Below are 144,179 nucleotides of genomic sequence, written 5' to 3' on the forward strand. Positions count from 1 at the left end.
GAAAATCTTATTTCCTTTCCACAATAAGCTTTGTCTCTTCTCCAATAAAATCTCTCAGCAGTCTATGAATAGAAAATTAATAAAAAATTAATTAAACTCAAATATATAAATGCTGCTCTAAATTTTATTTTAATTTTATAATCAACCTATGCCAAAATATATTTGTCTTTGTAAGTATATCTATGGATCAAATTCAGCCCACAATTTATTTCTCTAATTCACAATCTGGCTTCCTTAGTACATTACAATTGAGAGTACTGAGATTAAATTGGTTTATGTATTGTTTTAGTTTTCTCAAATGAAAAGTCAAACTCGAAATTCCATATTATATAAGGAAAGATGTGTAAAGCATATTTGGGTCTTCAATATGATAAGTAAACTAAGTTTTCTTATCATTTCTATGTCATGTAACTTTTTCTACTGGATAAAAGAGTTACATGTCTCTCCTCCCCCCCATAATTACAACAGTTTATTAGAGTGGATCTTACATATTTAAGAGTAAAAAGTTTTCCATTAAGTGAAAAAGATGTGAATTATAGTCAAACTGTTACCATTTAAGAAAATAGCTCCTTGTTATTATTCTTTTTCTCTGAAAAACCAATAAAAAATCTTAGATCCTGGCAGAGACATATTCTCTACATCCCATTCTTTTTACAAACTATACAGGAACACCACCATTTTTTTCAGAAATAGTAGAATTGATGATTCTCAATCACTAATTTTTGCTCCTGATAGCCTTATATAACATGTTTTTATTTTATTTTCCTTTTCTTTCAAGTGCATGGTCCAGAGTAGTCACTCAATATATGCTTCTTTAGACATTAATTTCAGTCATTCGTTTTTTTCATTCATTCACTCATATGTTTTAGAGAATGCCTTATTTGTGTGTAAACAATTTCTGCATGAAATATTAACAAACACTTATTTTATGTCTGTGTACAGAGGACTCTACTAGGCAGTAGTATTGGGATAAGAAATTATGAATAAAAGCAACATAGCATTAAAATAAATGATTGACAGTGGCTTCTGGGACAATTGAGGGATTACTATACTACCAGAGACATAGTTCTACTACTATGCAAGGGGCCCTAGGTATTTAGGGGAATGTCTGTTGACTTGATGTATTCACTGGCTCTGCTATGCTCTTACATGAAAGAGGAGACAAAAGTTCCTTCAAAATAAAGATCTGATAGATGCATATTCATTGAAATAGGCTTTCACACCAACATCATGAGACTTATATTGAACTGAAAATGGGTGGAAAGTTTGCACTTTAGCATTTCTTACTTTATTATTCTGTCTTCAACTGTATCTACTGCTACTTAGAATCATGAAATTCAGAACTGGAAGGGTCCTAATGTAACAACAATGCTACTTACTGCTACTGTGGCTATGTAAGACCAATAACACTAGCACACAAGAGGGCTGCTTGCATAGGTTCTTTGATCTGCTTTTCTAAGGAAAGCAAGTTTAAGGGGTTTACAACATCACTTTAATTAAACATATATATGTTATTCACTTAGTTCAGGGGGAAAGGTCAGCATCATGAACTTCAGAGAAAACAGAAACAGAAATTATAGAAACAGAGCAAAATAACACAAATCAGCAGACAGGCTTCTAGCTGTCTGTCCAAGACATTATATACATAATTTTCAGAGAAAGAAGCACCAACATCTTGGTTTTTCCAAGTCAGAGGGGGCTTCTTAACAGCTACCCAGAGTCTTCTCTGGTCAAACACACAACACTATTCCAGTGAGGGAGCCCCCAAAGCAAAACCTCTCCTCCCACAGTTCTAAGAGTTCTAGCTTAACGGCTACCCTCAGAGCATATATACCCTTTTTTGGGGGCTCAGGGTCTTCACGTTTCTCATGATCTAATTAGCAAAAGGATGCGGGCCTTCCTACAAACAAAGACAAGAGGTACTTGATTGCCTTACTGCTGAGAAGCACTCCAAAAGAAACAAACAGTAAAAAGCTCCACTTTGCTTGCCCTTACACCTAGTCAGTCATCTAGTCCAACCTATTCCTTTTTAGTTAGGGAAACTGAGATGTAGAAATGTTAGTGAATTGCCCAAGGTAATAGAGGTGTAGTAAGTTACAAACTTTTATTTTAACCCAGCGTTCTTTCCCTTTGTGCTGTAATGCCTACCCCACTGTACTTTACGAATGGGAATATTAATTTCAAATTGTGCAAAAATTATTTTAAACACTAAACTACCTAGCCATTAATTTGCTGAAGTCTAAGATTATAGTTTACCAAGGCAAAGAAAAAATACCTCTAAAATTAACTCATTTGGGTTCAGAATCAGTGATGTCTCAATTAAATGGGCTGCAGATTAAATTGGGTTCACATGAAAGATGCAAAAGGTGACTCTTTACTGGGTAAAAGAAAGTTATGATTGCTATCATTTAGCATCTGTAATGTTTTTGAAAATATGTTTATATGAAACATTAATGTTTGCCATTGAAAAAAGGAAAACTTTCTTTTATTTTTTCTTTTCTAACAAAACTACTATTCAGGCTAAGAAATGAGTCAGTACAGGTAATCCAGCTCTTATTCATGTGTAATAACTTTTCTTTAAAGCAATTTACTATATCCAAACTGAAGTCTGGCCCTAGGTAAGTAAACTGCATTTTCAAACACTGTGATTTGTTGTGACCAAGTAAGCTAAAAAAAAAGTTGAAAAGAAATCTTTATTCTTTTTAACCCTTATTCTGCTCACGTCTCTTGCAAGCACCATTCCTACTGAGATGAAAATGAAAGTAGCTACTTCTAATCCCTGGAGAGGATGGTTTCTTTTTTTTTTGCTACCAATCTATGTGATGCCCCAGATGAACATGTTGCATGAAGGCTGATATTAATGTGTTTTGTACATGATTCATTTCATACCTTTCCTTTAATTTTACAACTTTTCAAAGCGAACTTACTCTGACTGGTCTAGTAGGAGAATATAAACCAAATGAAACAAAACTCTTAATCACAAGAAGGTGATGATGATGAGTTTCTTGATGTGAAATTAATTTACATATCAGTTTGAGAACTGTGATAACAATTGCTCTTTATAGAATAAAAATGCCCTCCATATTTATGGCCTAATTGAGAATGCTTATTAAAAATGGATCTTAATGCATTCTTCCTTTTTCCTGGCTGCTTAACATTCTTAGAAGTCCCTCAAGGAGGGGGCAGAGTCAAGATGGTGGCTGGAAAGCAGGGACTAGCGTGAGCTCCCTGCCGAGTCCCTCCAAAAACCTATTAAAAAATGGCTCTGAAACAATTCTAGAACTGCAGAACCCACAAAACAGCAGAGGGAAGCAGGGCTCCAGCCCAGGACAGCCTGGATGGTCTCTGGGTGAGGTCTATCCCACACAGAGCTGGGAGCTGGGAGCGGAGCGGAGCAGAGCCCAGTGTGAGTGGCGCAGACCAACCAGACCAGGAGCCAGGCAGAGTGGGCCCTAGTGCCCTGAATCAGCGAGCTGTGGCAGTTACCAGACTTCTCAACCCACAAACACCAAAGACAACAGAGAAGGTTAGTGGGAAAAGCTGCAGGAGTGGAAGGAGTTCAAGGTTTGGCCAACCCCCCAGGGGCAGCGGAGGTGCGGCAGCTACAGCTGCTGTTGCTTCTCTCCCCAGGCCCACCTGGTGGGAGGAATTAAGTGGCAGATCAGAGCAGGAGTGCACAGCCTGCTGAAGATCTAAGCCCAGTCCGTGTTGGGGGTTCTTGGGGAACGAGGAGTGCTGGTGTGGCAGAGCTGGCACATCCCCCCCAAATGTGGAACATAGAACTCTTTAGTCTACAAGCAGTTATACCCCACTGAAAAATAAAGGGTCAAGGTAGTTGGGTGGGAATATGGCCAGGCAGCAAAAACTCACCCAGATTCAGTCTCAGACTTTGGATTCTTTCTTTGGTGACAATGAAGACCAAAATATACAGCCTAAAGAAGTCAACAAAGTGCAAGAGCCTACAACAGAAACCTCCAAGAAAAACATGAACTGGTCCCAGGCCATGGAAGAGCTCAAAAAGGATTTGGAAAAGCAAGTTAGAGAAGTAGAGGAAAAATTGGGAAGAGAAATGAGAAGGATGCGAGAAAACCATGAAAAACAAGTCAATGACTTGCTAAAGGAGACCCAAAAAAACACTGAAAAATACACTGAAGAAAACAACACCTTAAAAATAGACTAACTCAAATGGCAAAAGAGCTCCAAAAAGCCAGTGAGGAGAAGAATGCCTTGAAAGGCAGAATTAGCCAAATGGAAAAGGAGGTCCAAAAGACCACTGAAGAAAATACTAATTTAAAAATTAGATTGGAGCAAGTGGAAGCTAGTGACTTTATGAGAAATCAGGATATTATAAAACACAACCAAAGGAATGAAAAAATGGAAGACAATGTGAAATATCTCATTGGAAAAACCACTGACCTGGAAAATAGATCCAGGAGAGATAATTTAAAAATTATTGGACTACCTGAAAGCCATGATCAAAAAAAGAGCCTAGATATCATCTTTCAAGAAATTATCAAGGAGAACTGCCCTGATATTCTAGAGCCACAAGGCAAAGTAGAAATTGAAAGAATCCATCAATTGCCTCCTCAAATAGATCTCTAAAAGAAATCTCCTAGGAATATTGTCGCCAAATTCCAAAGCTCCCAGATCAAGGAAAAAATATTGAAAGCAGCCAGAAAGAAACAATTTGAGTATTGTGGAAACACAATCAGAATAATCCAAGATCTGGCAGCTTCTACACTTAGAGATCGAAGGGCTTGGAATATGATATTCCAGAGGTCAATGGAGCTAGGATTAAAACCTAGAATCACCTACCCAGCAAAACTGAGTATCATGCTCCAAGGCAAAATATGGATTTTTAATAAAATAGAGGACTTTCAATCTTTCTCAGTGAAAAGACCAGAACTGAATAGAAAACTTGACTTTCAAACATAAGAATCAAGAGAAGCATGAAAAGGTAATCAAGAAAAAGAACAAGAAAAAGAAATTTCAAGGGTCTTACTAAACTTGAACTGTTTTGTTTTCATTCCTATATGGAAAGATGACATGTGTGATTCATGAGACCTCAGTATTAGGGTAGCTGAAGGGAATATGTATATATATATATATATATATATATATATATATATATTTATATATATTATATATATTTATATATATTTATATTTATATACATTTATATTTATATATATACATATATATGTTTTATATATATGTGAATGTGTATGGATGTATATATATATGTGTGTGTGTGTGTGTATATGTATATATGTATATATATATATATATATATATATATATATAAAGAGAGAGAGAGAGAAACAAAAAAGAAGTCCCTCAAAATTTTATGCATATTTTAATACTAGGTATAAGTATTGGTTAAAAATTGACTGGTAAAATATTTTCCAAATGATAGGAAATTATTGATTCATTTTCTAAATTAAGGTTTATAATGTATATATTCAAAAACCATATCATCTATATAATTTATTTTAATAATATTTTCTTTTTTCCAGCCATATATATGTCAAGAGAACTTTTAGCATTCATTTTTACAAGATTAGGGTTGAAAATTTGCTCCCTCTCTCCTCTCCCTCCTTTTTTTCCACAAATATTAGGCAATTTGATATAGGTTATACATGTGCAATTATGCTTCAACATTTTTTCATAGTTATTATTGCTAACTGTATTTCCCTGCATCCTAACCCCCACACCCTATTTATTCTATTTTCTCCTTTCACCCTGTCCCTCTTCAGAAGTGTTTTGCTTCTGACTACCCCTTTTCTCAATATGCCCTCCCTTCTATCATTCCCTCCCTCTTTTATCCTCTTCACCTCCTCCTTTTCTGTAGGGTAAGATAGATTTCTATACCCAGTTGCATGTGTATGTTATTCCCACTTTGAGCCAATTCTGATGAGAGTAACATTCACTCATGCCCCTTCACCGCCCCCTTCTTGCCCTCAATTATAAAAGGGAATCTTTTATGTGAGATAATTTACCTTTATACACCTGTCTTTCTCTTTCTCCCAGTGCATTCCTCTCTAACCATTACTTTTAATGTCATCCCTTCATATTCAACTCACAACTGTACTCTATGTCTATGTATACTAACTACCATAATAAGAAAGGTCTCATGAGTTATAGATATCATCTCCCCATATCAGAATATAAACAGTTTGAACTTATTAAATCCCTTATGATTTCCCTTTCTCATTTAATTTTTCACCTTCTCTTCAGTCTTTTATTTGAAAGTCAAATTTTCTATTCAGCCATGTTATTTCCATCAAGAATGCTTGGAGTTCCTCTGTCTTGGACTTTTGGGAGCCAAGAACGTGGAGTAAGTAGTAAGTCACTCTCACTCTGTCTGATACATTTCTAAATACCCAGAAAATGTTGCCCCAGGAAAAGTCCTGAAACAGCAGAGCCAGCAGAAAGATAGGGTGCAGCAGTCTTTTGGTCCAGGTGGGTTGGGGCATTAATAGGAAAGATCCTCTCTCTTTCTCTCTGGTAGAAGAGGAGCACAGTCAAGGATAGGAGGCATCCTGGAAGGCTAGCAGCAATCCCTGTTTCAGCAAACCAGAAGGAGATCCTGAGCCCCTGCTGAAATTAAAATGAAGTTGTTACTTCTAATCCCTGGAGAGGATGTGGTGCTCAAGGCAAGGGCCAATGCCCCCATGTGCCTTCTCACAGTCAGGGGAACTGGCAGACTTCAGCTCAGAGAATCAACACTTTTGCTGGTGGTCAGGTGTCCACCAGCAGCTAAACTTCCACAAACTTCAGCACAGCTCTAGGCAGGCAGCCTTCCTTCAGCAGCCAAACTTCTTCCTGCTTCAGTGCACAAGCATCCTCCAGCAGCCAAACCCCCATGTCCTTCTGTGCAGTCCTAGGTGAGCAGGTGTCCTCCAGCAACCAGACCACCCCCCCCACCCTAAGAGATTCAGTGTAGACCTGGGGAAACACAGAAAAACCCCACCTGTCCTCACCACAGGCCAAATGCCATTGCTATTACCGCAGCCCAGCACCAGAGAAGCTGACAGACCTCTACAGCCACCAGCTGTCAGCACCTAAGGCCACAGCACACTATACCAGTGATCAGGCCCCTAGCCCCCAGCACCAGAAGTTTAGGACAGTGCTCCCTGTGCTCCAGCATGAGAACTCAAATTTAAATGCCAGAAAAATAAGCAAAAATCCTGAGCAAGAGGCAGAAATATATACTGCCCATAGTATCTTTATATGGCAACAGTAAAAATCAAAACACAAATCCACAAGAGGACAACATTGTCAATGTAACTACATTCAAAACCTCAAAGGGGAAAATAAACTGATCTCAAGTCCAAAAATCCTTCTTGTAAGAGATCAAGAAAGATTTAAAGTCAAGTTAGAGAGGTAGAAGACAAATTGGGAAAAGAAATTGTTGTGTAGAAAATATCAGCAAGATGAGACCTGAGTTCAAGGTAAATTTAGTGTGGATTTATTGCTGGAGCGCACGACTACCTGGAGTATACACTCAAATTAGGCAGTCCCGAACTGAGGGACTACAAGGCTTATAAAGGCAAAAACCACAATTACACAATTAGGGAGGATGGCTAGAAGAAGCAATGATGTACAAAAGCAAAGATCAGCCATCGGTGGGATCCATAGCTCAAGGTTATTTGGGCATATGGCGCAAGGGTACAGGGGTGGGAGCATCCTGTGACAAGGGGGTTCATCCCAGGGTGGTCAGATTCCTAGAGCAGGATGGAGGGTACAGGGTGGAATTTCCCAGAATAGGCCGGGGTCATGTTCAGGGCGAAGGGTGGGGGACTTCTGTACCTGCTGCTTGGTCAGCTAGCGTTACGGGCTCCCGAAGCCTCGCAACTATACTTGGGGTTCCCCCCAAGCCCCAGGCCTTTGCCTAGCAAAGGACCTGATCTCGTGGACAATGAATGGGGCGGGAGCCGAAAGATGATGAATGACTCCGTTTATTATTTCAGCAAGCAGCACCTTTATATCTTTAGTGACGTAGGTACATTCTTTGGTTACGTGGGCGAAGGACAGGTAAAAATCAATAAACCTGGATACTAAGACTGCCCCGACTCCGCCTACTCTCCTCCCCTTCCCTTCCAGAGCTAACCCCAAGCTCCCTGCGGGGCAGGCTGTTGAGGCAAAGAACCAGAAGTTCCACATGCTCTGGTAAGCCCAGACAGAGAGCCGGAAGTTCCATGCGGTCAAGCAGGTCTGGGCAAAGACCTGGAATTGCCAGGGAGGCAACAAAGGTGAGACCCCTCCTCCTGGCTCCAACCACATCCCAAAGCCCCGAGTCTATCTCAGCAGACCCCTGGGCCTGGAGGTCCGAGGAGGACAGGGCTCAGCTCTAACTCGGCCTGCAACAAGCTATGTTCTGGGTGGAGGAACCATAACCCAGGGTGTGGAGACCCTATTTGGTAACAGGGTGGTCCTTCCTTAAGATAAATTTGTACCTTACCCTGGGACTGATCCTTGCACATAAGGCTTATGTAAAGGAGATTATACAGAATGCTGATTCAAGGGAAAAAGGGAGATCAGGGGAACTGGCCTTGGGCAATCTACTCAGAACTATGCCTTGAGCTGTTTCAAGCCATTACAGGATATAGGAAAGAGACAAAGACAAAAATATAAAGGGGATTAATGGTGGGCTCAAAGGGGATTAATAGCAGGCTTCTGTTTGGGTGTAACAAAATGAGAGTTATGCAGGCAAATTATGAAAAAAGAAGAATCAACAGCTTGGGGAAAAAAAGAACAAAAATAGACCAAAGAAAATCAATCCTTAAAAAATACAGTTGGGAGTCAGTGCCAAGATCACAGCTGTACAGCAGGGACTGGTCTAAAGCTCTCCTGTAGGACCTCCAAGCACCTATAAAAAGTGGCTCTGAACAAATTCTAGAACTGCAGAACCCATGAAATAGCAGAGGGAAACAGGGCTCCAGCCCAGGACAGCCTGGATGGTCGCTGGGTAAGGTCTATCACATGGAGCTCAGAGCAGAGCTCAGCATGGGCCGCAGCCAGACCAACCAGACCAGGAGCTGGGCCAAACAGGCCCTAGCACCCTGAATCAGTGAGCTGTGGCCATTAACAGACTTCTCGACCCACAAAACCCAAAGACAACAGAGAAGGTTAGTGGGGAAAAAATGTAGGGAAAGAGTTCATGGTTAGGTCACTGCCCCAGAGGCAGTGGAGGTGGTGCAGCTTGGAGGCTGCTTACATAACTATAGCTGCATTGCTTCTGGCCCCAGGCCCACATGCTAGAAGAAATTAAGTGGCAGATCAGAGCAGGAGTACAGAACCTCTTTAGATCTGAGTTTTAGTCCGGGTTGGTGTTTCTTGGGGGAGGAGGAGTGCTGGTGTGGCAGAGCTTGCTGTATAGAAATAGCTCTGAAGACAACAGTGCAGCCCCTCAAACTTCGGACAAAGTACTCTCTACAAGCAGTCATACCCTGACAAAAAGCTCAAGGGTCAAGTAGTTGACTGGGAACATGGCCAGACAGCGAAAAAAGACATAGATGCAGACTCAGACTCATACTAAGACTCTAATCTTTTTTGTTGACAAAGAAGATGAATCTAGAATAATCAAGCAATGACCATTGGTCTTGATCTTCCCTTTCACCAAAATAACTTTCTATCATCAGATTCTTTTGTTTTTATTTTTTGCTTATCTTTTTTGGCCTTTTCATTTTCTTTTAAATCTGAGCTCAACTCTTGGAGTGCAAGGAAAGCTGTCTCATGCCTCTCATGTCAGGGACTGCCAGTCCTGACCGTTTACCTGGTGCTACTCTAATGTTTCCCTGAGGCCCACAGTGGACTCTCATATCTGGTGCTGTGGTGAGGGAGTGTTTTGGGGGGTGGCTGGTGTCCCAAGTGCTGAGGTCTGGTATGTGCTGAGGCCCATAGGTTATTGCCGTATTGCCTCCTGCCTTTTTTATTGTAGCTACCCTGAAACATGTATCAGGTCCTAGCTCTGGCAGAAGCCTGGCTGCTGTTTGCCTGGCTATGCTGGGTTAGGTTTGGGTCCCTGCACTGATATCTGCCCATTTCCTTAGGAATCTGTAGGGCCTGTTTGCCTGGGACTATGCTGAAGCTCATGCGAAACTGTTTTCTGTCAGTTCACTTGGCTATGCTAAGGCAGGTGTCCTCTTCTTGGCACTTGCCAGCTCCAGCTCATGGAGGATCTGGATATTCCTCTTGTTTGCTGAGGTGGAGCTTCCTTCTGCCTTGCCAGAATGTTTCCTGTTCTGGACTGCCCTTCCCTTTTCCCTGCATAAGACAAACGTTTCCTGAGAACCTTCTAAAGTTTCTTGGGTTAAAAGATTGTTTTGCCTGATGTTTTTCTTGTTCTTCTGCTCCAAGATTTGTTTTGTGGTAGTATTTTATGGTGTTTGTAGCTGAATACTGAGAATTATGGTGATTTTCTGCTTACTCCACTATCTTGGCTCTGAGAAGTTTTTAATCTATATAATTTCATGTTTATAAACCTTTAGGAAACTAGTTTCTAAACTCTTTGAGTGTGTCTTCAGTGAGGAGTTCAATGTATGGCTTTCACATATTTTACAAGATGCTATCTTTACCATGACACATTTGATTGAAATATGGAGAGATTACAACATCACACTAGGCCTATTATTTGATTATAAAAACAAACAAGCATTTCATTTTGAAGAGCATAAAACCCATCAAAAGTCCTTTCCAGTAAGCTTTCTCCCACATACAAGGGAAAAGTATACAAAATCCTTGAAATGTATTAAGAAAGAAATACATAATACAGTCAATAACCTTCTATTGATTACTATCAAGTGTGACATTAAACAAGGAGACATATGCTTTTCAAAGGTTTTGGCCACCAGGTCAGGTTCTACTTTCAAGAGAGTCCCAGCGGATGGTAACATTTCTGAAATACTTCTTTTTAGAAATGGTATTATATTCCTTTCAATAACCTAAGACAGTTGCAAAGCATCCTAAAGAAGAAATATAAACTAAAAGAAAATCCTAAAATATTCACAGAAAAAAATATGAAAAGACGAATTATTCCTATTATTAAGACTGTGATATTCTTTTGGAATAGACAACCCACTGAGCTGATTTATTGCTTTCTGTATATACACATACATATGTATATGTGTATATGTATCTACTCTGAATGTCTTTTTTGTAATATGTTGAAGCTTGGTCATATGTAGCAAATGTTACTTAATTTGCTGTGGTGTTCCATTATACAGACTACCATAAACCATAACTGGAAGAACAGGAAAGGTGAAAAGAGAGATCTTTGAGTATCATTTAAAGAACTATGTAATTTTCTATATTTTATTAATTTATTTTTTTAATTTTTATTTTAAACCACTTGGTTCCACAAGTTTTTGAATCCCAAATTTTCTGTCTCTCCCTTTTCTTTCCCCTCCCCCCCAAGACTGCATATAATCCAATATAGGTTCTACATATACCTTTGCATTGAATTTATTTACATAACAGTCCTGTTGTAAAGAAGAATTATAACCAGTGGAGTGAATCATGAGAAAGAAGAGATGAAACCAAAAAAATAAAGAGGAAAAAAAGGGAGAGCAAATAGTTTGCCTCAATCTGCATTCAAACTCCATAATTTTTTCTCTGGATGTGCATAGCTTTTCCCATCATGAGTCTTTTGGAGCTGTCTTTGAACCTTGTATTGCTGAGAAGAGCCAAGTCTATCAAAGTTAGTCCTTATAGATACCATGTCTGTAATCATGTATAATGTTCTCCTGGTTCTGCTCCCCTCACTCAGCATCAGTTCATGTTAGTCTTACCAAGTTGTAATGAAGCCCATCTGCTCTTCATTCCGTTACACTCCTATACCACAATTTGTTTAGCCATTCCCCAATTGATGGGCATTCCCTTGATTACCAATTCTTTGCCACCACAAAAAGAGCTGCTATAAATATATCTGTACATACTGGTCTGTTTCCTGCTTGTGTGATCTCTTTGGGATACAGCCCTAGAAGTAGTATTGCTGGGTCAAAAGGTATGCACATTTTTATAGTCCTTTGGGCATAGTTCCAGATTGCTCTCCAGAATGGCTGGATCAGTTCACAACACCACCAAAAATCTAACAATTTTTCAATTTTCCCACAGCCTCTCCAGCATTCATCATTTTCCTGTTTTGTCATGTTAGCCAATCTGACAGGAGAGATGTGGTGCCTAAGAGCCATTTTGATCTGCATTTCTCTAATCAATAGTGACTTAGAGCATTTTTTCATATGACTATATGTAACGTTAATTTCCTCCTCTGAAAACTACCTGTTCACATCCTTTGACCATTTCTCACTATAAATTTGACTCAGTTCCCTGTGTACTTTAGATATGATGCCTTTATCAGAGATACTGGTTATAAAGATTCTTTGCCAATTTTCTGCTTCCCTCCTAATCTTTACTGCATTGGCTTTGTTTGTACAAAAACTTTTTAATTTAACATAATCAAAATTACCCATTTTGCATTTTGTAATGCTCTATCTCTTGTTTTGTCATGAATTTTTTTCCCTTTCCCATAAATCTAACAGGTAAACTATTCCTTGCCCTCCCAAATTGCTTACAATGTCAATTTTTATTACTAAATCATGAACCCATTTGACTTTCTGTATACCATGTAAGATATTGGTTTATGCCCAGTTTCTGCCATGGTATTTTTCAGTTTTCCCAACAGTTTTTGTCAAAGAGTGAATTCTTATCCCAGTAGCTGGATTCTTTGGGTTTATCAGAGTAGATTACTATAGTCATTGACTACTGGGTCTTGTGTACCTAACCTATTCCACTCATCTACCACTCTGTTTCTTAGCCAGTATTAAATAGTTTTGTTGACTGCTGCTTTATAATAAAGTTTAATATCTGGTATGACTAGACCACCTTCCCTAGCATTTCTTTTCATCAATGCATTTGATATTTTGGACCTTTTATTCTTCCAGATGAATTTTGTTATTATTTTTTTCCAGCTCTGTAAAATAATTTTTGGTAGTTTGATTGGTATGGCAACGATTAAAGTAAGTTAATTTAGGTAAAATTGTCATTTTTATTATAATAGCTAGATCTAACCATGAGCAACTGATGTTTTTTTTCCATTTATTTAGATCTGACTTTGTTTGTTGAAAACTGTTTTTTAATTGTCTTTACATAGGTCCTAGGTTTGTCTTAGCAAGTAGACTCCCAAATATTTTATAGCATCTATGGTAACTTTAAATGGAATTTCTCTTTCTGTCTCTTGCTGTTGGGCTTTGTCAATAATATGTAAGAATGCCGAAGATTTATGTGGCTTTTTTTATATCCTGAAACTTTGCTAAAGTTATTTATTATTTCAAGTATTTCTAAGTAAATTATTGATTACTATCAAGTGTGACATTAAACAAGGAGACATATGCTTTTCAAAGGTTTTGGCCACCATCAAGTAAGCAGATCAGGTCAGGTTCTACTTTCAAGAGAGTCCCAGCAGATGGTAACATTTCTGAAATACTTCTTTTTAGAAATGGTATTATATTCCTTTCAATAACCTAAGACCATTGCAAAGCATCCTAAAGAAGAAATATAAACTAAAAGAAAATCCTGAAATATTCACAGAAAAAAATATGAAAAGACAAATCATTCCTATTATTAAGACTATGATATTCCTTTGGAATAGACAACCAATCTGCAAAGAATGATAACTTAGTATCTTCTTTGTCTATTCCAACTCCTTCAATTTCTTTTTCTTCTTTCATTGCTAAAGCTAACATTTCTAGTACAAAATTGAATAATAGGAATGATAGTGGACATCCTTGTTTCACCCCCAATCTTATTGGGAATGCATCTAGCTTATCCCCATTACAAATAATGCTTGCTGATGGTTTTAGGTAAGTGCTACTTATAATTTTAAGGAAGACTCCATTTATTCCCATGCTTTCTAGTGTTGGTAGTAATGGGTGTTGTATTTCGTTAAAGAGCTTTTTCTGCATCTATTGAGATAATCGTATGGTTTCTCCTAGTTTTGTTGTTGGTATGATCAATTGTGCTAATAGTTTTCCTAATATTGAACCAGCCTTGCATTCCTGGAATAAATGCTACCTGGCCATAGTGTATTATTCTCATAATAAGTTGCTGCAATCTTTTTGCTAATATTTTATTTAAAATTTTGCAGCAATATTTATTAGGTCTGTAATTTTTTTTCTCTGTTTTGACTCTTCCTGGTTTAGGAAGTAGTACCATATTTTTATTAGTACCACAATTGTTATAGAAAGAATTTAGCAGGACTCCATCTTCACCTTTTCCCCCAAATATTGTATAAACCAAGTGAATTAATTGTTCTTTAAATGTTTGACAGAATTCACAAGGAAATACATCTGGTCCAGGAGATTTTTTCCTAGGGAATTCATTGATGGCTTGCTCAATTTCTTTTTCTGAGATGGCATTATTTAGTTATTTTACTTCCTCTTCTGTTAACCTCAGCAATTTATATTTTTGTAAACATTCATTCATTTCCTTAAGATTGTCAAATTTATGGGCATACAATTGGACAAAATAATTCCTAATTATTGTTTTAATTTCCTCTTCATTGGAGGTGAATTTACCCTTTTCATTTTTGATACTGGTAATTTGGTTTTCTTCTTTCTTTTTTAAATCAAATTGACCAAGGGTTTATCAATTTTATTGTTTTTTTTTTCATAAAACCAGCTCTTAGTTTTATTTATTAGTTCAATAGTTTTCTTGATCTCAATTTTATCAATCTCTCTTTTGTTTTTCAATATTTCTAATTTGGTATTTAATTGGGGGTTTTCAATTTGTTCTTTTTTAGGTTTTTCAGTTGCATGCCCAATTCATTGATCCTCTTTTTTCTCTATTTTATTCATGTAAGCATTTAGAGATATAAAAATTCCCCGAAGAACTGCTTTGACTGCATTCCATAAGTTTTGGTACGTTGTCTCATTATTATAATTCTCTTGAATGGAGTTATTAATTGTTTCTATGATATGTTCTTTGATCTGACTCATTTTTAGAATTAGATTGTTTAGTTTCCAATTAATTTTTAGTTTATCTTTCCATGGTCCTTTATAACAAATAATTTTTATTTCATCATTATCTGAAAAGAATGTATTGACAATTTCTGCCTTTCTGCACTGGAGTATGAGGTTTTTATGCCCTAATACATGGTCAATTTTTGCACATGTGCCATGTACCACTTTTTTAAAGCCCATTCTTTAGTTCATTCTCTTTTCCTGCACAACTTTGACCAATAACTTCACAGTACACTCCCTGCAACCATTACTTTTCTGCACATGCCTATGTATACAGACATGCATAAGTCATTTGCTAAATACTCATTTATTAAACCCTCACTGTGTGTCAGGCACTCCACTTAGCATTGGGAATACAAAGAGAGGCAAAAGAGAGTCCCTGCCTTTGAGGAATTCACAGTCTAGAAATACAGCTACATTGAATATGATTAGAAAACAATTTACAGAAAAAAATATATTAGAATTAAGGGGTTGGTATTGGTAAAGCCTTCCTTTATAAGATAGGATGTTTGGGGACTTGCAGAAATCCGTGGAATCCAGAAGGTGGAGCTGTGATAAGGGAAAACATAATAGGCATCTAGGACGTCCAGAGAAACTTCCTAGAGTAAGAAGTAGATTGTTTTGTTCCTAGAACAGCAAGGAGAAAAGTATCATTGGACCAAAGACTGCATGGAAGGGTATATAATGTAAGAAGGTGAGAAAGGTACAGGTTGGTTAGGTTGTGAAGAGCTTTGAATGCCAAACAGAGAATTTCATTTGATTTTGGAAGTGATGGAGAGTCAATAATGTTTCTTTTTTAATATGGGTGTGGCAAAGTCATGTGTGCCCTTTAGGAAAATTACTTTGATGGCTGCATGGAGGATGCATTAGGTAGGAAAGAGACCTATGGTCAGCAGATTCAAAAACAGCTTATCACAATAGCCTATTGGTGAATAATGAGGTTTTATGCCAGAAGGGTGGCAGTATCAGGAGAAAGAAGGGGGTATATTTGAAAGATATTGCAAGGGCATTTATGAATATCTGTCATCTATCTATATCTGTATGAATACATAGATGTCTATATGTGTATATACATAGATATATATTCATATTGCTATCCACATATAGATATCTACATGGAGATATCTACATGTGTAATAGATATGCTCGTGCAAATGCACAAATATCCATAATATATACATACCTACATATGTGTATATATAAATAGATATGTAAAGATATGTATATATGTGTGTTTATACACACCTACACAGAAACACATACATATATAAGAAACTTAGTGATGATAGTCAAAGAGGAGTAGTTCTCTTCCAAGATTTTCTATTATTTTTTTCTAGCAGTGCCAGTGGAAAGTCACACTAAAATTATATTACAAATGAAAAACACTAAAGAAAAGAAAAAACAGCTGAATAGAATAAGTCTACATTAAGGAGCCATATGTCGGTGATGAGGCAGTTTCCATGGTATTAAGAGATCAATTCCCACTACATCTGAAAGAAGTGAGGATGCCACATATTTTAGGGAAAATAGATATAATAACAACTGAATGAAATCATAGAGAAAATAGTAATTACTATTTATCAGTATTCCTACTTTTTTAAACCCTCATCAGAATTGGCTCAAAAAGGGAGTAATATACATAGTTAATTGGGTATAAAAATCTATCTTAATTTAGGGAAAAGTAGGAGGGGAAGGGGAGAAGAGAAAAGGGGGAGGGGGTCATAGAAGGGAGAGCATGTTGGTGGAGGCAGTAGTCAGAAGCAAAACACTTGTGAGGAGGGACAGGGTGAAAGAAGAGAGAGAATAGAATAAATAGGGGTGATAGAATGGAACAAAATACATTTAGCAATGGTAACTGAAAAAAATCAACCAAATTTCTGTCATTAAGACCACATTTCTCAGATATATAGAGAACTGAGTCAAAGTTATAAAAAAAAAGAGCCATTCCCCAATTAATAAATGATCAAAAGATATGAACAGTTTTAAAGGAAGCAAACAAGTTACCTATAGTGATATAACGAAGATGTTCTAACTCACTTTTAATTGGAGAAATACAAATTTGAACAATTCTGAGCTGTGACTTTATACATGAAGTAGTGAATGACAGACTCATGACAATGCAATTGCCACTTGCAGGAAAACATTATGCCACCATCATCAGTGCCTATGCTCCCACCATGATGAATCATGATGAGATAAAACCAAAAAAATTTATGAAGGGCTGGAGACCCTTATCATCACTGTGCTAAAAGAAGATAAGCTTATTATTCTGGATGACTTCAATGCTAGAGTACCAGACTTGGCAGGGGGTCCTAGGATGGAATGGAATTAGAAACAGCACCTGCAATGGTCACTTACTACTGAAGACTTGTGCGACTCATGGCCTTCTTATCACCAATACTATATTCCATTTTGACATGTTTGGTTGGCTAATAAGATAGAAAAGTGATATGGCAAATGTTAGAAGCGACTTGGGGAAAATGAGGCATTAATGCACTGTTGTTGAAGTTGTGAACTGATTCAACCATTCTGTAAAGCAGTTTGGAACTATGCCCAAAGGACTATAAAACCCTTTGACCTAGCAACACCAATAGTAGGTCTGTATCCCCAAATATATAAAAAGTGAAAAAAGTAAGGACTTATGTGTACACAAATATTTATAGCAGCTCTTTTCTGGGGGCAAAGTATTGGAAATTGAAGAGAAGCCCATCAATTCAGAATGACTGAACAAATTGTGTTATGTGATTGTGATGAAATGCTATTGTGCTAGAAGAAATGATGAGCAGGATACTCTCAGATGAAACCTGGAAATACTTGGATGACCTGATGTAAAGTGAAATGTACTGTGTACAAAGAAACAGAAATATTGTAAGATGGTAAGCTTTGAATGACTTAGCTATTTTCAGCAATCCAGTGATCTAAGACAACTCTGAAAGACTTATGATGAAAAATGCTATCCATCCCCAGAGAAAGAACTGATAGTGTCTGAATACGGATTGAAGCATAGCATTTTTACTTTCTTTTTCTAGAGGTTTTTTTTGGTCTATGTTTTTTTTCACTAACATAACTAATATGAAAATGTTTTCCATGACTACATAGGTATCTTATATCAAATTGCTTGTATTCTCATGGGGTGGGAGTAGGGAGGGAGCAAGGGAGACAATTTGGAACTCAAAGGTTTTTATAAAATATTTAATTTATTTATTTTCAGTTTTAAACATTCATTTTCATAAATTTTAAATTTTATTCCCTACCTCCCCTCTCACTCCCCAAGACAACATGCACATACATTCTTACTAAACACATTTTCACGTTAGTCATGTTGAAACAAGAATTATAACAAATGAGAGAAACTATGAGAAAGAAAGCAAAACAAAAAAATAAAAGAGTTTGCTTCACTCGGTTCTTTTTCTGGATATGGATGGTATTTTCCATCACGAGTCCTTTGAAAAAGTTTTAGGTCCTTTCATTGCTAAGAAGGGCTAAGTCTATCCAAATCATTCCTCAAACACTGTGCCTGTTACTGCGTACAATGTTCTTTTAGTTCTGCTCACTTTGCTCAGTACCAGGAGCTCAAAGTTTTGCAAACAAATGTTAAAATTTGCTTTAACATGTAACTGGGGAAAGATAAAATTCTAAACAAATAAAAAATTGAAAATAAGACTTACTTGACAATGCACTAGCTTTCTCTATTACATTTTATTATAAGTCATATATAAGGGTATTCTGGACCCAGGTTGTATTAGTTCAACTGAACTAATTGTAAAAAAAAATTTCTGAGAGCATTTTCATATTTAAAAAGCAAGCATTTCAAGTCAGAACTTGATTTATTGTTTTCTTCATTGTTGAAGGTTTTTTCATCATTTTTATTCTTCCCCAGCTACATGCAAAAACAATTTTTAACATTCATTTTTAAAACTTGGAGTTCCAAATTTTCTCCCTTCCTCCCTCGCCACCCAACCCCTTCATTGAGAAGGTAAACAATTCTATATAGGTTATGCATGTGTAGTCATATAAAACATTTCTGTAACCATCACATTATAAAAGAAAACATTATTGTTTAAACTTAAGAGAGTGTTGGAGAAAATGTTAATATGAAAATTAAATTTAAAGTGCATTGTGTGTTTTTGGAGAGTCCGCTGTTAAGCATTTATCAGGACATTTTATGCACATACACATATTGACCTCAGAGCCTAGAAATTATACTTGCCTTTACACATTCCACCATGGACTCACATATCTTTTGTTCTATTGGATAAGTTTAGGTGACTATTTTAAGACTTTGATATGAAAAATTCAAGCTCTGGGCCCCAATTGGATTGATTTAGAAGTCCAAAAATATGCAGTAGAATCCAAATCATGACAGTTCTTTACCCAGGATTATGTGCTTTAAATACAGAGACAGCCTTTCATGTATACTCCTGAATGGACTTGTAGAGGAAATAATTGACTATGAAATTTATATATGTGTAGAGCTAAACATGCATAAACTCCAGTCAAATCTTTGGCATTTTTATAAGGACAAATGTTTGTTATTCTTGCCTATGCTCAGGGAAAAAAATGAACATGGAATATATCCTTCTACAATTTATTGGCACCTTATTATACTAGACCCTATGTATTATAAATAATAATGCAGAGTGAGTAACAATGCATTTAAAAGACAAAATGAAGTGGTATCTCTTAGGTGTATACATAGTTAACCAGGAAGCAAACAATTTTGTTTTGTTCTGTAGGTGCTGTACCCATCACCAAAGAACATTTATACAGCTGTAATATCTATAGCTTCTTATTATCCTTCACTAACTATTTTAATGCAATTGTATGCTCATTTTGAATTGCTTAGCAGTTTGGAAATCTTCCTGAGCCACTGAACGTATAGTCCTCTAGGGGCTTACTTTTTAATAACGGTTAAGATAGTTTCAAGGAACACCATTATTTCAATAAAAATGAGGTAACAACATGTTAGAAATCACAAGAGTTTCAAAGCAAGAAAAGCAGCTTTACTGACAAATATTTGTATCATCACTATTCACAGATACTGTGTCTAAATGAACCAGAGATAAGATACTAGTTTCACAATGATTCTCTTGGTATATGAGTCAGCTTAAAAATAATACCCATCTTGAGTTGCGTGGTGTTGTTATCACTTTAACTAAGTAAATAAAAATTTATTTTCTTACAAATATATACAAGAATGAATTGATTGGACTAGTGAAAATCTCTGACTATCTGGCACTACACTGTAGCACTCCATCTAACACACTTAGGCCTTGGACTTACTGATAAGAAAAAAAATCCAATATTTATAAATTCCAAATGTTAGAACCTTCCAGGAGGTTTGAGAGTTACTGGATTGTATGAATCTCTGGCAAGAAACTATCCATTACCCATCATAAATCATAAATCCTTCCTGAAAGCTGGCTGAACTAAGGCCTCTTGGTAGTAAACACATTTTATTTTACAATCTCCTAACAGGATTATAGGAAATAAAGAAGTAGTTGAATGAACTAACTTACTTTTAACTCTTGATTGGAGTCCATTGAAAGTAAGATAATAATAAAGTTGCTAGATAACTTGAATGTAAGTCATGGGACATGTTATTCCATAACTTAGTTGGATGATAAGCAGGTATAGTTAGATAAATATAAAAAACAAAAGATTTAGAAATATGTACTCGGCATATACCATATCACAGATCTCAGAGGCCCTATTTAATCCATCCCACATCTAAACAAGAATTGTCTCTCCAACATGAAGGTCAGGTACATTTCTTGACTTCATTCAAAGCCCTACTATGAGGAGCAGCACAGAATATATGAAGGCAGCCCATTTCACTTTGAATTTTACCTCATCTTGATCTAAAAACTATTTCTATGCAACTTCTACTCATTTTCTATAGTTCTGCTTTCTGAGGCCAACCAGAACATGAATGTGTTTGTTTTTATTGCTAGCTGTCTCTTTTTTCCCATCGTTTTTGATGGCATTAAGATGGAAACAAACAAATTGCAACATTGCTCTTAATTAAATACCCATAATATTCCATACTATATTGCATATATAAAAATAACTGTCCACTGTGATTTAAAGTATTGGCCTATAAATTAATGCTCTATAGACTTTTTGAAACCATATGGAAGATATCTCTGCATGACAGGGCCCATGTTGTTCTAATATAATATTATTTTCTTTTGATAGACCTGTACATTTTGAAAACTTTTCATTCCTTTTAATTTGGAAGCTATCCAAGATGACAAAATCTATAAGAAATGTTTTTAAAACTTTATGGATCAATGTTATGTTGGACAGTAGCTTAAAAAAAGAGTTCTGTTAGATGGTCTATAAGTGTCTTATTCTTATGCTAAACCTGAACCACTGAATGAGGCTGAGTCAGGCCTGGACTCTATTAAAGTTCTGTCTTTAATGATGTCCCACTTTCAGTACACTTTATTTGCTATACTCTCAAGGATAGTTTGAATTTGGATCTGTAGCGTTGGTATATGTTATCTGTTAGTTTACAGTGGATGTTGAGATTCTAGTGGGAAGTAGTAAGCAACTGATTATATCTTTTTACTTTTCAGTAAATGCTTTTTTTAAACCCACTGGCATATACCAAAGAATTTCTACTACATTGGTGCACAATCCATATCAATCACTTAATCACTATTATAAACCTCTATCTCTTTGTTAACTAATCAAAGAGGTTTAACTATTGATCCAATATGATTTGTCATAGTATTTGATTGAGTTTATATGGATGTCAACCATGCAGCATTCTTTTTTTCCTCTCCTGGATCTTAGCTGTTTCTCAGTTTCTGTTCATTAAAAAAATCCAGTGGTGATGTGAGCAATCTCAATTTTAATCATTGCTTTATTAAATCATGTGCTTGTTACAAAAATATTTCTGTGGATTTTAACCTGCTTATCATGAGTTTTGTAAGCACCCATCAATCTCCTTCCTTCTTTTCAAAGAAATCTTCATCTTTTATAGGTACCCTATATTGCCAGTATAAGATTGTTGTTGTTATTTTGACACCTTCTGCAAAAAAATTGACAATTATACTTGTATACATGGGTGTTTCATGCTACAAATATATTTGTTACATTACACTTCAGGGTTCTAGTCAGTCTTTTAATATACATGGTCTTAATTTTCTCCATAATCAGCTTGTGCTCACTCAGTTTTATGTGTTGCTTTAATTTAATACTTAAATTTGATTTCTTGGTCCAAGTTCAAAGGTTTACTTTTTTATACTTATTGAATTGAAATATGTTGGTGTCAGTGGACAAAATTTACAAAATATGATACTATGGGTTAAACTTTGAGATGGGGATGTAATAATTACCACCATAATTATTTGTAGTATAGTTACTCTAATTATATTTCCTATTTCTCCAAGTTCCTTCAAAACATTTTCAATGAGATGATTGATAATAGATTTTAAATAAAGAATTTGACCCCTTGAGACATCTTCAAATGTTCCCTACATAAAATACTGTACTGTAGGAATGGATAAAAGAATGAATATCAACACAGATTACTAACATCTTTAACCAATGTAATTAACCAAATTTTAATTTAGCCAATAGTTTAACCAAAGTAAATCAGTCTCAGAAACAAGATCAAAAATAGCACTGAAATTGCCTGTTTAGATCTGCATGCCAAGAGGAAAGTTAAATTAGCTAGAGGAAACAGCATTTTAGTGTTTATATTTTATAATATTTTACAGGATAAGATGATAAGAAATTTTGAACAACAACATGACATAAAACAGTCAGAACTAGTGGAAAAAAAATAAATTTATAGAAAATTTATTGAAAAGGCAGAGGCAAGGTAGCAGAGAAAAGCCAGGAAGTTACTTGAGTTCTCCCTAGCTTCCCTCAGAAACACAGTTAAATCAAGCATCTAAACAGATTCTGCAGTAGCAGAACCTATAAAAAGATGGAGTGAAACAATTTTCCAACTTAAGATAACTTAGTTCTCCCAAAAATGTCAGTCTCATTTAGACAAAAGTGAAGCACAGTGTAGCACATTCTAGCACAGCCCACCACAGAGGGGCAAACCAGGGAGAGGCACTTAGCCAGAGCATCGATCAGCAACTGAGGCTCTTCAGTCCTGACTCAGCAGGCTAGAGGCACAGAAGGCCAACTGTGAGGCCTCCAACAAAAGTGCAGAAGACAAATTGCCAGCCCCAGAACCCCTGGCAAAACTAGCACAACTAGGCTGAACAATCCTAGAGCATTGGGTAAGCCACCAACACCTGAGTCCCCAGTGCAGAAAACCAGTGACTAGGCCCCTGACCCAGCACAATATTCTTAGGACAGTGCCTGCTGTGCCTAGGAGCAGAGATATGTTTTAAAACAAATGAAATAGGCTAAAAATGATTTTTTTAAAAAGAGCCCTGGCAATAGAACGATACTATGGGGACACAGAAATTCAACATACAGACTCAGAAGAGGACAACGTCAAAATGACCACATACAAAGACAAAAAGAGAAAGATGAATTGTTCTCAAGACCAAAAAGTCTTCTTGAAAGAGTGTGAAATAGTTTTCTAAAATCAAGAAGGAAAGGAAAAAGAAAAAAGGGGGAAAGAAATGAGAGTTATAGAAGAGAGATTGAACAGCTTGAAAAAGGCAGTGCAAAAATTGAATGAATAAAACAACTCCTTAAAAAAACAATTGGTGAAACGAAAAAAAAATCCACTGAAGAAACAACTTTGTTAAAAGTTTAATTGACTAAATAGTAAAAAGAGGTACAAAAGCTAACTGAAGAAAATAAATCCTTAGAAATTAGAATTGGAAGTGAATTAGAAAGTGGAAGTGAATGACCCTGTGAAATATCAAGAATCAATTCTTGGAGTGGAAGGAAAGCCAGGATCAAAAAAAAAAAAAAGCCTGGACAGCATCTTTCAAGAAATTATCAAAGAAAACTGCCCTGATAGCCTAGAATCAGAGTCTAAAATAGTCATTGAAAGAATTCACCTATCACCTCCTGAAACTGATCCAAAAGTGAAAACTGCAAGAAATATTGTAGCCACATTCCTGAATTATCAAGTCAAGGAGAAAATGCTGCAAGCAGTCAGAAAGAAACAATCCAAATTTCAAGGAGCTATAGTCAGGATTACACAGGACTTAGCTACTTCGGCAGTAAAGGATTAGAGAACTTGGAATACAATATTTGTAAAAGCAAAGGATCTAGAATTACAACCTAGATTCAACTACCCAGAAAAATTTGCCATCATCTTTCAGGGGAAAAGATGGAAGTTCAATGTAATAAGGGACTTTCAAACTTTCCTAGTGAAAAGAACAGAGCAGAATAGGCAATTTTATGTTCAAATACAAGATACAAGAGAAGCCTAAAAGGTATACAGGAAAGGGGGAAAAAGTATTATTCAATAAGGGCAAGCTGTTTAAATCTCTACATGAGAAGATGATACTTGTAATTCTTGAGAATTGTATCACTAGAGGGGAAGTATACATAGACAGTGGAAGGAGTATACATAGGGTGTAAGTGTAAGCTGCCTGTTATGTGATGAAATAAGAAAAAAATTAAGGAGTGAAAAAAGGATTGTACTGTGAGAAGAGGAAAGAGGGAGGCAGAATAAGGTAAATTTCATCCCAGGAAAAGCCATAAAAGACCTAATGGATTAGAGAGAAAGAGAGAGTGACATTTTTTAAAAGTTTATTCTGATTAGATTTAGCTGAAAAAGGGAGTAACATACACACAATCGAGTGTAGAAATTTATCTTAGACATTATTAAAGTATGAAGGGAAAGGAGAAAGCAAAGGGAGAGGGGCTGATAGAAGGGAGTGCAGACTGAGGGAGGCAGTGGTCAGAAGCAAAATACCAGTGAGGAAGGACAGGGTGAATGGAGAGAGAAAAGGTATAAACAGGAAAAATAGGATGGAATAAAATACAAAATTAGCAATCATAACTGTGAAAATAAATGGAATAGGGGCAGCTGGGGTGCACAGTGAATAGAGCACTGGTCCTGGAGTCAGGAGGACCTGAGTTCAAATCCAGCCCAGACACTTGACACATGTACTAGCTATGTGACCTTGGGCAAATCACTTAACTCCAATTCCCCTGCCCCTCAAAAAAAAAGAAAATAAATGGAATGAACTCTCCCACAAAATAAAAATTGGTATAAGAATGGATTAAAAAACAGAAGTCTACAATATATTGTTTACAGGAAACACATTTGAAGCAGAGAGATACAAACAGAGTAAAGGTAGAAGTCTGGAGAAGAATATATTATGCTTCAGTTGCAGCTAAATAAAAGCAAGGTAGCAACCGTGATCTGAGACAAAGTAAAAGAAAAAAATAGATGAAATTAAAAAAGATAATGAAGAAAACTATATCTTACTAAAAGGTACCATAGACAATGAAGTAATATCAATACTAAAAAATATGTGCACCAAATGGTATAGCATCCAAATTTTTAGAGAGAAAGATTAAGTCAGTTACAGGAAGAAATAGACATCAAAACTATACTAGGAGGGGACTTCAACCTCCCCCTCTCATAACTAGATAAATTTAATCACAAAATAAACAAAGAAGTCAAAGATGTGAATAGAATTTTAGAAAAGTTAGGTATGATAGACATGCAAAAAAATACAAGAATGGAGATGGAAAAGAATATACATATTTTCTCAGTGGTACATGGCACCTACTCAAAAATTGACCATGTATTACAGCATAAAAAACCTCACAATTCAAGGCAGACAGGCAGAAATATTAAATTCATCCTTTTCAGATAATGATGCAATAAATGTTATATGTAATAAAATGCCATAATAAGATACACAAAAATTAATTGAAACTAAATAACAGAATCCTAAAGAATGAGAGCATCACACAAAAAATCATACAATCAATAATTCCATCAAAGAGAATGATAAAAATAATGAGACAACATAGAGAAATATATGGGATGCAGCCAAAGAAGTCTTTAAGGGAATTTATGTAATCTCTAAATGTTTACATGAATCAAATAGAGAAAGGGGAGATCAACTAATAGGAAATGCAACTAAAAATCTAGAGAAGGGCAGAGCCAAGAAGGCGGCTGGAAAGCAGAGACTTGCTTAAGTTCTTCCCCAAACACACCAAAACACCTGTAAAAATGGTTCTGAACAAATTCTAAAGCTTCAGAACCCATGAAATGGCAGAGGGAAGCAGGTCTCCAGCCTGGATAATCACTGGGAAGGGTCTTTCGCATGATGCTGGGAGCGGAGCACAGCCCAGTGTAGACTGCACCAGAACCAACCAGATTGGGAGTTGGGCATGTGGAGGAGAGCTGAGGGCAATTAATCATTGAGCTGCGGCAGTTACCAGACTTCTCCACCCACAAACCACAAAGAACATGGAGAGGGTTAGTGGGAAAACTGGTGGATAAGGGTGAGAGCCAACCAGCCCAAGTCCTGGGGTTGGCAGAGGTGGCCCAGTGGTGGCAGTAGCAGGAAGCTCCTGGGGATGCATCCAGAGCTCCAGCATCAGCTGCTTCCAGAATCCCTGGCTTACACCGTGGAAGGAATCAAGTGGCAGATCAGAGCAGGAGTGCAAGGAATGCTTTGTTGGTGCAGAGGCAGGTTCTCTTGCTTTGCCCTGCTTGTACCTGGGTTACTGTCCTGGTTGATAGTTCTTGGGGGAGGAGGAGCACTGCTGTGGCAGAGCTTGTGGTGACAGTGGAGTAGAAGTAGCTCTGAAAACAGCAGCATAGTCCCTAAAGCTTGGGACAAAGTACTCTCTACTCTACAAGCAGTCAGACCCTGACAAAAATTTCAAGGGTCAAGTAGTTGGCTGGAAACATGAACAGTCAGTGAAATTGGACTCAGACTATAGAATCTTTTTTTGGTGACAAGATCAAAACATACAGCCAGAAGAAGTCAACAAAGTCAAAGAGCCTACATCAAAAGCCACTAAGAAAAATATGAATTGTTCTCAGGCCATGGAAGAGCTCAAAAAGGATTTGGAAAAGCAAGTAATAGAAGCACAGTAAAAACTGGGAAGAGAAATGTGAGTGATGTAAGAAAACCATGAAAAACAAATCAATGACTTCCTAAAGGAGACCCAAAAAATACTGAAGAAAATAACAGCTTAAAAATTGACTAACCCAAATGGCAAAAAAGCTCCAAAAAGCCAGTGAGGAGAAGAATGCCTTAAAAGGCAGAATTAGCCAAATAGAAAAGGAGGTCCAAAAGGCCACTGAAGAAAATACTACCTTAAAAATTAGATTGGAGAAAGTGGAAGCTAGTGACTTTATGAGGAATTAAGATATCATAAAACAGAACCAAAAGGATGAAAAAATGGAAGACAATGTGAAATATCTCCTTGGAAAAAATAACTGACATGGAACATAGATCCAGGAGAGATAATTTAAAAATTATTGGACTACCTAAAAGCCATGATCAAAAAAGAGCCTAGACACCATCTTTCAAGAAATTATCAAGGAAAACTGCCCTAATATTCTAGAGCCAGAGGGTAAAATAGAAATTGAAAGAATCTACCAATTGCTTCTTGAAAAAGATCCCAAAAAGAGAACTCCTGGGAATATTGTCACCAAATTCCAGAGTTTCCAGGTCAAGGATAAAATACTACAAGCAGCCAGAAAGAAAGAATTTGAATATTGTGGAAACACAATCAGAATAATACAAGATCTAGCAGCCTCTACATTAAGGGATTGAAGGGCTTCAAATATGATATTCCAGAGGTCAATGGAACTAGGATTAAAACCAAGAATCACCTACCCAGTAAAACTGAGTATAGTGCTCCAAGGCAAAATATGGATTTTCAATAAAATAGAGGATGTTCAAGCTTTCTCAATGAAAAGACTAGAGCTGAATAGAAAATCTGACTTTCAAATACAAGAATCAAGGGAAGCATGAAAAGGTAATCAAGAAAGAAATCATAAGGGACTTACTAAAGTTGAACTGTTTTATTTACATTACTAAATGGAAAGGTGATGTGTGTAATTCATGAGACCTCAGTATTAGGGTAGCTGAAGGAAATATACCTATATAAATAGACAGAGGGCACAGGGTGAGTTGAATGTGAAGGGATGATATCTAAAAATAAAATAAAATAAAGGGGTGAGAAAGGAATATATTGAGAGAGGGAGAAAGGGAGAGAAGAATGGGGTAAATTATCTCGTATGTAAGTGGCAAGAAAAAGTATTTCTGTTGGAAGGGAAGAGGGGGCAGGGAGGCTAAATGAGTGAATCTTGCTGTCATTGGATTTCACTTGAGGAGCGAATAACATACACTCTCAATTGGTTATCTTACCCCACAGGAAAGCAGGTGGAAGGGGTTAAAAAGGGGGTATGATGGAAGAGAGGGCACATAGGGGGAGGAGGTATTTAAAAGCAAACACTTTTGAAAACGGACAGGGTCAAAGGAGAAAATGGAACAAGGGGGGCAGGATAGGATGGAGGGAAATATATTTAGTCTTTCACAACATGATTATTATGGAAGTGTTTGGCATAATGATACATGTGTGGCCTATGTTGAATTGTTGGCCTTCTCAGGGAGGGTAGGTGGGAAGGGAAGAGGGGAGAGAATTTGGAACTCAAAGTTTTAAACACAGATGCTCAAAGAAAAGAGTTGTTTTTGCATGCGACCAGGAAATAAGATGTATAGGGAATGAGGCATAGAAATCTATCCTGCCCTACAAGAAATTAAGGGGAAAGGGTATCAGAGGAGGGGGGGGGAAGGGTTTACTGGGAAACAGGGTAATCAGAATATATGCCATATTGCAGTGGCGGGTGAGGTAGAAACGGGGAGAAAATTTGTAACTCAAAATCTTATGGAAATCAATGTTGAAAACTAAAATATTAAATAATAAAATGTAAACTAACAAAAAAAAGAAAAAAAGCTAAAAAATATCTAGAAAGAAAACAGTTTAAAAATCTACAATTAATTACCAAATTAGTAATTCTGAAAATCAAAGGACAGATGAATAGATTTGAATATAAAATAAACACGCAATTTAACTCATAAATAAAATTGAGAGCAGGTTTTATGAAAAAAATAAAATTAATATTTTTCTTAATTTGATTTAAAAAAGAAAGAAAAAAGAAACAAATTACCAGTACCAAAAAATAAAAAGGGTGAATTCACCAACAATGAAGCGGAAATTAAAACAATAATTAGAAGCTATTTTGCCCAACTGTATGCCAATAAGTCTTACAATATAAGGGAAATGGATGAACATTTACAAAAAATATAAATTGCCAGATTAACAGAAGAGGAAATAAAATACTTAAATAACCCCATTTAAGAAAAGAAATTGAACAAGTCATTAATGAATGTCCTGAAGAAAAATCTCCAGGACCAGAGGCATTTTTTTAATAAATTTATTTTTAGTTTTCAGTATTCACTTTTATATGATTTTAAGGTCTAAATTTCCCCCCTATCCCCTACCCCTCCCCAAAACATCATGCAATATAATATAGACTATAGATGCATAATCCTATTAAACATAGTTCATCATTAGTCATGTTGTGAAAGAAAAGTCAGAACAAAAGAAACAAACCACTGGAAAGAAAAAAAAGCACATCAAAAAAGAGAAAATAATATGCTTTGATTTGCATTCAGACTCCATAGTTCTTTCTCTGGATGTGGTTGGCATTTTCCCACTTGAGTCATTTTGAATTGTCTTAGAATGATCATTGCATTGCTCAGAAGAGTTAACTGTAACAAAGTCAGTTGACACACAATGTTACTGTTACTGTGTACAATGTTCTCCTGGTTCCACTCGCTTCATTCAGCATCAATTCATGCAAGTCTTTCCATTTTTTCTAAAAGCCACCTGCTCCCAATCTTTTAGAGAACAATACTATTCCATTACATTTAGTTACCACAACTTGTTCAGCCATTGCCCAATTGTTGGGCATCTCTTCAATTTCCAATTCTGGGCCACCACAAAAAGACATACTATGATTTTTTTTTTTGTATATTAAGGTCCTTTTCCCTTTTTAATGTCTCTTAGATGACCTTTGGATATAGTTCCAAATTGATCTCCAGAATGTTGTATCAGTTCACAATTCCACCAACAATGCATTAGTGTTCCAATTTCCCCACATCTTCTCCAATGTTTATAATTTTCCTGTATTGTCATTATTGTCAATCTCAATAGTGTGATGTGGTAACTCAGAGTTGTTTTAAGTTGCATTCCTTTAATCATATTGTTTTACAATTTATCCACAGAGAATTGCATTCTTTCTTTTTAATTAATTGACTTATTTTTAGTTTACAATATTTGGTCCCACAAGCTTTTGAGTTCCAAATTTTCTCCCCTTCACTCTCTTCCCTGCTCCCCACTTCTCCCCGAGACCACATGCAATCCAATATAGACTCTACATTTACATTCGCAGTAAACATATTTTCATGTTAGTCATGTCTCAAAGAAGAATTATAACCAATGGAATGAAGTACAAGAAAAAAGAAACAAAACAAAAGAGAGAGAGAAAATAGTGTGCCTTCATAGCTTGTAATTCTTTCTTTGGATGTGAATAGCATTTTTCCATTATGAGTATTTTGGCATTGTCTTGAACCTTGCATTGCTGAGAAGAACCAAGTCTTCCATTATGAGTATTTTGGCATTGTCTTGAACCTTGCATTGCTGAGAAGAACCAAGTCTATCAAAGTCTTGCACAGTGTGTCTGTAACTGTGTACAATGTTATCCTGCTTCTGCTCCCCCTCACTCAGCATCAGTTCACATAAATGTTTCAAATATCCCATTACATTCATATACCACAACTTGGAATGGCTTGTACTCTAATAAAGTTGACTCAGTTCTATATACATTAGAAATAAGGCCATTATCAGTGACACTAGCTGTAAAATTTGTTTGCTTTCTGTTTTCTTTCTAGTCTTGGTTGCAGTGGCTTTGTTTATGCAAAACCTTTTAAATTTAATGTAAAAAATCTATTTTGCATTTCATAATACTCTCTATTTCTTATTTGATCATAAATTATTCCCTTCTCCATAGATCTGACAGTTAAACTATTCCCTTCTCTCCTAATTTGCTTTAGGTATCACCATTTATGTCTAAATCATGTACCCATTTTGACTTTACCTTGGTATACACTGCAAGATGTTGGTCTATGCCTAGTTTCTGCCATATTGTTTTCCAGTTTTCCCAGGAGTTTTTGTCAAAGAGTGAGTTATTATCCCAGGAACAGGAGTCTTCGGTTTTATCAAATAGTAGATTACCATAGTCATTGACTACTGTGTCTTGTGTACCTAACCAACTCCACTGATCCACCACTCTATTTCTTAGCCAATACCAACTAGTTATGATGATACTGGTTTATAATACAATTTTAAATCTGGCATGGCTAGGCCACCTTCCCTTGCATTTGTTTTCATTAATTCCCTTGATATTCTGGATCACTTGTTCTTCCAGATGAGTTTTTTTTCTAGCACTATAAAATAATTTTTGGTAGTTAGATTGGTATGGCACCAAATAAGTAAATTAATTTAGGTAGAATTTTCATTTGTATTATATTAGCTCAGCCTATCCACAAACAACTGACATTTTTCCAATTATATAGATCTGACTTTGTGTGAAAAGTGTTTTGTAATTGTGTTCATATAGTTCTTAGGTTTGTCTTGGCAGATAGACTTCCAAATATTTTATATTCTCTACAGTAACTTCAAATGGAATTTCTCCATCTCTTGCTCCTCGGCTTTGTTAGTAACATATACAAATGTCCAAGATTTATGTTGTTTTATTTTATTTCCTGCAACTTTGCTAATTTTATTATTTCAAGTAGCTTTTTAGTTGATTCTCTAGGATTCTCTAAGTATACCAACACACAATTTCTTCAATTTCTTTGTCTTCTCTTATACATAATGTTTATATTTCTAGTACAATATTGAATAATATTCATGATAATGGGCATCCTTGTTTCATCCCTGATCTTATTGGAGAGTCTTCCAGCTTATCCCCATTACATATAATGCTTGCTGATGGCTTTAGAGAGATGCTACTTATCATTTTAAGGAAAACTCCATTTTTTCCTATGCTCTTTAGAGTTTTTAATAGGAATGGGTATTGCATTTTGTCAAATGCTTTTTCTGCATCTATTGAGATAATCATATGATTTTGTTAGTTTTGTTGTTGATATGGTCAATTATGCTGACAGTTTTCCTCATATTGAACCAACCTGAATTTCCGGTATCAATCCCATCAGGTCATACTGTATTATCCTAATGATAAGTTGTTGTAATCTCTTGGCTAATATTTTATTTAAAATTTTTGAATCTATATTCATTAAGGAAATTGTTCTATAATTTTCTTTATCTGTTTTGGCTCTTTCTGGTTTGGATATTAACACAAAATTTGAATGATGAAAAGAATTTGGTAGCAGAGATTGCAAGCAAGGTGGGACTTTTTGCTTCTGTTTTTTCTTTAGAAGTGCTTCTCAGCACTAAGGCAGTCAAATACCTTTGATTAGTCTTGCCTTTCAAATGCAATGGAAAGGAAAGTGGACTTTTTGTTGTCTTTTCTTCTGGAATGCTTCTCAGCACTGAGGTAATCAAGTCCTTTCAGTCTTGGCTTTGTTTCAGTCAGAGTCTTGGATTGAATCAAGAGTCTTTGATGTACTGCTTAAGAAAGAGGAAAGCCCTAGGCCCCATGCCCTAGACCCTTTTGCTAAGTAGTTGCTAAGCCCCAGGGCCCTCAGAAGTGTGTGTGTGTGTGTGTGTGTGTGTGTGTGTGTGGTGTGGCCACTCAGCCCCCCCCCCCCCCCCGCCCTGCTTTGAAAACCAAGATGTTGGTGCTTCTCTCTCCAGTAACTATGTATTGTGATTTGGTCAGAAAGATAAAAGCCTGACTGTTGGTTTCTGTTATTTTCTATGATAATAATTCCTGTTTGTAATTTCTGTTTGTATTTTCTCTGAAAGTTCAGGGTTTTGACTTTTTCCCCTGAACTAAATGAATGATACATGTGTGTTTAATTAAAGTAAGATTGTTAACCACCTAAAGTTGCTTTCCTTAGAAAAGCAGTTAAAACAACCTGCGCTAGCAGCCCTCCTGTGTGCTGGTGCTGTTTATCTTACACCCCCACGGCAGCTGCTACTCCCATTTTTAATGCAGCAGGACACCTTCTTCACCTATTTTTCCAAGTAGTTTATAGAGTATTAGAGCTAATTGTTCTTTAAAAGTTTTATAGAATTCACTTGTAAATCCATCTGACCCTGGATATTTTTTTTTCCATTGATGGCTTGTTAAATTTCTTCTTTTCTGAATGGGCTTAAGTATTTTATTTCCTCTTCTGTTAATCTAGGTAATTTATATATCTGTATTATTCATCCATTTCACTTAGATTGTCATATTTATTGCCATAGAGTTGGGGAAAATAGCTCCTAATTATTCCATTAATTTCTTCTTCATTGGTGATGAATTCAACCTTTTCATTTTTGACACTGACAAATTGGTTTTCTTCTTTTTTTAATCCAATTAACCAATTATCTATTTTATTGTTTTTTTTACATGAAACCAACTCTTATTTTTTTTTATTAATTCCAGAGTTTTCTTAATTAAATTTTTTTCATACACATACATACATTTATTTCACATATACATAACTGGGTTTTTTTTTTCCCTCCAAGTCCTTAGGGATGTGGTCTTTATTTTTTATTTATTTATTTTAGTTTTCAGCATTCGTTTCCACAAGATTTTGAGTTACAAATGTTCTCCTCATCTCTATCCCCCCCACTCCAAGATGGCATATATTCTGTTTACCCCTTACCCCAGTCTTCCCTCTTTTCTATCATGCCACTGTCCCCCATCCTGTTTCCCCTTCTTTCTTGTAGGGACAGATAGATTTTTATACTCCATAGCCTGTGTATCTTATTTTCCAGTTGTATGTAAAAAAAAATTAAACATTTGTTTTGAGAATATTGAATTCCAAATTCTCTCCCTTCTTCCCCCCCCAACTTGAGAACACAAACAATTCAATATAGGTTATAAATGTATCATTATGCAAACCACTTCCATAATAGTCATGTTGTGAAAGATGAACTGTATTTCCCTCCATCTTATCCCTTCCCCCTTTATTCAATTTTGTCCTTTGACCCTGTCCCATTTCAAAAGTGTTTGCTCTTTACTACCCCCTCCCCCAATCTGCCCTCCCTAATATTATCCCCCTCCTCTTATTCCCTTCCCCCATACTTTCCTATAGCTTAAGCTACCTGAGTGAGTGTTTATGTTATTCCCTCCTTAAGCAAATACAATGAGAGTGAGGTTCACTCATTCCCTTTCACCTACTCCCTCTTACCTTCCATTACAACAACTTTTTCTTGCCACTTTTATGGAGATAATTTACCTCATTTTATCTCTCCCTTTCTCCTTCTCCCAATATATTCCTCTTTCACCCCTTAATTATAATTTCTTTTCGATATCAACCCTTCACACTCAACTCACCCTGTATCCTCTCTCTTTCTGTGTGTGTGTGCATGTGTATGTATGTGTGTGTATGAATATATGAATATTTCCTTCAACTACCCTAATACTGAGAAAGGTCTCATGAGTCACAAATAGTATCTTTCTATGTAAGAAAGTAAACAGTTCAACTTTAGTAAGTCCCTTATGATTTATCTTTGCTATTTACCTTTTCATGCTTCTCTTGATCCTTGTATTTGAAAGTCAAATTTTCTATTCAGCTCTGGTCTTTCCATCAAGAATATTTGAAAGTCCTCTATTCCATTTAAAATCCTGAAATATTATACTCAATTTTGCTGGATAGGTGATTCTTGGTTTTGATCCCAGCTCCCTTGCCCTCTGGAATATCATAATCCCAGCCCTTATATCCCTTAGTGTAGAAATTGCTAGATCTTGTGTTATCCTGATTGTGTTTCCAGGATACTTGAATTTTTTTTTCTGGCTGCTTGCAATATTTTCTTCCTGATCTGGGAAATCTGGTATTTGGCCAAAATATTCCTAGGAGTTTTCCTTTTGGGATCTTTATCGAGAGGCAATTGGTAGATTCATTCAATTTCTATTTTACCCTTTGTTTCTAGAATAACAGGGCAGTTTTCCTTGATAATTTCTTGAAAGATAATGTCTAAGCTCTTTTTCTTGGTTATAGCTTTCAGGAACTCCGATGATTCTTAAATTATCTCTCCTGGATCTATTCTCCAGGTCAGTGTTTTTCTTTTTTTTTCCAATGAGATATTTCACATTGTCTTCAATTTTTTCATTCTTTCATTTCTGTTTTATAATTTCTTGATTTCTCATAAAGTCATTAGCTTCCACTAGCTCCATTCTAATTTTAAAGGCATTATTTTCTTCATTGATCTTTTGGACCTCTTTTTCCATTTGGCTAATTCTGTATTTTAAAGCATTCTTCTCCTAATTGGCTTTTTGGAGCTCTTTTGCTATTTGGGTTAGTCTATTTTAAGGTGTTATTTTCTTCGCTATTTTGGGGGTCTCCTTTGCCAAGCTGATGAATCATTTTTCATGATTTTCTTGCACCCCTCTCATTTCTCTTCCCAATTTTTCTTCTGCTTCTCTTGATTTTCAAAATCCTTTTTGAGCTCTTCCATGGCCTGAGCCCAAGTCATATTTTTCTTTGAATCTTTTTATGTAGGCTCTTTGACTTTGTTGACTTCTTCTGACTGTATGTTTTGATCTTCTTTGTGACCAAAGTAAGATTCTAGAGTCTGAGTCCTTTTATGCTGTCTGCTCATTTTCTAGCCAATTACTTGACTTTTGAGGTGTTTGTCAGGGTATGACTGTTTCCTAAGTGGATAGTGCTCTGGCCCAAGCTTCAAGGTTTGGTGCTGCTGTTTTTAGAGCTACTTCTAGGCACCTGTGAATTTTCAGTTCATTTGAGGTGGGATGATCCAATGAGAGGTATTTACTCCTCTGCAGTGTAACTACCAGGAGGACTCCCTCCCCACAGCCACCATAAGCTCTGCCACCCCAGTGCTCCTCCTCCCCCAAGGACTGCAAACCAGGACTGCAACCCACATCTAAGCAGGGCAAAACAAGAGAATCTTGCCTCAATGCCGGCAGAGATCCTTGCACTCTCGCTCTGACCAGCTGTTTAATTCTCCCCACCGTCTGTGGGCCTGGACATCTGGAAGCAGTTGCTGCTGCTACAATTGCCACTGCCACTGCCACTGCCAGGCCACTGCAGCCACCTCCACTGCCCCATGGCTGGAGCCAGACCAAACCCTTCTCTCACCTGGGTCCAATAGTTTTCCCACTGACTTGCTAAGTTGTCTTTGGATTTCTGGATTGAGAAGTCTGAAACCACCACAGCTCAGTGATTCAGGGCCCTGAGGCCTGCTCCACCAGGTCTGCTCTAGCCAGGTCTGTCCTGGCATGGCCCAGGCTAGGCTGCTCTCTGATCCCAGTGTGGTGCAATAGACCCTTCCCAGAGACCATCCAGGCTATCTTGGGCTGTAGGATACTTTTCTCTTTCTTTTCTCCCTATCCTTCATCACCAGTATTTTCCTTTTGACCACTGCCTCCCTCAATCTGCCCTCTTTTGTATCAGCCTGCTCCCTTTCTTTCTCCTTTACCCATCTATTTCCTATGGAATATGATAGATTTCTATACCCAATTAAGTGATTATGTTATTCCATCTTTAAGCCAAATCCAATTAAAATAAGGTTTAAACATTGCTTGCCTCCCTCCCTTATTTTCCTCTACTGTAGTAGAACTTTGCGCCTCTACCTGCTATGCAATTTACCTTTTTATGCCTTCTCCTTTCCTCTTCTCCCAGCAAAATTCTTAACCCTTAATTAATTAATTTTTATCCTCACCCAAAAGTCTACTTATATCCATACCCTCTGTCTGTGTATACCCCTTTAAATGCTATAATAAAGATACAGTTCTCAAGAGTTACAAGTATCTTCTTCCCATGTTGTAAGAGCTGGTACACCCAGAATGGTTGCTGGTGCAGGTTCTTTTATCTGCAACCTAAGCAACCTAAAGCAACCTAAAAGGGGTCGATGATCTTTAATTAATCAGAAAAAAATACAGAGAAGAGAAATAAAGATGAACAGACAGGGCTCTACTGTCTGAAACAAAACTTTATATCCACCACTGAATCGAGAGAGCCTTTACCTCTGAGGAGTAGGGGAGCTCTGAACATGTGGCCACTCAGAGTCACAACCGAGGAATCACAACATCTTTCTCATAAGCAAGCCCCCAAAGCATTTGTTTTTCTTTTTGGGTAAGAATTCCTTTCTTGCTCTTAGTTGTAAAACATATATGATCTGCTTCTGTTCGAATTGTTTTATAGTATGATCACTAATTTCTTTCACCTATTTTGAATTTATCTTGAAATATGGTATAAGATTTTGGGATAAGCCTAATTTCTGCCAGCTTGCTTTCCATCTGTCCCAACAGTTCCTATTAAAAACACTGTTCTTCCATAAGTGATACAGTTTTTAAAATTTATCAAATACTAGGTCATGGAGTTCCATTATTTCTAATCATAACTTGTCTAGTCTGTTCCATTAGTTGTTTTTTTTTTTTACTGTTTTCAAACTAATACTAAAGCTTTTGATGGTTGCTGCTATATAATATAGTTTGAGCCCCTAAAGTGATATTTTGCCCACATTCCTACTATTTTTCATTATTTCTTGTACTATTAAAATTATTTGTGGTACTGTTTTATCTATGTAAATGTTTGTTTTGTAATTTAATTGGTATAGCATTAAACTTTTATCTTAACTATGGAAGAAAAAAAGATTATAAGGCAAGCAGAAAGCTGAGAAACAATTTTTACTGACAGTGCTTCTGATGAGGACATCGTTTTAAAAATACATAAAGAAATAAGATGGCGGCTGGTAAGCAGGGACTAGAGTGAGCTCCATACCGAGTCCCTCCAAAAACCTATAAAAAATGGCTCTGAACCAATTCTAGAACGGCAGAAGCCACAGAACAGCAGAGGGAAGCAGGGCTCCAGCCCAGGACAGCCTGGATGGTCTCTGGGTGAGGTCTATTCCACATGGAGCTGGGAGCTGGGAACTGGGAGCTGGGAGCTGGGAGCTGGGAACGGAGTGGAGCAGAGCCCAGCCTGAGCGGCATGGAACAACCAAACTTGGAGTCGGGCAGATGGGGCCCCTAGCACCCTGAATATGTGAGCTGCGGCAGTTACCAGACCCCTCGAACCACAAACACCAAAGACTGCGGAGAAGGTTAGTGGGAAAAGCTGCGGGAGTGGAAGGAGTTTGAGGTTCGGCTTCCAGCCCCGGGAGCAGCAGAGGTGGGGCAGCTACAGCTACTGTTACTGCCGGCTCCAGGCCCACCTGGTGGGAGGAACTAAGTGGCGGATTAGAGCAGGAGTGCAACAGCCTGCTGAAGATCTAAGCCCAGTCTGGACTGGGGGTTCTTGGGGAAGGAGTGGTGCGGGTCTGACAGAGCTGGCAGCTCCCCCCCCAAACGTGGAACATAGAACTCGTTAGTCTACAAGCAGTCATACCGCACTGAAAAACTCAAGGGTCAAGTTAGTTGGTTGGGAATATGGCCAGGCAGTGAAAACACGCCCAGATTCAGTCTCAGACTTTGGATTCTTTCTTTGGTGACAAAGAAGACCAAAACATACAGCCTAAAGAAGACAACAAAGTCATAGAGCCTACAACAAAAGCCTTCAAGAAAAACATGAACTGACCCCAGGCCATAGAAGAACTCAAAAAGGATTTGGAAAAGCAAGTTAGAGAAGTAGAGGAAAAATTGGGAAGAGAAATGAGAAGGATGCGAGAAAACCATGAAAAACAAGTCAATGACTTGCTAAAGGAGACCCCAAAAAATACTGAAAAATACACTGAAGAAAACAACACCTTAAAAAACAGACTAACTCAAATGGCAAAAGCTCCAAAAAGCCAATGAGGAGAAGAATGCCTTGAAAGGCAGAATTAGCCAAATGGAAAAGGAGGTCCAAAAGACCACTGAAGAAAATACTACTTTAAAAATTAGATTGGAGCAAGTGGAAGCTAGTGACTTTATGAGAAATCAGGATATTATAAAACTGAACCAAAGGAATGAAAAAATGGAAGACAATGTGAAATATCTTCTTGGAAAAACCACTGACCTGGAAAATAGATCCAGGAGAGATAATTTAAAAATTATTGGACTACCTGAAAGCCATGATGAAAAAAAGAGCCTAGATACCATCTTTCAAGAAATTATCAAGGAGGACTGCCCTGATATTCTAGAGCCACAGGGCAAAATAGAAATTGAAAGAATCCATAGATCACCTCCTCAAATAGATCCCAAAAAGAAATCTCCTAGGAATATTGTCGCCAAATTCCAGAGCTCCCAGATCAAGGAGAAAATACTGCAAGCAGCCAGAAAGAAACAATTTGAGTATTGTGGAAACCCAATCAGAATAACCTAAGATCTGGCAGCTTCTACATTGAGAGATCGAAGGGCTTGGAATGCGATATTCCGGAAGTCAATGGAGCTAGGATTAAAACCTAGAATCACCTACCCAGCAAAACTGAGTGTCATGTTCCAAGGCAAAATATGGACTTTCAATAAAATAGAGGACTTTCAAGCTTTCTCAGGAAAAGACCAGAACTGAATAGAAAATTTGACTTTCAAACACAAGAATCAAGAGAAGCATGAAAAGGTAATCAAGAAACGAAATTGCAAGGGACTTACTAAAGTTGAACTGTTTTGTTTACATTCCTACATGGAAAGATGATGTGTATGATTCATGAGACCTCAGTATTAGGGTAGTTGAAGGGAATATGCACATATGTATATATATGTTTATGTATATATATACATATATATAAGTGAATGTGTATGTATGTATATATCTATGTGTATATGTATATGTGTATGTATGTGTATATATGTGTGTTTATATACATATATATACACACACACACACACACACACACACATATATATATATATATATATATATATATATATATATATATATATGTAAAAGAGAGAGAGCAGACACAGGGTGAGTTGAAGATGAAGGGAAGATAGCTAAAAAGAAATAAAATGAAATTAAGGGATGAGAGAGCAACATACTGAGAGAGGGAGATAGGGAGAGATAGAATGGGGTGGATTATCTCGCATAAAGGTGGCAAGAGGAAGCAGTTCTGTGGGAGGAGGGGAGAGGGCAGGTGAGGGGGGAATGAGTGAACCTTGCTCTCATCAGATTTGACCTGAGGGGGAATACCATACATACTCAGTTGGGTATCTTACCCCACAGGAAAGAAGAGGGAGGAAGATAAAAAAAAAAAATAAAAGGGGGGGGATGATGGAGGGGAGGGCAGATGGGGGTGGAGGTAATCAAAACAAACACTTTGGAAAGGGGACAGGGTCAAGGGAGAAAATTCAATAAAGCGCGATGGGTTGGGAAGGAGCAAAATGTAGTTAGCCTTTCACAACATGAGTATTGTGGAAGGGTTATACATAATGATACATGTGTGGCCTAGGTTGAATTGCTCGACTTCTTAGGGAGGGTGGGTGGGAAGGGAAGAGGGGAGAGAATTTGGAACTCAAAGTTTTAAAATCAGATGTTCAAAAACAAAAAAAGTTTCTGTAGGCAACTAAAAAATAAGATACACAGGCAATGGGGCGTAGAAATTTATCTTGCCCTACAAGAAAGGAAGGGAAAAGGGGATGAGAGGGGAGGGGGGTGATAGAGGGGAGGGCTGACTGGGGAACAGGGCAACCAGAATATAAGCCATCTTGGAGTGGGGGGGAGGGTAGAAATGGGGAGAAAATTTGTAATTCAAACTGTTGTGAAAATCAATGCTGAAAACCAAATATGTCAAATAAATAAATTGAAATTCAATTTAAAAAAAGAAAGATAATGCAATAAAACAACATATTTGGTTCACAAAAACTCATTTTGAAATGCAATGGATGCTGTGAACTGAAGTTAAGCACAATGAATGCAATGTCAATGAAAATATTAAAAATATTAAAACTTTGAGTAATGGGAAAAGAAATAAAAAAAAGAAAAAGAAAAAAATACCTAAAGAAATGAGTCAAATTTACAAGAATACAGATCATTCCCCAATTGATAAATGGTCAAAGGATATAAATGAGTAGATTTCAGAGGAAGAAATTGGAGCATATGAAATAATGCTCTACGTCACTATTGATTCAAGAAAAGCAAACTGAAAAACTGATGTACTACCTTACAGCCCTCTAATTAGCTAATATGACAAAAACAGAAAATGATAAATGTTGGACAAGATATGAGAAAATTGGAACATGTGAATTTTTGGTGGAGTTGTGAACTGATCCAACCTTCTGGAGAACAATTTGGAACTATGTCCAAAGGGCTATAAAACTGTGCATACACTTTGATCCAGTAATACCACTACTAGGTCTGTATCACAGAGATCATAAAAAGAATTGGAATTTGGGGCAGAGCCAAGATGGCAGCTGGAAAGCAGGGACTTGCTTAAGCTCTCCCCCAGGTCCCTCTAAACACCTATAAAAATGGCTCTGAACAAATTCTAGAGCTACAGAACCATGAAATAGCAGAAGGAAGCAGGTCTCCAGACCAGAACAGCCTGAATGGCTCCTGGGAAGGGTCTATCACATGGAGCTGGGAGCATAGCAGAGCACAGCCCAGCATGGGCCGCATCAGGACCAACCAGACCATACCCACTGAACTGGGTATCTTACCATACAGGAAAGAAAGAGGAAGGAGATAAAAAGGAGGATGATAGAAGGGAGGGCAGATAGGGGGAGGAGGTAATCAAAACCAAACACTTTTGAAAAGGGACAGGGTCAAGGGAGGAAATTGGATAAAGAGGGACAGGATAGGAGGGAGCAAAATATAGTTAGTCTTTCACAACATGAGTATTGTGGAAGAGTTTTGCGTAATGATACATGTGTGGCCTATTTTGAACTGCTTGCCTATTTAGGGAGGGTGGGTAGGGAGGGAAGAGGGGGGAGTATTTGGAACTCAAAGTTTTAAAAGCAGATGTTCAAAAAAAAGTCATGTTTTTTTTTTTTTTGCAAGCAACTGGGAAATAAGATACACAGGCAATGGGGCATAGAAATCTACCTTGCCCTACAAGAAAGTAAGGAAAAAGGGGGAAAAGAGGATGGGGGGGGGAGTGGGGTGACAGAAGGGAAGGCTGATTAGGGAATGGGGCAATCAGCATATATGCCATCTTGGAGTGGGAGGAGGGTAGAAATGGGGAGAAAATTTGTAATTCTAAATCTTGTGAAAATCAATGCTGAAAACTAAAAACATTAAATAAGTAATAAAATAAGAAAAAAAAAGAATTAGAATTTCAGGGGATGCCCATCAACTGGGTAATGGCTGAAAAAGTTGTGGTATATATATGAATGTAATGTAATACTATTGTGCTACAAGAAATGATGAGCAGTATGCTCGCAGAAATACCTGGAATGACTTACATGAACTGATGCCAAGTGAAGTGAGAAGAGCCAGGAGAACATTGTACACACTAACAACAACACTATGCAATGATCAACTAGTTTAGATTTAGCTTTTCTCAGCAATTCAGTAAACAAAGACAAGTCCAAAAGACTTGTGATAGAAAATGCTATCCATATCTGAAAAAGAACTATGGAATCTGAATACAGATTGAAGCATAGTATTTTCACTTTCACTTATTTTTTATTTTCTTTTTTCTGATTCTTTTTACATAATATGACTAATGTGGAAATATGTCTAACATGATTTTACATGTATAATCTATATCGGATTGCTTGCTAACTTAAAGAAGGGTTAGAGAAGAGAGAGTGGAGACTTGGGAGGGAGGGACAAAAAGTTGGAACTCAAAATTTTATCAAATTGAAGGTTGAAAACTTTACATGCAATTGGTAAAGAAAAAAAGTATTAAATTGGGGGGGGGGGGTTAATGACAAACCAAAAAGGAAAGAAAGAAAGAAAAAAAGAAAGAAAGGAAGGAAGGAAGGAAGGAAGGAAGAAAGGAAGGAGAGGAAGGAGGAAAGGAAGGAAAGAAAATTTATTGACATGCTCAAATAAGCAAAATCTTTGTGAGGACGTTTATAGATGATAGTGGAAGGAGCATCACAAACAGAAAAACAAGATGAAAATGTGTAAAAATTATTAAAATATTTACTTTAAAATTAGTTACATAGAAATAACCCATTTGTTTTTTCAATCTATTTTATTTCATTAGATATTTCCAAGACAAAGAAAAATAAATAAATACACACACTATGTGTGTATATATATATATATATATATATATATATGTATACACACACACACATATATATATGTATATATACATATATACATATATATATATATACATATATATATATATAATTACCATTCATTTAAGAAAAAAAAAACAGCTTTTTGAAATTTTCTCCCTTCCTCCTGCCTCTCTTTCCTTCTTCATGAAGCCTAGGAATATGATATCAATTATGCATGTGAAGTCAGGCAAAACTTAGATCCATTTTTAATCATGTTGAAAAACAAACCAAAACACACACACACACACACACACACACACACACACACACACACATACACACACACATAAAAAACGAAACAAGGAAAATAGAGAAAGTGAAAAAAAGTGTGCTTTAATCAGAACACAGATTTCATTAGTTCTTACTCTAGAGCTGGCTCACATTTTTCATCATGAGTCTTTTGGAATATTCTTAGATCACTGTCTTTATCAGAGTAGCTAAATCTTTCACAGTTGACCACTTTTCCAATATTGAGATTTCTGTGTACAATGTTCTTCTGGCTCCTCTCACTTCACTTTGTATATGTTCATTTGACAGTTCCCAGATATTTTCAAGATATCTTTCTTGTTATTTTTTATAGAATAATAATTTTCCATCACAGTCAAATATCATAAATAATTCCTCCATTCCCCAATTGATGGACATCCTTTCAGTTTTCAATTCTGTGCCACTACAAAAAAAAACTGCTATAAATATTTTTGTACAATTAGATCCTTTTCACTTTTCTTTAATTTTTTTTTTGGAAATTGACCAGGTGGTGGTATTGATTGGTCAGAGCATCCACCATTTTGTAGACTTTAGGGATATTTCTAAAATGTTCTTCAGAATGATTGGATCAGTTTACAACTCTACCAACAGTGATTTGCATCCCGGATTTTTCCATATCCCCTCCACCATTTGTCATTTTCCTTTTCTATCACATTAGCCAATCTAATAGGCATAAACAATCAGAGTTGTTTTAATATGCATTTCTCTAATGAGTATTTATTTAGAGCTTTTTGTTTTGTGTGGCTATGGAGAGCTTTGATTTCTTCTGCTGAATAATAACTATCTTTTGACCCTTTATCATTGAGCAATGGGTTCTATTTTTCATGAAGTTAGCTCAGTTCTCTATAGAATGGGTAAATATGGCCTTTATCTGAAACACTTTCTCTTACCTTTTACCCAGTTTCCTGCTTTCCTTCTAGTCTTGGCTACATCCAGTTTTTGATTTATTTTTAATAATATGACATAGAAATTATCCACTTTACTTCCCAAAATCTGCTCTCTTTTCTTTGGTCATAAACTCTTGCTTTATCCATAGATATGAAGGTACATTTTCTCATGCTTCCTTAAAGTACTTATGATATTACCCTTTATGGCTAAGTCTTTCATATATTTTGAACTTATTATTATATAGAATGTTAGTCATTGACCTATGACTAGTTTCTTTACAACTATTTTCCAGCTTTACTTGTAATTTTTGTCAAATGGTGATTTTTTTTTGCTCCCCAAACTCAGATCTTTGTATTTATTAACCACTAGATTACTATAATAATTTACTATGGTGCATAGTATACCTAATCTATTCCATTGATCCACCAGTCAATTTCCTAGCCAGCACAAGATTGTTTTCATGATTACTACTTTTTAACATAGTTTGAAATCTAGTGCTTCTAGGCTTTCTTTCTTCACATTTTTTTCATTTATTCGTTTGATATTTTTGTGCTTTTGTTCTTTAAGATAAATCCTCTTCTTATTTTTTCTAGCTTTCCTAATTGCTTAGTAATTTAATTGGTATAGCACTGCATAAGTAAATTAACTTAGGTAGCATTGACGTTTCGATTACATTGGCTCAGCACAACCATAAGCAATTAATATTTTTCTACTTGTTTAGATCTCTATGTAAAAATGTTTTATAGTTATATTCATATAGTCCTTGGGTTTTTCTTGGCAGGTTGTCTTCAGTTGTTTTAAATTGAATTTCTCTTTATATCTCTTGCTTCTTAATTGTTTCAACAGTTTTTAATTTATTTTGTAGGATTCTCTAAGCATACCATCATCTCATCTGTTAAGAATGCTTGCTTGGTTTCCTCATAGCACAACCTAATTATTTCAAATTCTCTTTTATTTTAATAGGGATGATAATGGACATATTTGCTTTATGCCTGATATTAATTGAAAGGCTTCTAATTTATCCACAATGAAGATAATAATCATTTTTTAAAATTTTAGATAGATACTACTCGCCATTTGAAGAATGGTTCCATTAATTCTTATGCTTTCTAAAATTTTTAAAAATTATTATTGTTAGGAATGGGTGTTGTATTTTGTCAAAAGTTGTTTTTTTCTGTATCTATTGATATAATCATTTGGATTTTATTGTTTTTGTTATTGACATGGTCTATTACATTTATAGGTTTTCTAATATTGAACTAGCCCTTAATTTCTGACATATATTCTACTTAATAATAGTATCTGGTCTTTTTGATATTTTGTTGTAGTCCTTTTGCTAGTATTTTATTTAATGTTTTGCTTCAATATTTATGAGAAAAATTGCTCTATAGATTTCTTTCCCTGTTTTGTTGTCCCTGGTTTAGGTATTTTTGTCACAAAAGGGATGAATAGGACACCTCATTTATGTATTTTTCAAACAGTATAGTATTAGTATTAATTATACCTTAAGTGTTTGGTAGAATTAACTTGTAAATCCATCTGATCCTGGGGAGCTATTCTTTATTTGTGGCTTATTCAATTTTTTTTTTTAAGAAGGGGGTATTCAAGTATTCTGTTTCCACACTTGACTTTTATCATCAGTTTCATGACATGTTATATAATGAAGTAGAATAGTATTAATGAAAACAAAGATGAGAAGAATGTATGGACTAAACCAACTGTATATAAAAGTGATTTCTGCTAGATATGAATGAAGCTATTTTAATTGTTGTAATATATGAATTCTCAAATGTTCAGTTCAGTGGTTCAGTTGTGGTATTAGAAGGAAACATCTGTAAAGTATTTAGCAATTACCAGTCCTTCAATCAAAAATGATTATTTTGCAACTATCATGTGTTAGACTTTGAGTTAAATGGTATTCAAATATTATGCCATTTGATCTTCACAATAATTTTAGGAGAGGAGTGCTATTATTTTCCCCATTTACAGTTGATAAGATGGAAACAAACAAATAAAATGACTTGAAAAGGGACAAAACTGTGAAATTATAGCAAAACAAACAAAAATATCCCCGTTCTTAAGGATCTCTTATTGTAATGGGGAAGATAATATGCAAACATGTATACAAACTGTATATATACATAGTATAGTATTTATTAATAGTACCCAAGAAAGGCTTTTTGTAGAAGGTGTTATTTTACCCAGGACTTGAAGAAAAACAAGGAGGTCAAAAAAACAGATTAAAAAGTAAGAGAATTCATCATATAGGGGAAATTCAGTGAAAATGCCCAGTTAGGAAATGTAGTTTCTTCTCTAAGGAACAAAAAGGTGGGGATTATTAAAATGTAAGAATACTGGAAGATAGAAGAAGGTTAGGTCATGAGGGGATTACAATGCCAAACAGAGGACTTTCTATTGGGTCTGGAATGGGATAGGAAGTCATTGGAATATATATATATATATTGTGTGTGTGTGTGTGTGTGTGTGTATGTGTTGTGTGAGACATGGTCAAATGCGCTCTTTAGAAAAATAATGTTGATATCTGAACAGAGGACTGGAGTGGGGAGGGACTTGAAAAAGGGAGAGTAATCACAAGGGTCTTGAAATACTACAAATGTGAGGTGAAGTGCCAGAGTAAAGGCTAAAATTGATATCTGATCATCTTAAATTCTGTTGCATAGTTCCTGCCACTTAGCATGTGATATATAAATGTTAGTAATTATTATCATTCTTCTCATCACCATCTTCATCATTATTACACAAAGAAAGAGATTCCAGGAAATGTAGGAAATTAGGGAATGCTTTTCAGACATGGGGAGTAGATATTGCAAAGGCACAAAAATGGGATATGGATTGCCACAAATGTAGAACAGAGGGGAGCCCAGTATGATTGGATTTCATAGTAGCATGGAGAGTAATGTCTAATGAGGCGGAAAAGATAAGGTGGGATGAGGTTTTGTATAGCTTTAAAAGGTTAACAGAGTTTGTATTTTATTCTGGAGAAAATAAGAAGCTGTTGGGATTGGTTGAGGTGCAGAATCCATGGTCATATCTGCACTAATGGAAAACTGCTTTATAAGAGTGGATAACATGGACAAGAATCATGAAAGACATAAGGTTAAGAGACCAATTAGGAATATGTGATAATAAATATCTAAGAGATGAAGAATGCCTGTACTAGTGTGATACTTGTGTGAGTTGAGAGGAATCAGAAGCCAGGAGTGTTTGGAAGATAGATACGGCAAGATTTGGCCATTTAATGGATATGTAGAATGGATATGATTGAGATACAATGAAATATTTGTAGTTCCTTCAATAGAATTAGTCATAGAAGATTGGAAGTTGGATATTACCCAAAGGAAAATCAAAAGTTTATCTCTAGTTTAAGTAGGCAATAGTAGTTTATCATCAACCAAGAATTGTGTAAAAAGAGTACAAGATATCTTCAGAGATGTATCATATGGATAGAAGATGGGATGGCCAGGTGGCTGAGCAACTCTTATATATCATTGGTATTTATGCAATATGCAATTAATTTAGGGAAAATCTCCCAATGCCTTTAGCAACTTCCCATGTTCAAAATTTATTGGAGGGAAATTAGAAGAATTGAGCAAAAGAAATAGATATGAATGGGTTGTGATATGGCTTCTCAGAGGAAGGGCCCACATTGCTGACATCACAAATGCTTCGAAGTATTAAACAACTGTGCACAATAAAATTGTCTTTAAACAATTCTGAAATTTTTATCCATCCATATTATATTAAGTGGCCCATCATGAAATTTTAATCACTTTTCAGAAGCCACATTCCAATATTAAGTGATAGATCTAAATTTTATGATGTTTAATGAGAAATTTATTTTTTCAAATAATATATTTTATGTCTCTAACTAAATGCATTTTGTATGGTTGGGTGATTACACGTTTCTAGTTTACATATAATTGTGACTTAGGCTTTTTTTCCAGATAATTCTTAGATAATTTTGATAACCATAGTGAATAATTCAAATGGAAACAGTAACTATAAGCAATTCCAAGGAATATGTTCAGTTTTTCAGAATTGGACAGCCATTTACCAGCTTGATTAGTTTCATCTAATGATACATTTTTTTAACCAACTTTAAAAAAGTATTTTCTCCATATCTTTATATTTATCCATAAGATTAGGCCACTGTTTTCCATACTTTGCTGAGGATTGCTTTCAAGGTTAAACTTGTTTTAAAGGTATGATTTTTATATATAGAAGTGAAAGGTTATAATACAATAAGTGGCATAAATGATTGCAAACTAAAAAAAAAGCTTACTGGAAGATTAGAAGATGTTCTTTTACTTCTTTATAACATCATCTATAAACTGCCAATGATGTTCTAAAGGAATCTACTTCAACTATTCTGTGCAAAAAATATCTGATGCTAGGGCTCTGTGAGCATAATAGTGATTCAGTTCTGTATCTGTATGATTTTTGCCTAGAATACCATTGTAATACATACCTATGTCTGAAGACAAAAACTAAAACCTGCAGAGATTCAAAGAAACTGTTTACTGATCATAGACATGTTTGTGTTATCACTGGTGGTATCAGTGGTAATCTGTAGTTGTAAAATATAATTAATTCCGTAATACTCAAGAAAAATGCATACAAGAAGGAAATATAACTAACCGTTAAACTTCTTATCCAGATTTCTACATATGTGCTTCAAAAATCAATGTTGATGAATGTGGAGTTTGAGAAGTTGCACTCAGCAAGCCTCTTGCCCATTTGTTTTTCTATCTTTTTTTATTTGTATAAATTAAAGTTCAATTAAGTTGCAGAAAGGAATATCTTTATGTGTCTTTTTGTTTTTAATTGATAACCATATGCTACTTAAAACATTTTTATACTAAATTTACTCCTGAATTAAAGAAAAAGAAGACTTCTTAGTTCAACACAATAGTCTATTACTCCCAATATTCTTTCTTGAATGTTTTCTTAGATTGTTATTATGCTCCATGATCCTAAATTACAGAAGTTAGAGGAATACTATTAAAATTTCCCAAATTCTCTTGATCTTTTAGTATGGACCTGTCGCCCATGAATAATAAATCCTGAACATATGTAAATATGTGAAAACATGACAGATTCATTACTTTTGTCAGTATGAAAGGAGAGGAGACAGCCTTAGCCAACCTGTTTATGCCTTAGTAGATAAATCCTAGATAATTGTTTGAGGTCCCTGCTCAAACACAGTGCTTAAAATGAACATGTATTAAGCATCCTATATAAGGATTACATTAAAAAGATAGAACTAGAAGGTATAAAATATGTATGTGCTCTGGAGGAACTGGAAATGGAATGTGTATACTGTGGAAGAGGTAACACTGGCTCCAACCTTGAGTGGAGATTGTGTCAACCAGTTTTGCATTTTTAAACTTAGCCCAGGATTTTGAGACTCCACACTCAGCATTTGATCCATTGTAATAAGTTTGAATAAATTCATATTATTTTTTAAATTCCATGATACATTTTGGTGTTAAGAATTTCTTGAGTTTACTGACTCTTGTATGAAATAAGATTTCCTTTTTTGTCCTAAAATCAACCTCTTTTATGTAATAAGGAGTTCATTCTAGTTCCAGTATTCACAAGTTCCCAGCTGTGCTCAATTTTTTTCTTTTTCATCATGATTTTTATAAATTGAAAACTTATCCTGACTCATCCTGTGTCTTTATAGTTTAAAAATTCCTATATTTTAATGTCATTCTTGTATGGAGTATCTAATGGATTATCATTTTTAAGTGCCCTACTTTGGGCCTTTTGTCCTCGAATACTGTGTTCTAGCAGCTGAATTTAGTGAAATAGGGGGAACTTGGATTGGCATTTCTGATTTAAATTGGTTCTCTTTCACTGCTTATTTTATTTCATTTTTTAGTGTTCACAAGTTCTACAAATTATAAATTAATCTCTTTGTCTAGTGACCTATTGTAAAGGTCAAGGCCCACAAACATAGATTCTCTGAGTGAGCATATTATGATAATGCAATCAACCAGATGCAGCTTTACAATATACCCATGTGTATTCTTCGAAAAACAAGGGATTTAGTAAATACCTTAAAGTGATATCCTTGATAAAAGATTAAGCCTGTAATTAAGCTGAAAGCCAAATTATCCCCCTCTCCCAGGCAATGTGAAGGAAACAACATTAGACTAGAAAAGTATTTGCTATACCTATCACCTAATTCACCAATGCTTCACTCCCTTAACCCTTCAAAAGCAAAGAAAAACCAATAAGAATTTTTATTGCTTACTAAATGAAATGCAGATAACTTCTAAAAGAATAAGGAAACATTCCTTTTGGTTCTTGTTTAAAATTTTTTTATTTATTTAATATTTTTAGTTTTCAGCATTGATTTTCACAAGAGTTTGAATTGCAAATTTTCTCCCCATTTCTGTCCTCCCCCCACTCCAAGATGGCATATATTCTGATTGCCCCATTCCCCAGTCAGCCCTCCCTTCTGTCACCCCACTTCCCCTCCCATCCCCTTTTCCCTTACTCTCTTGTAGGGCAAGATAGATTTCTATGCCCCATTGCCTGTGTATCTTATTTCCTAGTTGCATGAAAAAAACTTTTTTTTGAACATCTGTTTTTAAAACATTGAGTTCCAAATTCTCTCCCCTCTTCCCTTCCCAGCCACCCTCCCTGCACCCCCTTTATTAAATTTTCTCCCTCGACCCTGTCCCTTTTCGAAAGTGTTTGCTTTTGATTACTTCCTGCCCTTATCTGCCCTCCCTTCTATCATCCCCCCCTTCATCCCCTTCCTCCTTCTTTCTTGTGGGGTAAGATACCCAATTGAGTATGTATGTTATTCTCTCCTCAGGTTAAATCCAATGACAGCAAGATTCACTCATTCCCCCTCACCTGCCCCCTCTTCCCTTCCTAAGAACTGCTTGTAGAGTATAGAGTCCTTTGTCCCAAGCTTGAGGGGCTGTGCTGCTGTTTTCAGAGCTTTTTCTACACAGCAAGCTCTGCCCCACCAGTGCTCCTCCTCCCCCAAGAACCACCAATCCAGACGAGACTCAGATGTGAGCAGGCTCTGCACTCCTTCTGGAATCTGCCACTTAATTCCTCCCACCAGGTTTGCCTGGGGCCAAAGCAACTGCAGCTGTAGTTCTGTAGCTGCATCATCTCTGCTGCCCCCAGTGCAGTGGCCAAACTGCCAGCTCCTTTCACTCTGTCTCAGCAATTTTTCCCACTAACCTTCTCTGTTGTCTTTGGTGTTTGTGGGTTGGGAAGTCTAGTAACTGCCACAGCTCACTGATTCAGGGCACTAGGGCTTGTTCTGCTTGGCTCCTGGTCTGGTTGGTCTGGGCACAGCCCATGCTGGACTCTGCTCCATTCTGCTCCCAGCTCCATGTGATAGACCTTACCCAGCAACCATCCAGGCTGTCCTGGGCTGGAACCCTGCTTCCCTCTGGTATTTTGTGGCTTCTGCAGTTCTGGAATTTGTTAAGAGGCATTTTTATAGGGGTTTGGAGGGTCCTGGGGGAGAGCTTTAGGCCAGTCTCTGCTTTCCAGCCACCGTCTTGGCTCCACCACCCCCTTTTGGTTTCTTGCTGACATTCTTTCTCAAGGAATATTAAGAAGAATCTCCCTCAATAGCCATGATCTTTCTTTTAAATTAATTTACTTAGTGGTAGGTGCAATAAAAAACTTTTTGAATGATGTGGAATCAGTAGACCTAGGTTTGAGTTCAGACAACATCATTTACTAGTTGAGTGAGTCTGAGAAATGGACTGAATTCCTCTGACCCTGAGATTCCTCATCAGTTATGTGATGCAAAATGATTAGTTGTTTGTATCAGTAAGGCAAGATTCACAATATCAGTGGTGACCATGAATATGCCTGTATAGTTCAGAATCACAGAATATAAGAGATTCTCTATATAGATGGTAGAAGCAGTAAAACATTTATTCAGACACCAGAGGATCAAATCCCAAAACCAACAACTGTATCCCAAAACCAGTAAGTCCATTTCAATATAAAAGTTAGGAAATTAAAACACTATATCAAAGCAAGGAGGCAATCCAAGGCCCTCTGCTAGGGCCTTCCTGTAAACACTCACTCCTGAATTCTAACTGTCTGCTTGCCTGCATCCTCTCCTCCAGTAGTTCTAAGACCTTACAGTTCTGAGAGCCCTTGAAGTTCCCTAAGCCCTCGCAGTTCTTTCTTTTCTTGCAGTTCTCTCTCTCTGTCTCTCCATCTCTTCCAGTTCTCTGTATCTCCCAGCTCTCTCTACTCTTTTAGTTCTGTCTTATTTGAAGCTCTCTCTACTCTGAGCCTCATGGTTACCCTTAGGTTGTATATACCCTGATTAGGGCCTAAGGGCTTCATACCTAATCAGCAAAAGGGGGCTTAGCATCTACTTAGAAAAAGGGTGTGGGCCTGGGGCTTAGTACCTGCTTAGGAAAAAGGGTGTGGGCCTTCCTACAAACAAGCCTCCTCTAATCGAATGTCTTTAACTAGCTTTAACTAGCTCCACCTGAGGCCTATTAAGAGGATGAATGGGCCGGAAGATCTTTAATCACAATTAATGCCACAATATTTTATTTCTAAGGTCTCTTACAACTCTCACATTCTTTTGATTAACACACACACACACACACACACACACATGCACGCACACACATGCACACACATGCACACACACACACACACCCTCATGTGGGTGAGCATGCGTGCACACACATACAAACACACATATGTATATTCATATCTCTTTATCTATGTATGTTTCGATATATATATATATATATATATATATAGATGTGTCTATAATATATCTAGTATATATGGTATACATATTGTGTGCATATATATATATTATGTACATATTTTTTATATTGTGTATATATTGTATGTATATATATATATTCAATATACACACATCTGTGTATAGTGGATATAGAGTGTATATATGTATGCATTATTTATAGTATATATAATGCAAATATATGTATAGCAACTGTACATAGCATGTATATCGTGTGTGTATATGTATGTGTGTATATGATGCCAAATATATACATACACATAGATGTACATACACACATATACATAGTTATAGATATGTTTGGAAGTAGCTTGGTGGTATCATGGGTAGGGTCTGGAATCAGGAAGATTCATCTCACTGAGGTCAGATATGGGCTTAAACACTTACTGGCTGTGTGCAAGTCAATTTACCCTGTTTGCCTCAGTTTCTCATCTATAAAATGAGCTAGAGATGGAAATGATAAATTCTGCAGTATCTTTGCCAACACAACACCAAATGGGGTCTCAAAGACTTAGACACAACTGAAATGACTGAACAAGAACAACAAAATGCACTTATTTATTAAATATGTATTTATATATGCATATACACATACAGAAATGGAGAATTCTTGACAAAGAGCCTACTTTCTCTCTCTCTCTCTCTCTCTCTCTCTCTCTCTCTCTCTCTCTCTCTCTCTCTCTCTCTTCTCTCTCTTCTCTCTCTCTTTTTTTTCTTTTCTTCATTTAAAAAACCTCTTGACACCAACCATGACCAATCTTCTTTTTCTCCCAGTCATTTTTTTAATTGTTTTTTCAATTATTTTAGAGGGGGTACGCAGGGCAACTGGGGTTAAGTGACTTGCCCAAGGTCACACAGCTAGTAATTGTGCCAATTGTCTGAGGCTGGATTTGAACCTAGGTCCTCCTGACTCCAGGGCTGGTGCTCTACTCATTGTGCCACCTGGATGCCTGATCCCAGTCATTTTTAAATAAGACTGAATTTCTCTTCCCCATGAATAATCCCTATATCCCATCCCTACCTTTCTTCTTCAAGAGATGGCTCTCTCAATCATTCCTTCTTTCTCTCAAATCTTCAACCTTTCCAAATTGACTAATTTCTTCCCAACTGTACATTCTTTAGTGAAATCCTGGTAAACTGCACAATAAATATGACTTTCTGCAAATCCTATTCATTGTTGTTTCATTGCTCTTTTAATTGATTCCATCCTTTTGAAAGAGCAATATAACTTTAATAGCAATATTCTAATCAAGTTTCCATATTTTCTACTCTCAATATTTTCTATCAGGTGAAATTTATTCCAATGCATTATTATCTCTTGCTCACATCAGTTACTGTCCATATTTTCCCATGGAAATACATGAGGCCATGTATTTTTTTCTTTGTTTTTGCACTGAAATTATGGCTGTACCTATAGTATAGCTCTGGATTTCTCCATTAGCAGAAGCATTTTGGAGATCATGAACCCTAGTTATATTAGAGTAGCAACATGCTATTGCAATAAATTAATTTGAAAACAAAATGCTAATTTGGCTTTGTTCTTCACACCCCTCTTATAATATAACACTTTTATCTAGAGAAGAAATTTCTGTATTCTACAGTTCATGAAGTAAAGTCAGGTATAAAACATATGCTCTTTGAAGAAATTAGAAATACAACGTATATACTATGGAAGAAGAACCATTGAAGATAACCTTGAATGGCCTTCACAAGATCATAGCAGAGGAATGCCCTATAACTTAAAGAAATTAAAATGTCAATGCTGATGTTCTGCCCAATTGTGTACGTGCAAATTCAAATATGAACAAGGCAATAGGATGGACTACAGTGGCAACTTCATATATTAGTGACTAGGAACAAGTTTTAATTATTGACATGTCCTTAATCCAGAGAGGAAATTGTGCTTATGCTATATATTTATAAGAGAAATGGAGACTTGAAATAAGTAAATTGGGAGGGATGCTCTATTTAAAAAAAAACAGCTTCTCCCCCCCCCCCCCCCCCCCCCCCCCCCCCGCCACTAACTACTAGTAGAAGCTATGTGGGCTAAACCAAAAAAAAGTATTGACAAAATCCAGATTCCTCTATCTTACTCCTAACCCCAGAAGGACAAGATGGAAAAGGGTCAGGGCAATAATCAGAATCTCCAGAAACAGCTGCTTTCACTTGAATGACAAGGGGACACTTTCAGATTTTTCCTAACCCAGGGAACAATGAATCATTTAACCTACAAGATAACTTTTTGTACTATTGCTTAAACAATGAATTATCAGTATAAATGAAACTAGAAGACATAAAGAAATTTCAGCTAAATGGAGATATGATACATAGGTTCTCTTCAGAAAGACAAATAAAAAAATGGTGAAGTTTCCATAATTGTGCTCTGAAGTACAATAAGGAACAATATTTAGTGTGATATTATATCAAATTGTCTTGAAATATTCATGATGAGTGAAGGTACAGGAAAAAGAAGATGGTACCTGTAGTTTACATGCCTATGTCTATTACAGAGGAGTAAATAAAATTCTCCAAGTCAAACCAAGGCGTCATTATATTCCAAATTCAAAAGTGAAGTTAGTCATAGAGGACTATGGGAACAAACAACAGCATACATTTGTGGTTCCAGTGGTGTGGCTCCACTCCACCTCTACCACCTAAACACACACACACACACACACACACACACACACACACTCTTCTGAAAATGACAGAAGACATTGATTCCGCGCACATAGGCAAAGATGAGTCCAGCTATATTTGAGGGTATGTACCTCTGTGCAACATAGATACTACAAAAAGGTAATAGAATTTTATTCCTGAGGGAAAGAAGAGTTGGAGAGCACGCCACATGTTACCTATCCACACCTATACCAGAATGCCTTGGACATCAAGGTTCCTAAGTCCTTGTTAGTAGAAGTCAATATCTTCTTGTATCTTTCTCTATGTCTTTGTCCTTCAATGTCTCTCTCTGTGTTTCTGTTTTTGTATCTGTCTCTATCTCTATTTCTGTCTGTCTCTGGGTCTCTTTGTCTCTTTCATCTATCTCTCTGTCCTTGTCTTTTTCTGTGTTTCTGTCTCCGTGTCTCAGTCTCTTTCTGTCTCTGTCTCTCTCCCTCTGTCTCTCTGTTTCTCTCTGTCTCTGTTTAAATCTCTCTCTATCTGACTCTGTCTGTCTGTCTGTTTCCCTCTCTCTCTCTCTCTCTCTCTCTCTCTCTCTCTCTCTCTCTCTCTCTGTCTTTTAGCTTAGTTTCCAAAGAGGGTTTATGATGTCACTTGTAGAGGAAAGTTCCTTAAAAGGTGCTCTTGAGATTGAGAGTTAAGTTCAATTAGGTGATTAAAATAATAATAGAAAAAGAATAACCAGGATATGTTATTCTGGAAATATAAAATAAAAGTTTAAAAATTACTTGAAACACCAGGGAAAATAAGTTAACATATTTTTGAGTCAGAAATTTATTATCTTATCTATTATGTCTTTTAATAACATATCAAGTTCTTTTCAATGATTCAAATAAGTTAATGTCTATATGGTAAGATCACTCCATGTCCAATTCAGGATTTTGGCCTACACTAATGACTGCCACAGTACAATCAATCAAAAAAGTTCATGGCCAAGTTGATTTCATCACTTAGACAGCATTGATCATTGGACCAGTACATGATTGATGTCATTTTTAGTTGCATTAGGAAAAGAATCAGTTCAACTTCGTGGGAATCCAATTGATTGAGTGAGAACAAATGCTATTGCTGAGGAAGCTGAAAGAACCAAAGAACAGTTTCCTCAGACATATCCATGAAGAAGCTTAGAATTGAAAAGAATTTTTGAATCCATAGAATCATAGTGTTGAAGAGTTGGACAGCACCTCAGAGGTCATCTATCCACACGTGAGCCAGAATGCCATGGGTATCAAACTTTCTAAAGTTTTGTTAGTATAATTCAGCCTCCTCTGCAATAAAAGACTACTCTCATCACCAGCGCTAGTGTATGGTTATTCAGCTTTAACATTGGAATTCTAATTTTAATTTTTATTTATTTATTTAATATATTTAGTTTTCAGCATTGATTTTCACAAAAGTTGGAATTACAAATTTTTTCCCCATTTCTACACTCCTCCCACTCCAAGATAGCATATATTCTGGTTGCCCCATTCCCCAGTGAGGCCTCCCATCTGTCACCCCACTCCCCTCCCATCCCCCTTTCCCTTCTTCTCTTGTAGGGCAAGAGAAATTTCTATGCCCCATTTCCTGTGTGTCTTATTTCCTAGTTGCACGCAAAAACTTTTTGTTGTTGTTGTTGTTTTTGAACAGCTGTTTTTAAAACTTTGAGTTCCAAATTCTCTCCCCTCTTCCCTCCCCACCCACCCTCCCTAAGAAGGAAAGCAATTCAACATAGGTCACATGCGTATCATTATGTAAAACCCTTCCACAATACTCATCTCGTGAAAGATTAACTATGTTTTGCTCCTTCCTAACCTAACCCCCTTTATTGAATTTTCTCTCTTGACCCTGTCCCTTTTGGAAAGTATTTGTTTTTGATTACCTTCTCCCCCTGTCTGCCCTCCCTTCTATCATCCCCCTTTTTTATCTTCTTCCTCCTTCTTTCCTGTGGGGTAAGATACCCAATTGAGTGTGTATGGTATTCCCTCCTCAGGTCAAATCCAATGAGAGCAAGATTTATTCATTCCCATTCACTTGCCCCCTCTTCCCTTCCTACAGAACCATGTTTTCTTGCCACTTTTATGCCAGATAATTTACCTCATTCTATTTCTCCCTTTCTCCCTCTCTCAATATATTCCTCTCTGATCCCTTAAATTGATTTTATTTTTTTTAGATATCATCCCTTCATATTCCACTCACCCTGTGCCCTTTGTGTGTGTGTGTGTGTGTGTATATATATATATATATATATATATATATATATATATATATACACTTACATATATACATACATACACACATATGTATATATATATATATATGTATACACACACACACACACATATATATATATGCATATTCCTTTCAGCTACTATGATATTAAGGTCTCATGAATCATACACATCATCTTTCTATGTAGGAATGTAAACAAAACAGTTCAACTTTAGTAAGTCCCTTATGATTTCTCTTTCATGTTTACCTTTTCATGCTTCTCTTGATTGTTGTGTTTGAAAGTCAAATTTTTATTCAGCTCTGGTCTTTTCACTGAGAAAGCTTGAAAGTCCTCTATTTTATTGAAAATCCATATTTTGCCTTGTAGCATGATACTCAGTTTTGCTGGGTAGGTGATTCTTGGTTTTAATCCTAGCTCCATTGACCTCTGGAATATCGTATTCCAAGCCCTTGGGCCCTTAATGTGGAAGCTGCCAGATCCTGTGTTATCCCGATTCTTTTTCCACAATATTCAAATTGTTTCTTTCTGGCTGCTTGCAGTATTTTCTCCTCGACCTGGGAGCTCTGGAATTGGGCGACAATGTTCCTAGGAGTTTTCTTTTGGGGATCTATTTGAGGAGGCGATCTGTGGATTCTTTCAATTTCTATTTTATCTTCTGGCTCTAGAATATCAGGGCAGTTCTCCTTGATAATTTCTTGAAAGATGATATCTAGGCTCTTTTTTTGATCATGGCTTTCAGATAGTCCAATAATTTTTTAAATTATCTCTCCTGGATCTATTTTCTAGGTCAGTGTTTTTTCCAATGAGATATTTGACATTGTCTTCCATTTTTTCATTCCTTTGGTTCTGTTTTTTAATATCTTGATTCCTCATCAAGTCACTAGCTTCCACTTGCTCCAATCTCAGTTTTAAGGTAGTATTTTCTTCAGTGGTCTTTTGGACCTCCTTTTCCATTTGGCTAATTCTGCCTTTCAAGGCATTCTTCTCCTCATTGGCTTTTTGGAGCTCTTTTGCCATTGGAGTTAGTCTATTTTTTAAAGTGTTCTTTTCTTCAGGATTTTTTCAGTATTTTTTTGGGTCTTCTTTAGCAAGTCATTGACTTGTTTTTTATGGTTTTCTTGCATCATTCTCATTTCTCATCCCAATTTTCCCTCTACTTCTCTAACTTGCTTTTCCAACTCCTTTTTGAGCTCTTCCATGGCCTGAGACCAGTTCATGTTTTTCTTGGAGGCTTTTGGTCTAGGCTCTTGCACTTTGTTGACTTCTTCATCACCAAAGAAAGATTCCAAAGTCTGAGACTGAATCTGGGTGTATTTTCACTGCCTGGCCATGTTCCCAGCCAGCTTACTTGACCCTTGAGTTTTTCTCCAGGGTATGACTGCTTGTAGAGCAAAGAGTCCTTTGTTCCAAGCTTGAGGGGATGTGCCGTTGATTTCAGAGCTATTTCTATATAGTCAGCTCTGCCACCCCAGCACTCCTCCTTCCTCAAGAACCACCAACCTGGACCTGACACAAATCTTCAGCAGGCTTTTCACTCCTGCTCTGATCCACCGCTTAATTCCTCCCACCAGGTGGGCCTGGGGCCAGAAGTAACTGCAGTTGTAGTTCTGTAGCTGCACCTCCCCTACTGCCCCTGGGGCAGTGGCTGAACCATGAACTCGGTCCCCCCCCCCCCCCCCACAGCTTTTCCCACTAACCTTCTCTGTTGTCTTTGGTGTTTGTGGGTTGAGAAGTCTGGTAACTGCCACAGCTCACTGATTCAGGGTGCTAGGGCCTGTTCTGCCTGGCTCCTGGTCTGGCTGGTCCTGCTGCCTCCCACGCTGAGCTTCACTCCCCTCCACTCCATGTGCGATAGACCTCATCCCGGGACCATCCAGGCTGTCCTGGCCTGGATCCCTGCCTCCCTCTGCTATTTTGTGGGTTCTGCAGTTCTAGAATTTGTTCAGAGCCATTTTTTATATGTTTTTAGAGGGAATATTGGAATTCTAATGAATACCTGTAGTCAAATTTGTGGAGTTTTATGTAAAATTCATCTGGTAGAATTAGAAGCACAATCTCAAAAAAATATTCATTTTAGCCAATAACTAACCCTCTTTCATCCAACAATATCAATCTTTATTTATGTTCTCTACCAAAATGATAAGAAACTAAAATCTTTGTATATGGATAATCTTTATGTACCATTATTCTGTTGAACAATTTTATTCATATTAATGATGATAGTTTTAGATTGTAGCTACTAAAGGATAAAAATTATTTAAAAACTTTCTTCTTGAAAAAACATGAAAAGTTTAAAGTATGCATGGAAACTTTAAAAATGCTTTAGTGTTGTACTTTGATTATTACTACATCCACATACCAATTCCTACCCCCATTTAACAGAAACAAAACTTAAGCAAAACCACTTAATGAAGCAATTATGAATCAAAGAGTCTGTAGCATTCTGAATCCATAATTCACCACCTCATCATAGAGAGGAATAAAGTAAGTCATAAGCTCAGTGCTCAGGACTCTTGTTTTGGACCTAGATTCTGTTGTATGAATGTTGTATGTTTTTATTATTATGATCCTCCTATACTGTTCTGCTGATTATTCATTCTCTTCTATCATATATATTATGTGGATGATTAATTATGAGTGATGATGGCATTAATGATAATGTTTCCAGGTGTTAAAGTCAGTCAATAATCATTTATTAAGTAATGTCAGATTTATACTGAGTGAAACACACACACACACACACACACACACACACACACACACATTTGAAACAAAAAGGTTGTGCTTTCCAGGGATTCACAGTCTACTTAGGGAGAAAACATGCAAATAACTATTTATGTGAAAAATATAGCCATTGTAAATGGAAGATAATTTCAGAGAGAAGGAGAAGTTTTGGGAATGACTTCTAGAAAAAGTTAAATTTTACCTGAGGCTTGAAGGAATCTAGGAAAACCAGGAGATAGAGGTGAGGTAGAACAGTATGTTTTGGGGACAGCCACTGTAAATAAAAGTAAGCCTATGATGTTCCATATATGAGAAATAGTCAGTGTAAATAAAGACTGAAGCTGTGATGTGTCATGTGTGAGGAAAAGCAATAACCTAGGTGATAGAGTACATAGATGGTTAGAAAGTGAAAAATGAAGGAAAAGGAAGGGAAGGGCTAGGCTCTGAATATATTTAAATGTTAAACAAAGGACTTTATATTTCATTCTGAGGTAATGGAGAAGCACTAGAATTTATTGAGAAGGGGGCTGACATGGTTATACCTATGATTTAGGCAAATCACTTTGATAGATAAATGGAGGATTGATTGGCATGGGGAGAAACTTGAGACAGAGGGAGAAAAATTAGAAGGATATTGAAATTATCCAGCCAAAAAGTAACATTTTTGGAACCCTGACTAGAATATAACAATAGATATTAATACTTACTGAATGAAGATGTTTTTGAAAATGAAAAATTATCTGCAGGTATGTGTAATGTTAACAGGATAAGAAGATCTTCCCTGCCTGTTAATAGGCCTCACATGGGGCCCATTATGGGCAGCTTGCTTAAGAGAGGCTTGCTTGTAGAAAGGCTTTCACACTTTTTGGTACTAAGTTAATTCGGCACTGAGTCACAGGGGTTGTGATGCCTTCTGACTCTGAGAAGTGTATTTATATTCTGAGTTGGTATTTTGCTTTGACTGTTCACTTATGAGAAGGATCTTGGGATTCCCAGGTCGAGACTCTGAATAGCTGTATGTTCAGGCCCCACCCCTCCAACTGCACAAATGTAAAGGCTCTCTCAATCCAGTGGTATATGTAAAGTGTATAGTAATAATGCTTTGGTTCAAGCAGTTAAGAGCCCTGTCTCTTGGTCTTTATGCTAATTTCTCTGCTTCTCTTTTCTCTGTATTTTCTCTGATGTTCAGGTTGCTGACCATTCTCCTGAACTACTGAATGTAGTTGAAAGTAGTATTGTTGACCTTTTTCTGAGAAGTCTTTCCTAGAAAAGCAGATCAAAGAATCTATGCTAGCAGGCCATCCTGGGTATGTTAGGGTGCTTGCTCCTATAGTATGGAATTGTATCTATTATTATAAACTCAAATATATACTAATTCAACAAAAAAACTGTGCTACACACATAGGTATCAAGCATTTATTAAGTAATTACCACATACTTAGCACTATGCCATATCCCAGGATGCAAATACAAGTGAGAAGATAGCCACTGCCCTTAAGCTTACTTTCTAATGGGAGAAGTCAACATATAAAAGGCAAAGGAAAATCAAATGGGAAAGTCCTGAGACTCAGAAGCAAAGAGGGAACGGGAATGAAACATGGTTAGCCTGGGTCTGTCCCCAAAACAGAGGCACTAAGAGAAACTCCCCAATAAAATAATGGGGTGGACTTCAAAGACAGGGGGATGTTTCAGGCTGACAAGGATCTGGGGGAATTTCCAGGATGAGAGGATAACTGTGGCAAAGTGGTAAAATCCTTATATTCAAAAGCTGTGCAAGCAACGAGACGAAGTTAAAAAGATTGTCAATAAAGACTGTTAGTCCTTTTTTCCAAATAACTTGTAAAAATAATATGGCTGAGCCATACTATGACTAAGGCTAAATGGATAGGATGTTCACAAATCATTATTTAAAATGTGAAATAATACTTTATGTTGGGAAACTAAAACTAATAAACATTCCCAGCAGCCAGGTAGATTTCGCAAATGAAAATGAAAGAAAATAATAAACTTTTGAAGGGATTGCTAGACAGAATTAGGAAAAAATCCTAGTTGCATTCATAATCAGAAATTGTAGAGAGAGCTGTGTAAAATTGTTCACTGAGAGGCTATTAGTGTGAAATAAAATTCAGGTGGAATTCGAACCCAGGTCTTCCTGGATTTGAGACTAGCTTTCTATACAACTGCCTTTTCAATGATAATGAATAAGTAACATAAAAATGCAAAAATGGCTCAGTCCTCTATGCCTCTATTCTTATGCCATGGTTATTGTACTACAGTGATGGAAAAGTGAGAAGTGGGTATTAAGGGCGATAGTTTTCAGACCATCTCAAAACAGTTTAAATGCTGGTACTCAATACAATGTGGGGTATTTCAAAAGTGGGGATATTCTTTTGATATGGTTGGGATGTAATAAATGTTTGTTGAAGTCGCTCCCAAATCTGAAGTAATATGATTCTATGATTTTGTGATCTTTCTCAAATGACCAAGAAATGACAATACTGAAGAATTAGTCAGCAGCCATAGTAACATAAGATGTTCCCTACAAATCAAGAAAAGCCCTAAAGAAAACATAGTATAAAGGAAGGGGCACTAGATTAAGAGTCAGAGGACTTGGGTTCATACTATCTGTGTTAGGTTAGAAAAGTCAATAAAGGAGCTGGAATAGAGGCCCAAAAGATTGGACTTTGACTATTCCTTTAGCTCTGACTTTATGTGCCTTAGCACAACTAAATGGAGGATGAGTACAATCATGCTCATTGGAATATGAAAGTGGTATGACAAAGAGCACAAACAAAAATGAGTTTATTTCATGTAATACTTGTCATGTTTGAGAAGTGAAAGCCCACAGACAAATATGAAGATAATTGCCATTTATATGCCAATATATCTTTATCAGAAATTAAGTAAATGAAAAAGTATATGAAGCATATGACCAAAAACTCCAAAATAAGTCAATACATATAGTGATATTTGGTGACTTCAATGGAAATACAAGCACAAGAAAGATTGGACAATATGGCATTAAGAAACAATTCATAAAAACAACTCCAAAAAGACTCGTGATAGAAAATGCCACCCACATCCAGAGAAAAAACCGTAGAGTGTGAATGCAGGTTGAAGAATACTATTTACTCTCTTTTTTTGTCTAGTTTAGTTTAGTTTTTTTTTTTTCTCATGGTTCTTCCCATTCTTTCAAATTCTTCTATACAAAACAACTAATGTGAAAATATGTTAATGAATGTACATATAGAGCTTATATCAAATTGTGTGCCATCTTGGGGAGAGGAGAGGGGAGGGAGGTGGAGAAAATTTAAAACTTATGGAAGTGAATATTGAAAATTAAAAATAAATAAATTTATTTATTTAAAACAAATAAATAAATAAATAAACTTGATATGACTTTCCTGAGGAAAAAAAAAAATAACTCAGAATCTGAAATTAAGGTAGTCAGGGATCTTAGAAGCCATCTTTAATCAAATATAAGGAAACTGAAGCCTGGAGTAGTGAAATATCTGTCTGACCTCACACAGATAATACAACTGGGATTTAAGGCCATATTCTTTGGCTCCAGATCCAGTGTTCTTTCCATAGAACCATACTTCCTCCAAGTATAAAAGCTTGTAGACTACTCAAAAGCCCCATGTGTGCAATAGGAATCATACCCTCAGTAATCAAGTTGAAAGACACTGACAACAAACATCTTAAAAAGTGAAACTGACTATATACATTAAATATGGACATTGAGTGCTCATTCATACGGACATCCCCTTCATTGGTAGAGCTTACAACTTTTGTATATCTATAATATATAGTTATTGTCACTGTCTTTTGTTGATGGATGCAGCATAGAGACGCCTTCCTCTGCTCTTTAATATATTAGAATTGACAGTGAAACCCTCCACAAAGCCATTCTCTGATGTCTCATCATGGCCAGGAGGTAACTATGACTTTTCAAAGGCTTTGCCAAAACCAACCCTGTTGGTTCTACCATATTTGGAAAATTATGAGTAAATTCTCAGCAGTTGGCTGAGTGCATTCTGAGGATAAATACTTAGAAAATTTAGGGAGAAAGATAATAGACTTTATTTGGGAATATTGAATTTGAAGTGTTTGGAGAGAAAGAGTGTGTGGACCCAGATATTTCCTTTCTAGACTGTGCTTTGGATTTCTTCTACTATACTTCATTCCAGTTCTGGAGTTCACACATTGGAAGTACCTACCCATTCCTACAGCTCCCCCTCCTCTCTCTCTCTCTCTCTCTCTCTCTCTCTCTCTCTCTCTCTCTCTCTCTCTTTCTCTCTCTCTCTCTCACTCTCTCTGTTTCTCTCTCTCTCTCTCTGATTGGATGACTACTTTCAAAACTTCTATTTTAAGAGAGAGCTCAAGCCAACCATGTCTCATTCCTTTCCAGGCTACAGATTGAAGCTGTTTCATTATGTCCCATCTTGTCTAATACTTTCTATAGCTCCATTCCTTCCTCCTTCCCCATTTTCATCTTTCTTTTATGTGTTTGCTTCCTTCATTAGAATGCAAGCTTCTTGAAGGCAGGGATGTCTTGTTTTCTACTTATAATTCTATTTCAGCATTTAGCATAATGTCTGGCTCATAGAAAGGATTTAAAAATGCTTGCTGACTCACTGACTGAGATAGGAAGGAAACTCAGGAAAGAGATCAGAAGTGGATGTAAAAATTTAGCCAAAGGAAAAAGGAAATAATGAAAGAAGTTTGTTTGATACTACAAGGAAAAAATCTGACAAAGATGAGAATAAGATGTGTATCTTCAATGAAGTCACTTATGGATTTTTTTTAAAAATAGCTTGATGGAGTTGAGGTAGAACATCTGACTGCAAGTGTGCAACATATAGTAATAACCCAGAGAAAAGTTTGTTTAAAGCCACTGAGCAGGAATACTATATCTTCACAGAAGATCAAACAAGAGGAAATGAGATCGATTTCACATCACAAAAAATGTTAAGTAAAATACAATGGTACTTTAGCATGATAAAATAATACCAAGAAATGGATGGGATATACAGTCTTGGAAAATAAACTTGTTTAATTAGTAAGCAATAGACAAGATCAAATGATCTCTTCAGCCACCTCCTAAATAAATGATTTGTGATGATCTGTTTTGATTTGTCATCTAATGAGGATACCAGTGATTAGCTTTTTTAAAAATGCATTACATATAGAAATGCGGCATAGCTGATACAGCACTGAACTAGGAGTTAGGAAATCCTGATTTCAAATGTGGTTTCAGATGTCACTAGCTTGTGATATTGGACAAGTCTCTTAACCTCTATTTGCCTTAGTATTTTCAACTGTAAAATGGGGATAAAAATGGCACCTTTTGTCTAGAATAATTGTGAGGATTAAATGAGCTAGAATTTGTAAAGTGCTTAGCACAATGCCTGCCCCATAGTAAACACCATATAAATATTGTCTATCTAAAATTATTATTATTATTGCTACTTTCACTATTTTGGAAAAAAAGTTTTACATGTAGATTGATGACTGATCAATAAAAGGGAGCATGAGTCAAATGGAATTCCCAATATAGGCAACCATAATGCTTAAAATTGGAAGAGAACTTAAAAAGTAGTTCACGTCAAATCCTCACCTGATTAAAATATACTTTACAAATTATACTTGTTGGATAGTCTTCCAGACTTTGTCTGCTCCAATATTTCTACAACCAGTAAGTGGGTTAAATAAATGATGTCAGTTTATTTGCTCATTTCATTTTCCCTCCCTCTTTTTCTCTCTACCATTTTCCTTCTTTCCTTCCTTCATTCTTTCCTTCCTTCCATCCTTCCTCCCTCCTTTCATCCCTCCCTCCCTCTCTCCCTCCTTTCTTTCCTTTCTCTTTCACCTGACTTTGATTTCATTAGTAGTATAAGGAATTTCCAATAAGGAAGTTCCCCTTACTAAGGTAGCTTGGCCTCTATTCTAGAACATAGATTCTCAGATACTTTGCCAGGGGCTGGCTGGTTGTTGTCCTTCATTCTCAAAGAGGACCAACATAACATCACTATGCTATAGTCAAGATTTAGTATGTATAACTGTGACTGAAAAGACCGATGTGAGCTAGGAATGCTCCACAACAGGTCAGGCATGAATAGTCCATGAACATTTGGGGTCAGTTCTCTAAATTTGCACATCCTGCACTTCCTTTGAGCTGTTTCAATTCTGGTTTGCTCATAGAGCACAACACCTTCTCTAATGTGGGTATGCCAGACTGAGTGGTCCTGTGACAGTGTCCTCTATGTCACACAATCAATTCCAAAGTTCTTAAGAGAGCCCTTGAGAGTGTCCTTTTATCGCTTCTTCTGACTATCATGTGAACACCTGCCCTGTGTGAGTTCTCCATAAAATGGTCTTTTTGGCAAGTGTGCATTTTGCATTCAAACAACATGACCAGCCCATTGGAGTTGTGCCCTCTGAAGCAGAGTTTGAATGCTTGGTAGTTTAGTTTGAGAAAGAACCACAGCATCTGCTATCTCATCCTGCCAGATGATCTTCAGAATCTTTGTAAGACAATTCAAATAGAAATGATTTCATTTCCTGGCATGGTCTTGGTATACTATCCAGTTTTCATAGGCTTACAACAATGAGGTTGGCACAATGGCACTGTAGACCTTCAGTTTGGTAGTCAGTCTAATACCTCTTTTCTCCCAAATTTTCCTTCAGAGACTCCCAAACACTGTGCTACTCTGGCAATGCATGCATAAACCTCATCACCAATGTGTATATCCCTGGAATGTACACTAGCAAGATAAGTGAACTTATCCACAGCATTCAGAATGTTTCCATTTGCTGTAGCATGTGGATGGTGTGGTGGTGGCTGATGGAGCAACTGTGTTTTCTTGGTGTTGTTAGGCAAAAAGTAGCACAAGCAGCAGAGAACTGATTCATATTTTGCTGCATCTCATCTTCAGAGGATGCACGATCATCTGCAGTGCACGCTCATCTGCAAACAGAAAATTCTACACCAACACTCCCTCCACTTTGGTCTTGGCTTGTGGCCTTTTCAAGTTGAAGGATTTACCATTGGTGGGGTACCTGACCTTGATGCTGTGTTCATCCTCAGTGAAAACATTTGAGTGCATACCTGAAAACATCATGCTAAAAAGCATGTGAGCAAGCACGTAGCCTTGTTTCACTCCATTGGTGACTGGGAAAGCACAAGAGCATTGTCCATTATCCAAAACCCAGGCAGGCATGCAATCATGAAATTGATATACAATGTTGATGAATTTCTCTGGACAACCAAATTTTGACATAATTTTCCATAAGCCTCCGAACTGACAACATCAGAGGCCTTGGTCAGATTGTTCTGCTCTTGGCTTTTCTCCTGAAGTTGTCAGGAAGCAGACCCCATATCAACTGTTCCTTAGCCCTTTCTGAAGACACACTGGCACTCAAGTAGGTGACCATCTCGCAGGTGAAGGATTAGTCTTTTAAGGAGGACTCTGGCAAGAATTTTGCCAGCAATGACTAAGAGACCCCACCATGATTGTCATGGGACAATCTATTTCCTTTACCTTTAAAGAGATGGACAATGGAGGCATCCTTAAACTCCTGGGGGATAATCTCCTCTTGTCATATAACCTGGAAAATTTCAGTCAGCTTTTGTACAAGCAATGAACTGCCCCCCACCCTTGTAATTCTCAGCTGCAATAGAAACAGCTTGTGTTGATGTGCTTTGTGCTTTGCCACATGAAAGGAGCCTAATGACATTCAAAATCTCTCCTTCAGTTGGAACTTCATCTAGAGCATGATTAGCTTCAACCTGAGGCAAATGGTCAGTATCTTCAGCATAGATTAATAAAGGTCTGTCAAGAACACTATAGAAGTGTTCAGCCCATCTTTCTAAGGTCTTTATCACTAATCAATGCAGCTCTATCAGCACTGAGTAGTTGAGACACATCATAGGTCTTTGGCCCATAAATAGCCTTCAGGGAATCATAAAAACACTTTGGATTGTTACTATCAGCACAAAACTGAATTTCATCTTCCTTTTTAGCAAGAATCATCCATTTCTTTGAGCTTAGCTTATATTTTACTTTTGATGAAATTAAATCTCCTTTCTTATAAATGGATAAACCATTTTACTTGATAGTTCCCTCTGGAGCTCTCACTTTTCATTTAGTAGCTTCTGAGTTTCTCCATCATTTTCATCAAACCTATCTTGATGTTTGCCAGTATTCTGACCCAGATGAGCAAATGGTGTGCTGTACATCAAACCTCTGAAAGCCGACCATTCCTTTTCTGCTCCACTATTGCCTAATGTGTGTTGGTTCACCTTTCCCTCCAAGTTAACAACAAACTGTTCCCACTCAGAGTAGTGTTCTAATCTATTGACATTAATTCTTCTGGTAGTCGTTTTGACTTGAGGATGGCAATTTTGTTGAATGTGAATATTTAGCTTGGAGAAGATAAGTCTATGATCAATCCAGGACTCTATACCACACATTGCCTTCCTTACTCTCACACCCCATCTATCTCTTCTTTTAGTCACATAGTCTATTAAATGCCAATGATTGCTGTGAGGGTGCATCCATGAAGTTTTATTTCACTTAGGTAAACTGAAGACAGTATTGGTGAGAGAAGGTTATGAGAGGCACAAGTCTTCAGCAGTAAGCAACATTGCTGTTGCCATTTCCAATTCCCTTCCTCCTTAGGGCTCCCTGAGTCTCAGAGATAGTCTGAGCCTACGCTAGCAGTAAAGTTACCCAGAATTATAAGCTTATCTTCTTTTGACACATTGATGATAAGGGTTTCCAGGTCTTTATAAAATCTTTCTTTGACCTCATCAGGGTTTAACATGATGGAAACAAAGGCACTGATGATGGTGGTGTGATGTTTTCCTGCAAGTGGCAATCGCATTGTTGTAATCCTGTCATTTACTCTTTTTGGCAGGCATACAAGCCTGTTTACTGTATTAGTTTTGATTGCAAAACCTATACCAGTTTCATAGTATTCCCCTTCACTGCAGCCACTCCAACTTCAGTAAGCTGGCCTTCATTAACCAGCCTTGTTTCATTCAGGGCTGGTATTTTGATGTGATACGTGCTGAGCTCTCTGGCAAAAAGAGGTGTTCATCTTTCAGATCTACTGGATTTTGCGTTGTCCATAGGTGTGCTCACATTCTATGGTGAGTGGAATCATCTTGGAAGAAGTTTTAGTACATTTTTTGCTATGTTTTGAGTGCAGGGTGAGATTCCTGGCTGCCACAGTAACCAGGCTAGGGTTGGATAAACAGACAACTTTTAGGACACCTTTTCTAGCCCCTTCCTCACACCAGGAGGTGAGTAGTGCAATCCTTAAAAGACTTCTCAGACACCCAGGGGGCTGCCAAATCTCCCTGCTGCTTCCAGTGAGAAGACAGCCCTATGTCCTGGGCCACCTGTGGGCAGGGTTGTGACTACAGCTCCCAGCATATCCACACCTGCTGCTTTGTCACTTGCCTGTTGCCACAGGACTTTGAGATAGGTAAAATGATAAAATGGCATGGATGATGTCTTTTGATTCATGAGTAAATTGAATTTAAGTGAGGAAGAGTTGCATGAAGTCATCAGCCTTACTCTCTCCTCCAGAGTCATCACAGTACAGTGACAAGACAGAATCAAGAAGACTGCTTATGGATCAAGATGCAGTGGATGACCTTGGCATCTTTGATGTCTAACCAGGTTCCAAGTTCTTCCAGTACCTACTTCAGCTGCCTTCATGGCCATTGGAACAAATTGTTCTCATCCACCCATTCTGCCAGGTGAAGTCTTCACATGCTTGGGGTAGACAGCCCCCCCCCCCAACTCACCAATGGATTTGAGACCCCTCAGTTACTCTCAACCTGGTTTAGCCTATTTGCTGAAATGGCTTACCAGTGTGTGGCCACAGCACATGCCACAGCTTCTTGGAGTCACAGGTGAGTTAGGTGGAACAGGTGGACACCAAATGTGGAAAGCATCTCTGAAAAGAGTTTGGCAGCCATCACACAAGAGGCACTAGTCTTCCCTATACACTCTACACCCTAGAACTTAGAGTCCCTGAATATTGGCTGGGGACTCAAAAAGGCTGAATGACTTACCAAAAGTGAAACTGTCAGTATATATCTGAAGAAATACTTGAACCTTGACCTTCATGTATCTGAGGCCAGGAATTTATTATGTCATTATGTCTCCTCTATCACACATTATTTATTTCAAAATGAGGGACAAAAGATAAACATGAACATTAAAAACATAATCAACACACAAAATGGGTTACCTACATAGCCCCTAAAGATGTCTCATTTACTCACGCCTTTGAGTTCCATAATTGAAAGCAGCAATTAATATGCTAATGGGTTCTGGAAGGGGTAACATTAAAGTATTATCATTCATTAAAGCATTTTGAATTGCTTTACTTTTTAGCTTATTATTCATGCCGATAATTTGACAATTGATAATAGGCTGCCTGGTGATTTTTCTTATATTGAATAACTTCTGATGGAAAGTACCTTATCTCACATGAAATACAAGGCCCTGAGGCCAGAGACTATTTACATTTTTTGTATCCTATGCATATAATAACTGATCAAAAGTCTATTATTGTGGAGAGTTACCAAGTTGTCAAGATAGTCTCTCAAATCTACCTCCTTTCTTTCTACCAATACATACTCAAACCTACTTCAGACTCTCATTTCAACTCATCTGGTATATTTTTTAAGCCTCTAATTGATCTTTTGCTCTGGGCTCTTTACTCTCTGTTCAATCCTTCACACAATAGTCAAAATAAGCTTTCAGAATGACAGATCCAACCACCTAATGCCACTGTATGATAATCTTGAAATTTTCTCATGTCACTTTTAAAGCAAAATATAAACATCTGTGTCTGAGTTTAAAGCCCTTCATAGTTGGAATCCATTTTGTCTTTCTAGCCTTATTTACTCCTCAAACACCCTACATTTTGGCCAATCTAGAATACTAGTTATTTTTTTCAACTCTATTTGTAATGAACTAGCACTTACAGATACATTTCTTACACTTATAACCAGTGCAGCACTAAGAGGTAAAACTCAGGTTATGATACCTTCAGTATGGTAGATAAATTTCTTCTTGTGATGTGAGGTAGTGATGATGAACAAGAGCAACTGAAAAAAATTAATGAGATATTGGCAAGGGTACTGACACAATTAATAGCTCTTCACCCTATATCAGGGCCATCAGTAGAAAAGCAGACAAAAGTTCATAAAACTCTTTCATACAAGATCATCTGGGATATAGCTCAATACCAAAGACTCTCTTTATATAGAAACTTACTTAGTATTCCTTGACTCACCCACCAAAACCTCCCCCTTCTCACGGATCACATAAAGAAAATGATACAAAATCATTATCCCTTTAAAGGCCACTGCTGAAGCTCTGCACCCTCCCTCCATAGGGGCAAAGTGAGGATTGTCTTCACCTTCATCCAGGGACTCAGATTTACCGTCAGATAGGCTAAGAGGTCTTTTTCTTCAACATAAATTCACAATCACCATATTTATGCAGAGACAGCTTTACCTCCCCTATGTAAATAGGAAGGACATCTTCTAATGATTCCAATGCATTTTCACTCAGATTCTTTATGCAAAGTTGTATGAATTATCCCAAGTAAAAAGAGAGGAGACAATTGAGGGGAACCTGAAACAATTCCCCAGTGCGTACAGAATCCCTTGAAGGAGCAAAAACCTTGAAGCATTGCAAAGAGTAGAACAAGGAAAGTTTTTAACAGATCAACTATAAAATAATGTCTAAAAGAAAATTATGTTATCTGTATCAGGTAGGTCTAACTAGAAGAAACCATTAGACCTGACAACATCTCTCTTCTTGAGGTAGAGTTGATTTGCAAGGGATACAACTTTTGGTAGTCAGAGAATCCAACCAAAACAGGGGCATGAAGATGAAGCTACTGTTTTAAGATCACATTCACACATTCAACAGTCCCAGCTGTTGAGGATGGCATAGGAGGTGAAAAATCTAGTGGATGTCATTGTGGCAAGCCCAATCTTAGACCTCTTTTGTGGGAAAGTGCATCTAATGATAGTTCAAAGAAGATCCATAGGAAAAAAAAAGATATTTTCTACGTCAGCTTTGATGATTGTTGCTTCTGTGGCAGACTTGATTGTCACCACAATGCCATAACTTTTATAGGTTTCCATTGCAGCATCTCTTGCCCTGAGATGACAGAAGAGAGCCAATATAATCAATTTGTCAATCAGAGGCATGTCAGGAAACCTGAGGAATCATAACATGCTATTCTTTGATAGGTGAGTACTCTAATTGGTATGAGGAACATAGTTAAGCACAAGTTGCTCCTTCATCTATAACATAGCAGCATGGCCTCCACGTTCCAACTGGTGATAGACTAAATCTTGAAACTCTGCCAATTCTTCTAAAAGCATTACCTTTTTTGTTCAGTTTAGCTGAAGGTGTATGATACTTCTGAAGGGCACTTGCATTTCCCATGAAGAGTCATATGCAGTGGGAAGACTCAACAAAATTCTGAGCATTGTTAATGACACCAAAGGGGAGAGCCCTTGATTGTTCTATCCTGTTCCTTCCAGGCTCCAGGCCAGTCTGCGAGACCAATAGACATTGCTCATGAATCAATGTAGATAAAGATATTTTATTTTTATCTATTCCCATCACTCAAGGTCTTCTCACATTCCAGTTACGCAGTTCACAGCTCAGCCCACTTGGAAGACTTACTAGCATCCCTATGCCTCGAAGTATCTGCTGTTAGCAAATTAATGTCTACTTAAGTATAATTTTATATGCCTTTCTCATAGCAGGTGGAACCATCAGTAAATCAGACAAAACAGTGATCTTCAGGAGTTAGGTTCTCATAATTGTGGGCATAATGGGAGAGTCAGAATGTGAGACTTTGGGCAGGATGTGTCAGTCTCTGGTACTAAGTCTTGAGGATGCTATAGTCCATATAGGTAGGGCTTTTTTATTAGTTGTAGACAAGTAATTAGCATCAGAGAAGCTGAAGACTAGCGCAATAATTTAAAACTGTCAGAGATTTTAGAGGTCATTAAGTCTAATTCATTTTATAGATGAAGAAACTGAGGCCCAAAAAATTTAATGTCACTGGTTAATATAATTGCATGAGTTTTAAGTATTGAGTGACTGTGAACTCCTGCCTACTAGCCATGAACTCTTTCCATCACATCACATAATTGACACATTTCACTTAGTTGGAGTGATATGGATAAAACATCACTGATAGTTTAACAAAATTGAGAGGAAATAATTAGCTATTACAATATACAATTTTTCTTGAATTTTATTCTTATCATCTAGAAATTTTTATATTTGACAAGAACCAAGAAGTTTATCTGTCCACCTTTCTGATTTGTACTTTTTCTAATAACTTACTGATACTTGTTCAATCTAGCCCTACTTAAAGGTCTCTAGTTAAAAGAAGCTTGGTACTTCAAGAGATAATATATTCTACTATTAGGTAGCTCTATTTATTAAAGGTTTTTATTTACATTGAAGCAAAATATATCTCTACAACTTCCATCCATTTTATGGAATTAAAGAAATTCAGATTTAGAAGGGACCTCAAAGACTATGTAGTCCTACTCATACAAGAACAAGAATCTCATATGTAAAAATCCTGACAAATAATTATCCAAAATTCTTTGCTTGAAGATGTCTATTTATTTACAGGTAATGCACTCTTGCCTACTTTTGGACAGCTCAAGTTGTTGGAGTTGTACTCATCTATTAAATCTTGACTTGTCTCTTGGCAACATCTATCCATTACAGGGCCAAGAAGAAGAAGATTTTTTCCCCATACGTAACTTCCCAAATTGAAATTCTTATAAAGGAAATTTTAAACTGATGTTATATACAGCTGTGTTTCTCCACCCTCCACCACTTCTATTCAAGGAATTAACTTGTGATCATCTTCCCCTTTCATCCTCTTCAAGATTTTTACTCGGATAAATAGATGTTCCAAAAAGAGAGTCCATAGATTGGGTATTATTATGTTTATATATTTACCATCATTTTGAGAATGCATTAAGTTTTCATCCATGAATAGACAATAAAATATAACAATTAGCAGTAGGTTTAATATGTAATATTTGTATTTTATCTTTTATCATATTCACTTTTATCCATTAAGACCAAGAAAGAAATGATGCTTAAATTCTAGAGGATTTCTGATGGGTGTGTTAATCACTCATTTGATAGCTTTTCTGTATTTTCTGGATAATTATTTTTATATAGTTATTCTGTTATATTTTGCCCCTCAAAGCATGGATGATTGAAAAATAAAGGGGTAATAATATGAATAAGTAAAAAATTTGGTCGTAGACATGAGGGAAGTTTTTTTTTAATTTTATGAAAGAGATAAAGTTAATTTCCAAAGAAATCTGTACATAACCTTATAAATAAGATATCCCAAAGGCATTTGTATCACTGAAGTTTTCTGTCACTATTTCACTTTATTAGAATCTCTGTTTGTCATTTTGTAAGCTTTAATCAGTATCCCTGGTGTGGCTTGATGTATTAACATTAATTTGGTGAGGGAGTATTTCTGGGAGGCGTAAGTTTCATAGTGTCTTTGTTTCCTGTTTATTCCTTGTCACCACCCCCCCACAACTAAATATTCATTCATGGACAATGTTTATATAAATACTTTTGTAGGTACAGTGGTGCAAAAGGGAAAATTGATTTAATTATTATTTCACACTGATTCTGAAATATATACAGTTTAGCTCTCAATCAAATATCTTAATGAGTATTTAAAAGAGAGGGTCATAGACAAATCAAAATATTTTGTCTTTTCCTAAAGTGAGTGTTTGAGATATTTTGAAATGACTGCTATAACTATGCTTTATGGTTTTTAAAGCATAAATTAATATTGTATTTGTCAAGCTGTTCCTGCATCTACATATATAATCATGTACTTTCAGTGTTTTTGTTTTTAAAAATATTGTTTTCTTAATGTTGAATCATTTTGTTTCAATTGCAGATAGCTAACTTCAGCATATTGTATTATTTTCCCTATTTAACAAAAGAAAACAATGGTGAATAAAAAAATATAATGACTTACTTAAGGTCATGCTACAGTAGTGGTACAGCAAGGTCGAAGATGCCTTTCTTGTAACATTCTAAAATCTTTGTACTATCATCAAGGAGAGGAAAAAAAGAAAAGCAATAGACTTAAAAAGTCTTCAGTACCTTCTCTAAGAATGAATGGTTTAAATGCTAATATATTTTCTAATAATCTCTGGAATGATATGTTTACATATTGGCAACCCACACATTGACACAAAGCTGATACTAAAGGGACAATTTGAGACAATATATCATCTCTTTGTCCTTTGAATATTTTATTGCTCTCTTCCCTATCTTCCCTTAATAGTCTTTATCTTTCTTTCTAACACATTTATCTGTTTATTTTTGACTTTTAGTATGTCACTAACAGAATGTAAATATCTACTTGAGGCTCAGTGAAAACTTTTAGGATATAGTATTTGTATATGTGATGCTCACTTCCATTTCTCTTCTGTAATACATCTGTGTATCTTCTAGTATTTCTTGAAGAATGGATCAATCAGCCAACTGCCCACTATTTTTACAATGATCATGATTTGATCATTATTTTTAAAAAGGTAGACACTTATACCACATGTAAATAAATAACATTTGCTGTTCTTCGATGGTCTTTTCTAAGTGTATAGTGAATGTAAAACACATTAAAAAAACTAATTTAATATTTTTAAACAAGGATAATATGCAGACATAATTGTCAACTATTTAAAGCCCAAATATTAAATGATCACTACAAATACTTATTAAATTTTGATTATGTAACAGATTCCTACCAAATTTGTTTTTTGAATAAACTCTCATGAAAAATTTTAATACTGCACTGATACAAAAACCTCTTTTAAAAATATTGCTTTTGTGGAAAATAATCAAGCTATGTAAGCCAAGGCATGAGGGAAAGTTAATTTAGGAAACTAAATTATACTACACAACAAAGTTTACCCTAAGTGGCATTTAAGCAATACAAGACAGCACTTAACATAGTGTCATACTGTAAATTATTTTCCACTCTGGTTATTTTGTTAATTGATTTCTAAAAAATGAAAATGCCCAACATCTACCTTATAGCCCTTGCAATCTTAGTTCCTCAGTGATTTGATTGGATTTCCATTAAGTAGAAGGCCTAATCATACATGTCCAAAAAAACTACATAAAATTTGACCCCATGTTTTTGCTAACTTTGCAGAAATCCTACCTTTGTCATCTGAATCTAAATCTAAATCACTATCTGACATCTGGGATTGATCTTGTGCTGATTTCCCAGCACAGGATCATCTTATGACCCTGGAAGACTACTTCTTATTCCAAACTAGACAATGATTGGCCCATTAAGACTGAGATCTTCTTAAAGCAACTCAGATCCAAGGATAATGTGATATATTTTCTGAGCACTTTAAGGCAGTACCAACACAAAGGCATTGTGTCATTTTGGATTAAATAAAAGCCTTTTCTAAGGTACAGAACAACTGTTTCTCCTATTAAAAATGCTTAAGACCCAAACAGTTAATAAGTGCACATAAAAATAGCTAGTGTATGGATCAGTTAACCATCATTCTTATTGTATTCTCCATTCCTAGGTGATCTGGGGGACTGCTGAACAGATATTTCATTTATACCTCTCACTTGTATTTTTTGTGCAACTGACAAGTTAATAATTCCTGTTAAACTGGAACATGGCTTGGGTGTTCTTAGTCTTTTCATTCTCAGTGTTGTCCTGGCAGCAGTTATCTTTCCCTCTGAAACATTGCAGGGGCAATTTCCTATTGACCAACCAACACACAGATCTAGGACATCCTGAACTCAAAAGTTCATGGGATAGCTGACCATGCTAGAAAACACAACTCAAGATTGTTGATTTGTCACTTGTGCTCACATAAGGAAACACAAAGCAAAATAGGAAGCCAAAAACTTGAGATCTAGTCTCAGACTTATCTTCATCAGCTCATGTTGTTGTTGTGATATGCATACATTTTACATACATGAGAATGTGCATAAATGGGAAGGAATGAGAGAAAGATTCCTATACTGTCTTGCTAGAAATTTGAATGAGAGGTAATCTGTCAAGTGCCAAATGAAACACTCAAAAGAGAGGAAAAGAGAGAAACTTTGTCTTGATGTAAAAACTGAGTATGAACCATGTGCTTAAATGAGTTCATTCTTCAGCCATAAAAATTGCTTTTCACTAAAAGAAAAAAAGTTTCTTTTCAAAGTAATAAAATCAAAGGCAATAAACACTCTGGATGCCATGGCATTTGAAACCCAACAATTGACAACCAGAGGTACAAACTCAACTGAGTTAATACAAAGCAACCAAATTTCCTGGTCTATATGTAGAGCCCCAGGAAATTGCCTACAATGAGGCATATGAAGAAAAACTTTTAAGCATGTTGTAAGGTCCATCTGAAAGTGAAAAATCTTTCTCACCCATTGAACCCGAGAGTGGGGCCAACAAAGGGAGGCCTGATTAGAAGCAGGCCCATACCTCTGTGATGCCATCAGGGATTAAAGACTCTTCCCACCCCCTCAAGTGAGGCCAACAAAGGAAGTCCTGATTAGAAGCAGGCCCACACCCTTTCACTAACTAGGGGTGAGGCCCCAGGCCCCACACCTTTTTGCTAAGTAGGCTCTGAGCCCTCAGGGCCCTGAAAAGGGAATATAAACTCAGAAGTTAGTGTTTTGCCTTTGGGGGCACACTCACTGAAAGAGTGTTGGTGATGAAGACTCTAGGAAAGCTGTTGAAGCAGTGTGCCCCCTCACCTTTGAAAAACCGAGATGTTGGTGCTTCTCTGGTAACTATGTACATTGTGATTTTGTCAGACAGAAATCTATCTGTTGATCTGTTTATGATGTATGCTTGTAATTTCTGTTTGCATTTGCTCTGAAGTTCAGGGTGCTGGCTTTTCCCCCTGAACTAAGTGAATGGTATATGTATGTTTAATTAAAGTAAGATTGTTAACCCCTTAAAGTTGCTTTCCTTAGAAAGGCAGATCAAAGAAATTATGCTAGCAGCCCTTCTGTGTGTCGGTGTTATTGGTCTTTCGCCCCCACAACAGCGGCTAGCAACATTGTTGTTACACATGTATACAGTTGAACAACAAATATATATATGATATTATTTAATGGCTCTCAGAAGCTAGTAAACAGGCAGAATATTTATTCATGGAAGAAAATTTGTTTTTCTAATATCCTTTTCATTATACCACAAAGCAGCAGTCTTTCCTTTGTTGCTTTCTATTTTGTTTCTTTCTACGTTCATAATCATATGTTTTCCTATAGTTATAGGCCAACTTCTAACACTCTTAAACTACCTATATGAACATAATGCACAACCTTGGCTCATGTCTATAAGCAAGATTTGAAAATATAGTCCAAATTCTTAGTAATTCTTCACTTTCAAAGGCAATAATGAAATGGCTTGTGTTTATGATGCTAGTTAGAGAGACATTGTCTTACACTGGATTGGGTGTTGAATACTCAGCCCTGTGCTAGGAAACAATTCCTCTTTCCTATATGACTACCATTATCTCTCATTCTCCAATAAAGAGATACTCAGCAACTTAAGATTATGCCCAGCCAAAGATGTTTATGAGAAATAAGATGAAATCCAGCAAATGTATTCTTTAATGGAATAAATTTTAGAACACAAATAAGCAGAAGTAAGGTTATGGTGAGTAGAGCCAACCAAGATGATCATTCCTCTCTGGTTTGTTACTCTCAGTAACCCTGCTACTAAAAGGAGAGATTATAAAGCATTCATGCTCATGTGCGAAGTCATATACTTTTAGGTTCATCCATTGAGAAGTCATCTCTTATGGTCTAATGAAGGGGAATGAAAATATGCCATTTACTACTACTTCCTGCCACAGTCATATTGCTACCATGAAACACCCACCACCAGTCCTTTCTCTCATTGTTATCCCTAAAAGTCTCAAAACTCCACCCTACACAGTGCATGAAATCTCCATTTCTCTGTCAGAAGACTGATCTTGGGTAGTTTCCTCTCTTCACAAAGTGGGAAGAATTATAAACCCAAAGGGTTTTGTGGATAGCCAGTACCTTGTCAGTGGTTCCTATACTGTCTGCACATTTTTTAAGGCAAGCATCATAAAAATACAAGAAATGGGGACACATGGGATTCATGCCCTGCATTCCTACCAACCATGCCTTAGAATCACAGGCATAGAGATTTAAAGTTGGGACATCTAGTTTAACCCTTGTTGTTTAACAGAACTGAGGCCTAAGAAAGTTGTGACTGTTGCAAGTGACACAGATTGTATCAGAAGGAAAATTTGGATTCATGTCCCCTGACTCCAGAGCAACCTTGAATATTTTATATTTAGCTCTGGGGCCATTGGTTTCCTAATCAGGAAAACTAATAAATGAAGTATTTTTCCCTGTTGCCTCCAGGAGCAAACAAAAAATACTTTGGCATTCAAAGCCCATCATAATCTAGACCCCTCATGTCTTTCCAAACTTTTACATCTAACTCCCCAATACATACTCTTCAAATCAGTAACACTAGTTTCCTGGTTTTTCCACAAACAAGAAACTCCATCTTTTGGCCCACAATAGTCTCTCTGGTTGTCCCTCATTCCTATTCTTTCCCATCTGCTCCAACTGTTGACTTCTCTAGCTTCCTTTAGGTCCCAACTAAAATCATACTTTTTGTAGGAAGATTTGCTCAAACCCTTTTAATTCTATTACCTTCCTTCTGGTAATTCTTTATTTATCCTTTTAAATACTTTGTTTTGTATCTATTTCTTTGCATGTTGTCTTCCTCTCTAGATTGTAAGCTTTTTGAGGGTAGGGACTGTCTTTTGCCTTTTTTGTATTCCCAGTACTCAGCATAGTACCTGTCATATAACAAGTGCTTAATAAATGCTTATCGATTTTTCTTGGATTGACAGAAGGAAATATTAAGTAGTGTAGGACATTGTGACACAGTTCAAAACATACTGGTCTAAAAGTTAGGGAATATACTACAAATAAAAAAAATCTCAGAATGACAGAATTTAATAATTAGAGAGAAAACTAATGATTATCCAAACCTACCCATAACTAAAAGCAACATCACCCAGCAAATATCACCCAGAAGTGGCCCTACATTCTTCAGTCAAAGTCTTTTATTCATCACTATTGCTCAAAACAGCTCATTCTGTTGGGGATTGCTATCATTGTTAAGCAGATTTTTTTTTCTCCTATATATAACTAGGGTTGTGGAAAATAAGTCTAATGCCTCTTTCACATGATAGCTAGTCAAATGCTTAAATGTATTCATGATGACAATGTCTCCACCCTATTTTTCTTTTCTTCAGAATTAAGACTTCAATTTCTCCTGAGGTCAAATCTTGCTTCTAATGCATACTATCTATGTCACTTTTCAATACTTAACTTCCCTGCACCTCACTTTGCTTTTGTTTAATGACAGAATTGAAAGAGTTGACCTCTTAAGTCCCAGTTTCAAATCTATCATCATAAGTCATAATCTTGAGACCTTTCATCACCCTGGTTGTCTTCCTCTGGAGAAAGCTCATGGTACTACTTTCCTTTATAAATTTGAAACTTAGAACTGAACATGATATTCCAGATATGGTCTGCATTACTGTCCATCCTAATGTATGGACACTCTACCTTTCTCAATGCAGCTTATGATAATATTAACTTTCTGAGCTGCCAAAGAGAATGTTGCCCCCTATTGAGCTTTCAGTTCACTACATACTACCAGCCTTTATTGTCCAAGTGGATTGCTATCTAGCATCATCTCCAGCATCTTGTCTTTGTAGAGTTGAGTTTTTTAACATAAAGGTAAGATCTTATACCTACCTCTAGTAGATTTCATCATAGTAGATTCAGCTATGAAGGATTTTTTGAATTCTTATTCATTTAACAAATTTCTTAAGTAGTCTTTACAGATACATTTTAGGTCCGTATTTGATAAGCATAATCAGCATAAATAAAAATCGCTAAGTAATGTAGGACCAAATAAAACTCACTTGAACAGTCCCCTATAGAATTAATTCCAAGATGACATAAAACTTTTAACTAGTTTTCAGGTCAGACATACATCCACATCTAAATCAAGCAAATTATACTATCATCTATCAGATGTTACATCTTTTTCATTAAAAATAGCATGAGTGAATCTATAAAATATGTCTAAAATCAAAGAAATTAAAACTTTGTCTAACTATTTATTATATACCCAAAAAAGAAAGAATAGTCACTGGTTTCCTCCTACCTTTTATTGATGAATTCATGCTCCTTTTAGCATTTTCTCTAGATGTCCACTAATTATCCTTTTCATAAGATATTCTATACTGTAGCATGGTATTACTAATTCTGGTTGAACCTCTTACTATCAGTCCTTTGTAAAGTTACTCAATTTCCTGAAAGATCTTTTTTTTATTCTTTTAAATTGACTGTAATAACAGTGGTCTCATTGGTGATGTTGTAAGGGCCAAATATGATCCTGTACATGTTGACACTTTGAAAATTATGACATATTGCACAAATGTCAGGCATTTTAATTATTATTGGATATTCAATAAAATAAAACTTCCAACATAAAAAGAAAATGTTAGTTTGAGATAACAGAAGTCTATACAGCAGTAGAGGGTTGAATTGCCTGGCTAAAAAGAAAGTAGGCTTAACCATAATGGGATAAGAATATAGTAGATTCACCACATTCATATATGATTAATAGTGTAAGGAGTTAGAGAATGATGACCCTAACAATATTAGACTTTAAGGGAGTGTCCCTGCTATACCTGGCCAGTTTTATATCTGGTTGTATATTTTCAATATCTTATCCTCTGCTGCTAAATTAAGAATTTACCTGAGAAACAATTATGTTTTATGATAAAAACAGCATCTCAAAGGATACTAGCACTTTTAATTTTAGTAGCCTGTTGATAGGTACATTATAATTCAATAGTTGAAGTAAGAAAAAATAAAGAAAAGAAAATAATCATAATGTCAACTGCAGTAAAGGCTCTCAGCAACTATCTGATCAATCAATAAATGGTTATTAAACACATTATGTGAAAGATATTGGAATAATCTAATGTTATTATTTTACTGATGAGGAAACTAAGAACAGGAAGGCTAAACAATTTGCCCATCACAAAGTGATACAGTAGGAATCAGTGGTAGGATTCCAATCTGTGACCTTTGACACAGACTCTTTTCAATATGTCACACTACCTCCTTAAATAAGACTGAAGAAAATATAGATTATATTAGCCAGATCTCAGAGAGTTAATACATGCCATGAACTTTGGCCAAGGAAATTTGAAGTATAAGAGGTGACATCACTTCCTTCTTGTCCATATTCTTTACCTATAGCTGTAAAATCTGAGTTTTAAATTGAGATTATATTATATGCAGCATATACTTGAGAGCTGCTAAAAAAAAAGCACGGGTAAGGCAATATGAATAATGTTTTTTAAAATATGCATTTGTAAATATTTGTAATATACATGATAATATATTTTCTTTAGATGAAATATATGTATATGTAAAATATAAAATTATTTTTATTTATTTTATAAATGTTAATTTATCTTTATAAATTTTCTTATAATTTTTTGTTTACTTTTACAAAATTAATAGTCTTCTCTGCCTAAAAGTATGTGTATGCATGCATGTGCTTATGTATAATTGTAATGGATTAGTAACATCAAATTCATCTAAAAAGGCATAGTATACTATTTTTATTGGTTTTAAATGTAAAAAAGAGAATATTTGCAAAATGTCAGGATGTAATTGCAGGTCACATAACTGCAGTTCTTGGTCTTAGTTAAAATAGACCTTCCTGGAGAGAAAGTATAATCAAAACAAGTAGTAATATATAAACCAGATTTCTTTCAGGGCACAAGCACATAAACTGTGTGTCCTCTCTATTGGTGTTTTCCATTTTCCAATATTAGCTGTAGAGAAGTCAGGACCCTCTCCACAATTCTTCTGATATTTAAAGTGCAATTTGTAATCATGGCTCAAAAATGAAATAGATGAGAGGCCAATGAGTCTTAGACTGTCCATAGACCATTTACTTTGCAAAAACATGAAGCATTTGTCTAGTTTTGCTCTCTTTCAATGGTATTCTGTGATGTATTTCTGTATTTTTTAGCTGCATCTTGTCCACTTTCTGGGAATTCACTGATTTATTAAAATGTTCAGTTAAACTAACATTCTTTTCTCAAATATTTCTTCAAGGGATCTTAATTTATTTTATTAAAGTTTCAACTATTCTGTGGGGCTTGAGTTATTAATTTCTATTTTCTAAGATTCTAATTTGAGTCCTAGTACTATTGTCTCTGACAAATAGTGGCTTTGTGATGTTAAGCAAGTTACTTTATCTCACCATTTCCCAGGTTACTATCATCTAAGAGAGTAAGTTGTAGGACAGATGATGACCTGAATGGTAAAGAAAATTTCTTCATTTGGCGTCACCTACTACAAGAAAAACCAAGGTCTTGTCCATCACCTTCATCCTCACCTTTATCAGCAGTTCATTTTTGCCAATTCATTTTTTTGGTTACTCTGTTGGTTTTTCTGTCAGGAATTTTCCTTTGTGGACTTATTTTTCCCCCTTCTTATTTTGTTAGGGTACTATATTTAGAAATTAGCTATTTTGAGATGACAAAGGGGAGCCTTTACATTAACTTTTAGTCATGGTTCTTATCAGAGGTCCAATTTTAATATGATTTGGAAAAGTTTATTCAATCTCTGTTGTTTCATATCCTCAAAACTGTCCTAAATTATAAATAGTGAATGGTTTTGGCAATATGGAGAATCAACTGTTAATGTTTCCAGACCTTGATATTTGTACTTCATCAGTTGTCAAGATTAATAGAAAGGATGTGATTTTAAATGCAAATATATCTATTCCAAAATGAATGGGGCACAAGGAATTCATTATATATAGTTGTCAAACTGGATTCCACAAAGAGAACCAAGACAGCAACTGATAAAAACTTAGCAGTAAAACCCATGGACTTCAGTGTTTTTAAGCAAATACTGAATGTATAGGCCATAAATGAGAAGAATTGCCAATACAAATGCAAGGAGGTAAATTTGACTTCACTGTTGCTTTATGTATTTCATGACTGAATTATGATTATTATAAAGTCTACCTTATTAAAAAGGAATATGAAAATCTGAGGCTATATGTTAAGAATATATCCTCACATGGAAAAAAAATGTATATTCCTGAATTGGTATATGGCTGTGAACATTTGACTAAGAATTAATTCAGGGGAAAAAGCAGTATGATGGTAGAACAATATTACAACCCTACTACCCAGAAGAAGTAAATGGATTTGTTTTAAGGAAATGAGTTCTAAATCTAGTAAGGAGTTATGATAAAATTCTAAAAGTTACTTAGACTATCTAGTTATCTATAGGAATAGGACATCTTTATTTAAAATAGAATTGCTGATACATTTTTATCCATTTAATTTTTATTTTATTTTTCCCAATTACATGTAAACAACAAAAAAATTAATTTCAGTTCCAAATTTTATTCTTTCCTTTTTCCCCTAGCTCCTTGAGAAGGCAACCAATTTGACATATACTACATATGTGCAGTCATGCAAAACATTTCCATATTACTCTTGTTGCAAAAGAAAATGAAAAATTTAAAAATAGAATAATAAAGACAGTTTTTAAAAATATGCTCCAATCTGCATTCAGACTTGATTAGTTCTTTCTCTGGAGGTATGTAGGAATTTTCATTGTAAGTCTTCTGGAATTGTTTTGGATTATTTTGTTGCTGAGAATGCTAAATCCTTAATAGTTTATCATCATATAATATACAGTACAGTATTCTTCTGCTTCTGCTTATATCACTTTGTATAAGTTCATGTATGTATTCTCAGGATTTTTCTGAAAGAGTCCTGTTCATCATTTTTCATAGCATAATAATATTCCATCAAAATCATATACCACAACTTGTTCAGACATTCCTCCAATCTCCAATTTTTTGCCACAATAGAGTTGCTGTAAATATTGTTGTACATATATTTTTTTTCTTATTTATCTTAATAATCTATATGCCACTACTAGGTGGTATTGCTAAGTTAAAGAATATGCACAGTTCTATAGCCTTCTGGGCAGAGTTCCAAATTGCCTCCAAAATGGCTGGCAGTTCACAATTTCACCAACACCTCAATAATGTCCCTATTTTTCCACATCCTCTCCAGCATTTGTCATTTTCCTTTTCTTTCATATTACTTAATCTGATAGGTATGAGTTAATACTTCAGAGCTGTTTTATTTTGCATTTCTCTAATCAGCAGTGAGTTAGAGCATTTTTCATTTGATTATAGATAGCTTTAAATTTTTCTTCTAAAAACTGTCTCTTCATACCCTTTGAGCATTCATCAATTTGAGGAATGACTTATATTTTATAAATTTCACTTGATTCTCTATAATTTGAGAAATGAAGCCTTTATCAGAGAAACTTGCTGTAAATTGAGTTTCTCATTTCCTGCTTTCTTTCTAAAATGGCCTATTTGAATTTTGTTTGTGCAAAACCTTTTAAATTTAATGTAATCAAGATTATCCTTTTAAATCTCCTAATGCTCTTTATCTCTTGTTTGGTAATAAACTCTTCAATAATCCATAGATCTGACAGGTAAACTTTTCCACATTCCCCTAATTTGCTTATGGAATCACCCTTTAGGTTTAAACCATGTACCATTTTGACCTTATTTTGGTCTATGATGTCAGATGTTAGTCTATACCCACTTTCTTCCAAACTGCTTTACAATTTTCCTTTTTTTCTTTTTTTTTTTTTGCTCTCTCTCTTTTTTTTTAAATTTCTTTATTTATTTTTAGTTTACCACACACGGTTCTACATAGTTTTGAGTTCCAGATTTTCTCCCCTCCCTCCCCCCTCCTTCCCCAAGACGGCATGGAATCTCATATAACTGTCATGTATAACTTTGCATTGAATTAATTTATGCACTAGTCAAGTTGTGGAGAAGAATTTTGACCAATGGAATGAATCATGAGAAAGAAGAAACAGAACCAAAAAAAAAAACAACCCAAAAACAAAAACAAAAGAGAAGCAAAAAAGGCGAGCATGTAGTGCGCCTCGATCTGTATTCAAACTTCACAGTTCTTTCTCTGGATGAAGACAGCATTCTCCATCTTGAGTCCCCTGGAGTTGTCCTTGCCCCTTAGGTTGCTGAGAAGAGCGCAGTATGTCAGGGTTGGTCCTCACGGGATCCATATATCTGTGGCTTTACAATTTTCACAGCAAATTTTGTCAAATACGGATTTCTTGTCCTAAAACTAGGATTTTTTGTGTTTGTCAAACACTACATTACTGTGATCATTTGTAATGGTGTATTGTGTAACTAATTTATTACACTGATCAACCACTCTATTCTTTAGATAATACCAGATTGTTTTAATGAATACTACTTTGTAATAAAGTATGAAATCTAGCATTGCTAAGCTATTGTTCCTCACATTTTTTTTTCATTGATTCCCTTGATAGTCTTGATCTTGTCTTCCACTGGATGAATTTTGTTTTTGTTTTTCCATCTGTATAAATTAAATTTAATTGTTTATTGGTATGACAATGAACAAATAAATTAATTCAGATGAAACTGTCTTTTTTATTATATTGGTTCATATTACACATGAGCAATTAATATTTCTCCAATTGTTTAGATCTGACATTATTTCTATGAAAAGGGCTTTGTAATTGTGTTCCTATAGTTCCTGGGTTTGTCTTGGCAGGTAGATCCCAAGTATTTTAAATTGCAGTTATATTGATTGAATTTCTCTTTGTATCTCTTCCTGTTGTACTTTATACATGTGCAAACATATGCACATATACATATATACACACATACATATATAGACATATACATTATATGTATACTTGTGTGTATATATATATATTTATAATTTGTGATTTTGTTTCCTTTGACTTTGTTGAAGTTATTAATCATTTCAAGCACTTTTATTTCATTCTCTAAGATTCTCTAAATTCACCAGCATGTCATCTGCAAAAAGTGATAATTTTGTTTTCTCATTGCTTATTTCTAATTAATTAAAATCCTTTTTCTTGTCTTTTTACCACAGCTAGCATGGTTAGAACAATAGTAAAAAAAAAATGGTCATAATGGGCAACCTTGCTTCAGCCCTGGTATTATCAGAAAGACTTCTAGCTCATCCCCATTATAGATAATGCTTGCTGCTGATTTTAGATAGATACTAATTATCATTTTGAGAAATACTACATTTATTCCTACGATTTCTATTGTTTCTAATAATGAGTGTTATATTTTGTCAGAAAGTTTTTCTACATCTATTGAGATTGTTAATAAATTTTTGACTTGCCTTAGGGAGGAAGTGATTAATTAAAAAGCATTCATAAACTACTTATTTACTTTCAGACACTCTACTGTGAAATTATTTTCTTTTTCTGCCTATAGCTATAATAGCTTTGAGTGTGGTTCTCTGGGACTGATTCTGGATGGGGTGTTTAATGGGTGTTGCGAGTAACCTTTAATCATAGGGCCCTCATAGTGAGAAAATTCATAAGTCCTAGTGATGACCCACAAAATAATGATCTGAGTAAAGAAGTATGATAAATAACTTCTATTAAAATCCATTCTAAATTCACATATACAAGATGGCATTTCTGAGGAAACATGGTCTTCAAAAAGAATTTATAGGACATTGGAGTGCTGTAAAATGAGCTACAAAACACAGTATTTGCTGTCAGTCTGTCAGTTACCTCAATCTCTAGGATGAGGTATAAGGATCATGGAATTTACATATTGGAGGCACAAGAGAGAGTGTCTATTTCAAACTCCTCATTTTAGAAATAAGGAAATTGTCCAAAGAAGCACACCCAAAGAAGAGTAACCATGATGCTGAAAGGACAGAAGAAAAAGTTCTGTGAAAACTGGTGATACTTAACTTAGAGAATAAAAAAATTTAAGGAAGACATATCTACAAGTTTTCTTTTTTTAAGGAGATTTATGTGGAAAAGGGATAGTACCTGTTCTAGTCAATCACAGAGGGTAGACTGAAGTATAGTGGAAGATCAGATTTTAGCTCAGTGAATGGGAACTCTTTGTAATAATTGCAATAGAATTTTCCAGAAGTGAAATTGACTGCCTCACAAAATAGCACATCTCCTATCACTAGAGGACTGTACAATGAGGATAGATCTTCATTCACTCACATTATTGTAGAGGGGATTCCTGGTAAGGTTTGAACTTGTCAGACATAGCAAATGGTGTCCTAGACTTGGTTAATGTAACAAGATTTGTCTTATTAAAGCCAAGCTGGTGCTTTGTGATTATGATGTCCAGACATGAGGGAGTTTTTAAATGCCAGAAATGTAGACTCTTGGGGTCAAATAAGAAATAGATTTGAAATATGGAGGTTCTCCAGAAGAATCATTCACTGTACTCAAGTTCCTGAAAGTAAAAGAATGGTTAGTAAAAATTTAAAAAAGGAAATAGTAATCACAACAGTAAAAATTCAGCTAAGCTTAGCAATACCAAGAAAAAAATCTATTCTTTGCCTATGTATAAATTGCATTTCTTCATATTTGTAAATGAGGTTTTTAATCTTGATAAGCACCAATCACCCTGTAGATTGATAAAACCCACCCCCATTATACCATGGTGATCTTAAAGATATGAGGACTCAGTTCTGGGAGCATAAAGATGAAATTCACATGGAAGGGAATGACCTCTTTATTCCTACAATTAGGGATTGTCACATGTACAAGCACTTCGAGAAGTAAATTTGGCAATATCTCTCCCTATACTTCCTTCCATGTGCATTTTATGTGTATGCTCCCAGGCTTGAGTCCTCATATCTTTAAGAACACCATAGTATAGTGGGGGAAAGGATTATCAATTTATAGGATGATCAGTGCTTACTCTTTTAACATGTAAATATTTGTGCATGTGGAATGTCAATTTTTTTCCTCTGTTTTAATATTAAAGTTCTGTGAAATGTCTATAACACTAAACCCTCATAACCTTATTCTCCGTTTTGACAGACTATTGCACAGAGATGCAAAGTATATTGATTCTTGGCACCAGCATTTTGTCTCTAAGGAACATTAATATACCTTCTGTCCTGTAATTAAACTGAATCTGCTCCTGGATCTGTTTATCCTAGATAGTTCCATCTTTTAGAATGACAGTAATCTGATGATGTATTATTGTAATACATCATCAGTTACGATATTTTGCTGATATGTTCCTGAAAAGATGGACTGAATCATCTCTGAATAGCCTTACTTAAAGTCTGATAAAAAAAGACAGACTCCTGGATACCAAGGGTTATATAAATGAATTGTATTTATTTGTATATCACTCTAAGATTTACAAAGCATATACTCTACATCAATGCAGTGAGGTAGGTACTACAAGAACTACTATCCTCACTTTACAATTGGGAAAAGTGAGGCTCAGGGAGATTAAGTGACTTGTTAATAATCATATGCCACCATTTTTTCAGTAGTGTCTATTTCTTTGTGACCCCCTTTGGTGTTTTCTGGGCAAAGATACTTCAGTAGTTTTCATTTCCTTCTCCAGCTCATTTTATGGATGAGGAAATTTATTCAAACAAAGGTTAGTGATTTGCCCAAGATCACAGAGCTAGTAAGTTTCTGAGGCCAAATTTGAACTCACAAAGGTAGGTTTTCCTGACTCCAAGCCCAGTGCTCTATCCAATGTACCACATAGCTTATAAACGTAGAAGCTAAAATTTAACTGAGAACACTACATCCATATCTAGCACTCCTTTAATTGCACTCTTTTAAGTAATCTCTGCCATAGAGAATGATATCTTTTAGTGCTTTAGCTAAAAATATGAATTTATGTGATAATTTTATAATTCATCACAAAGTGGTAGGAAAAATGTAACCTTGAAATTTAAATATTGAAGAACATCAACCTCAAGTGGGTATTCTACAAGGCACAATGTCTAGCACATAGTAGGCACAAAGTAAATGTTTCTTGAATTTGTTGTATGTTCAGAGAATGGATGTATAATAGAAATAATGTGAATTTGTAGCATAACTGATGGTTAACATTTATTTTTATAGTTATATAAACAAAAATGTTTATGAAGGTTTTTAGGTCATATCCTAACAGTTTATAAAAGGTCAATACTTCTCACATCTGTCACTCTTTTGTTTTTCTAACATTTGAATACAAGGAACAGGGATCTTTGAAATCCCTAGCATTCTTCTCCACATATGACTTTTAGCAGTTTATTCCAATGATTCATTTGTACATATTTACATTCTTCCAATGTTTTCATAGATTTTTCAAATAATATATACATAGATAAAGATACATACTCCTATCTATATATTGATATATACATATCTATATATAGATGCATACATATCTATATATGGATGTATACATATCTATATGTGGATACATAGATATAGAAACAGACATGTATGCATATTTGAATGCACAAACATATACACACTTTAAAGAAGCAGCATAAAGTGCTAGAAAGTGTTCTACAGACCTTCCTCAGGTACATAGACATTAGGTCATTTATCTGGTATCCTATAACCAGTAAATGTCAGAATTAAAATGGTGAGACAGATGTAAGAGTGTGGGATCTGAAATCAAAGGACTAGAATCTCCTGGTCAAAGGAATGGGGGAGAGAGGCAGTGAATATAGGTGATTTGTGGTGGTTGCAGAACCCCACATATGTATTATCCCATATCCACAGATAACTTCAAGTTATAAGGCCTTGCTTCAATAGAGGAATGTAAGTATAATCTTAACCATAATAATTTAATTAAATATATTATATTACTTTAACCTAAATAATGTAATAGAAATATTAGCATAATAGTATTAATATAATAGTAATAAAAATAGCTTTTTAGCATGTTAAGGCTTTCAAAATTCTTTAGATAAATTATCTAAATTCTCATTCTTCACAGGTGAATCATATTCGTGAATTGTTCCAGTTCTTTTTTTCACAGATCAAGTAGCATTTCATATTTACCCGATATCATGATAAAGAACCATTACTCAGTTTTAATATGAATCGGTAAATATTTTATTGTTCTTAAAAGCAACTATAAATCAGAAAGATCAATTTGATGAAACATTTCTCTGTCATTTGACTAGACTCTGTCCACTATAATTAGATGATAATTTATACAGAGAATAATGTAGAAGCAAGGGAAACCACGTTGAGTAGCAAAGAGATGAAATAAAATTCACTGTTCTCATTTTAGAGTTGTAGTAATGTATAAGACTATTCTTCACATTGAGGGCACTGTGGTATTGAAAACATAGTGAAAGGCCTTGCAAACAGAAGTGGGAAGGAGAAAATTCAAAATACGGGGACCTTTGTTCAATCCATGCTGAGATGGAGGCTAGTTCTAAGATCAAACCACTCATTTCTTTTCTTTTGAGGCAATCAGTGTTAAATGATTTGCCCAGGGTCACACAGCTAGTAAGTGCCTGAGACTGGATTTTTGCTCAGGTACTCCTGACTCCAGGGATGGTATCCACTGAGCCACCTAGCTGCCCCAAATCACTCATTTCAATTGAAATAACAATTCAGTGCCTTTTCTCTGGTCATCACCTTCCTCTCCCCTCTCATCTTGTATATTCAAGAAAAATAATATATGAATTGAAGAAACAATGAAATCCTGCCTTGGCTGATTGTGGGGACAAATGCAAATGGTAAAAAATTGAAGGTGCATAGCTATACTGGTTACCAAATAATATGGCCCTGTGTTTTCCAACAGCATTCTGAATCAAGAAAGAATCTTTCAGTCTTTTATAACATCCTTTCAATTTTAAAACTTGCTAAAGGTAGAGTAAATAAAACAGTATTTACTCAGGTCCCCTTATTTAAAGTTAATCACAATGGGGTTTCATGTGTCCTTGAGACCTTTTTAAGACTATTGAATAAAGTTTAATAGAAAAAAGTAGGATAAATTCCTTGGATCAGTATAGGGCCTTTCTGGCTGCTAAGCTGGTTCATGTACTTAGCTTCACTTGCTAATTCACTTTAATGGATTATAGAGCCACATTAAAAATCATCATGGCCAAAATTTGCATCATCTTGTAGACAGCCAGGTAATGAGCTTTCTTGAAATTAGCTGGGTTGGTTTTAAAATTACACATATACAATCTATCACTAAGAACACATTGGGAGCTTTTCCATTTTTATAGAACTTGCCAGATCTGAAGCACAGCAGATGCAGTGTTAAAAAAAAAAGACAGGCTCACTGCCCTGTCATAATGAGGAATTGATGAGGGGTAAACTCTCCCAAATTCCCCTCCAAACAACTTTAAAAAGTGACTTAAAATGAATTCTGAAATAGAAGAAACAACAAAAGGATCAAGTGAAACAATTTTTCATCTGGAGACAATTTAGGAGGTTGACAAGAATGCTCTGTCTTACTGGGGTGAGAGTATAGGGCAGGTCACCCCCTAGAAAGCCAGCAAAGAGACCTTTGGAGTGAATCAGCAGCAGCAGCTTCCGGAGCTCTCAGCCCACAGACAGTAAAGAGGCTGAATGACTGGTCAGAAGGAGATTAAAATGGACCATTTGCTGGAACCAAGTCTAATTGCACATATATAGGTAAAGATCACAGTTCCAGGGTTAAGAACATTAGCACATTAGAGAATGCAGTTGCAGTGGAACAGAGTCCCTGGCCACATTTCAAGGCTGGAAAAGAGTGCTGGGATTGCTCACAGACAAGAGCACAGGCTGACTTTGGAAGAAATGAAAACTTATAGACTCACTTCCCCCAAGAACAAGTTCTGAAAACAGCTGTACAAAAAACCTAAAGCTTGGGACAGCAACCCCTGCAATCCAGGATTGGAGTCCAACTTTAATATGAGGTTAAAAGTCAAGAAAATCACTGGATAAATGAGCAAACAACAACAACAAAAATAACCTGACCATATAAAGTTACTATAGTGACAGGGAAGACAAAACCCAGACTCAGAAGAAGAAAATAACTTCAAAAGAACAATATCCAAAGCTTCAAAGAAAAATGTGATTTGGTCTCAGAGTCAAAAATATTCACGGAAAACATAGAATTATTTTTTTAAAAAAAATCAAATAAGAGAGGTAAAGGGAAAAACTGGGGAAATGAGAGTGATACAAGAAAATCATGAAAAAGTCAATAATTGAGTAAAAGAAGCAAAAACAATACTGAAGAAAATAATACCTTAAAAAACAGAATAGGTCAAGAGGTAAAAGGGGCAAAATAAGCCTTCTGCTGAGAAGTCCTAACAAAGCAGAATTGACCAAATGGAAAAAAAATGCACAAAATTTTACTTAAGAAAAGAACTCCTTATAAAATAAAATTGGCAAAATGAAAAAAAGGAACAAAAGTTCCCTAAAGTAAATATTTCCTTAAATACTAAATGGATTAAGTGAAAGCTATTGATACCATAAGACATCAAGAAACAATAAAACAATATCAAAAGAATGAAAAAAATAAATGAAGAATAAGTGAAATATCTCATTAAAAATGACCAGGAAAAATAGATTGAAAGGCAATTTAAGAATTACTGGAGAAACTGAAAGCCATGATTAATAGAAAGGCCTACATATCACCTTTCAAGAAATTGTCAAGGGAAACTGCTCTGATATGTTAGAACCAGTGGGTTAAATAGAACTTAAAAGAATCCACCAATCACTGCCCCAAAGAGATCCCCAAATAAAAATTCCCAGGAATATTATAGGCAAATTCAAGATCCTCCAAGTCAAAGACAATCTCAAAATTAGCCAACAAGAAACAATTCAAATATTACAGAACCATGGTTAGATCAAGATTTAGCAGCTTTTACACTAAAGGATCAGAGGGCCTACATTAAAGAATCAGAGATGGAAAATAAGGATTAAAGAGTTCTAGATGGCAAAGGAATTAGGATCACAACCAAAAATCACCTATCTAGCATAATTGAATATCATTGTTCAGGAATAACAATAGAAATTTAATTAATTAGAGGAATTTCAAGCATTTCAATGAAAAGACCAGAACTGAATACAAAATTTGACATTCAAATACAAGATTCAAGAGTGGCATAAAAAGGTAAATAGGAAAGAACAATCATAAGGAATTCAATTAGATTAAAATGTTTACATTCCTACATGGGAAAGTGATACTGGTAACTCCTAAGACCTTCATCATTATAAGGGAAGATAGAAAGAGTATACAAAGACAGAGGACATAGATGAGAGTTAATTATGATGGGATAGTATCTAAAATTAAATAAAATGAATGGATATGAAAGAAAGATGCACTGCAATAAGGGTCAAAAGAGACATAGAATGTGGCACATGATCTCACAAAAAATGAATGAAAGAGATTTTACAGTGGAAATGAAGATGAGATGCTGGCAGTCAATGCTTCAACCTTACTCTCATCAGAAATGGGAGGGAGTAGCATGAATGCTAAATTGAGTAGAGAAACCTATTTTACTCTACAGAGAAGTAGGGGAGGAAGAGGATAAAAGAAGGGGGATCTTATAGAAGGGAGAATTCCTTGGAGGAGTCAGAAGCAAAACCAAAGAATGAGAGAGAGAGAGAGAGAGAGAGAGAGAGAGAGAGAGAGAGAGAGAATGAGAGAGAGAGAGAGAGAGAGAGAGAGAGAGAGAAGGATAAGTAGGAAAACAGGATGGAAGAAAATACACTGTAATCAAAACTCTGAAAAAAAATTAAAGCAAGTTTATCTGACAATGGCCTCATTTCTCAAATATATAGGGAACTGAGTCAAATTTATAAGAACACAAGTCATTCCTCAATTGATAAATGGTCAAAGGTTATGTAGAGGATGTTATCAGAAGAAGAAATTAAAGTCATTATATAATCATAGAAAAAATACTCTAAATAACTGTTGATCAGAGAAATGCAAATTAAAGCAATTCTGAGGTATTACCTCACACCTATAAGATTACCTAATAGGACAGAAAAGGAAAATGATAAATATCAAGAGGTTGTGGGAAAACTGGAACACTAATATGCTGTTGATGATGTTGTGAACTGATTCAATTATGCTGGAGAGCAATTTGGAACTATGCACAAAGGGCTATAAAATTATGCATATCCTTTGCTTCAGCAATAACATGAGTAAGTATTTATCCCCCTTCCTCCAAAAAAGGTATTTTTGAAAAAAAGGAAAAGGGCTTATATGTACAAAAATTTTTATAGCAGCTTTTTTTTATGGCGGCAAAGAATTGGAAGTTGAGGGGATGCCCATTGATTGGGAAAGGGCTGAACAAGTTGTGGTGTATGATTGGGATGTAATACTATTATGCTGTAAGAAATGATGATCTAGATGCTTTGAGAGAAACCTGGAAAGACTTATGTTAACTAGTATAAAGTGAAATGGGAAGAACCAGGAGAATGGTACACACAGGAGAAACAATATTATAAGATAATCAGCTGTCATTCACTGAGCTGTTCTCTGCCATGCAATGATCTAAGAAAATTCTGCATGAGTTTTGATGAAAAAGAAATGATGGGGTCTGAATGCAGATGAAAACATACTTCTTAAAACTTTCTTTATTTTTCTTTTTTGTTTATTTGGTCTGTGTTTTCTTTCCCAACATGAGTAATACGGAAATGTTCGCATGACTGCACATGTACAACCTATATCAAATTGCCTGCCTTCTTGAGGTGAAAGGAAAGAAGAGAGGCAGGGCCATAATTTGGAACTCTAAATTATTTAAAAAAAACAAATGTTAAACACTGTTTTTACAAGTAATTGGAAAAAATAAAATATTTATAATAATAATGAGGAATTTATTTGAAAATCCTTCATCCATATAATAAGATGAGTTAAGTTTAAGGGCACTCTGCTTATTAGATATTGCAGCCATCCTTCTGCAACAACTCCTCCCAAACATCACTGAGATATATATATATATATATATATATATATATATATATATATATATATATATATATAATATATATATACACATTAGGTTCTCAGAGAGTGTCTCATCACTACTTGCCTCAGGGAATTAGGAATAACTCTTATGGATTATGCTTATAACACTGTTGATCATGAGCCCCAAATATTGTGCTTTCCATTAATAATCAGTAGATTTCTTCAGTTCACTTTTAGAAAAAGTACCTTAATAAAATGTTAAAACAAGAATTAAAAATTACAAACATACAGGCCCCTGCAAAACCTGGGACGTATTCTTGCATGAATTCAAATTTACTGCGCTTTTAGCAAGTTTTAGAATTGAGACTGATAAAAAAGACTAAAAGAGTGCTTCTTTATTTAGAATTCTCCAGAAAAAACATATATTGATTTGTAACCAGTACAATTATAGAGCTATAATTATTTACCACTTCATCCCTAGAGCCAACCAAGGAGGTCTTCCCCTGTTTTCTGTCTGCATGTTTTATTTTGCTAGAATATACAGGAAGGGAGGAGAGAGGAAAGGGGAGAAAAGAAAGATGGCACTATATTTTCCCTTCCCTAATGACTACAATAGTAGTAAAGTATGTTAATAGAGAAAATATGGAAAATGGGTAAAGAACAATCTTTTTTTTTTTTTGGAGACCTTATTTCCTAGATTCTGTGTCTTTCTAGAAATCAGAGCTATTGACTCTCTCAGACAAAATAGATCAAAATCCTAGTACTGGAAGTCTTTCTGATTTCATAGAGTCCCCATACAACATCCCCTGGGTGAGTGTTTCTCTGCATCCATTTGTACTCAGTGTCACTCTGTTGAAACTATTGTCTTTTATGGTTCTACTTTCAATGATCCAAACAGGATTTTTGGATCAGTCTACTACTGGTCCTATTTCTCAGATGACATTATCAGTGGAGAAGAGGGAAGATTAGATATCACCCCTCCCTCCCCTAAGAATAATTCTTTCTTAGGGTTATTGGTCTTGAATCTGAATTCTAGACTGAAATCATCCACTATTAATCTGGTTTGCTGCTGGACTGTTTTTTTTTTTAATCTAGGTGTTGAAGTATGTCTGATCCTTCCAATCACAAGATATTGTCTTATAAAAGTATTAGAGAGTATATCTCTTTATACATTAAAACCTAATAATCATTTCTGAATCATTAATTTCATTCAACTGAAGTATCTGTGACCTCTATAATTACAACAATTGAAGTGGGGATAATCACTCAACTTCAAGGAGTAATATCCCTTTACAAGTACAGCTTTAAAGTATCAATATACTTTACCCAGCTTGGTGGGTTATAGTTGACACTGTGTTGATAAGATTTCATTGGTTTCTATCAAGCTTGAGGAAATAAAAATACTTAATAGAAAAAATAAATCAAGTTGAAGTCATTTCAAATTGTAATGAATACATTTGTTTGAACCTGCCAAGATATCAATTCTAGGTCATTTCATCTCAGTTGCACAAGGTGGAGTTTATTATGTAGAGTTAGAGGAAGAAATTGAGTTTGAGAGTTATGTATTGGTAGAAGCAAATTGGCAGACCAAATAGGAAATTGAAGTTCTAAACAGAGTTATCAGAGGAGGTTGACATGTCATGCATCCAAGAAAATAAAACATGGCTTATGAGACTAAGTGGTTGCATGGTATTAACACAGACACAAGAGCTTGAGAAAAGCAAATTGTCAATATTAGGCAAGAAGACATACACTTGCTATGCAGTGAAAGCCTGAAGTAAAGCTTTAACTGAAAAGAAAAAGGTCTTTTCCGCTAAATCCCACTAAGAGAATTGTCTTCTGCTGGTTATGCTCTCTTCAGCTACTTAGTCATCCAGTCGAACCTGCACTCAGACTCATGTTAAGCTACATGAATAACGCTACAATGTCAGACCAATTTTGTTCATGATTTGACTTATGCAGTGCCAAGCTTCTCTATTGCATATCTTGATTTGACAGCATCATTGGGATTGGTCCTATACAGTTTCTCCAGAAACAAACTGCTCACAAATAAGCCCAGAGATACCAATCTTCTGTTTGTCTACTATATGGATGATATGCATTGGCCTTTTCAATTCCCTTTTAGCTGAGCTTTGTAGCTAGTTTAATCAGAGGGAGACACATTGCAAATTAAAATCTGACATCTGAAACTGTGCTGAACTCTCAAAAATTCCCCTGGTCAAAGTAGATTTGTCTGTTCTGGCTCAATCATTGTTTATTCACCAACTGCCCTTTGTAAAAGGTTAGATTTTCAAGTTTGAAACCTGCTTTATACATGAAATGTTTTGGAGGGTTTATATTTTATTAGAACATGCTGTATATAATGGCTTTGATAATTAGTCTCTATTTTTATACCCACTACTTACAGTAATTCTTAGCTAATTCTAGATAGTTCTTTTATTCTGCAACCTTTAAGGTGAACCTAACATTAACCTCAGATGAAGGTTATGTGATCTGAATTAATTGAGTTGGAGCATCGATAATATCCGTATTAGCAGGAAATTCCTAAAATAAAGAAAAGAAATTCAAATAAACAAAATAAACATATTTTCCTATTATTTATATATGCCTTGACATTAAATAAGGCACATTTGGAAAAGCTTTCACTCTTTAAGTACCTACATAGTATGACTGAGTATCTGGGACCTTCAGCATGGCCCAGGAGGTAGCAAATCAGTGGGCAACGGTAGATTATGTTGTTTGGGAACTTCAATTAAGGATCAGCATCTCCTAATCTATCTAATAGATAACTTATAATTTTTTATCAAAATATTTTTCCCAGTTCTTAAAGAAATAAATCTTAATAATATAAGTATTCTTATAAATCAATACAGTTTAATTTAAGGAACTACTCAAGTAATTAAAAACTAAAACAGAATATTATACCTTAAATGATAAAAAATGACCTCTCTAAGAACAGTTTGCATCTCCACAGAACAAGTTAATAGACCATTTTTTATTAGCACAAATACATTTCTATAGTGTCTATCAGATTAGGTCTCTAGCTGATGTAGATTTGTGGTTGAGATGGCAGAAAATGATGGAGAGAACATTTTTCAATCCTGTCTTTTCCAGTTTATAGATGTTAACACATAGAGATTTGTAGCACTGACATTCTCCAAAAAATTTTCAGAAGAAATTGGATTCAGCCTTGTTATCTGTCTGGTAGCAGAGGGAGCAGATATACAAATAATTTATTTAATTTTCATGATTAATTGTATATACACATACATACACACATATTTTAAAACACACATACATGTCTTATGTATTTACCCTTCCCTAGCATCAGTAAAAACATTTTTCATCCCTCAGATTACACAAAGCTCTTTGTTTTGTATCTGTTTGTTTTTCATGTTTCATGTAATATTGAGCATAATAGCTCACTTGACATGATCCTTAACTACCTAGATGACTGTAAACTCAATGAATTCAAAGGATCATTTCATATCTAAATTTAGTGTCCATATCTCAGGGTGCTCCAAGTGTTTTTTGGGGGAGTTGAAATTTTTCCTAAAGAGTTTATAGTTTTTGAATATTTTTAGAAATGGTAAATCTTTGTTCATGGAAGATGGATTTGAGTTTTGGAAAGTAAAGTTATTCAGAATTGAGTATGGTGAATATTGTAGGTAATTATTTAGAATTAAGGTGTGACTTTAAATAAAGGAGTTATTTCTTACAATGGCTTCTTAAATTAACTATGGAAGAAATTATGAAAGAAAGGAAAATATCTCTTTGTATGTATTAGTTCCAATATATTTTTTAGAATTCTCATTACTTTTAATATTAAGCATCTCTAAGCTTTCAAAAATTAAGAATGATGGTAAAGTCAACCTATGGAAATTATTTTACAAGATGTTTTTAGAACCAGTCTAATTTTATCTGTGTTTACAACTCTTGGCTAATAAACTCCTTGCAACCATGAAAACTGACAAAGATTTTATAATATGTAGTTTCTTTGTGATATTGATAGTTTCAGTGACTTTTCTCTGAATCACATGGTCAATACGTATTTGAGGTAAGACTAGGGTTCAACACTCCCTCTTCAATTCAAAGACTGGATGGGCACCCAATACATGAAAATGGGTTCCTTCCTTTCCAATTTTTTCTTACAGGAAAAATACATATAAAATAATATATCTTTTAAAAGACACATTATTATTCTTCAGTCACTGTGGCATTACATTTCATAATCATGTAGCATAGCGGAAAAATACTGCTGTAAAAAATTAAGCCTTTGTTTCAAGGTGAATTTGAGTCCATGAAAATCTTAGCATGTTTTACCTCATGCAATTTGTCCTGCTCTCATCCTCTTTTTCAATTTTGGGCCCAAATTTGTGTGTGTGTGTGTGTGTGTGTGTGTACATATACCTTCTATACACACACACACACACACACACACACACAAATTATCTCTTGGACTAATTATTCAACTTTCTATCTTAGTCTGGAAAATAAGCATTCTTTCACTTCTTTCTTTTTCCGACGTGGATGAGATTCTACCAGATTATAGGTCTGGGTACCTTCAATATAATGCTAAATAAAATGCATTTTAGTTCACCCAATTCATACCTGAACAAAAATCTCCTTATTGCATACCTGATAAGCAGCCATCCTGCCCTTACTTAGCGACCTGCCAGGAAATAGGAACTCATCATTGCCTGAAATATTACTATCTTCTTTTGGATGCCTAATCATTAGGAACTTTTTCCTTAATGGAAATTGGAATTTGTCTCTTCTCTCTGCAACTTCTTCCATTATTCTCAGTTCTGCTTTGTTTGGCCAAACAGAACAGTTCAAACCATTCTCTCACATGACAACTTTTTTTGAAGCAATCTGTGTTAAGTGACTTGCCCAAGGTCACCCAACTAATAAGTGTCTGAGGCCAGATTTGAACTGAGGTCCTCCTGACTCCAGGGCCAGTGTTCTATCTATTGTTCCACCTAGATGCCCTGTGACAGCTTCCTAAAGTAAGAGGCATCTATCATGTCATATCCTAAGTCTTTTCTCCAAAGGCTAAATATCGATACTTCAAATGATCCTCACATGGTTTGAAAATGAAACTCCTCACCATCCTTATTGTCCTGCCCTAGAAGTGCCATCATTGTTTAGTTTACTTCCTAAAATTTGAGGCCAGGGTATTAATGGACTGTTCCAAATATACTTTGACTAGGACAGAATGCACTGAACTATCACCATTTTTTCGTCTAAAAGTTATGTTTAAATTCATGAAGGCTATGATTGTGTTAGCTTTCTTAGTAACAATACAACACTTTTGACACATATGGAGCACGGAGTCCATTAATACCCTAGATCCTTCTCAGATGAAATATTATTTATTCCTGCCTTCATTCTAATATACCATTTGAAGCTGTTTTTCTTGAATTCTAAATTTCAAAACTTAGCCTGCTCCTAGATTTCATTATCAGAGGAAACTTCAGGTAAAGATACTACCAGTAACAATGACATTTAAGAACTGTTCTGCCAGTTCTAGTCATAGAGAGATTACTAGGGTTTAGAGAGGTTGAGTAACTTTCCAAAGGTTTTAAAGCTTTAGTTGTCAGTTTGTACTTAAATTCAGGTGCTCGTGATTCCAGAGGCTGGATTTTTAGCCACTGAAATTCTGCCTCTACCAGATCCTTTATGCCCGTATACTTAATCGAATCTGCTTTTTCAATTCAATCTTCTGTTTTATCCTGTCAAGAATTGTTGGAAATGTATGACCCAATGACCCTTACAAATGTATGACATTTGCCATTTTTTTTGACATTTAGGCCATCAGTAATATTAATAAACATGTTCTTAATGCCTTTATCTGAGTCATTGGTAAAACTCTTAACTTAGAATTAAGAAATATCTTGGATAACTCACTGGATCACTTCCTCCAAGATGACATTAAACAAATAATGCCTTCTATCACTTTAATAATATGTTCTCAAAATTTGTCAGTAATTAAGCTCAAGTACTCTGGTCTGAACTTTTCAGATTCTTGTCCTTTTACCTTAATGGTTCATTTCCCCTTCTCTAATCAGATACAACCTCTTCTGTTCTTTATGATCATTCAATGTCCATTTATAGTGTTCATCAATTACATGTCATATTTTTAGTCCCTAGAGATGTAATTCATCTGGACCTGTTTACTTGAACTTCTGTAGGGGCAGTAGTTCTTTATTTTTTTTTGCAAACTGTCTATTTATCTCAAATTTAACTTCCCTATAAACTACTTGGTTTTGTTGTTCCCTTTGTAGTCCAAAGGAATTAGCAAAGAATTGAGAGCTTTTTGAAAGATTTTGTCTTAAATTCTTATGTTGTGGTGGATGATTAAAGCATTCTTCATCTAGAATTTAGTCTAGTGGTAATGAGGCTCTTCATACTTTACTGTGTTGGTCATAGTATTCCATATCTAAAACCAAAATAGGACTTAGAGGTTTGCTACTTCAAAACTCTCATTTACTAGAGGAAGAATAGTAACAACAATGTTCCTAGCAGCTGCTGTGGGGTGAAAGACCAACGACACTAGCACACAGGAGGGCTGCTAACATAGGATCTTTGATCTTCTTTTCTAAGGAAAACAACTTTAAGGAGTTAACGATCACACTTTAATTAAACATACATATATCATTCACTTAGTTCAGGGGGAAAAGTCAGCACCCTGAACTTCAAAGAGTATACAAACAGAAATTACAAGCATACATTATATAAACAGATCAAATAACACAAACCAGTCTATCCTTAGCAATTCATACATAGTTACAAGAGAGACAAGCAACAACATCTGGGTTTTACTTTTTTTTTTAAATTTTACTATTTTTATTTAATATTTTAATTTTCAACACTGATCTCCATAGGATTTTGAGTTACAGATTTTCTCCCTATTTCTACCTTCCCCCATATTCCAAGAGGCCATATATTCTGATTGCCTCAGTCCCCAGTTAAACCTCCCTTCTGTTACCCCACTCCCCCCCATCGCCTTTCCCCTTACTTTCTTGTAGGGCAGTATGGATTTCTGTGCCCCATTCCCTATATATCTTGTTTCCCAGCTGCGTGCAAAAACAACTTTTTTTGAACATCTGATTTTAAAAATTTGAGTTCCAAATTCTCTCCCCTCTTCCCTTTCTACCCACCCTCCCTAGGAAGGCAAGCAATTCAACATAGGTCACACATGTATCATTATGTAAAATGCTTCCACAATACTCATGTTGTGAAAGGCTAACTATGTTTCCTCCCATCCCATCCTGTCTCCCTTTATTCAATTTTCTCCCTTCACCCTGTCCCTTCTTGAAAGTGTTTGCTTTTGATTACCTCCTCCCCCATCTGATGTCCCTTCTATCATCCCCCTTTTTTATCCACTTCCCCTTATTTTCCTGTGGAGTAAGATACCCAATTGAGTGTGTATGTTATTCCCTCCTCAAGTCAAATCCGATGAGAGCAGGATTCACTCATTCCCCTTCACCTGCCCCCTTTTCCCTTCTAACAGAACTACTTTTTCTTGTCATTTTTATGTGAGATAATTTACCCCATTCTATCTCTCCCTTTCTCCCTCTCTCAATATATTCCTCTCTCACCCCTTAATTTTATTTTATTTTTTAGATGTCATCCCTTCATACTCACCTCACCCTGTTGTGTGTGTGTGTATGTATACACACACACACACACACACACATATATATATGTGTATATATATATATATATATATACATATATAATGTATGTATATTCCCTTCAACTACCCTAATACTGAGAAAGGTCTCATGAATTACACCCATCATCTTTCCATGTAGGAATATAAACAAAACAGTTCAACTTTAGCAAGTCCATTATGAATTCTCTTTCTTGTTTACCTTTTCATGCTTCTCTTGATTCTTGTGTTTGAAAGTCAAGTTTTCTATTCAGCTCTGGTCTTTTCATTGAGAAAGCTTGAAAGTCCTCTATTTTATTGAAAATCCATATTTTGCCTTGGAGCATTATACTCAGTTTTGCTGGGTAGGTGATTCTTGGTTTTAATCCTAGCTTCTTTGACCTCTGGAATATCATATTCCAAGCCCTTCAATCCCTTAATGTAGAAGCTGCTAGATCTTGTGTTATTCTGATTGCATTTCCACAATACTCAGATTGTTTCTTTCTGGCTGTTTGCAGTATTTTCTCCTTGACCTGGGCACTCTAGAATTTGGTGACAATATTCTTAGGAGTTTTCTTTTTGGGATCTTTTTGAAGAGGTGATTGGTGGATTCTTTTAATTTCTATTTTACCCTCTGGTTCTAAAATATCAGGGCAGTTTTCTTTGATAATTTCTTGAGAGATGATGTCTAGGCTCTTTTGTTGATCATGGCTTTCAGGTGGTCCAGTAATTTTTAAATTATCTCTCCTGGATCTATTCTGCAGGTCAGTGGTTTTTCCTATGAGATATTTTCTTGTATTTTTTTCCTTCCTTTTTTCATTCCTTTCGTCCTATTTTATAGTATCTTGATTTCTCATAAAGTCACTAGCTTCTATTTGCTCCAATCTAATTTTTAAGGTGGTATTTTCTTCAGTGGTCTTTTGGACCTCCTTTTCCATTTGGCTAATTCAGTCTTCAAGGTATTCTTCTTCTCGTTGACTTTTTGGAGCTCTTTCGATGTTTGGGTCAGTCTATTCTTTAAGGTGTTATTTTCTTAAGTATTTTTGGGGGTGTTCTTTAGCAAGTCATTGACTTGTTTTTCATGATTTTCTTGCATCACTCTCATTTCTCATCCCAATTTTTCCTCTACTTTTCTTACTTGCTTTTCCAAATCCTTTTTGAGCTTTTCCATGGCCTGAGACCAATTCATATTTTCCTTGGTGACTTTTGATGCAGGCTCTTTGACTTTGTTGACTTCTTATGGTGGTATGTTTTGATCTTCTTTGTAAACAAAAAAGGAATCCAGCATTTGAGTTTGAGTCTGAGTTTGAGTCTGAGTTCAGTTTTTACTGCCTGTTCATGTTCACAGCCTTCTACTTGACCCTTGACCTTTTTTTCAGGGTGTGACTGCTTGCAGAGTAGAGAGTATTTTGTCCCAAGATTTAGGGTCCAAGCACTGCTGTTTTCAGAGCTACTTCTACTCCACTGTCACCACAGGCTCTGTCCCAGCAGCGCTTCTCCTCCCCCAAGAACCACCAACCAAGACCACAATCCAGATCCAAGCAGCGTACAGCAAGAGAATGAGCTCCTTGAACTCCTGCTCTGATCTGCAGCTAGATTCCTCCCACTGTGTGAGCCAGGGACTCAAAAATCAGCTGATGCTGGAGCTCTGGAAGCAGCCTCAGGAGCTTCCTGCTGGTGCCACTGCCACTGCTGCACCACCTCAGCCATCCCCAGGGATGGGGCCGGACCACTCTAAACCTCGATCCCACAGTTTCCCACTAACCTGCTCTTTGGCACTTGTGGGTTGAGAAGTCTGGTAACTACCACAGCTCTATGATTCAGGGCCTTATGGCCTCTTCCACCTGGTTCCTGGTCTGGTTGGTCCTAACAGGGCCCATGCTAGGCTGTGCTCCACTCCGCTCACTCCCAGCTCTGTGAGATGGACCCTTCCCAGCGAGCATCCTGGGCTGTCCTGGGCTGGAGACCTGTTTCCCTCTGGTATTTCATGGATTCCGGAGCTCTAGAATTTGTTCAGAGCCATTTTCACAGGTGTTTGGAGGGATTTGGGGGAGAGCTTAAGCAAGTCCCTGCTTTCCAGCCACCATCTTGCCTCTGCCAACAACATCTGGGTTTTTCAAACCAGTGGAGCTCCAACGTCTATCCAAGGCCTTGTCTGGCCAAATCATTCTTCCAGTGAGTGTGCCTCCAAAGGTGAAACACTAACCTCTGAGTACATATATATGTGTATATATATATATATATATATGTATATATATATATATATATATATATATACATGTATAGACTCTTCTTCACGATCAAATGGTGTCACAGCCATGGAAACCCATGTGATCTAGTCCTTCCCTTGATGTAAGCAGGTCATCAAAGACTCCCTATTCAATCAAAGATTCCTTAGTTATGAGAAGCACTCCAAACCAAAGACAATAAAAAAGTCCACTTTGCTTGCCATGACAATTGAAAGGCAAGACTCATCCAATGCACTTGATTACCTCAGTACTGAGAAGCACTCCAAAATGAAAGACAAAAAGGTCCCATTTTACCTGCCCCATTCAAAGTCAAGACTCATTAAAGGCACTGGATGGCCTTAGCATTCCAAAAGAGAAGAAGAGCAAAAAAAGTCCCACCCTAATTACCATAAAAAGAATCTGAAGCCCTAAGAAGTTAGGTGACTACACTGAGGTCAGCACTTTTGATTTAAAATCTAGTACATCTTTCATTGTACCACATTGCCTTCCATTTTCAGCCAGTAGAATCATTGACCATGGGCACTGTATTTAATGGCTTTCCAGACTAAGACCTTTCAGGTCTTTGACTTTGCTTACAGAGATTTTCAAAATCCATGCAAGCAGAAACCAGTTGTTCAATGATATGCCAATTAATATTATTTTTTTAAACCTAAACAGTATTAATTTTAAATTGATACTCTTTTGGACTAGGGCTTTTCAGGCATTGTAGTTCAAGTTAGACATTGGAAAAAATGATGCACTCAGAAGTTATTCATAGTCAAGTAATGGAGATTTATGTAGCAAAAGGGTTTTCAACAAGCAAAAATATTGAGAACTCCTAGAGGTGACTCATCTGAATGAAAACACCTTTCTGACTCACCAGCTAAGCATCTGAGATTACCCGTGAAGATGACTAATGATTTTCTGGATGTTCTTTTTTTCACTCAAGTGATGTCAGAATATTCATCCCTTAGTCATATGAGACACCCAAATCTCAAGGATTATCTTAATATCTTTTAAGGAAAAAAAAATCATCTAACCCATATGGGGAAAGTATCCCACCACAGATACTTTCACAGGGAGAATGGGGTTTCCAAGATATATTCTCAAAACACCTGGATAATTTATGAATCATTAATATGATAGCTCAAGTGCTCATCTGAATAAGTCCATTTTCAAGAATCTCTGTTCATTAATAATTTCTCTTTCATATGGAGTCAAAGGCTGCCTCTCAGACTGAAAAATTCATTGGATTTTAGATTTAGACAAAGATGGGATTTTGGAGATTATTTAGGCTAAACCTCTCATTTGACAGATGACTGAATTGCATTCCAGAGTTTCAATGCCATAATTTAGAATCACACAAATAGTAAGTGGCAAAAATAGAATTTATATTAAGGCTCTGTGACTCAAAGTTTGATGGTATTTCCACTATAACATATTGCCGTACTACATCCCTTCTACTCCCTGCTCCTGAGTAATCTTCTCTGTAGCAGAGAAGTCAAGTTGTTTTTTTTTAATGTCATTCCCTCAAATACACCTTAAACCCATATCCTCTGTCTATGTATATTCCTTCTCTCTGTAATGTTGGTTATATAATTTCTAACAGTTACAAGTATTATCTTCCTGTGTAGGAATGTAAACGATTTAGCTCTTTTGAAGCCCTTATGTTTTCTTTTCGCTTTTTATCTGTTTATGCTTCTCTTGGGTCTTGATCTTGGAGGCTAAATTTTTTGTTTAGTGCTAGTCTTCTTATGGACACTTTAAATCCTTCTATTTCATTGAATAACCATTTTCCCTTGAGGTATTATGTTTAATTTTGCCAGGTAATTGTCTCTTGGTTTTACTCCCCCTTTGCCTTCTGTAATATCATGTTGTTTGACCTCCAGTCCTTTAGTGTTGCAGCTGCCAAGTCCTGTGTGATCCTGATTATGACTCCCTTATACTTTAATTATTTTTTTTGGGGAACTTATAGTATTTTTTCCTTGATCTGATAGTTCTGAAATTTGGCTATAATGTTCCTTGGGCTTTGTATTTTGGGATCTCTTTGCTAAGGTGATTGGTCAATTCTTTCACTGCCTATTTCACCCTTTGGTTCCAGGATATCAAGATGGTTTTCCTTGATAATTTCTTGAAAGATGTTCTCCATGTCCTTTTTTTGATTATGGTTTTCAGGTCTGATTCTGAGATTGTCTTTTGTGGATCTATTTTCCAGGTCAGTTTTCCCCCATGGGTTATTTTCATTTTCTTCCATTTTTTTTCATTCTATCGAGTTTGTTTGATTGATTCACAATGTCTCATAAATTCATTAGTTTCCACTTGCCCAATTCTAACTTTTAAGGTGTTTTTCTCAGTTAACTTTTCTATTTTCTTTTTAATTTGGCCAATTTATGCTCTTTAAGGAGTTGTTTTCTTCAGTGAATTTTTGTATCTCCTTTTCCATTTGTCCAATTGTACTTTTCAAGAAGTTTTTCAAGTTTTTTTCTCATAATTCTCTTGCATCACTCTCATTTCCTTTCCCCATTTTTCTCCTATTTCTCTTACGTGGTTTTTAAGGTCCTTTTTGAGCTCTTCCATAAGTTCCTTCTGGGCTTGAGCCAATTTCCCATTTTTCTTTGGGATTTTGCCCATAGATGCTTTGACAGTTTTGTCCTCTTCTCTGTGTATGTCTTGGTCTTCCCTGTCACCATAATAACTTTCCATAGTCAGATTCCTTTTTTGTTGTTTTTTGCAAATCTTTTGTTTTTTGTCCTTTTCCCTTTCTATCAAATTTGATCTCTACTGCCAAGGCATAAGGGGCTCTGTTTCAGCCTTCTTTTGCCAGTGGCTGCAGACCCTGGATGTTTACTTGGTGCTGCTCTGATGTTGCCCTGAGGCCCTCAGGGCACCCTAATGTGTGGTATTTTGTTGAGGGTATGTGGTGTGGGTGGCTGTAGGGGTCTGGTAGGTAACATGGTGCTGAGCTGGGGTTCTAGCAGTGGTGTCTGTCTGTGCTAAGGCCAGGTGGGGTTTTTCTGTGTTTTCCTGGGGCTACAGAGAAGCTAATGGAGGTCTGGACCCCAGAGGATGCCTGTTTACCTTGGAGTGCACTGAAGCATGTGGAGGTCCAACTGTGGTAAGATCCCTCCCCCAATGCCCCACCACCACCCAGGGCAATACTGAAGCATACAGAAGTCTGACAACTGGAGGATGTTAGAAGCACATGATGTTTCTCTGCACTGTAGTCTGTGGGTGCCCGTGGCTATGCTAAAGCATTGGGCAGGCAGGGAGATATGTGTGTGTGTGTGTGTGTGTGTGTGTGTGTGTGTGTGTGTGTGTGTGTAGGGGTGTTGTCCTGGTCTTGGTGTTTGCCTGTTCCACCACACCAGGGATCAGCACCTCCTGCTGGTTTTCTCAGGTGGGACTTGCTGCTCATTTGCTAAGACACTTCCTATCCCGGAATGCCCTTCCCTTTTACCCTTTCTTGCAGATCCTGCAACTATTCTGGGTTAAAAGACCACTGGCTCCACTCTTCCAAGATTTAAAATATGGTGCTATTTATGTTTCTTTATTGCCTGATCAATCCCAGCTAATTTGGGTATGAAAGTCTTTTTATGGTTGTTTCATTGTTTGGAAGTGAATATGGAAGAGCTACAGCTATTTACTGCTTACTCTGCCATCTTGACTCCAAGAAGTCAACCTGTGATATTTTAAAGGAATTTTGTAGCACTAAATTTCTACTATTTTCTTTTTTTTTCATATTTACTTTGCTATAATTATCATCTATACTTGTCTTCTAGATTCTGCTTAATTTAATTTTTCATCTGTTCATACATGGTTTCCTCTACAAATCTTTTCTGTATTTATCATATTCATTATTTCTTACACTACAATAATCTTTCATGATGTATTTAGATATTCCCCAATCACTACATCTGTTTTAAGCCAAAATACGCATACATATCACGTATACATAGAATGCTTGTGTCTTGTACATGGATTCTTGTTTCATTTGTGATGTCTGAAACTACATAAACTTGTGCTTCAATGAACTTATGATTTCATGAATATGGATTCTCCCTCTAGTGTTCTAGGTTGCATCCCATCCAAACTTAGTCATCATAAATTATTTCTGTCCTCCATAGTTCTTCCTATACACTGTCATCTTTTCTCCATAGCTTAGAACATTTCATGGATATCAAAGCACCATTTACATTATACTTTTGCTATGTCTTACTCTTGATATTTGGCCAGCTCATCTCGTAGGTTATAATGTTAAAACTTGAAAGGAAATCAGAAGACATCTCGTGTCTTAATTCTCAATTTTTTAACTTTCTGAATACCTTTATACTCCAAAAATTATTGAAGAAGGTCCAATTCTGCTAATGGTACAGTGGAAAGATAGCTAGGCCTGAAGACAAGAGGATTTAAGTTTAAACCCAGTCTCCTTCACTTACTAGCTGTATCACCTTAGGTAAGTCACTTAATTTCTCCTTGCTTCAGATTCTTCAAATATAATAGTGGATAATATTATTATCTATGTCTCAGGGTTGTTGTGAGGATCATATGAGATAGTATATGTAAAGTGCTTAGTAGAGTGCCTGGCACATAGTAGGTGCTTAATGTTTCTAACAATTTCTGTTTATGTGAGTTGAATTAATATTTACACATTAGAAATTAAACATCACAAAATAGCTCAGATATGTACTATCTGAGCCATTCATTACCATGTCTGCAACAAGGTGATGAGTTTTTTAATCATTCTAGCATTCTAATAAATTATAGTTAGATTGTGTTCTGTATTTATGTTGAGGACTCATATGTTTCCCTGAATTTATTGAAATATTTAAGTATTTAAACCAAAGAGGTAGGAAAATGAACTAGTGTGTTTTAAAAAGATTTTAGCATGTTTTGAAACAAATAAAAAGGTGCAAATATAATGATGAGTGAAAGTTTTATACTATAAATCCAAATACATACATGATTGCCTATAAGACAGCACAAAGTAGGAAAGTTATTTCTGGAAATATGAGTATAAATACATTACAAATATGCCATTTTAGGGTTTATCTTTAATGAACCTTTTCCCTAGTGATTTAGTTTATTTTTTTTTCTAATAAGTAACTTTTAATCACAGAATGTTTCTTTATTGCCTGATCAATCCCAGCTACTTTGGGTATGAAAGCCATTTTTTCCCCCTTCATGTTCTATAATTAGCTTTACTCAGGATATTGATATGATTTTCATATTTTTGAATGGTTGTTATTACTTTTAGGTGAACATCAATTTCTTAAAGATTCTCCAAGTATTTTCTTTTCTTTTGGGCAAGGTAAATAATATTTTGCAATCAGTTTAGAACAAAATACATTTACTGCTTTAAAAAATGTATATCAACATTAAACATAAAACATTCTAAATCCCCAACAGAAAAGTCTGCCATTTAGAGATTAAAAATGACTTTTAAAAATTACTTCTAAAAAAAACCACACACAACTGATCGACAAAAATGTTATAATCCTTTAATTTGTTTTAGCATCTTCTCTAATAATTAAGGGGAGCTACAGTTTCAGGAAAACCACAGGTTTAAAGAAAAGTATGAAAGGTTTGTGTTAAAGCTTTAATACAATTTTTAAAATTGTCAATTAATTTAATGAAGATGATATCATTTAAATATTGTGCTTGATGTATCTTTAAATGCCTAATTCTACCACTGCCTAACTATCTCTTTTGAAGTGATTGGTACTTTACAAAGTTTAAGTTTTTTTTTGTTTGTTTTTTTTGTTTATAATTCACATGACTAAGGCACCTATTTAGTGTCAATTCTAAAGTGGTTTAAAAACCTTCATTTAGATGCCACTGAGGCCAATTTAAAATTGAGGAAGAGTTTAGACACTATGAAAATCACATTCAACAGATACTAAAAGTGGTGAAATGAATTTATGAAGAATCTCTTGTTACAAAATGATGTAGTGTATTTCTCTTCCAGGCATATGGGTCTTGTTATAAACATTATATATCCATGCAACCTATAATAAATGTCTACATTCTCTTTAAACTCCCTCTAAATTTTTATTTAAATTGAAATCTTATAGCTATATAAAGATATACAGAAAAGGGAATTAATAAAATTTATGTGTATAATCTCTGTTTATTTGTCTGTATGTCTTTCTATATATCATCTGTCTATTTATCATCACCTCACTGTGAAACTCCTTCTATAATATAAATCTGCAGCTATGGAGAACTAGCTTTTACATTTGATAAGATTTGGGGCAGTGAAATTTTAATTGATTTGTTCAGGATTACATGCCTAATGTGTATAAAAGTCAAGATTTGAATACAGGAGCTTTTTCTGATTCTGTGACTACACACACACACACACACACACACACACACACACACTCTATCTCTCTCTTTATCAAAGTGCTAATGAATTTATGTATATACCAACAAATATTATGTACAAAGATCAAAATAGATAAATTATTTCGACATAAAGGGCAATATCATAAGTAAATTAGGAGACATGAAAACATCTACCTTTCATTTCTATGGATAAGGGAAGAGTTTATGACCAAATGAGCAATACAGAACAGCACATGAAGTAAAATGAAGAATTTTTGATTAAAAGAAATAAAAAAAATTCACATAAAACTAATGCAGCCAAAATGAGGAGAGCAGGAAACTGGAAAACAATTTATTGGAAGTTTCTCTGACAAAGGCCTGACAATATGTAGGGAACTGAGCCAAATTTATGAAATAAGAGCTATTTCCCAATTAATAAATGGTTAAAAAATATGAACAGGCAATTGTAAGAAGAAATAAAAGCACTCAATAGTCATATTAAAAAAATGGTCTAAATCACTATTGATTAGACTTTGAATTACCACTTCACACCTATCACATTGGCTAACATGACAGAAAAAGAAAATGATAAATACTAGAGAGAATGTGAAAAATTGGGAGAGTGGGCAGCTAGGTGGCACACTGAGTAGAGCACCAGCCTTGGAATCAGGAGGTCCTAAGTTCAAATCTGGCCTCAGACACTTGACACACTTACTAACTGTGTAACCTTGGGCAAGTCATGTAACCCCAATTGCCCTGCCTTCCCCCTCCAAAAAAAAGATACCCCAAAGCAAAAACAAACAAACAGAAAAAAAACCAAAATAAAAATAAAAATAAAATAAAAATTGGGAGAGTAATGCAATGTTGGTAGACTTGTGAACTAGTCCATTCTGGAAAACAATTTGTACTGAGCTCATAGGATTATAGAACTCTGCATACCCTTTGACCCAGAAATATCACTATAAGGTCTCTATCCTAAAGATTTAAAAGATAAAAGGACCTACTGTATTTATAGTTAAATATTTATATCAGCTCTTTTTGTGGTGGGAACGATTTAGAAATTAAAGGCATTTCTATCAATTGACTAATAGCTCAATAAGTTGTAGTACATTATTGTGATAGAATACTACTGTGTTATAAAAAATGATGAGCAAGATGGTTTTAGAAGAACCTGAAAAGACTGATATAAACTCATGTTAAGTGAAGTAAACAGTACCAGGACATCACTGCACACAATAACAGTAATATTGGAAAAATGATCAACTGTGAAAAATTTAGCTACTATGATCAAGACAATGACCCAAGATGATTTCAAAGGACCCATGATAAAAACTACTATCCCCTTCGAGAGAAAGAATTGATTAACTCAATGCAGATTGAAGCATACTTCTTTTTTACTTTATTTTTCTTGAGGTTTTTGTGTGTTTTCTTCTGTGACATGGCTAATATGAAAATATATTTTGCATAACTTCACATATATAATGAGTTTCATATTGAGTACTTTCTCAAGGGATCAAAGAGCAGGTAGAATCTGGATTTCAAAATTTTTAAATGTAATGTTAAAATAATTTTGCAAGTAATTAGGAAATATGTAATGAAATAATTAAACATATATAAAAAGAATTTATGTGTGATGAGGCTTTTAAATATACACAAACATGCCTTTATGTGTATATAAAACTTCAACTCTTCCAGAATCATGAAAGACAAAAATTACATGATTAAACCAGAATTGAATCAAATTTATAAGTTATCTTCAATCCTTACTCCTTGCAGAAAATGGGTTGTCTGGAAAGTTTTATTAAATATTTTTTTAAACAAAAAAGTCTTCAGGGACTCACTTATCAATGTTACAGGAAAAAAAATACGGTAATAGTACTTCTAAACCAAAACACAGCAAAATTTCACAACAACAAACAACCCCTCACTTTCAGTAAGTATGTAGTTTAAAGTGAAACTGATATGAGACTGTGCATGCTTTAGTATTCCATGGCCAACTGTGGTTATCTCATCTCTCTTCCAAGAGACAAGGGGATATTTGAAAACCTCTCTGCCCTTCAGGTTATTAGGCTAAATGCTCCAAAACCAAATCACAACAAAAACATGAATGCCTATAGCAGTAAGGCAAGATTCATGACATCAAGGATGACCATGAAAATACCTGAATGGTTTGCAATCATGAAGTATAAGAAATTCTCTAGATAGAAGGCAAAGGAAGTATCACATTTATTTAGACACAAGAGAATTCAATCCCAGGACCAATAATTACAATTCCATACAGTAGAAATTATATTCTAAAACCAATAAGCCTACCTCAATATAGCAACAAGGAAATTATAGGAAAGTATTACAGCAAGGAGCCAAGCCATACTGTAACCTCCTCCCCTCCCCAGGGCCTTCCTGTAAACAATCACTCATGAATCCTAACTCTCTACTCAGCACTCTCTCCTGAAGCTCTGCTGACTCTGAGTTCCTTGATCTCTGCAAATTTCTCTTGTTCTGCACTCTCTGCTCTGCATTCTCTCTCAATGCTGCCTCTCCCTCAATGTCTGCTGCTTCAATGTCTTCTCGATGTCTGCTTCTGAATCCTGCTGCTCTCTGTTGCACTGCTCTCTGTTCTGCTGCTCACAGCTCTGGGTTCTCTTTTTATACAGTCCTAGCCAGCATCTGATTGGCTAGAACTGAAGTCTCTGATTGGTTGAATTCATGATTGTCTAGAACTCAGTGCACGTACTACTCACTCTGGTCTTGGCAACTCTGCTTAGGGCCCTGAGGGCTTCATGCCCACAATGTTTTAGCACTTAGTAAGTAAGGGCTTTAGGCCTACTTACAAACAAAGATATAGTCAGGCTTTCCCACCTAGGTCCACCTGAGCTGGGGAATGGTTGGGGAAGTTCTTTGATCACATTTATACTGCAATACCTTCATTATTAGAATGAAGAAGTAAACACATCTGAAGAAATAGATGGTATATTTTGTTTTGCCAGGAACTTTTAAGGTAAAAGAATGTCACACATGAGAAAAGAGAATGAAGCATCAAGGGGCATTTTGAGCTAAGAAAAAGATTTGTAGTTCTTCTGAAGGGGAAGGAATGGTATACTTTCAAGAATATATGGTAAAATGTGTGATTAATGTTCTTAGGTGTCAGTCAAATGAGAATGAATATGTAAATAAAATACACAAAAAATATACTACCAGAAGAAACTAGAAAACAATTCTAAATACTGCAAAGTCTTGTTCAACACCAACTAGGGAATGGCTGAGCACATTGTAATACATGAATATAGTATTATTAGACCCTAAGAAATGATGGATACAGAATTCAGAGAAGCACAAGAAAGCATATAGAATGAGGCAAGTGGCATAAGTGGAACCCAGAAAATGACACATACAAGGATTATCACATTGTAAATGGGATGAAGAGGAAAACAAAATTGAAAGTTGGATTCAGATATTCTTTCCACTATATAGTGATAACAAAATTACAAATTGATAATAGAACCATATTTATTCATTCTGTGCCGCTTAAAATTTGCCAAATTTTTATAAAAATATAAAACAAAATTGATGAATAGGGATTTAATACCCAAAGGATAAATGGAAAAATGATAAAAATAATATTTGGATTTTCATAATATCTTGGACCCAGTCATGAGACTCAGATGACCTCATCCTAGGTAAAGAAAGAAGTGGCAAGTGTGATTGTTCTGTAGTTTTTAGTATTTAAAAAAATCTTGTATAACAAGCAAGGTAGCACCAGATTAGAGACTTAAAGAAAAAGAAAGAATATTTATCAAATTTAAAACTAGTGTAAAATGTGTCAGGATCCACAAAAAGTCGTGAAAGACTAAGGTATTTGACTGAAACTAAGAATATGATATATATATATATATATATATATATATATATATATATATTTCTTAGGGTCTAATAATATTATATTCATGTATTACAATGTGCTCATGTATATATATATATATATATATATATATATATATATATATATATATATATATATATAGTAGGAATAGATATAAAGCCTTACATTTGGGTTTTTTTTTAAAAACAGCTTACTAAGTTCATAATTGGGGAAGCATAGTTAGTAGTTTATCTGAAAAAGTGAAGTAGGTATTTTAGTTGAATAAATATTCAATATGCATGAACACCATAATATGAAAGCCAAGAAAACAAATCCATTCTTTGATGGCATGAGGAAAGGGATGATTTCCAGGGCTAGTAAAATGATAAACCTCATGTATTCTATCATGGTCAGGTATTTAGGGCATTGTCTGTAATTCTGGGCATCATGGTTTAGGAAAGACATTGATAAATTGGCCGGTGTTCAGAAGGGGGAAATCAAGATGATACAGAAGCTTGGATTCTGGCCAAATGAGGACTGGTTGAAAAAAAAACAACCCTGGAAATGTCTAGATTTGAGAAGTGAATATACTACTTGGCAGGGTAGTGGAGTGGGTCATGATACCTATCTTCAAGTACCTGACAGATTGCCAGATTGAAGAGTGATTAGGCATACTCTTTACTCTAGAAAGCAGAACTAAGAGCAGTAGCTATATATAAAGTGATAAATTCAGGCTTGGTTTAATGAAAAATGTACAAATAATTAGTGCTACTATCCCAAAGGTGAGTGGACTGCCTTGAGAAATAGTAGCATCCCTCTCACTGTTAATCATCAAACAGAGGATAGTTAAATACTTGTTGAGTACACTGTAAAGAAGATTCTTATTGTGACACATATTGCACTAGATGAGCTCAAGGATTCTATTAATGGTAAAGTTCCAGAATCGAAGTAAAGTATAAATTGAGGCATTATTAGACATAATTTATTCAGAAAAACAGATTCATTTCTGAATTCTGGCCCTTACATTTCAATGCTAAAATAATTTATGAAATTTCTTTATAAATTAAAATTAAATTTCCTAGTCAATTGATTTCAGCCATCAGATACTGGTCTGTCCAATAGTCTGATTCTTACACCATGTTGGTTTCTCTAGATGAGAAAAAAAGCCAATTAACAGGACAAGATATTTCATTAAAATGTCTGCACTCACAAATATAAACCATATTGCAGAGTGATAAAATTTATACAAGAATGGGTTTTAATGAAAAAACACTCTTAGTAGTCGAGTATAACAAATATTATCTCATGTATGCCAGGGGATGCTAGGCAATAGTGTTAGTATTTGTATTTCTCAAGATCTTTTTTTGTTGTTTTCTTTCTTTTCAATTTCCAAACTTCCATAATGAGAGTGATTAGTTTAGTTTTGTAGCAATAAAGTACTATTATTTGAAAATATATTCATCCTTTGTTCCATGGACAACTAAGAAAGAAGTCTCCAAGATAAATTTTAAGTTTTACAGTGCTATATATAAAACTCAAAATGTTTTCATTTTTAAATTTTATTTTTAGGCATGATTGTCAATTGACACAATGTCCATAGACTCTTAAGCCTTCCAGTGCAGAAGATACAATGAAACCTCAGTAAGAAGGTACAATGAAACCTTCATACCTTTAGCTAGAAGGTGACTTCCAGCGCAATAATCCTTCCACAGTATGATATAGACAAGTTAGTTAACGCAATCATTACTTTTATACTTAAATGGCACTCTGACTCATTGGTTGGGGAGTTACTTCAAACAGTGCAGATCATATACTGTCCAAGACTATCCTCTATATCTATTGTCCACATCTTCCTAAGAGTTTGGCGCATGGGGTATATATAATGACTTTTAGAACTTCCTTTCTGCCTAAACTGAGGGCAAGAATGGAGCTCTGGTTGTCCACTTGGCATCTTTTGCCACTTGACATCCCTAGCCATTTTTTTCTTCCTATAGGATATTTCCCTGAGGGCACCATTTTTCTTTTCTTTTTGGAAGCTCTTATTTGGTTTTATATTGCAACCTACTTGTATTCAGTACATGGCTATCCACTTTTCAAAGACTACTGTATACCATAGCTAGATGCTGCTACATAGCAATACAAATAAAATATTAGTATGAAAAAGACGAGCCATTATTTCTATGATATGTTTGGGGTCATTGAAGAATCTTTGTAATATCTCAGATACAATTAGTCTTCCTATCCAACTGTTATCATCTGTTCTTTAAAAGTCCAATTTATATGCCCAAATAAGCTAGGCCCTGTACATATTGAATTAGCCACTACTTAAATGATTCTTGTGATTAAGTAGCTGCACAATTTTACATAATTTAGTGTAAGCAAAATATAACTTCTATATAAGAAATTAATTTCAAATCCTGAATGAAATAACTCATTTTCCACTGATCAATTTGCTTTCAAGAGGTTCTTCATTGGTCAAGAGGCCAAGCTTGAACCAATGCATAAATTTGACATTTTTATTTTGCCTATATCTTTAGTAAACTTTACATGCTCTACTGAAATCTATTCCTTCAAGTTTTTTGTTTTTGAGAAATGTGTTCTGTTCTTTGCCTCCAGAGAGAGAGATTTTATTGCAAATGAAAATGTGTGTATGTGTGATGAATTTGGGAATTATATGATTCCCCTCTTCCATCAGCACACACCCACACTTGAAACTATGTGCAGGTGGAAGGGTGATCCTAGGTGTGACCCTCTGTAGAATGTGTAACCTTTTCTCACTGTACATCCTGTAATGTACCTTTCTTGATACAATGTATAGGCTGCATAGGTCCTTGTTACAATACATAGACTGCTAAGTAGTACAGTTGAAAGAGTGCTGGATTTTCAAAAAGAAAGACTTAAATTTAAATATGGTTTCAGATTCTTATTAGCTGTATGACCTTGGACAAGTCATTCAACCTCCTTTTGCCTCAGTTTCTTCAACTGTAAAATTGGAATAATTATGGCACCTACCTCCCAGGGTGGTTGTGAAAATAAAATCATATATTTTGTAAAGCACCTACATGATAGGCTCTATGTAGTAGTAGGAGTAGCAGTATTTAGTAGTAGTAGTAGTAGTCCTATTAGTCCTAATAGTAGTAGTAGTAGTAGTAGTAGTAGTAGTAGAAGAAGAAGAAGAGGAGGAGGAAGAAGAAGAAGAAGAAGAAGAAGAAGAAGAAGAAGAAGAAGAAGAAGAAGAACTTGTAGTAGTAGTAGTAATAGTAGAAGTAGTAGTAGTAGTAGTAGTAGTAGAAGAAGAAGAGGAGGAAGAAGAAGAAGAAGAAGAAGAAGAAGAAGAAGAAGAAGAAGAAGAAGAAGAAGAAGAAGAAGAAGAAGTAGTAGTAGTAGTAGTAGTAGTAGTAGTAGTAGTGATAGCATTTAGCTTTATAGTATGATAAGTGGCTTTTCCTGGTGGCAGAGGTGCAAGATGTCTTTGCCAGGAAATTTCTGAGGTGGGTCGGAGAGGTTCCCTTTCCTCATTCCTCCTCTCCTACCCAAAAAAGGGCATGACTAGTATGTCTAATCTATATTCAAATACTAGCATGCTTTAGATTTGTTTTCAAATCAAACTCTCCTCTTAATTTTAAATGGATACCTGGGTTAAATGTTGCTTTTTTGTTCCCTTTTCACTGCTTACAATCTCAGTTAACCAAATAAAAGCAAGTACTACAACCACCCAGGCAACTTCCTACCCATATGGCAATCTGAGACTAGTTCTCATCTCCAGCTTTTAATCCTCTACCTAGAATTTGACCTCCCCCATCTCTGCCTTTTGTATGCCAACATATCATCATGTACCATAACAATTATGTGAAAGAAAGAAAAAAAAGAAAAATCAGAGCAATGCTATGTATATATCCTAATGCAGAGAGATATGCACTCATTTTAGCTAGGAAAGCTACTATTAGCTCCTACAATGGCTTACCCAGCTGAAAGGAAGACATAAATTGGAATGAATAGAATGTTGGCTGCCAGCGGATCTTCTTCGCTAGTGTCAGTTGATGAGATGTAAATGGGCTTTGTGAGTGTGCAGCTCCAGAAGAGGACCCGGAAATTGTGATATAGGGATGTAATGAAAATGGGTTAATTTGTAGCACTTCTTATTTTAATCACTATATTTGACACATGATAATGGATACCCTTTCAGACATTTTTGCCCTTGTTATCAACTCTTATTAAGAGAATGAGAAATCGAACAATCTGCTTTCTCTTTGTATTCCATGGAACAACATCACATTCCTCAGCTATTTTGACCTCTTCAAGATTCTTCATAGAAAAATGAGAGGACTGAGTCCAGTTAGAGCCTCAGTAAAGAGGGTTTAATGAATCCTGCAGAAGTGTAATTTGCATGGAAATGACTTACTTTTTATCCCAAGTCTGAAAAAACGTAACAAAGGAGAAAATGCAACAACACATCTCTATCCTGATGACAATGCTTATAATGAACCTGAAAAATAACACAAATTTAACTAGCTCTTACAATTTTATAATCTCTACTCTTTGATTTCCTTTGGGAGCTTTTTAGGCAGAGACGGAAGGCAGAGAAAAATTGTCTAATGGGTATTCTTAAATTATTCTAAACTTGGAGAGATAATATTAATATTTAGGTTGTTTTTTGCTAACCCAGTTTCCTGTCAATTTGTTGAATTTCCTGGGTATGCAACCATCATTAATGTTAAAAGTTATTTGAGCCCTTTATATTTCATTTCCTATTCAATTGTAGTCCATTAAATGCCATTTCGGTATAAGTAGGCTTATTTCTTTTTTCCCTATCCCAACCTATATCCTGTTTCTAACCCTATTCCACTGAGGAACTGCTACATTAAAGTAAAAGCAGGCAAAATGACAAGAATTAATCTGGGCATGGAAGCAGGGGAGAGAAAGTCATACTCTGGGTTTCCGGGAGGCACATCTGGTCTATTTTAGATGATTGTATAGGTACATATTTTCCATTTACTATACATTTGAGAGTATCATTAATAAATGTTACATGATAAGGGAAGAAGCCAAGGATGTTTCAGACTCTGAGATTCATACTTCCTCACTCCTGGCCCTAAAACTTTCAATACTAGAACACTTGGATTTTCCTAAAAAAAATCAATACAGTGCCTACTTCAAGGGAAATGTATTATCAGATTTTTAACAAAATAACAGCAAAGAAGGAAAACAAGGTTTGGTTCTTCCTTGTTCTTTTCGGATATTCAGCTTATTTTATTTATTTATTGCATTGTCTGTTAGTGCCTGCATTTTATAAATGTATATTCATGTTATTCAAGGAGAAAAGTATGCCAAACTCTCACATTTAAAAAACGCCACTACATCATGAATTTTCTGGTAACAGTCTGATTCTCAGGCCTGTAAGAGTATCACCTGTTGTGCTAAACATCTGTCTTGAACTTACACTTGTTAGGAGGGAACTTAACAATTCAAAGGCTAGAAAAGAAAGATCAGTCTGGTTTGACTTTTTTTTCCTTTTCCTTGTAGGCAGGAGAGCAATTGACAGAGCAAGTACATCAGTATGCTGATGACACTTAGCCCTACATTTCCTTTTTATCTGACCCAGATGGTGGTTTTGCCAGTTTTTCCCAGCGTCTGGCTGAGTTAGGGACATGGATTAAAGGAAACTGATGGACTCTCAGTCAAGGCCAAACAGAAAGCTGAAACTCAGGAATAATCATCTGGAGAGTGCATAAAGGGCAGTTTTTTGTCAGTAATTTTTCACTCTTTGCCATTGAAGTCTGTAGTCTAAGACTGCTTTGATCCTCAAATACTTATCAGTAAACACCAGTGGCTAAAACCCAGATGTATTTGACATTTTTAAATGTGAATTTAAAGTAAAAAAAGAGAAAAGTAAGCTCATGATACCAGGTGAGTGTTTGATTCATTCCTAAACATTTCTTTCAAAGACCTTCCATGCCAATAGTAGTCGTTTGTATTAGAACAATGGACAGTATCACAATTTGGCACCTGATGAACACCAAGAAATCATCAATGGTGGATATGATGTAAGATATGATAAAACATCCAGTATTTTAACTCAAAACTGCCAGGTGTGAATTGCCAGAGATTAGATGCCATTTATCCAATTCTTTAAGACCTGCAGAGTTGTTACTGTACAAGCATGTAAGGTATATAAGCATATATGTGTAAATAAATGTGTGTCACACATATATGCACGTATACTAGATAGATATATACAGAGATATGTTTGTAGACACATACACCGATGCATACATATGTGTGTGTATATATGCATATGTACATATGTATATGTGTGTGGTAATGTAAATGTGTATGTATTTATAGCGACTATATCAGCTTTCATTGGTAGTTTGTGCTCTTAAAGAGAAACTATCTTTATAAATGAAGCCTTTTCTTCATCTTAGAGTCTTAAGTGGTTGTCTGTCTCACTGAATTAAATAACTTATTCAGAGTCTCAGAGACAATATATATAAGAGGTTAAACTTATACCTAGAGACCTATGTGTACGCTGACTCTGAAGCCAGCTCTCTATCAGTTGTGTGATATTTCAGATGAGAAAATGAGGCTAAAAGACTTTATGCAACTTCTCCATGGTCACCTAATGAGTAAATATGGAGTCAGGACTCCAAATCCAGTGAAGTTTTTTTTTTTCTTTCATTAAAGCAATATCTGGATCATCTCTTAACTCTTGGCTCTACATAAATAATTAGCCTTGGAAGTCCAAATCATTATCCAAATCATTAGGTCTTCATATGGCCATTTTTTACATTTTATCTATCTTTGGATTAGAAAGAAAAAATATAGTTGTTTGAATAAACCTCTATATGTAAATGTATAAATAGAATATAAGCTCATTGAAGATGTGGGATATATTGTTTTCTTCTTTTTATCCCCCAGTGCCTGGCAAACTGTATTGCATATAGTAGGTTTTTGTTGAGTTGCACTGGATAGGACATAAGGAATTGATGTTTTTCTCTACATTCTTTCCTGGGTCATAATTATTACTGAAGTAAGTCACAGAACAGTGCCCCCTGCTTTTGATATGAGCTAATATGAAAAAAATCAAGTAATGTCAGGGCTGACTAGCAATATCTACCTACATATTTACTCCCACACCAAACATTTCCCTGAGTAAATGATTCAAAACTTTTCCACTCATATCCACTCCTCAATTCCTCCAATGCCCCAACATTTGCCTCTGATGCAACATTAAATCAAGCCTTTTCAGATTCTGGAGTCATAGAACCTAGAAAAAGACTGAGGTAAATGATTTTTCAGCTTAAGATAACTGGGAAGTACTCCAGAAAAGGTATGTCTCACTTGAGTAAAAGGGGAGGACAACCCAGCTCAGGCTGCCTCTGGTCAAACCAGCAGGAGCTTCTTATCCATAGCACAGAGCAGCAACTGAGGCCATTTGGTCCTGACTCAGCAGGATAAAGGCGCAGCATGCCAGCAGTAAGACCACTAGCTCTAGTGCAGAAGGCAAATTGTCAGCCCAGGAAACCAAGCAACAACAGATGATGTGCTTGGCCAATCCCGGTTCAATAAGCAAGCCAAGAACACCTGAGGCACCAGAACATAAAGCTAGTGAGGTATCTGGCCATCCACACAAGAACCTTGGGACAGTAACCCTTGTCCCCCAGGAACAGAGCTCAACTTTAAAAGCCATGAAATAGACCAAAAATGTGCAAGAAATAAAAAAAGAAAGGCCTTGACCATGGAAAACTAATGCAGTAAGAAGAGGACAAGATTGTCAAAATGCCTACATAAGAAACTGGAAAAGGGGACATGAATTGGTCCCAAAATTGTAAAGCCTTCTTAGAAGGGCTCAAAAAAGATTTTAAAAGTCAAATATGAGAGGTAGAAGAAAAATCAGGAAAAATAAATGAGAGGTATCTAAGATGGAGACAACAGTTTGGAAGAGAAAGGACAAAAATTGACTGAATAAAATAATTCCTTAAAAAAAAAGCTTTGGCCAAATAAAAAAAATCCACTGAGACAATAAAAACCAAGTCCTTAAAAAGTAGAATTGGTCAAATGGAAAAACAGGTACAAAAGCTAACTGAAGAAAATAATTCCTTAAAAATTTGAATTGGACAAGCAGAAGCTAATGACTCTATGAGATTTCAAGAGCCATTAAAAAAGAAAAGAAATAGAATGAAAAAATAGAAGAAAATGTAAAACAACTCATTGGGGGAAAATTACCTCGATAAAAGATGCAGGATAGATGAATTAAGAAGTATTGGACAGCCTGAAAGCTATGATTTAAAAAAAGAAAAGAAAAAGAGCCTAGATAGCATCTTTCAAGAAATTATTGAGGAAAACTGCCCTGATAGCCTAGAACCAGAAGTTAAAACAGTCATTGAAAGAACTCACTAATTACCTCCTGAAAGAGATCCCAAAATGAATATTGTAGCCAAATTCCAGAATTATTAAGTCAAGGAAAAAATGCTACAAGCAACCAGGAAGGAACAACTTAAATGTAAAGAAGCCACAATCAGGATTATGCAGGACTTAGCAACTTCTACATTTAAGGACCAGAAGGTTTGGAATATGGTATTCCAGAAGGTAAAGGAGCTTGATTTACAACCAAAATTTAACTATTTAGCAAAATTAAGCATAATCTTTCAGAGGAAAAGATGGTTATTCAATGAAATAAGGGACTTTCAAACTTTTCTGATGAAAATACCAAAGCTGAACATGCAAGACTCAAGAGAAACATAAAAAGGTAAACAGGACAGAAAAACAAACAGAACAGAATCCAAAAATATGTTGGTATACAGGAAAGAATTTTAAGCAGAGAGATACACACAGGATAAAGGTAAAAGGTTGAAGCACAATATATTATGCTTCTGCTGAGGTAACAAAAAGGTAGGGGTAGCAATCCTGGCCTCAGACAAAGAAAAAGCAAAAATTGATCTAATTTAAAAAGATAAGGAAAGAAACTACATCTTGCTAAAAGGTATCCATAGACAATGAAGTGATATCAATACTAAATATATATGCAGCAAGTCATATAACACCCAGATTCTTAAAGAAGTTAAGTGAGCTCCAGGAAGATATAGACAGCAAAACTATACTAGTGGTGAACCTCAAAATCCCCCTCTCAGAATTAAATAAATCTAACCAGAAAATAAACCATGTTAAGGAGGCAAATAGAATTTTAGAAAAGTTGGCTATGATAGACCTCTGGAGAAAATTGAATGGGGATTAAAATGAATATGCTATTTTCTCCATAGTACATGTCACATACACAAAAATTGAGCATGTGTAAGGGCACAAAAACCCCACAATCAAGTGCAGAAATATTAAATGCATCCTTTTCAGATCATGATGCAATAAAAATTATGTGCAACAAAGGGTCAGGGAAACAGACCAAAAATAATTGGAAACTAAATGATCTACACCTAAAGAATGAATGGGTCAAACAACAAATCATAAAGAACAATCAATAATTTCAAAAGAGAAGAAAAATAATGAGACAACATACCAAAACTTTTGGGATGTAGCCAAAGCAGTTCTTATGGGAAATTTCATATCCCTAAATGCTTACTAGAAAAAATAAATAGAGAAAGATATCAATGAATTGGGCATGTGACTAAAAAAAAAAAACTAGAAAAAAGAATAACTTTAAAGTGCCCAATTAAATACCAAATTAGAAATTCTAAAACTCAAAGGACAGATTAATAAAATTGAAGCAGGAAAACTATTGAAGTAATAAATAAAACTAAGAGCTGGTCTTATGAAAAAACCATAAAATAAATAAATCATTGGCTAATTTAATTTTTTAAAGAAGAAAACAAAATGATGAGTACCAAAAAATGTAAAGACTTAATTCACCACCATTGAAGAATAAATTAAAGTAATTAATAGAAATTATTTTGCCCAACTGTATGCCAGTAAATCTGACAATGTACATGAGATGGATGAATATTTACAAAAAGAATATGATTTGCCCAGATTAACAGAGGGGGAAATAAAATATTTAATCAACCCTATTTTAGCAAAAAAAAAAAATGAACAAGCCATCAATTACTTCCCTTAAAAACATATCTAGGTCCAGATGGATTTATAAGTGAATTCTACCAAACATTTAAAGAACAATTGATTCCAATATTATGTAAACTATTTGGAAAAATAGGTGAAGAAATAGTACTACCAAATTCATTATATGATACAAATATGGTGCTGATATCTGAACCAGGAAGAGCCAAAACAGAAAATTGTAGATAAATTTCTCTAAAGAATATTGATTCTAAAATTTTAAATGAAATATTATCAAAGTGATTTCATCAATTTATTATGAGGATAATACACTATGATCAGGTGGGATTTATACCAGAAATGCAGGGCTGGTTCAATATTAGAAAAAAATCCTATGATTATCTCAATAAAGGAAGAAAAAGCTTTTGACAAAATATAGCACACATTCCTATTAAAAACACTAGAGAGCAAAGGAATAAATGGACTTTCCTTACAATGATAAACAGTAACTATCTACAATGATCAAAAAGTATTATATGTAAAAGGAATAAGCTAGAAGCTTTCCCAGTAAGATGAGGAGTGAAATAAGAATGTCCATTGTCACCACTATTCTTCAATATTAGAAATGCTAGCTTTAGCAATCATAAAAGAAATTGTAGGAATTAGAGTAGGCAATGAGGAACACAACTATAATTTTTTTTTTGCAGATGATAAGATGATATACCTACAAAGTCCTAGAAAATCCACTAAAAATCTACTTGAAAAAATCAACTATAGCAAAGTTGTGGGATATAAAATAAACCAACATAAATCATCAGCATTTCTACATAATACTCACATAGCCCAGTAGCAAGAGATAGAAAGAGAAATTCCATTTAAAATAACTGTAGACAATTAAAATATTTGGGAGTTTACCTGCCAAGACAAACCCTGGATCTATATGAACACAATTCCAAAACACTTTTCACACAAATAAAGCCAGATCTAAACAATTAGAAAAATATCAATTGATCATGGGTAGCCTGAGCTAACATAATAAAAATGACAATCCTCCCTAAATTAATTTACTTATTCAATGCCATACTAATTAAACTAACAAAAAATATATTTTAGAGCTAGAAAAAATAATAACAAAATTCATTTGGAAGAATAAAAGGTCCAGAATATCAAAGGAATTAATGAAAAAATGGAGAGGAAGGTGACCTAACTACAAAATCTAAAATTATATTATAAAGCAGCAATCATCAAAACTACTTGATATTGGCTAAGAAATAGAGTGGTAGATCAGTGGAATGGGTTAGTTACACAAGACAGAGTAGTAAATGACCATAGTAATCTACTGCTTGATAAACACAAAGACACAACCTTCTGGGAAAAGAACTCACTATTTTATAATATCTGCTATGAAAACTGGAAAATACTATGGCAGAAACTAGGCACAGACTAACATCTCACATTGTTTACCGAGATAAGGTCAAAAGGGGAACATGATTTAGACATGAGTAAATTAGGAGCAAGGAATATTTTGCCTATCAGATCTATGGAGAACAGAAGAATTTATGCCCTACAAGAGATACAGAACATTTTGAAATGCAAAATAGGTAATTTTGATTACATTGAATTGAAAAGTTTTTGCATGAAGAAAACCAAGGCAACCAAAATTAGAAGGAAAATAGAAAAGTGGGAAACAATTCAGTCTGTGTTTCTGATAAAGGCCTCATTTCTAAAATACACAGAGAACTGTGTCAAATTTATAAGAATACCAGTCATTCCCCAATGAATAAATGGTGAAAGGATTTGAACAGGCAGTTTTCAGATGAAGAAACTAAAGCTATCTATAGTCATCTGAAAAAAATGATCTTTTCGCTCTAAATGCACTATCAATTAGAGAAATACAAATTAATTCAACTCTGAGAAACCACCTCATACTTATCATATTGATTAATATGACCAGAAAGAAAAAGAAAAAATGGTAAATGTTGGAGAAGGTATGGGAAAATCGGAACACTAAAACATTGTTGGTGGACTTATGAATGGATCCAACCATCTAGAGAGCAATCTGGAGCTATGCTCAAAGAGCTATCGAATTGTGCTTACCCTTTGATCTAGCAATTTCCACCACTAGGTCAGTGTACCAAAGAGATCATATGAATGGGAAAAGGACCCACATATACATAAATATTTATAGCCAGCTCTTTTTTGTGGTGGCTAAGAATTGGAAATTGAGGTGATGCCCATCAATTTGGGCATAGCTCAACAAGTTGTGGTATATGAATATAATGGAATACTCTTGTGCTATAAGAAATGATGAGCAGGCAGATTCCATAAAAACCTGAAATGACTTACATGAATTGTTGCAGAGTAAAGTGAGCAGAGCCAGGAGAACATTATAAATAATAACAGCAACAGTATTCAGTGATCAACTTTGATAGACTTAACTCTTCTCAGCAGTCCAATGATTTAATACAATTCAAAAAAAAAAAAAAACAAAACCTCATGATGAATTAAGGAGAGTGAACCAAGATTGAAGCATACTCTTTTCACTTTTTCTTTTTTTTTCTTTCTGTTACCTTTTTTGCTTTTGTTCTGATTCTTCTTTTACAACATGAATGATATGGAAATATTTTTAATATGATTGTATATGTATAACCTATATCAGATTGCTTACTGTCTTGAGGAGGTAGAAGGGAGAGAGGGAGGGAGAAAAAAATTTGAATTCAAAATCTTACCAAAGTGACTGTTGAGAACTATCTTTAAATGTAATCAGAAAAAAAAAATTAAAGACTATTAAGTGGGGGAAAGTGAGCTTTTTTCAACCAAGAAAAAAAATAAAATTAGATGGCAAAAAACAAATCATAGAATACTGTAGGTTAGAGTTGTCAAGGGCCTAGAATTATAGTTTTGTGACTCTATTCATTGTTCTTTCCTTTTCTTTCAAATGCTCATCTCTATCCCTTGATAGCATATTTGATATTTTTCTTGAAACATCCAAAATCTATGTTGATCAAAGTTTTGTGATCAAGGGACTTAAAGGTTCTAGATTTTAAAAATAACCTTTGTGAAAACTTTAGAAAAAGTGTGTATATATGTATGCACACCAAATGTTAGTATTTTAGTATATTAAATTAATTAGCATTTTTATAAAAGAAGAATGAATTTTACTATATGTTTCAGTAGGAACAGCAAAAATCGGTAGGCACTTCAGTGGTGGGAGAAATAAAAAGGAAAAAATCCCAAAGGTGAGACTGAGGTAAGTGATATGTATATATATATATATATATATATATATATATATATATATATATATATATATATTGTACATGTTTATTTAATTCTTAAAGAGACTGTCCTCTTCTTTTGGATTTTCAGTGTCATTATTTATAAAACTATTTCAAATCACTCCCCAGTCTACAGGGCTCCATAGTTGGCAGCTCTAGCAATTAGTGGTGACACATTGGATGCTTCTGCTTCCCCGAGCTGATCTCTGCCTCCTGCTTGTCAGATGAAAAAAGAGCATCTTTTTAAGTAACTCTACAAAATTTTTGGTCTTCATATTCACTTTGTCATGGTGTGCTTCACCCCTAGCACATAGCCCTCACAAGTGCTTCTGGCCTGAGGAAAAACATGGCTTCCATAAATAAAGAGGATGAGAGTGGCAACTGTAAGTTATAGATAGGATAAAGGAATCTGAAAAGTGGAGAGATGAGTTTACTTGGTTTTTTAACTTTAGACCCCTTGTTATGAAAAAATATAGTGATATTTTTTCAAACCATAAAGAATTATATATGTATCAGTATTAGCATTGTTACATATTGAATGAAGTATGGAATGTAGTACAGAACATTACTTTTAGTAGTCATGAAACTCCTGTATGAATTGTGGTCATATTATTTGATATCTGTGAGGTCTTAGGCAAACAGATTGCTTAATCTCTTTTGCCTTCAATTTCCTGTTATAAAAAAAGGTGGGGAATACACTAGATCACCTCTAAGATTCCTTAAACATTTAAATCCAATAATTAATTCATTTTTATAGACATGCCAAAGAAAGGATCTTAATGTCATCTCTGAGTAGGATATAGTTGGAAAAAAGTATCTGGGCTGATTTATTCAAATCAAACATCAAAGCAGTTTAAATAAAAAAGGGACAAAGTACTGATTTGAAACAGTATAAAAAATAAATACAACAAAAAACAACAAATGGAGGAAAACAATCCTGATAATCCATCTTAAACATGAATGGATTAAACAATCAAATAAAACAAAATAGAAGACTATTAAGAAAATAAATTCTAATACATTTATAAATTAAAAAAAATTAAACCAGAAATAAGTATTAAAAAGTTAAATATGGAATAGAAGTGAGAATCTGGAACAAAATTTGCTCTGCATCAGGAGTATATTTTTTATGTAGAACTTACAATCATAGTATAAGACAAAGCAAAATGAAAACCTCACACACTCAGTAAGACTAAAGTTATCCCTTGCACATCGTGGTTTAGACATATCATGGGTAGGCATAAGCAATTAAATTGGAATTTTGAGGAAGTTTTATGGAAGCTGCAGATGACATATAAAGGCAAGCAGATGACACAGAAAAAGTTTAAAAACCTGGAAATGCATAAAATATAAGATTATATCATTTCAATCCAAATTTTGCAATAAGGTACTGTAAACACCCCTTAAAAAAGAAAAAAAAAAATCAGACTTCTCTGGTTTGAAGAGAGGGCCAAAAATGTTACACAGATTTTCCAGATGTAGAAGGGATAATTTCATAATGTACATAAGTACATGGTACTTAAGAGAAACAAAGAATTTATTTCAGTACCAACGTATGATTACCAAAAAAAAAAAAACCCAACTCAATTCATAAATGGAAAGATAATTGAATTGTGAAAAGGCTCAAATGGCAGCATAAAATTATAGAAAACTTAAATGTTTTCCTATGAAACCTGAAGAATTTAACAGAACATAATGTAAAATAAAGAGCTAAAACAGTTTTGAGCTGAAAGACTTATGGGATCTTCTGAATGGGTACATCAAAGTGTACTAAATAGTATGCTTATTTTTTTGTAAAACATGTTACTTTTACATAAATAATCAATGTGCTAAAATAGAAGTTCTTCAATCACATTTTAGAAGGGGAGACTGATAATCTGAGATTCAGTGGTCTAATAATTACTGTAATTTCAAGGTAAAAAATGAGCATAAATATTTCAAGATATCTGTAATGACTCTACAATGATTGGAAAATATCTCACACTTACTGGTGACAAAGTCACAGGTACCAGTAATAACTGTCATTTATTGTGTGAATTTAAATTAAAGAAATGATAAATTGCAATTAGAGATTAGTGAAAACAAACAACTCATTGTTTTCCCCAGTCCAAGTCCATGGATATACTGTAATTGATCCACAGATTCCTCAGGGGTCCAGGGGTCCTCAGCTTAATATCCTCAGTTCAAGAGCATACAGAAATTATAAAAAAAAAATGAAAAAAACTGAAATAGTAAACATATCATTAAAAATCACAAAATATTCATTCTCTCTCTCTCTCTGTCTCTGTCTCTCTCTCTCTCTCTCTCTCTCTCTCTCTCTCTCTCTCTCTCTCTCTCTCTCAATCTCTCTCTCCCTGTTTCAGCAGGAACAAGAAGGAAGCAGTTGTCTCTTTCCTGAACAGTCACTCTAATTCTTCCCCATAGATAAGAATACAGAGACAAGTAATCATGTTTTCCATCAATGAGAAAAGTACCCAGCTTGAACACTAGGATACAAGTGTAAAGGTAAAGAATGCAAAAAGCAATATTGAATGTTCTGTAATAGTGACCAACTTTGCCTCAGAGAAGAGAAAAGAAATTATCCTTCCCTCCATTCTTTGCATAAGTAGAAGAGTGTTTAGAATAACATTTGTACTATCAGACTTTTTTGAACAATTGGTTAATCTTTATGTACTTTTTCACTTCGGGGGGGGGGGGGAGGTTCCAAAGGATAGCTCATGAGGAGAGAGACTTGGAAAATATATATTTAGAAATCAGAGTCAAATAAGAACAAAAAAAATTGATTTTTAAAAATTAAACAAATGTGTAAACAGAAAATCAGCTAAAATATTTTTTGTTTTTATTGTCGAAAAGGGTGTTTGTATTTTCTAGAAAAGATGCTCCTGTTATAAAGCATTGCATCTTGTGTCATTAGAAGTATGCATTCCTTTCATATTTTGTTACTCCATGCCAAAATGTCCAGTAAATATGTTAAAATAATTAACAAAAATCAAATTTCTCATTAAATGCTAGCATTTGTGTGTGCATATGTATGTATGTGTATATATATATATGTATATATATATATGTGTGTATATATATATATATATATACATATACTGATTTCATTTAGGAAAATTTGGGATACTTTCATCATATTTTTGAGAATAAGATAATTGTGAATGATCTCACTGGAAAAAAAGACTAGAGAAAGGTTGTGACAGATTTATTTGTGTTTTGTCCAATGGGTTTTATAAAGCCTGAAACTTCTTGAAAAGATTTTGTACATATTCCTAGAGAAAGACTAGGAAAGACTTTTTTCTAGTAAATTTTTAGAATAATTCCTCTCTTGTTTCTAAGGATTTTTGTTATTGTACAACTCTTTTCTGATATTGGAAAAAAATGGCACTATTTACCTAAACTTCAGACATTCTTAAACAGTCTATGAGTCCTGTTTCTGTCCTCTTTAATCAATTGAGCAATGAATGAGCATATATGAAGCACCTACAATGTGCCAGGTAATGTGCTAGCAACTGGAGATACAAATACAATGAATCAATGAATGAATCTCCTACAAGGAACTTACATTTTAATTCTCCTCAAGAGCTTAGAGAGAGCATGGAGATCAGAGAAAGCATGTCTTGTTAGTAGAAATCCATTTAATTAGTTTAACAACATATTCTAGAAGCCCTATTGTAAAACCCACGATATTCTATGTAGCACACTAGTAAGTCAATGAAACAACTGCAGGAGCTAGAAGGTAGTAACTGTAACCAATAGTTTCTATGAGAGTCCAACATCTATTCCAAGATAAATTGCCTTCAGCCTGCACATAGAGCAGGATGGAGCAGGTTTCCTATTTTGGTTATTTGCAAATAATCTTTGTGAAATTTGTAAGAAGAACCCTATAGTGATTAGAAGGAGAGAGAAGATAGATAGAACTATATTGCACAGGAAAAATGTAGATAGAGCAATCAGTTCTTCTGGGAGCTTTTCCCTTTGTATCAACTTACAGTGTTTCCTTTGTGCTCTGTGCATTTTCCTGCTGCATCTTGTGAGCTGTGGGGCAATAGAGAAGGGAAGCTGTATTGCTGGTCTGTCTAAGATCCTTGGCATTTTTTAAAAGAGTAGAATTCAACAATTTTTTAAATAATAAAATAATTAAAATTGATTTTTGCCAAGAGCCAACATCTTTGCCTTGTAGAGGAGAAAACCTAAGGGAGACTTTAGCCTATGATCTCAAATATCTGAGGTTTTGAATGGTGGTCATGTGAAGCAAAGAGTACAATTATTCTCTATTGCTCCCAAAAGCATACCTAGTACCAATAGTTTGAAGTTACAAAGATAGATAGAGACAGAGATAGAGATATATACATATAGATATACATAAATATATGCACACATACACACATATGCATGTATATATGTGTACATATATACATGTATGAACATATATACATACTTTTATACATGTAGGTGTATATCTATATGTATTTCAATTCGACATAAAATCTAATTTTCTAAGACTTAAAGTTGTCCAGTAATGGAATAGACTGTTACTCTTTTGCTAAAGTCCAGTTTTGACAATTATCTTCCAGGAATGTCAGCAAGAATTCTAACTTTTGGGAAATGTAGTACTAGGTGAACTTTCAGGAGTAAGATTCTACTTTGTTTTGGGGGAAAAATCTCTCTGTCAATGTATGATATACCTTCACTTAAGGAAGCAAAAGCTAATAATAAAAAAAGACATTTCAAAAAATATATATTTTTTTAAAAATTGCTCATGTTGTCTGAAGGCTGCAAGTAGACTGACTCAGATAGATATTGCTGAAAAAAAGTATTTTAAAATATTATTTTCATAATAAAGGTTAGGGTTCAGTTGTTCCGGTTTGTGGAATCATAAAAGATAGTATCATTTTTTGATTACTCTGACTCAGACTGTGTAGTTTCCTTCTTTTACAAAATATTGAGCTTTATTCTTTCCTGATTAGAGAGGAATATGATTTCTCATGTGGAAAAAAAAAAGAAAAAAGAAAAAACTGCTCAGTAGATTTTCTCATATTTTTCCCCAGAGTCTACATTCAGAGAAACTCTCTCTGAGCTAAAAGCTACAGAGCTGGTGACTTTCACCCCCTCTCTATTCTCCTTTGAGAAACATGGAGAGAAGTGATTTCTTCATTTCTTATTCACATTTGGAAGACTTTATGGCTAGGGAACACTGATAAAAATGCCTGCAACTCAAACTGTGCAAACTAAGACCTCATCTACTTCCACTAACAATGACGTATAAATCCTCATAACTTCAAACTTGCTCTGATAATTTCCAGAGCTCTTATCTTTAAAGGTTGCACAAAAGTCTATTAAACAAAATTAAAGTTATGGAATAAACTATAGAATATCTGTTTTTTTTTAACTGCACATGATTTTGTTGTGTTTTGCTTTTATTTTGGGAAATATAGAATCATGAAATCTTAGAATAAGATACCCTGGCATTGGATAGTGCAGTGGAAATGAGCAGTATGCGCTGATCTCAGTATGATTTCAGTTTTAGTCATAAAATTGTCATTTACTAGCTTAGATAAGTAAATTCATTTACTTAAATATCACTTTCTTCTTTTATAAATTGGAGTAACACATTTCCCTCCCTTAGTTATTGTGATACTTTGTGGATCATATTAGTGTTTGTGAAAGCTCTTAAAAACTCCAAAGTGTTCTACAAATATAAAGAATAGGTCTACTTCTTGGGAATAATTGTTAATATAGTATATTAAAGTACAATAAATTTTAAAATATTAGGAACAAATGTCTTTCTCAACTCAATGTGTTCTTCCCTAAAATTCAAAGGTATGTGATGACAAAGGGAAATGTATTCATTCATGAAGGATTTATTGAATTTATAGTATGTGCAGTGACCTGGGCTAGGACCAAATGATCACTTTTCCCAAGGAGAGCACAATAAATTGAAAGGGATTATATGTACACGAATAAATTTAATCTAGAGTGTGCTAAGTGAATAAATAAAGGACAAATAAAAGAACTAATAAAGCTTAAGCTTACATTGAAACTTAACTATGGATGTTCTTAATTGTCAGGGAAAGGAGTTTGGAATAAATTAGTTAGGAAGGTGGAAGCTCTATTTTTTAACCAAAGAGTGAAGAATGAAGATAACTTTTAGCAAGATTGGTGTGACAATGGCACGTAGAGCAGATATAGAAGGACAGGAGACAGGAGTCAAAAGTCCAGAGAAGACGTGATTGATCACGTAGTGAATTAGGCCATGGACGTTGAAGGAAGAAAGTAAGACTGAAAGAAAGAAAGAAAGAAAGAGAGGAAGAAAGAAAGACTGAAAGAAAGAAAGAAAAGAAGAAAGAAAGGAAGGAAAGGAAGTAATGAAGAGAGGGAAGGAAAGAAGGAAGAAGGAAGGAAGGAAAGAAGATAGATATAGATATAGACAATATGATATCATTGGTCCTCAATGCCTTTCTCAAATGGGATGTATATTTGCAGCCAAATCTCTCACTATTCCTTTTCACATGATACATGTTTGTTCAATTAATTAATAAGCATTTATTAAAAACTTGCTCCATTATATACCAGGAACTATTCTAAATGAGATGGAAATAGAAATAAAAATAAATACATAATCCATCTCCTCAAGATATTTACATTTATGTGGTGTTTTGGTATTGTTTTTTTTTTTTGTTTTTGTTCAAACTAACACTTTTCTCCATCCTTCATTTTCCCAATACAATTTAGTCTCTGTCTTGAATTCTAAGGTCTGGGAATCTGTTCTTTGAATAAGTTGTCTGTTGAAATCCTTCTCTTCCTTTAGGGCCCACTTGGGATGCTTTCTCTTTCATGAAACTTTCCTTGATGTTCCTTCTCTCCAACAATCCAATCCTGCCAGACCTCATCCACATATATCCAGCTAAAAGTGAATCTCTCCTTCATCAGATTTCTCACAGTATTTTTTTGTGTTCATGGACCTATCCTTTATACTCATCAGTATTACAGCATATCTACTTGTGCCCATAACTCACCCCCTTTATTATATGATAAACCCATTGAGATGACAGGATTTGTCTTATTTCATTAGTACTAAACACAGAGTTTTGCACATATTATGTGATCCATGCATATATTTTGTATTGAAATAGATATTATTGAGGGAGAATAAAGAAGAATTTTTGATTGATTAAATGTGGGATATGGTTCTGCCCTTAAAAAGGAGATTAACTTTTTCTATGATGATTTTAAAATAGTCTTTCACCAACATCCACCTGAGAAATGCTTCTTGACATTCTGTAATAGTCTCCAACATTGCTGCTCTTATCACTTGTATTGTCACCATGAACCTTTTGGTAGTGTGTGTATGTGTGTGTGTGTGTATGTGTGTATGTGTGTGCATTTCTATATATTTAAAGAGTCCATGCTTTAAATTACAAGGTAATATGCAGGAGGCTTTCAAAAACCTAATGCAGAAATACCTACCAGAGTTTGTACTGTGTTTGGTATAAAAGCACATTAAAATATTTTATTTCTTTAGAATCTCAGGGCTAATCCCCCAACTGATAAGTGGTCAAAGGATAAGAATAGACAGTTTTCAGACAAAGTAATCAGAGCTATTTGCAGTCATATAAAAATGCTCTAAATCACTATCAATGAGAGAAATGCAAATTAAAACAACTCTGAACTACTACCTCACACCTGTCAGATTGGCTAACATGACAGAAATGGAAAATGACAAATGTTGGAGGGGATGTGGGAAAATTAACATAAATGTAATATTGAAGTTTTATACTGATTCAAACATTCTGGAGAGCAATTTGGAACTATGCCCAAAGGACTATAAAACCATGCATATCCTTTGACAAAGCAATACCACTACAGACCATACTAGGTCCGTAACCCAAAGAGATAAAAAACAAAAAGGACAAAGACCTATGTGTATAAAAATATTTATAGCAGCACTTTTTGTGGTGATAAAGAATTGGAAATTGAGGGGATGTCTATCAATTGGGGAATAGCTGAACAAATTGTTGTATATGATTTTGATGGAATACTATTTTGCTTTAAGAAATGATGAGCAGTATGTTCTAAAAACATGGAAAGATTTACATGAACTGATGCAAAGTGAAATGAGTAGAACCAGGAGAACATTGTACACAATAATACCAATATTGCATGATGTCTTACTATTAACAACTTAGCTTTTCTCAGCAGTACAATGATCCTAGACACTTCTGTAGGAATCATGATGAAAGTCCATCTCCACAGAAACTACTGGTAGAGCCTGAATGCAGAAGAAATATTCTTTTTCTTTATTTTCTTTATTTTTCTTGTGGTTTTTTGTCTGTTTTTTCTTTCACAGATTGACTTACATGGAAATGTGTTTTGCATGACTTCACATGTATAACCTATGTCAAATTGTTTGCCTTCTCAATGTGGGGGTAAGAAGAGGGAGGAAGTTAATTTTGAATTCAAAATTTGAACATTGTTCTTACATGTAAAAATATTAAATATGATTTTTAAAAGAATCTAAGGAGTAGGGCAAAGGTGAAGGACTGGTTGATACAATCCACCCTTTCACCGTGCTGTTTACTGAGGATACAAAGACAAGAATAAAATTTATTATATTGGTGGAGACAACATGTACATGTAACCTTCTCTTCAAAACACACACAATTTGAGAGCTGAGATTTGATTAGGAAATCTTATACAGAAAAGGTGATTACTTGAGCTTAGTTTGAAACTAAAAAAATCTATGAGGTGTAGCTGAGAAGAGAGTGCATTCCAGGCATGACTGATAGGTTATGGTCATTGTCATGCAGTTGTGAGATAGATGTGATGAAGTAAGACAATTAAGAGAGCCAGGTTGTCTAGACTATAGGCTACTTGAGGGGCAGTAAGGTATAAAAAAAAATCTTAAAAAAAAGCATGTTGGAGAGAGATTGTTTTAAGTGCCAGATAGCTTATTTCTGACATTCAAGGCAATAGGGAACCACTGAAGTCTATTGAAAAGTTGAGTGACTGAAGTCTAACCTTTGTTTTAAGAATTCATACTTAAGCAGTTCTGTTAAAGATGCTGTAGAGAGAAGAGAAGCTTGAGGCATTGAGACAAATTAGGGCTCAAAACAGAACAGAAATTCCATGCTGTGGAGATTGCTTCCTTTCCCTCAGGATATTGAGGAATAACCATCTGTGCATTCAGTAAAGCACTTGGTACTGTTGATGGAGTAGCAGAATGCTGTTACTTTTCGCAAGGCCCAGAAATATTTTCAATTTTTAAAAATGTGTGTGGGCCTGTGCCCATGAATATATTAGAGGGGGAAAACACATAATTTTCAATAAAATTTTTAAACATCTAGTCATACAGTGGTTCTACAATTTTGTTGAGTTTGGGGTACCTTTATTTAAAAAATAATATAGACAAACAAGAAGAAAATCACCAAGATTGTGAGAGGTCTGGGAATGGTAACAGTTCAAGTGGGCTTTAGGAAATTAAGGATAAAATCCTATAGAAAATCTCAGGTAGACGTTTGGTAGTAGAATTTGACACTGCTATTAATTGTTTCCTTCTGCATCTTGCCTGGTGTTTTATGACATTACTCTCCTGTTTCTCTTCCTACCTATCTGATTGCTCAGTCTAAGTCTCCCTTCCTATATCATCACCTATTTCCTGACTTGTATATGTGGGTTTATCCCAGCTACCTGAACATGACTCTTTTCTCTTCTTTTTATAAGTTCTATTTCACTAATTGCATTAATTTTCCTGGGTTCACTACTCGTTTCTATAGAGATAGCACCTAGATACATTATATATATATATATATATATATATATATATATATATATATATACACACATATATATATATATACACACACACATACACATATATATACATATATATATATATATACACACACACACATATATATATATATATATATTGAGCTGTATTCTCTCTATCAGCTTTAGTTCCAAATCATTTATTAGACATTTTCTTCATATGTTTCATTGTCAAACTAAATATGTATAAAATAGAAATCATTGCCTTTCTTCCAAAAAAAGGAAAAAAAGAAAGCCTTCTCTCTCCCCAACATCCCTCTTTCTACTGATAGCAGCATAATTTGTTAAGTCATCCAATTTTCAAAGACCTATTATGTAGAAAGAATAAATTTTTTTTGGTTTGGCTATAAAGAAATGGATCAATGAGTAGAAACTACAGGGAAGGAGATTATAGTCAAAAATAGGGAAGATTTAGATGGCGAGCTCTTTGAGAGCAAAGGACTCTTTTTTTTCCTTCCTTCATAATTCTGGAATTCAGCACAATTTACCAATACTATTTAGGAGTTTTGTGACCAAAGATATATGTTATGTTATAGTGAACTTTCTGGTGATAAACATCTCACTACGTGGTTAAGCTGCTTCTTAGACAATGAAGAAATAGTAACTAAGATAAATGTTTCCGGGCTGGAAGGACAAAAAGTCAAATCTTGCATACTTTTCTGAAATAGCCTTTGAGCAGCTAAGATTGTCTCTATGCTATAATTATGTTCTAGAGTAGGACTTAATTTTTTAAGAAGAATCATATTTGAGTATGATTTTCAGAAGATAATCTGTGAAAACATGCCTCTGTCAAACAAATAATAAGAGAATTACTTTAGCATTTTATTAGAAATTTTATTTTGGAAACGATTGGTAGTTGTGGAGAGCTATTTGCATGAGAAGAAGCTATGGGTGGGATTGTTGAAGACTGCAGATGCAGATAACCTTAGACATAACAGTATCACTCAAAATTTTGGTACCATTCTAGACGGCAAATTGCTCCCTAAGCTCCAAATTTGAGTTCAATCCAAATGGGACTGGGAAAGGATACACAATGGATTAAACAAAAACTACAAAGTCAGATTTCAGGCCTTGTGAAAAACACTACTGTAAACCAGAGAAAGTGTTATTGGATATCCACTGGGGTTAGAGCTTAGAAATTTGCTTCCTTTTTTTCCCTCTCCATTCATAATAATGATCAATGATCACCAAGAACAACTGCATCCTAGTTACATATTCCAAAGATAAAACAATGAAAAACACTGAATGGATCAGTAAGTAGAATTTGAAAAGAATTTGAATTTGATTTGTAAATGGGCTATGACATTGGGAATTAAATGTAATATTGACAAATGTAAGGCGATAAAAGTCTAATGCGAAATTACTAAATTCCCATAAAAAGAAGACTGAACTAGAATATGGGAATGGAAATTGGAAAAGGTTATTCACACACACACACACACCCACTAATACAACACAAACACTCTTCCACCTGCACACAAGTATTAAGTCATCTGGACTGTTTTCATCATGATATCTTTACAGATTTTCTAATGGACCCCTATAAGAAGAATCTGAAAGGCTATCATGTGGAAGAGAGATTAGACTTTTCTGCTTAACTCCAGAGGGGAGGTGGAGAGATAAATTTCAGATCAATTTAATGAAAAAGTATCTCACAATTAGAGTTGTCCAAAACTAGAAGAGGCTGCCTCAGCATGAAGTGACTTCCCAAATCACTGGAGCTTTTTGAAAAGGATGGATAACTCATTGAAGGTATTACAGAGAGAATTCCTGTGCATTTGTTACTTGGACAAAAAAAGACAAGCTATTAACCTCCCTTTCAGCTCTGGGATTCTGCCTCTGTAAGCATTCCTCTTTCCCGACTTTGCACTACATAACATTTCTAGGATATATTATCCTCAGTTTTAATCCTACCTATCAGGTTACCCTAGTCTGAATCTAATCTCTAATATTTTAGTCATTTTTTTACTGTCAATTTTAATGACACCCATCAGACTATCCTATTCTGAATCTAATTTATGAACTTCCACTACAACTATTCGTTCAACTGCATCCATGCAGTGAGTCATATGAGTTTGTGAAGTCACTAGTTTCTGGTCATGAGATCATCAAATATTTGACCTAGAAGTTACATCAGAGTTCTAATTCATTTAGTCCAACTCATACCTAAAGAGAGATCTCCTATACAAATTCTCCCAAAAGTGGTCATCTAGCCTTCACTTGAAGACTTCCAGGAATGGGAAAATTACTACAACTTTCAAATAACCCATTCTTTTTTTGAGTAGCTTTATTTTTCATGTGACGCAATCAGGGTTAAGTGACTTTCCCAGGGTCACATAGCTAAGTGTCAAGTGTCTGAGGCCAGATTTGAATTCAAGCCCTCCTGATTCCAGAGCCAGTGATCTATCCACTGCACCACTTAGCTGCCCCAGATAGCTTTAATTGTTAGAAACATTATTATTTCATCTAGGCCAAAATGGCATCTCTAAAAGTTCTAGATATTTTTTTTTCTAACTCTGTCCTTTGGATAGAGGCAAAACACATTTCTGAAATTACAGAGCTTCAAATATTGGAAAACAACGGTATTGTTCCCCACAATTATTTTTTTCCTTTTGGGTTAAACTTACCCAGTTCTTTAAGCTTCTTCTCATATGGAACAATTGCTATTGTCCTCCTGAGGATGTACAAGCTTGTCAACATTCTACGTAAAATGTGATCGCTGAAACCTGATGCAATAATCCTGATGTGACATGACCAGGAAAATTACTTTGGGGTCTTCACCTGCCTTGTGCAGGTAAACACATGTCTATCATTGGAGTACTGGTGGTAAACACAATTGTGGATAAGATGGATTCTCTACAATGTTCTTTCTCTCTCCTATTTTCCCCTCTCTCCTCACACACATTTATTATAAGAAAGTTAAGTATATTTGATAATCCATTATACTTTATTAAAAATTTGATTTATGCCCTATTCCCATCCCTTGGACAAGATCTTCTCATCATAACGTTCCGATTACTTTTTATTCTCTTTAGAAACTGAGGCAAGGATGGGAAATTTGGTTGGTTTAAATAAAGATCTATACATTCTGTTGGTTGCATCCCTTAGTACAGCCTTGGTCCTCAGTTTGATTTTCATTTTCCTCAGTCTACCTCATTCAGACACCTTCTCCTAGACCTGGAATTATTATTTATCTTTAGATTATAACAACAAAGATTTATCACTGTTAGCATCCTGAGAACCCCTCTCTATATCCCTATTTAAATGAGAAAATGGAAACTTAAGAGTTGTTACTCGCTCAAAATTGAAAACAGCAGCTATCCCTTCCATTTAAGGCTGAATAATGATTTATGAGATAATATAACTCTTACATCAATTATTAGAAATAAGAAACTGTGTTTTTAAACATTTCAATTTATTTTAAATAATTTTTCTTTTTTAAATTTTGATTTTTAATTTTTTTCTTTCTTCCTACAAATTCTCACACCACACGAAATGGCAATCAATGCATGTGAAATTATACAAAACATATTTCCAGATAAGCCAATTTTCCAAAACCTGAAAGAAAAACAACCAAGAAAAACAAAGTGAGAAAATTATACTTCAATTACTACTCAAAATACATCAATTCTCTCTCTGGAGATAGCAGTTTTTTTTTTTCAAAATGAGTCCTTTGGAATTATTTTGGATCATAATATTGATCAGAGTAGCTGAATCTTTCATAGTTGATCATCATTACAACATGACTGTTACTGTGTACAATGATCTCCCAATTCTTCTCACTTCATTTTACACTACTTACAATAGGTCTTGCTGGGTTTTAGTTTTTTTTCTTTTTTCTGAAACCATCACCTCATCATTTCTTACAGCACAATAGTACTCTCTCAAAATTATATGCTACGACTTGTTCAGCCATTCCCCCATTTTTCAATTCTTTGCCAACACAAAAAGAGCTGCTATAAATATTTTTGTGCATATAGATCCTTTTCTTTGTTCTTAAATCTCTTTGAGATACAGTCCCAGTATTGGTATTAGTGGGCTAAAAAGGATGCACTGTTTTATAGCTCTTTTTTACATAGTTCCAAATTGTTCCCCAGAATGACTGGACCACTTCCCTACTCCATCAGCTGTTCATTAGTGTCCTATTTTTCCCTCATCCCCTCCATGATTTGTCATTTTTGCTAGATGTGAGGCGGTGCCCCAGAATTG

The sequence above is a fragment of the Trichosurus vulpecula genome, chromosome 4 (genome assembly GCF_011100635.1).
Source record: "Trichosurus vulpecula isolate mTriVul1 chromosome 4, mTriVul1.pri, whole genome shotgun sequence".
Taxonomy (NCBI): Eukaryota; Metazoa; Chordata; class Mammalia; order Diprotodontia; family Phalangeridae; genus Trichosurus; species Trichosurus vulpecula.